General features: G+C 44.3%; 2 protein-coding genes across 2 annotated transcripts in view; both read right to left on the bottom strand.

Annotated features, from left to right (window-relative positions):
* ZFPM1 (zinc finger protein, FOG family member 1) overlaps positions 1–13780 on the bottom strand; it is a 229618-nt gene extending 215838 nt beyond the window's left edge. Inside the window, exon 1 of the mRNA XM_007477290.3 lies at positions 13206–13780. Within this exon, the coding sequence (XP_007477352.2) occupies positions 13206–13245 (40 nt within the window). The 5' untranslated portion in view covers positions 13246–13780. The remainder of the gene's footprint in view (positions 1–13205) is intronic.
* Positions 13781–62988: 49208 nt separating this feature from the next.
* On the bottom strand, positions 62989–100317 carry ZNF469 (zinc finger protein 469). Its single transcript, XM_056810692.1, has 2 exons — positions 98928–100317; positions 62989–77640 (listed from the first exon to the last, which is right to left on the bottom strand). Exon 2 carries the CDS (start codon positions 77423–77425, stop codon positions 64517–64519), a length of 12909 nt encoding a protein of 4302 aa, XP_056666670.1. The 5' UTR covers positions 77426–77640; positions 98928–100317; the 3' UTR covers positions 62989–64516.
* Positions 100318–144179: the final 43862 nt, after the last annotated feature.

The following is a 144179-nucleotide window of genomic DNA, read 5'->3' as shown; positions in this document are numbered from 1 at the left end:
GTTCCTAATTTCCACACCTGCCTAAGCACTTTGCATAGTGGTTAGCATGGTGCCTGGCATATGGCAGGACTTAATAAGAGCACTTACATCCTAGCTGTGTGACCCTGGGCAAGTCACTTAATCCTGTTTGCCTCAGTTTCTTCATCAGTAAAATGAGTTGGAGAAGGAAACACCAGACCACTCTAGTGTCTTTGCCAAGAAAACTCCAAATGGGGCCATGAAGAGTCGGGGACAACCAAATAACACTTGTTAACTGACTGAACTCCTCCATCAGGGACTTGAACTCCAATATTAAAAGAAGAGAGCCGGTCATAATGGGTGAGTGTTGAGAGTTCAGCTACCATGTCTCTGCCTCTAAAGCAACCAGTACACCAGGGCAGGAGCCAGCCAGCAGCTCTCGGGTAGGGCAGACCAGGCAAGAAAAGAATGAGGAATATTTTGACTCTGAAAGTTAAAGGAGGTTAATCCCAGGGCCCAGTGGGACCCTATAAATGCTCATTGACTCATAGCTTGGGCATTGGAAAGAAAAAAATAAACCCCCTAACTCCAATTTCCTAGGTTGAATGGAGCTGAAGGATAGCTGTAAGCCCCTAAATAGCCTTCTCCTTTGGGGAGGGGCTTTCGTCTTCCCTTGGTGTATTGGCCTGGGCTGCAGCTGCAGAGATGAGCAGAGTGGGAGAGAGTGAGCCCCCTTTCTCTGTAGGCTTTGCCAACTCCTCAGCATTGGCTTGAGGAAGACAGGGAAAGTACTAGTGGTCTCCTAGGGGGCAGCTGAAGCCTAAAGATGCCCAACCCTAGCTTGGGAGTCAACCTTTCCAAGTGCTTCCCCTGTGGGACCTTCCTTGGGTCCTCTAGACCTGAGAGATGGGAAAAGCAGCCTTTAGTGAGCCTGGTGGTAAGATGAGGAAGGGAGAAGGGCAGTCTGGAGCATTGCTCCCAGCCTGGCCCTCCCACAACTGGTGAATTGTTAGGGTCCCATCGGTCCTCATCTAGCCCTTCATCCCCTGCCCCCAGCCAGGACCATCCCTCCCTTCTCTCCCCAAGTCCAAGGCCAGTGTTAAACGTCAAGTGCCTCAACTCCTTTAGTCCCAAGAAGTCCTGGGGGGGTGCTGAGGGAGTCATCACCCAATCAATTCATGTCTCCCCCCCCCCCCCCCAAGAATGGAAGCTCTTTGAGGGCAAGGGTGGGTTATTTTTGGACTCTGCACATCCTATCCCTGGACTGTGGTATGCATTAAGTAAATATTTGTTCCTGGGTTGGTTGGTGTAAAGGCAAACGCCTCTCTTCAGTGTCTCCTGGGCTTAACCATGCATATCCCTGTCATTTCAAGCAATGCACCTACCTTGATGTGTCACACAAATGTGTATTCTTGGACTCCCCAGCTCCCCACTACTCCATTCTCTCTGCCAGCTCCCCAGCCAACCTGGTGGTAGCAGGAGGGAGCACCATCCAGGTTGCTCTGCTTGAGCTATGTTAGCTTTGGGGGAATCACAAGAACATCAGAGTTTCTGTTGGAATGGATGGTAGGGCAAACTACGCCGAGGGGCTAGTTATACCAAGAGCCATGAGCTAGAAGGAGCTTTGGAGACCATTTAGTCCAATTCCAGAAATCAGGACCCAAAGATGCCCATGAATTAAAAGGTGATAAGTGGCTCCAATCCAGAGCGCTCTTTACCTCATTGGCTGGGTACTTATTACTTGTTGGGTAGTCTGGGGTCAGGAAGGCTCCTCTTCCTGAGTTCAATCGAACACTAACTAGCTGTGTGACCCTGGGCAAGTCACTTAGCCTTGTCTCCCTCAGTTTCCACATGTGTCAAGTGGAAAAGGAAATGGCAAACCAGTCCAGTATGTTTGCCAAGAAAAACCCAAATGGGGTCATGAAGAGCCAGGTATGATTGAAACGACTGAATAACAACAGAGGAACCAAGGCTGAAACATTAACAGTCTCTCACCTCAATTTGCTTATATTCTACTGGAAAGAAATAGCATATACAGATTAAGTTTACATGTGATCCTCTGAAGCGGGAGAGAAATTCATAACTTGACACTGGTGGGCCATCAGCTGAACCTTGAGTGAAGGAAGAGTCTAAGGATGCTAAGGGTGAGGAAGAGGTGATTCTAGGTTGGGGGGAACACACAGTAGAAATGATCAGACGTGGGAAATGGAGGCTTGGATCAGCCTGAGGCCCATATCAATAGCTAGCATTTATACCAGACCCTTGATGTTTACAGGACATTTTTTATCAGGCATAATAAAAAGCCCCAGTGCTCTCAATCCCAATTCTAGAAGCCAAGACGAAGTCAGTCCTGGCATTATGTGCATGGACCTCTGGTAGTTTCCAAGACTGGGATGGAAGGATTTAGGGTTGAGGAGACCTTTGAGGGGGTGGACTAGGTCAACTAAGGGATCATCTATGATCACAGGGCTTAGACCTACAGGAAACTAGATCATCTAGCCTAGAAGTTCTAAACCTAGAGTCTGTGAACTATAAAAATAAATGAAAATTTCACAGCAGTATGATTTGTGATCCTTCGTATTTTGTTTTATACATTCAAAAATGATTCTGGGGGCAGCAAAAGTGGTTCAGTGGATTGAAAGCCAGGCCTAAAGATGGGAGAGCTTGGGTTCAAATCTAGCCACAGATATGTCTTAGCTGTGTGACCCTGAGGAAGTTATTTAATCCCCGTTCCTAGTCCTTAACTCCTCTTCTGCCTTAGAACCGATGATGGTATGGATTAAGAAAAAATGATTCTGAGAAGTGGTCCATTGGCTTCACCAAACTGCCCAAGGAATCCAGGGCACAAGAAAAGTTAAGAACCTCTGGTCTAGTCTAATCCTCCTTATTTTATAAATAAGGGCACTGAGACTCAGAGATGAAGGGGCTTGCCCAAGGTTACATGAGCAATATGTCTGGAGCTGCAATTTGAACCCAGGGCTTCAACGTCCAAATCCAAGGTTCTTGCATATGTGTGTTTGTGTGTGTGATGATGAAAACTCCTGACTTAGACCAAGAAGAGACTTTGCCCCTTGGACATCAACCCAACAGAGGCCAATGGTAGGCACCAAAAGGAGTTCTGGCAGGAAGGACAAGGAGAGCCTATGTGCCCAGACCGAGCAACTGGGCTAGGAGGTTGGGTGATACCAATCAACCAGGCAACAGCTGCCTCCACGAAGAGTCGTGTCGATGGCAGATAGGCACGGCCTGGAGTATTATTCACGGGCCCGTCAAACTCAGGGAACGTCTGGTTGGCATAGAAACAGGAGATAAGTGGTACAATTAATGGCATCACATTCCGGTTCCTCCTTTCTTCCCCAACTGACCCATTTAAATCCCCAGCAGTGCTCCGGTGCCACCCCTTGGCTCTGGCAGAGTGACCTCTGTAGAGAGACTGAGGTTGCCAAGAGAAGTAGTGGGGCAGAAACAACAGCAGCTGAGTGGCCCTTGGCGAGGAGCAGCATGGAGATCAATGGCAGATGCCAGTAGGCCAAGAGCCCAAAAGTCACCAAAGCCCCAAATTAGAAGTCATCATGCATTCAGGAGAGAAGAACTTCACTAGTCAGGCTGCCTCTCCCAGCTAAATATCCACAAGGGGGCAAAGGCTCCCTGGCATCCCTCAGGGTTAGTCCAAGTTCAACCAGGAACATTTATGCCAGGTAACATTAAAAGAATCTGCAGTTGAGAAAGAAAAAGGAGTATGGCGGAAGGAATGATGGTTTTGGAAGCAAGGGATCTCAGTTCAAATCCTGGGATGGACATTAACTAACAGTACCCCCTTGGACAAGTTATTCACACTCATTGGGCCTTAATTTCATCATGTGTAAAATGAGGGGACTGAACTATATAGCGTCTGAGATCTCTTCTGGATCATACCAACTACCTATAAATTAGATGTATGAATTGGTTTAGAAAAGGGCATTTATGTACCCACACATTAAATATTTTCAAAATTTGATTGTATGAGTAATTCAAATCAGGGAACTCTGTTCATGATCTAATAGGTAGTAGATCTGGAACTATATTCTTATGAACTAAGGATATGTGTAAAGGGTTGCTGCTATTTTTCCCTAGTCTCTGAGAAAGAACTATTGGTGGCTACTTAAAGACCTGTGTATCACTCTCTACTACTTCAGTAACCCCCTTTCCTTGCCTAGGTTTTTCTCTCCATCCCCAACCCTGACTCATTGTAGTCTCTCTGCTGAAATAAATAAGACAATGAGGTAAAGAAACAATTTCATAAAAATGGTTCTTCCATTTTAAAAAAGTTGGTGCTGATGCCTAAAACTTAATGTCATCTCTCATAAGTGTACAAGACGAGAAATGAAGCAGAGTATTGGAATATTGGTTCAATGAGAAAGAAAAACTCATCTGGGGCCATTAGATGCAGGTTCAAAGAACTTCAGAAGAGATCTAGTTTAGCCTTTTCTACTTGGATGCCTCCAAATGAAAAGGAACTCACTGCCTCACAAGATAGTTCATTCTGTAGTTGAGTACCACTGTTAGAAATCTCTTCCTTTCTTAGATTGAACGAGCTGGAATCTATCTGGTCCTACCTTTTGGAACTCTATAGCAGAGTCTTGGGTAACCTCAGCATTTCAGTCTGGCTGATGGGCAGTTTAAGAGCTTACCAAAGTCACAGGTTTGATCCCTGCGGGTCCTGATCCCACTGGGCCAATTGACTTTGGGGTCTTCCATGGCCCCAGACAATACCTCTAAAAGCAATTTCATTTTTATTCTACAAAGGACTATGATTATTGCAAGACGGCTGCTAGACCCAGGCTAGAGAGGAGAGGAGAAAAGGAAGCCCCAGGCCACAATACTGCCCATGATCAAACCATTCCCATCACAGAGAAATCAACTCCAAGAGACTGAGTGGGTTGGACTCTGTCTTTTGATGGTGAATTCCTCTATCCATTTTAATTGCTCCCCAAACAGCCATTAGGAGAGGCAGCCAGCCTCTAGGTTAATGGCACTTGACTCTTCCCCCTGCTCTTCACTGTCTTACCTTCAGCTTGACGGTGTCAGGAGTTGCCCATGGGCTTACACAGATGACTGCTGAGGAAAGGAGGTGGCCTTGAGGCAGCTTCTGAGAGTTCCCTGATTGGAATAATTACTCATACAATCAAATTTGAAAGTTGGGGGGAAGGTGTTTGACCTTTTCTAAACCAGTTCATACACCAAGTACATAGTTGGGCTTTAAGTAGCAATCAGAATGAGATTATTCGGTGAAAAGAACTTGAGAGACAGCTAGGTGGAAAGAGAGTCAGGCCTGGAATTGGGAGGATCTGGGTTCAAATCTACCTCAGTCACTTCCTACTTGTGTGACTTGGGGCAAGTCACTTAAACCTCATTGCCTAGACATTACTGCTCTTCTGCCTTGGAATGATATCTAGTATCAATTGAAAGACAAAAGGAAAGGGTTATTAAAAAAAAAGGCATCGAAATGGGAATTAGAAAGTATGTACTGTACCTGGCGCACAATTTAGACATTGAGTAAATGACAGCTGAGTTTTGGCCTGATTTCCACTGCTTAGCTATGTGATCAAGGGCATAATCCCCTCCCTTTGGGGGTTTGTTTTCCCATCTATAAAATGATGGGGTTGGGCTAGATGATCACTAAGGACACTTCTAACTTTCCAGTTCTGTGCCTCCTATGACAGATGATCACAAAGGTTCCTCCTAGCTGTAAAGGTCTATAATCCCAAGGTTTTTTTCCTTCTTCTTTTTTATAGGGACCAGCAACTGGTAAGCTCATTTCAGTGAATGAGGAGAATAAACATAACTTCTAAAACTCAGCTAGACATGAGAAGGGAGCTGGGAACCCAGAGACTCTCTCCAGAAGTCAGTAAGCATCCCTTGTAGTTTATTCATTCCACAAGCATTTATTAAGTGTCTACAAGGACTGAAAATAAAATAAAATCGAAAAAACAAATAAAATTGATTTCTTTTTAAAGAACCAGAAGCTATTGTGGAGGGATACAAAGAACCTTGGCTTCTAGGAACCCACAGGAGGAGGTATATGTATACAGAAAAATACAAAATAAAATATATGCCAAATAATCTCTGAAGAAGGGGTCCTAACATGGGTGGAGGGAGGAGAGTAGAATTAGAATATGCTTCCCTCCAGGAGGTCATACCAGAATTAAGCTTTAAAGAAAGTTAGGTGGGGCAGCTAGGTAGAATAATAGATTAAGTGGGGAGGACCTAGGTTCAAAATCTGGCCTCAGATACTTCCTAGCTGTGTAACTTTAGGCAAGTCACTAATCTTATGCCACTCTTCCATCTTAGAACTAAGATAGAAGGTAAGGGGAGAGAGAAAGTGAGAGAGAGAGAGATAGAAAGAAAGTTTGTGTGTGTGTGTGTGTGTGTGTGTGTGTGTGTCTGTGTGTCTGTGTGTCTGTGTGTGTGTGTGTGTTAGGAAATATATGAGAAGGTAAGCCTATACAAAAGCAAGAAAATGAATGATTGAATATATTTTATGAGGATGGGCAAGCATGCCAATTCAGCTGAAATAGTTCTTCAAGGATAATAATGTGTAATAACCTAGCAAGGTAAATTAGAAATTGTGAAGGATTCAAAAGACAAATGGAATTTCTTTTTTATCCTTGAGGCAAGGAGGAGCCACAGCAGATTCCTGAGCAAAGAAGTGGCATGGTCAGCAAAAGACCTTTGAGAAAATCACTTTTGGCAAGAGAGTGTACTGAAGAGGGGAAGAGACTAGAATTAGGGAGGCCAATTAGGAGACTATAGCAACAGTTCAAGGAAGAGAGGATGGAGGCTTAAGCCAGATGGATGACTTTGTGAGTAGAAAGGGACAGATTTAAGAGGCATTGAGGGGACAGAATGGATAAGACTTGATACTTTTTAATTGGAGGAGGGGGAGAGAAGGTTTCCAAAGAACTCTAGGGTCCAGAAAAAAAACTATTTCAGAGGAAACAAATTGAGCAGAACAGGGGTCCCTCTGCAGAAGGTACCCCCAATTCATTCACAGAATATGAATGAAGCCCCTGCAAAGAGAGCCAGAAGTGGAGATGGAAATGAAGACTCTGATCTCATTATACCAAAGGAGAAAACCTTTGCTTGCCAGAGTAGTTCCCGGAAGTTTCCAGTAAATGACCCTTCCAGGATAACCTAACTTCTCTCTCTCCTCCAATATAATTAAAGTCCAGATTCTCTGGCATGGGAATGGAAGATTGTATTTTTTTCTTAACATTTTTTGGTTTTTTCTTTTATTTTTATTATCATGTAAAACACACTACCACACTGGCCATTGCTGTAAGAGCACACTTCTACAAAAGCAAAAATCTACTGCTGTGACAGATAGTATGCTTTGAGCCACATCCATCCAACTCCAACAGCTTTCTCTGGAGGTAGAGGGTGGAATGGAGGGTTCCACATAATGTGGTCCATTGAGGTAAGTGCCACAGGAGTTTGTTTTCTAGATGAAGCAGATGGCCTGGAGGCACTCTATCCACTCTGAACCCCAGAGCTAAGAGAGATTCCAGGATGTAGATTGTCAATTGCTGGGCAAAGAGATCATTCGTTGAACCTCTCATGATAGAGGAAGACATTGGGGTCTAGGTATCAATTAACTTGCTGATAGACATAGAACAAATTGTCGTCAGGGCTCAGCCTAGAACCCCCTTGGTGTCCCTAGTTTCTGGTCGGCCTATAGGGAGAGCAGAGAACTATCTAGAGAGGCAGGATGGAGACTGGATAAAGAGCTGGCCTTGGAGTGGAAAAGAACTGAGCTCCAGAGCTACTGCTCACATAGACTGGCTTGTTATGTGAGGCTGGGCAAGTCCATTGCTCTCTTAGTGCCCCAGGCTACTCTGTAAGGTAAAGATCCAGTACAGATGGTCATTGGCAGAGGGAACTGCCTCACAGGATGCTGAAATGCAATGATGGGGATGGGGTGCACAACCCAACTAATGAAGTCACTGGCGGGATCTCCCCAAATGGCCTGAAGTCTGGCAATCCTATCTCTCTTCCTTTGATGATCCAGAAGGCTCTTGGGAAACCTTCGGACACAGCATTTGGAATATTCTATCTTATGGGACTAGGCTGATGAGCTAGATGGATGAGACTAGAAGGTCTCATCCCTATTGTGGCTTGACATCCCTACAGTGATACTGAAGGGCAGTGGGTTCAAATATGTTGGCCTGCCAATAGGGAGCTTAGAGTCACTCTGGTTTTTCCAGGGTGGGAGTAGGGTGCTACTTAACAAAGAACTTCTGCTAATAGAACCTGGGAAGAGGGCTTTCCCAGGGCTATTTTCCAAACCAGGAAAATGTCAAGAAAGTAAAAACTCTTTGGCAGGGGTGGAAAGTTGGGGAGGGGGCAGGTTTTTTTTCTTTTGCAGAAAACTCACAGCAACTGAACTTTAGTAACAAGCAGCACCCAGCCCAACCTAGGTGTAGATAATTTATGAAAATTAAACAAAATACAACCTCCTTCCCCCACCCTCCAAAAAACCCAAAAACCAATCCAGAGAGCAACTGAAAACTACCACCCTCTTGCTGAGGGCTAATGATGAACCACGGATCACTATCTCACACCATCTTCTAGGAATGAGAGGAAATCTGTTTTAAAAGAGGCTGTTATTTTCACCAAAACATTTCCATCACTCAGCAAATAATCATGAAAAGTCAGCTTTCTTCCATTTTAATGGGTTGTACCACCTGGACCTAATTAAAAAGAAGGCAGCAGAGAACCAGTTTCTTTTCAATGACATGGATTTTGCCAAGTTTGGGTAAAAAAAATAATAAAATAAAACACCCTGGCCTGGCAGTGTAGCCTACTTTCTGGCCAGCCCCTTTTCCTTTTCTCCTTCCCTCCCCCCCCCCCCCCCTCCACCCAGAATCAGATAATTAAAAGGCCTGCATTAATCACATTTGCAATGGAACAAATTGTTGGAGCCCCCTTACCCCACCCCCCTCGACTTTGCTTTTCACTGTTTGTTATTATAGGCGAATCCTGCTCCAGTCTGGTGGGTAGAGATAAGCACCTCTTATCTGGCTTGGCAATCTTTATCAGCCTGGAGATCAGGCCCCAGCGCTTATCAGGAATTCACATCTACTGTAGCTGAAACTGGAACCGAAAGGAAAAACAGGCAGGCAGGCAGAAACGTCCTCAAACTACTGGAGCCTCTTCAGTTCTGGGTTCTTTTTTTTTTTTTTTCAAAATTAAGAGAAAGGAGGGGGGAAGGGAGAGGAGTTCCAGGCCCTCCAAGAGCTCCCATCAGTTGGGGATCAGGCTCCCCTTATCTGTTCTCCCCATCTCCAAAGTCCTAACTCTTTCTTAACTGCCAGCTCCCAGCTGCTGGGAGCTTTCTCACTTTGTGTGGGGGCCCCAGCTCCTATGTTTCAAGTTAATAAACAGAAGAGGCTATCAGGACTGTGATCGGTTTTCTTGCTTATCTGCTGGGCACATCTATCTCAGAGCAGAACAAAAGAGAGAGAGAGAGAGAGAAAGAGAGAGAGAGAGAGAGAGAGAGAGAGAGAGAGAGAGAGAGAGAGAGAGAGAGAGAGAGAGAGAGAGAGAGAGAGAGACAGCTGCAGCATCTGAGGGGTGGTGGGTCTCCCTAAGGCTTAGACTTGGGGGAAGGGGGGGGGGCAACAGGAGGAAGAGAGGGCAGAGGGAGGGCTGGGAAGTAGTAAGTAGCCTTTACCACCAAGGAAATCAGCCTCATTTACTTATCAGTTTCCTCTGATCTAAGGAGCAGCAAAGGACCAAATCCACCAAAGGGGTGGGAGCTGGTGGGGAGGGGGGAGACAAGGAGAGATCTGGCCCAGAGATTGCCTTTGAAATACAGGAAGGGCCAGAAATTGTTAGCCATTCCATCACCACCCAGTCACAATCGCCTTATACATCTTAACTCAGTCCACAATCGGGCTGGAAGTCAGAAGCAACCTAAATGGACAGCCCCACAAAGGCCAGATGAGCAAATTAGGGGGGGTGAAGGAGGGAGAACCCCCACCTTTTTGTCCTCTCCCCCAAGTTCTATGCCAGGCTGCAATGTGATGAGGACAACTGGGAACCCTGGGACAGGAGGAGGACAAGGATGTGAGGGTTCCTCATCCCAAGTGGCCCTGGCCTGATCTGGTGCTGGCCAGAAGAAAAAAATTAGCCAGACCATCTTAAATATAGTCCAATGTCTGATCTCTCTCTCTCTCTCTCTCTCTCTCTCTCTCTCTCTCTCTCTCTCTCTCTCTCTCTCTCTCTCTCTCTCTCTCTCTCTCTCTCTCTCTCTCTCTCTCTCTCTCTCTCTCTCTCTCTCCCCTTATCAGTTTTGGCAATCTCCTTCTAACCTGAGATCTCTTTTGAGTCTATCTGCAATTCTCATCAAGTCAAAAAAAAAAGGGGGGGGGGCAAGAACAGAGGCACACAGAGAAGAAAACAGAGGAGGGCAGATCTGAATCTGTGGGAGGTTTTAATACTCCAGCTAACACGAAAGAAGTATACTTGTAAACAGTTTGTGCATTATAGGAGCGGGATTACCAGAACCTGGATCCAACCACTGCTCCCCCCCCCCCCCACTGGATGGAGATAATAGTCATCTCTGAGCACCTCTCCAGCTCCTAATGACTGCTTTCTCAGAGACAGAATGAAAAGGGGCCAGGTTGCTTTGGGACTGGTCAGTTTGGGCCATGAGCATCTCAAGGCCATCAGTGTGGCCCCCACCTTATCTCCTACTCGCCATCTCTGCAGAAAGCCGAGGGGCCCGCGACGGAGCTGAGCTCCCCAGCTGCTCTGCTTTCCCACTAACATGCAGCAGGCTGCCCGGGCCGGCCGGCATCGCAATCCATCTTGGGATCACCTTTTACTCCTTATTAAGCATTAAAGCGGCAGACATCTCCCAGGGGTGAAGGGGAGAGGCAGAGAAACAAATGCTTAACAACGCTTCCCGCAGAGACCTCACGACATCTCCCCACCCAGCCCAGCAGTCGTCGGAGCTCGGCGCTATTATTAACCCAGACCACCACGTTAATAAGTTATTGTTAGGGTGGGTGCCGGGCTGGGGGGAAGCCAGAGCAATTGTGAGGATGCCGGCTTCCTGTCACACACTCATGCACACACAGTGAGCGTGCACCGGCCTCAAACAGACTTTATCACGAAAAAGATCAGCATTGTTGCCTAGGCAGGGAGCAGCATCTCGGTTGGGTACAAAGCCACCGACCGACCAGCTGCCGCATCAGAAACTAACTTCAGCTAATTTGGCTGGAATGGCCTGACTGAAGGCACATGGAAAGGTGGTTCTGATGGCAGCCCCACTGCAGATGTCCACTTTACTCGCCTCCTGAACAGAGGGGAGCAGAACTCCCGCCCCCCTTCAAAAACCCTAGGGGTGGGGGGCAACTTCCCATCTTTCCCCTCTAGATTGGATCAGGACTTCTCAGCTGAGCCATCGCCCAGTCAGACTGGCAGGTAGATGCCACTCAAGATGGCAATTATTTCGCTAGGCTGATAAAAGCAACATTTGTTCTACGGGGGCGTGTTCAAACTATCCCTCCATCTGAGCGTTATCCACAACTTAGATCTACTAGAGGGGGTGGGGGAGGGAGGACTGCAAGGAGTTTGGGGCGGGGGTGGGGGGGGGAGACAAACAGGTAACCCCTATTAGTGGAAAAGTTCCAGCAGTTTCATAGAATCCCCAACCGCCTCCCCACCCTGAATATACAACAGTAATCTCTTTCATCTCTGCTAGACCTGAAATCAGATTCTCCCGGCTTGATCAGCTCGGTTCCCTAGGAGAATGACAACCCAGGGCAACGCTATCAGCAAGAGAGGGCTTGGACAGGGACGGAAGGGGAGGGGGGTGGGGATGGGGGGGGGGGGAGGAGCGAAATACTTATAAAGCAATGCCTGGTGGTCTCGGTCTGGATTTTATCAAGATACTTTATCAGGGTTTCACCCGTCCCTCCTTTTAGCTTTCAAAAGCCAACAAGTATGGCAGGTTGAGGGCAGCCAAGGGAGGACCCAGCAGCTGAGGTTACAAGGTTTCCAGAAGAAAAATTAAAAGTAGCCAAATATCTTACAAAACCCTCAGTGAGACATCTCCCCAGACTTTGCACGGCTTTTTTTTTAAAGCTCCTAGATAATCATGATCTCTCTCTCTCTCTCTCTCTCTCTCTCTCTCTCTCTCTCTCTCTCTCTCTCTCTCTCTGTGTGTGTGTGTGTGTGTGTGTGTGTGTGTGTCTCTCTCTCTCTCTCTCTTTTAATACAAAGACTGTGAGAGTCAAACTGGGAAGATAAGATCACAATTTCAGCCCGTCCCGACAGAGTGATCTTATCAGGATGGGACTTGCAGAATGGAATATTTTAAACTTTATCTCCACTCAGATCAGAGGCTGCCTTATCTGGCTGAAACATCTCGCTGAAAGCCAAGGGAGGAGGGAGGGAAAGGGAGAGACCAGTAAACCCACTTAGCTCCGGCTCAAACTTCCCTTAGTCACAAGTAAAATTAAAAATAAGAATCGCCCCCCCCCTCCTCCCACCCCCTCGGACCATACAGTACAAGCGGCAGCTCACGTATATACATTTCAGATCTGCCCTATGGAGATTAGATTACATGTCACTGCAAACAGCCAACGCTGCAGGAGGCGGCAACAGAGACTGACTACCAAAGGGGTGGCTGTGGGGAGTGGGAGCCGGGAGTAGCTAGGGAAGAGGCTGGGTGAAGGGTGAAGGACGCTCCGAAGGAACGCCAAAATGGCACGAAGGGGGAGACGAGAGGAGGACCGGGGTGGGGGTGGGGGGAGGAGGGGAAGCAACAATACAGACTTTATCTAGGCAGCTGTCTGCCAGGGAGACACTGAGATCCCACGGGAGACAGAGCCGCCTCTGGTTCGCTAGCTTTCCCCTCCCTCTGGTCGGGTCCGCAGACGTAGCGGTGCTACCTAGGGGGGCGAACGGTCCCAGTTAACAGGGGGCTTCGGTGACTGCTGGGGGTGGGGCGCTCTGACCCCGCCGCGGCCGTTCAAGTTGCAGATCGGGAAAGGAGAGGAGAAATCGTCCCCAGCGGGCGCAAGGGAGAAGCGGGTCGAGGTCGGTGGCCGGGGAAAGGAGGGGGTACCCCGAGGCCGGCCGCCGCCCCTCCCTCCCTCCCTCCCTCTCTCTCATTCCCCGCCGGCTCCTCCTCCTTCTCTAGTGGCGGCGGCAGTGGCCGCGGCGGCGGCCACCCCTGCCCAAAGTTTGCCACTTACGTTTGATCTGCCGGGGGTTGCTCTGTTTTCTCCTGGACATCTCTCCAGCGATCGGCTCCCTTCCTCCCTCTAGCTGCTCGGCCGGCCGCGGGTCGTGGACTGGCTCCGGAGACGCAGGCGGCGGCCGCAGCCTCTCATGCCAGCCGCGCACTCCCTGCAGCCGGGGAGCTCCCTGGTCGCCGGCCTCGGCTCGCGGCGGCTCCCGCGGCGCCCCCGCCCCACTCCTCCCGCCCCCCAATCTCGGCCCGGTGGCTGCGGAGCCGCAGAGCGCCGCGGGAGGCGGGAGGCGAGGGGGGGATGCCCCCCCCTGCCTAGCTCGGCGGAGCAGGGCGAGCTGTGGCCGCGGCCGGCCGGGAGGACGGACGGCCGGGCAAGCCAGGCGGACTAGCAGGCGGTGGCGGCTAGGGCTGGCGTGAGCGGAGCTCGCGGCCGGCTGCGAGAGCCCCGGCTCTGGCCGCTCGCAGCCGCTGCGCTTCGATTTTCTCAATGGAACCAGCGATGTAGCTGTCTCTCAACCCGGCTGAGCGTTCCACCGCACGGGGAGCGCAGGGGAGGGGGCGGGAAGGCAGGATTGGAGAGGGGAGGAGCGGACTGGGGCGGGGCCCAGAGGGGCCGGGCTTAGGACTAGCGTCACTCCCGCTCCGGCCAGGCCAGGCTCCGCCCCCCCGGCCCCGGCCTCCCTGGCTCCGCCCCGCGGAGCCCGGCGGGCGCGCTGAGGACAGCCCGGGGGAACCAGGGGAGGGCGAGGGCGGGGCGCAACCAGGCCGCCCCGGGAGGTGGGGGGGTGGAGGGGAGGGGCATGGCCCGGGGAGGGGCCAGGGGCTTGGGAGGAGGAGCGGGAAGGTCTGGGGGCGGAGTGGAGGAGTCCTTGAGCAGTTGGACCGCCTATTCCAGCAGACTGATAAGAGGGGCTCGGTTAAACCACAAGCTGCACAGAGGAGCATCGCCTAATACCCTAATGGTGGGCATTGTGTGGATACTGGTCATGCGTATTTGTGTGTCGTTCCTGAAATATGCAGACGTATGTCCGTAAAGCACTTTGGGATATCAAGAACTTTAAAACTTACAAAGCCTCTTCCTCACAAGGTTGATATGAATTTGATTAACTCGAGAATGAGGTTAAGGGGCAACAAGATGGCTCAATGGAGAGCCAGGTCTGGAGATGGAAACTCCTGGGTTCAAATCTGGTCTCATACACTTCCTAGCTATATGACCTTAGGCAAGTCACTTAACCCCCATTGCCTAGACCTTACCACTCTTCTGCCTCAGAACCCATACCCAGTATTGATCCCAAGACAGAAGGTCTTTTTAAAAATTGATACTAATAGAGAAGATGATAATTAGTTTTTTGCTTTTTGTTTTGTTTTGTTTAATTTGATTTTAAGAGGAAATGTAAGTTTTTAAAGAACCTACACCAAGATTTTGGGGCATCCTATGAGTCTGCAAGGTTTGGACCCACATCCTTTAAGGCTCCTACCAACTCTAAATACTAGGAGATGGTGACAGTGAAGTACTTGGGCTCAAGCTGGATGCCTATCATCCTCCAGCTCTTGAACTGTGTATGGCCTGTACATAAGCAGGTGTTAGATAAGCTTGGGCTAAATGAAGTAATGGATAAATAAAATCACACAGTACCTTCCTTCAGTTCAAGTCACCAAACATTCCTTGATAGAGTAGAATACAGAGTTAGAGGTCCCATGAGTGACCTTAGGCAAGTCATTTAAATCCTTCTGTTTCAGCCCTAACTTCAGAAATGTATTTTGCCATACTACACATGTTTATAAAAGGGGGGTTGTTTTCCTTGGAGTCTCAGTTGGGGAGGATGGGATAAAAGGGAGATGAAAGTGAATTTTTGCTAGTTGAAAAAATAAAATTTAATTTAAAAAAAAAAACAGAAAAAATAAACTCCTTGGACCTCAATTTTCTCATCTGTAGCATGAGATATTTTGACAAGATGGCATTTGACAAGATACCTCCCAATTTTATGATACTATAATACCTAAGGAGGCAGCTAGGACACTCAGTGAATAAAGTTCTTGACTTTAGGCAAGGCACTTAGCCTCTTTTTGCCTCTGGGCATATCACTTCATCACTGTTTGTCTTTGAGGCTGTGGATTGAGGGTTAGACCAGGAGCCAGGAAGACTTGAGTGGCCTCAGACACTTACTAAGTCTGTGATCTTGGGCAAGGTCCATTCACCTTCATCCACTGGAAAAGGAAATGGCAAACCATTCCAACATCTTTGCCAAGAAAACCCCATGGGCAGTAGGGTCCACAGAGTCATAAAGAGTTGCACATGACTAAATCCATACATGTGCGTGTGAGCACACACACACACACACACATATACACAGAGCATTAAGTGAGATCCACAATCATTCAAAATATTTTAGCCTAACTATCCATATAGGAAGGACCAAGTGGATGAAGAATGCCTACTGTTTAGACTATGATGATGCATGATGATGCATCCGAACCTATTTCTGGGACAGATTCTACAAACAGACAATAAGCTGGGCCCAGAATTGGAATGGAAGAAGAGAGCAGGCTGGAGAAGTATGGGGGAATTGCAGAGTACTTTTAATGACCCCAAACATCTTCCTGAAACAAAAGTCTGTCTTTTTAACAGCAGTATTCTTCCAGGAATGCTAGGTGACTGAACACTAGAGTCTCTCAAGCATAGGAGCTAGAGTTTACCCAAAGCACAAAGATGGACAAAATTGGAAAGGAAAAAAAGGGTTTATCAAACTATTTGCCAGGTACTGCACTAAGCACTTTCCAGATATTATCAGATGTGATTCTCCCAATGATGCAGGGATGCTATTATTATTCCCTTTTTATAGTTAAGAAAAATAAAGCAGACAAAGGTGAAGTGATTTGCCTAGGGACACACAACTAATGAGTGTGAGGCCACATTCGAACTCAGGTCATCCTACCTACATGCCCAACACCCTATCCACTGTGGAAACAGGCAGTAATATTTTACAGACCAGAAATTCTGAAACAGAAACAGCATAAAGGATGTCATCAGATGGAGAAAAAAGTGCTGGTTATGCTCTGAGAAGGAGGGATAATTCATGGATAGCATCTCTATATCCCACCCTGATCCATATTTATTTGAAAGAACTCAAAGAAAGTCCCCAGAAATTTGGGTAAACTTCCTATGGAGAATTCTCCAGTAGACAAGGAGGGAGGACCCACCACGGGACTGGCAGGATAGATGTCTTGTTATGGGCAAAGTGGGATGAGATCCTAGTTGTTTGCATGTTGTCTCCCCAGTTAGACCTCAAACTCTTTGAGAGCAGGGAATGTCTTTTGCCTTTCTTTGTATGCTTAGCTTAGCACAGTGCCTGGCATCTAGTAGGCACTTAACCATTATTTGTTGACTGACTGATAGATCCATTGCAGTCTCCTCAAAGACTTGCATAGGGTCTTCCACAAAACTGATGTTGAAGCAATTTCTCCAGAATCAAATTGAATAGACTAATGGGCCTGCATGATCTTGATGGATCTTAGGTGGGGATCCCAGCTGACAGCAAGGTTGGGGATTACTCAGACTAGGGAGGCACCTGCCCCAGAAGAACCAGAAATTATTTGGGTGGTGAGGGAGGAAACAGGAGGGATACCTGTATCGAAGAGACTGAGAGAGAATTAAGTTGTGAGATCTTTCAACCTAACCATTATGAAATTTGATAAGCTCTGAGTATTTATGCTAATTCAGTGTTAAAACAGTCCAGGCTACCATAGTAGCCATTTCTTGGTTGGGAAGAATTGGTTTATTGGACTCTGGGGAAATTTTGTTGGAATGACGACTATTTATTGTCTATTTTGTTTTTATTATTTTTAAACCCATACATTCTGTCTTAGAATCAATAACCATGTATTGGTTCCAAGGTAGAAAAGTGGTAAGAGCTAAACAATGGGGATTAAGTGATTTGTCCAAGGTCACACAGCTAGGAAATGTTTGAGATCAAATTTGAACCCAGGACCTCCCATCTCCAGGTGGAGCTGTCAGTCCACTAAGCCACCTAGATGCCCCCTTTACTGTCTATTTTATGGAGGAGAGCACGAGGGAATAAGGAAGATGAATGAAATTTTATGTCATATCTTCAAAATATTAGAGCTGGCAGAGAATATCAATCATATATCTCACGCTGGAATCAGCCACGGAGGCCATGAAATCCAGCCTCCCCATTTTACAGATAAGGAAGACGAGTCCTAGATAGGTTTAGTAATTTGTCCCAGGTCATATCTAGCAAATGTCAGAAATGGGATTTGAACCCAGGACCTCTGACTGCCAACCTAGCACTCTTTCTACTGGACTACTGTGTCTTTTTATCAAGTAGGGAATTGAGGTAAAATGTTTTCACCCCAAAGTGAAATATTCTCCTTTCCCTTTTACACCTTAGGAAGAGGGAGGAATAAAATTCACTGAGGGGAATTTGTTTAGATTCAGTCCTTCTGAAACTGCTCTGTTTGCTGGCTAAATCCGGGGGCTCTGTCCTCCCCACCACCACCTCTCCTCCCTACTTTCCCCGTCCCCCTACAGCCCTGCCATTGGGGAGTAAGCCAAACTCTGCTGAAATCATACAAAAGACTTGCATCTGCTTCTAGGAAAGGAAGCTTCCAAGGGATTCCAGATTCTCCCAGAAAACTCCTAAAGCTTGGATGGAGCAGAGAGAACCTCCCAGAGGGCGTGGGAAACCCAGAGACCCAGCCAAGGCCGCCTGTTCTAGCTACCCCTCCTTCCTGTCCCCTAGGGCCTCCCATCCTCCCCACTCTCTAGACCCCATTGTTTGGACTAAATACCTTCTCTGTTGACTCCTCTCTGGTTTCACGATTTCCCCCTCAGCCTGGTTCTTATTTCACCTTTGCCGGTCAGAGGGGAAAGGCAAGCAGGCCTGTGGATAAGAATGTTCTGCTGTCTTTTCCTTGCTCTGGGTTAATGTTTTCATAGATTAATGTAACTACCCCCAGGGGCCAAATTCCCATCCATCTTGGACTTCGAGAAGAGGCACATTTGACCCAGGAGCTCTGAGCATTCGTAGAGGTTATATAGTTTAGAGCTACCAGTGCTAGGAGCTTAAAGATCATCGAGGTTCCTTTTCTGGTCAATTTAGCAGATAAGGAAACTGAGGCCCAGAGAGGCAGGGTTTTTCTTTGTTTATTTCTTTAACAAAGATAGGAACTGAGTCCAACTTTAAAAATCCCAGATCTCTGGTTCTTTTTTCCATAGACACTGCTTTTCTGAACGCATTACTGCCTGGGAGGGTCTTGTGTTCAAATCAATGTTGAGATGAGCCCCAAATCTCACTTTAGCTGGCTGGCTCAAATGCTGTCCCAAAGTCTCCTTTGCCAGAATATCTATTAGCTTGATTAACAATTTGACCAGATTTTATTTTTATCTAGCTTTTCTAATCCTTGCTCAGTGCCTCAGAAATCCAAACCCTGCCTCTGATATGACCTGCATGATCTTGGGCTAGTCACTTAACCACTCATCTGTAAAATAAAGCACTCACGTGGATCAGATGGCTGCTCAGGCCCCCTCCGGCACCAGATCTATGAAGCTGGGTATCTTCTGGCCCCTTAGGCTTGTAGATAGGAACATTTGGGTTCTAATCCTGCCTCCATGACTTTTTTTAGTTCTGTAACTTTGAACAAATCCCTTAATCTCTCTCAGTCTCCATCTCAGTTTCCTCATCTGTAAAAAAAAAAAAAGAATATTAATAGCACCTCCCTACCAGGGTTGTTGTGAGGATCAAATGAGATAATGGTTACAATATGTTTTGTCAGCCTTAAAGCACTATATAAAAATGAGCTGATATATTATTTTATTACTATATATTACATTATATTATATATAGTATATTATATTGTTATATATCATATTTAACATATTATTAGCTGATATGACATATTTCATTATTGTATATTATTAACTGATATTATAATATATTATATAATTATATAACATATTATTGACTGATAATATTCTATATATTACATTATTATATAATATATTATTAGTTGATATGATATATAATATTAGCTGGTATATATTAGCTGATATATTATGTTATTATATAATATATTAGTATTAGCTGATATATAATAATTATTATTATTTTAACTCTTATCTTCTGCCTTAGAATCAATACTAGGTATTGGTTCCAAGGCAGAAGAACAGTATGGGCTAGGCAAAGGGGGTTAAGTGACTTGCCCAGGATCACATAGCTAGGAAGTATCTGGGGCTAGATTTGAACTCAGGACCTTCCCACTCTGGGCCTGCCTCTCAGACACCCACCTGCTTATTATTATTATTATTATTATTCCCAGCCTTCAATGCCCAAGTCAAGGCTTACCTCTTCAAGAAGCTGCCCTTCCCTAGCTTTTCTCTGAACTCCCATATCACACTATTTGGGAATTTATTATATGGCTACTCGTTAATTGCTCCCCAACTCTTCCCTGCCTGGTTGTCTTCTCTCCCAAGCTAAGCCCGTGGAGGGGCAGGGACTCTTTGGGAGAAAGGATGCAGAGGGTCCTAGGAAGAGGGGAGGCTCAGAGGAACTCATCTGGGTTTTGATCCATGCTTGATCATAGGATAGAATTGGGACAGGGTCCAGCCCTTCTTCTGACAGATCAAAAAATGAGGAGACCTCGAAAAAGGAAAGTCACACAGGATGTAAGAGACAGAATTCAAACTCAGGTCAAATCCAATGTTCTTAACCTCCCCCCTCCCCCAATTAATCTAATTCTGGGTCCTAGCAGCTGTTCCTGGAACCTTAAGCAAAATTGTCAAGTAAGTGAAAATTCTGCCCTCTCTCCATATGGGCAGTCACTAAGGATAATTTCTGAAAGCATTAGGACTTTGGAGTTGACACAGCCCATCCCTCCATTAATCACATTTGCTCTCCAGAAAACCCCTGTGGAGGTAGGCAAGGAAGGGGTTATTATGCCCACTTTACAGATAAGGAAACTGAGACTCGAACCTATTAAGCGAGTTGACTGAGATAATCCATGCCAGGGCTAGAAACAGAACCCAGATATTCTGACTCTCAGCCCAGTGCTCCTTCTACTACTTTGTCTACATGTGCAGGTGGGACACCTCTGATAATACACTCCATCTGCTCAGATGCATGTGAAAGTTCTGGTCCAAGGCAAAGCCTCTGCTGGACTAGATGAAGAAGCCTAAAGATATCTAGAATCATTTGTACCACACCCTTTGTCTTACAGATGGGGAAGCCAAGGCAAAAAGTGTCAGAGGCAAGATTTGAACTCAGGTCCTTGGACTCTAAAGCAACTGGAAAACCAGGTTGCCTCCTGCTACTATTTAGTAAATGATTTAGAGGTGCCAGGCTTCCAGCATCCTCCCTTTTTTTAAGTGGGGAGGTGAACTAATCTGTTGAGGGGTGTGCTGGAGTGACAAGGCACTGGACTGCTTTGGGCATCCAGGCTCCCTGCCACTAGCTTGCCAGTCAAGTCTCTGCTGAGACTGAAAGCAAAAGTGATGTAGCAGAGGTTGATTTAGCCAGTCAAGTGATATGTAAACAGATGGTTTCCAGATAGTTTCGCTCCAGAGTTTTAGCTTTAAATCCCTTTTCATCTCAGAGATGAGCTGTTGACAACTCCGTATATAATATATATATGGTGGCTCTTTTTTTCCCCTTCTTAAGCTGAAAACTTCCAGGGATAGATTTCTGATGTCTATCCCAGGTACTCTTCTCTGACACCGATGCTGTCATCTTAGGCTGCTGTCACTGCAATCCCGGGATGCTCTGGGTGCTTCAAAATCCTTGGCAGCTTTCAACTCAGGAGAATGGACCCTTTTAAGGCTCTGGTCCAGTATGGGGAGAGGGGGCCTTTGATGGATCATTGGAGGGCTGGGCTCTTCCAAAGCTGGAGGATGATTACCAGTTCAAAATTTTAAAAATCTATTCCTTGGCAAAATTAGGCCAGTAATCCTCAGGGTTTGGAGATGGAAGGTATCTTGGTGAGAACATTAGACTCCAACTCCACTCCTCCTCCAACTTCTCTCCACTCTCCCCCTCCAAAAAAAGGAAAGGGAGACCTACAGGGGGAAGGTGATTTACCCAAGGTCACTGTGGAAGCAAATGAGAGAATCAGTATTAGACCATGAAACCTGAACCTGGTCCCTTCATAAAGTCCACGGGGTGCTTTCCCCTTTACAACAATATTAGGTAGATAGAGGAAAATATTATTATTCCCATATTAAAGATTAGGAAACAGATTCCTAGAGAAAATGTCATCCATCACTCCAAAAGTAAGCATCAGTGGCAAGATTTGACCTTACATCTTTTGACTTCAAGTCCATCTTGGTCTTTACTGGCTGGGTACCATTTTGCCATTGTTTTGTTCACTCATTTTTTAAGTCTTTTAAGTCACTTAGGGTTTTCTTAGCAGAGATATGATTAGATGATGCTTTTTTTTTTTGGCTGCACAGGTATCCCTTCCAGGTGGAGAGTGGTCAAGGGGGTGCAGCACCCCCATGATCTGGAAAATTCTTGTAAATTTTTTTTGTCCTCCCTTTGGATCAGGGAAGAAGTCTGAATTTTTTCTTTTTTCTTTTATGGGGGGTTTATAGTACCCTATGGTAAAATTTGGGTGCGGTATTTGGTCTTGGGCTATGTGTAAATTGATGTTAAGCCAGCTCTATATTTCTAGCCTTTGGAGGTCTTCTATTGGCTTTTGCATTCTTTTGGCAAACTTTAACTTTTAACTTTAAAAAAGGAATTATATACATTTATGGCATTACAAGACAAAATGTGTTTATATTATGCAGCAGCATGAATGTTTTATGCATTTTTTAAACCCTTACCTTCCATCTTAGAATCAATACTATGTTTTGCTTCCAAGGCAGAAGAGTGATAAGGGCTAGGCAATGGGGGTTAAGTGACTTGCCCAGGGTCACACAGCTAGGAAGTATCTGAGGCCATATTTGAACCTAGGACCTCCCACCACTAGGCCTGGCTTTCAATCCACTGAGCCACCTAGCTGCCCCTGTTTTATGCATTTCTGAGTTTCTAAACTTTTTCTGTGTCATCTGCTGGCCTTTGTATGTCATTTGCAGCTTCTGCAAAGCTCAAAAATTCCCTCTGAATTTCTTATGCTGACCTGTGATTTATCAGGCTGTGATGGAAGGGATCCCTCTACTTATCAAAGCAATTGGAAAAGGTGTCTGTTGCTAGAACATACTGGCTAACATTTATATAGAGTATTTTTTTAAACCTTACCTTTTGTCTTAGTACCAATTCTAAGGTGGAAGAATGGTAAGTAAGGGTTAGGGAATTGGAGTTAAGTGAGTTTCCCAGGATCACAGAGCTAGAAAGTATCTGAAAATAAATTTGAACCTCAGCCTCCCAACTCCAAATCTATCCATTGGGCCACTGAGTTGTCCCTATGTAGAACATTAAATCGCAGTGAATTTGAAGTCAGAGGACCTAGGTTCAAATGCTGACTCAGTTCATTAGTTGTATGACCTTGGGCAAGTCATTCCATTGTCTATGAGGTTCTGTCTGTAACACAAGGGGCGTGGGCTAGATGATCTGGGGGTGGGTGGGGGAGACTCTAAGTCTAGGACCTTCTAGGAATCTGAGTTATTAGCATTCTATTCTTATGTGATCCAGGAAAGCTTCACTGGGGAAGTCAGGAATTAAACAGGGCTTTGAAGGATAAGCAAGGAAGGTGTTACAGGCAGGGAAACTGCTCTGAATAAAGGCATGGAGAAAGGACGGAAGGAAAAGGCATCATGTTCCAGGGACAGTGAGCATACCAGTTAGCTGGGAGTGGAGAGTTGATTTTCAGCAGCTGGGAGAGATAAGGGCAGAAAGAAGGAAACAAGAATTTATTAAGCACCTTCTCTGGATCCAGGACTTTCTGCATAGTTTCTGGCATGGAGGTGCTATTATGGTGTCTATTTTATAGCTGAGGAAACTGAAGACAGGCAGGAGTTAAGTGATTTCCCCAGGAAGTACCTAGAAAAGTAGAGTGGTGGGGAAGTGCAGGGAAAGAAATTGTAGAAGGACCTTGAATGCCATCTTGGTCTTTACTGGCTGGGTAGCATTTTGCCATTATTTTGTTCAGTCATTTTTAAAGTCTTTGAACTCTATTTGGGGTTTTCTTGGCAGGGATACAAGAGTGGTTTACCATGTCCATTCTCCAGCTCATTTTACAGGTGAGAAAACTGAGGTCAACAGAGTTAAATGACTTGCCCAGGGTCACTTGGCTAGTGTTTGAAGCTGGGTTTGAACTTAGGTCTTCCTTTTCAGGCTTGGTGTTCTGTCCACCTTGTGACCCAGCTGCCTTGAAATAAATTGCTATCAGCAACAACATTATCATTTGGGAAAAGAACGAGAATTGGTGTTCAGCTTTATCTAATTTCAGTTTTCTCCTTTCTACAAAATATATTCCTGAATTGGGCAACTGCCTTCAGAAACCTAACCAAAAGCTCTTCTCATTTTTAGGCTGTGTTACAGAGTCCCAACCTCCTTAGAACCTGATATCAGGAGCAGCAGGGAGGTAGCAGGTTCCAGAGCCAGGAGCAGATGTTTGGAAGAGTCTGACATGTAGTTGAGTAGGTCTAGCTCTGACTTCCTACCTCTGAAGGATGACTTAAAGTGTCACCTGACCCTAGGTTCCCTGCCCTCCACCATGCCCAATTTTTCTTTTTTCCCTGTGTAAATTTGGAAGTGTAGGGCCATGTTGGTGAATGTAGGGCACACGTGCCAGAGGAGGCTGCTCCCTTCCCCCTCTCCACTGTACCTAAGGACATTTTTTCACATTACCTGCCCCTTTTTCCAGCAGCCCAATAGGAACACTTTCTCCCTCCCCTGTCTGGGGTAAGGCATTGGTGAGAGGAGTGGGGCATTAGATCTGGGTGGGGGGCATGGCATGTGGTTTCTAAAAGGTTTGCCATCACTGAATTAGACTCAGTGACCTTCAAGACACTTTGTAGATCTCATTTATGTTCTTTTAATTGATATGTCCTTTCTCCTCTGATCAAAATACTACAAAGATTATCACATAAATCCTAAACTTCTCAAAATGTTGGTTAAGGTCCTCTACAATCTGATGCCAAACTTCTCTTGCCCTATTCCCTTCATGCACCCTTGGATGATAAACAGATATTTATTGAATTGAATTAGTCCTTGAGTTACAGACTTTACATCCTCCAGGCCTCGATGGAAGGCTTTAATTCAACCACCGTTTATCAAAAGCTTACTGTTTGCAAAGCAACCATAGAACATAATGGACAGTTGCTCATGGATTTCTCCCTTCCCAACCTTTGTGCGTGCTGTGTCCAAATGCTAGAATGGCTCCTGCTTTGATTGCTAGCATTTAAATGGTGTCTCGAGGTTTGCAGGGCACTTGAAATATGTTATTTCATTTGATCTTTTATCTCTATTGAAATTCTACACATCCTTCAGGCTCCTGTTTAATACTTTCTCTTCCATGAAGTCTTCTTTCCCAATTCTCCTAGTCAGTAATGAGCTTTCCTTCCTCAGATCTTCTATAAATTACATTATGTATTAATCTATTTATCTTATACACTCACGTTCCCTCTTGTGTCATTGTTTTCAGTCATATCTGAGTCTCCATGACCCCATTTGGGGGTTCCTTGGCAAAGACACTGAAGTCATTTGCCATTTTCTTTTCCAGTTCATTTCACAGATGAGGAACTGAAGTGACTTGCCTAGGGTCATACAGCTAGGGAGTATCTGAGGCTGGATTTGAACTCATGAAGATGAGTCTTCCTGAACCCAAGCCTAGTTCTCTATCCACCTAGCCTCCCTTTTGTGTCAAGGTTAGGGATGTGCTGTATATCTCTTATAGTATATCTCCTCTACTAGACCTGGAGCCCTGTAGTGAGTTTTATTCCACCTTGTAGTTTCCCCACAATGTTCTGTATATACTTTAATGCAGCAGAGACCCATGAGTTCATCAGTGTGGGTGCTCTCCCACTGACTACGTCTATCTATCCTTTAGTCAATGGCGGCATGAGTTACTCTTGCTAGGAAAAAAAAAAACAAAACAAAACGAACAAACAAAAAATCATCCTCCATCCAACTGTTGTGGGAATGACTCTTTCCAAATTTGCTAGTCTGGTCCACGGAGGATAGGCACACACACACACACACACACACACACACACAATCTGCTGCTGTACTCTCAAAGGCTTTTTTTTTTAGCTTTTAAGAGCTGCTGGCACTGCCACTCAACTGGCATAGCTTTTGAGGGCTCAAGGTCACCTCCATGTGACAAGGAGGCCCTGGGAGGCTTCCTATTTCCATGTCAGGAAGCAATCTGGAGAAGAATACTAGTCAGAAAATCAGAGATTTAGAGAAGGAAAGTATCAAGACCCTCTAATCCAACTGATTTTTATAGATGAAGAAGAGGGCTAGTGAGGGGAAAAAGAAGTGCATCTATTACGTGCCAGGCCCTGTGCTAAGTGCTTTACAAATTTCTCATCTGATTCCTCATGACAGAGGTCCAGAGAAGATTTGACTTGTCTAAGGTCACACAGCTCCAAAAATACCAGAGCTGGATTTTGAATCCCAGAGCCTCTGATTCCAAATTTAATATATTTTCAACTGTCTTAGGTCCTGGATTTGAGTCCAGACTCTAACACACACAGGGCAAGCTAGGTGGCACCACAATGCACAGAGTACCAGAACAAGAGAAAGGAAGAATTATGGCTTCAGACTTCCTTGCTGTGTGACCCTAGGCAAATGATTTGACCTCTATTTACCTCTCTTTTGCCTTGGATCCAACACACAGTATTGCATTTAAGATGGAAGTTAAGGGTTTAAAAAAATTGATACTAAGATAGAAGATGAGACTTTTAAATAAAAAAGTAACAACAACAACAAAACCCAAAGCATTTGTTGAGTATTTATTTTGGACCAGATATTGTACTGAAAAATGCTTTGCAAATCTTAAAGTGCTCCTAAAATGCTAGGTTTTATTAACTATTGTCATTATTATTAGTCCCTATCCTAAGCTTCAGTTTCCTTATCTGAAAAAAATTGGATGTTCTCCAAGGTCCCTTCAGATTCTAAATTTGGACAATTGTATGGTCCCATGGAGAAAGGCATTTATTTAGTAAATCTCTTTCCCTCCCTCCCTCCCTCCCTCCCTCCCTCTTTCTTTCTTCTTGAATATGTATATATTTGGTAGTAAATAAAATTAAAGTACACACAATGAGAATGTTTATTGAATTGAATTGAGTTTTCTTTATTTCATTTTGATTTAGAGCAATGATGGCAAACCTTTCAGAGATGAAGTGTCAGGCCCCATTCACCCTGAAGTAAGGGGCTGAAGTAAGGAATGTCCTCAGCAAGTGTGTGTGTGTGTAAGTGCTTCAAGTGCTCCACTCCCCCCTAGCTCTGCTGTCTGTGAGCCACCCACTGTACCTTCTGTTCACTCCCATTGGACTGCTGGGCAGAGGGGTGAGGGATGGGAAAAAAATGTTGTTAGGCAGTGTAGAGAGGGGGAAAGGAGTAGCTCTGTCCGAGGTTCTCTGCATTTTAATAATGACATTTTTGGCACCCATGCCATAGGTTCACCATCACTGATCTAGAGGATGTAAGACCTACAATGTGAAAAATGTCAGGCCAATTAATTGCATTTCGCCAGATATTAAGCATCTACTGTGTACACCATACTTTGGCAAGGATACCTGGCATTCTTGGCAGTGGGGTATGCAGATGCCTGGCGGCTCCTGGCTCAGGATCTGTCCAGCTGAATCATGGCCCTCAGCAGCACTATCTCCCACAATGCAAAACTAGGCATTTGCTCAGGAGGCTGCTGACACTCATCAACACCCTCTCTTTAAAGGGTTTTAATTAACTTCCTGTTTCAATGGTGGAATAATGAGTTTTAAGCACCACATGATTCCAGCAAAGAGGTCAAACTAGCAGCAAGGATGTCAAAATAAATTAAGTTAGGAATTAGGAAGGATTCCAAGGGAAGGGGGAAAATCATTAAAATAATCCTACTCTGAAAAATGGTTCTCTCTCTCTCTCTCTCTCTCTCTCTCTCTCTCTCTCTCTCTCTCTCTCTCTCTCTCTCTCTCTCTCCTTCTTCTTCTAAGGACAATCTGGTACTCCCACCAGCAGAGCTGGCTCCTTCCTTGCCAGTTTCTGTCAGAGCAGGTGGATGATATGGCAGGTTTGGCTTAGAATGCGGGCCCTGAACAGCTCCTGAATTCCAAGATCAGCTCTTTGGGGGTGACCTAATTTTAACTAGCCACAATAGTGATGAGGAACAAGACCTACTTTTAAATGGGTTTCCTGGCATTTAAGAAGGGGACTAGTGATGCCCCATGACCTCCAAGATCAAATTTGAATTCCTTAATCTAGTGTTCAAGACCCTCCACAAACGTTCCCATCATACCTTTTTGGTCTCGTCTTCTACTTAACCAAAATACTTTGCAGGATGGATAAGAAATTCAACTGCTCATTTCAATAAATGGAACTCTAAACTGTGACAATGACCAATACTATCACTTACCTTAGTTCTAACTATCAGGCTGGGAATTAGACCAGCCCTTGGATTCCAAGACTGGGGGGGGGGGGGGTTCTACTAGTCAATTTAATAGAGAATCAAAGTCTATTTCTTTATGTTCAGGTAGATAGAAAACCACAGTTTTAAAAATGAAACATTTGGTCATTTTCTAGATATTCATCTATATATCTATCAATTGATCAATAAATTTCTAAAAAGTGACTACTATGTGCCAGGTTCTATGCTAAGTGACAGAGATACAAGAATAAAAATGACAAATCTTTCCCCTAAACTTGTGTGTTTTCATGTAGACCAAATGCTACAATAACCAATGGGACCTCTCACTTTTCATGGGGATGTTTGCTATTGAGGCGAGATGTAGCCAGAGAACAGTTGTGGATTTTGCTTTAGAAGCAGTTTTAGTGTGAGATTAAATGAATAGGACCTACATGTGGTCCTATCCAAAGGCAGAAAGATGGACTAAATAATGTCTCAAGGACACCGCTTAGGTTTATTGCTCGTTTAATAAGTGATTTGTTTCTAAAGACCAATAATGACCCATGTTCTGTGACCCTTCAATACTTGCAAAATACTTTCCTCATAAAAACTATATGGGGTAGGTTATGCATGTCTTGTTAGGTCCATTTACCAGACTAGGAAACTGAAGCTCAAGAGAAGTGAAGTGATTTGCCCAAGGTCAGAATGAGGCTTTGAGCTCATGTGGCCTAGATGAGAAGCCTTTTCACTGAGCCTCCATGCTATCTAGGCCTTAAAAGGGCACAGAGCCATCTCCTTGAAGGCCAACTCTTTTGGGATGAGGGCAATCATTAGAGGGAGAGAAGTGCCAGACCAGTCACTAGCCAAAAGGGCTGCCTACAGTCCAGAGCAAAGGAGATGGAAATTCTGCAGGGAATTCATTGAAGATTCATTCAGTCTTCCATACTTCCCTGGAAGCTATGTGAGCTTCCCAGGGGAGTTTAGTCCTTAGTTGGAGAGGTCTTGGCTTTGAACCAAGGACCTGGGGATACAGGGAGCCTCTCTCAAGAGGATAGGTCTCTCCTGAGGCTAGTCTCTTCAGAAAATCCAGGAAAGGAGTCAGCTCTTTCACTCACCACATGTCAGTCCAAAGGGAGAGATTCAAGGACAGTCTCATCAAGTCTAGGGTCTCAGGCCCAGCCAGCAGATTCTTCATCAGTCTCCAACTCAGAACTCCAGAAGAAGCTAAATTTCTTTCCAAAGATCTCTCCATGGGAAGTTGTAACTCCCTTTTAAAGACACTTTTTTTTTGCCTCACTTCCTGTGCCTTCCTCCACTTTTTACGCCTACCAATTACTGCTAAAGCTTTGCTTAGGATTGCCCAGGGGGCAGTCAGTTTGATTCTGATTCCTCACCCACTATTGCACATGTGGGTCACAGACCTCCCCCACTCAAGTGTGAATGGGGTGTCTACACTTTTGGTGATTCAATCTCAAAAATGGGCAAGGGAGTTAATTTAATCTTCATAATCAGGGGAGAGATTTAATTTAATCTTCACACCATAAATATGGGACCATCAAACTAGATCACTCCTCTCCAGCACATATGGACAGTTGACCAGAAGGAATGGTGAATCCTGCCCTTTGAACACAGAATGTCAGTGCTGGAAACTAGTTTAGAACATAAAATAAAAGCTCTAGAAGGGAACTTGGACCATAAACTGTCAGATCTGGAAGGAATCTTAGAACAGGAAATGTAAGCTTTGGAAGGGAATTTAGAACATAAACTGTCAGATCTGGAAGGAATCTTAGAACAGGAAATGTAAGTTCTGGAAGGGAATTTAGAACATAAACTGTCAGATCTGGAAGGAATCTTAGAACAGGAAATGTAAGTTCTGGAAGGGAATTTAGAACATAAACTGTCAGATCTGGAAGGAATCTTAGAACAGGAAATGTAAGCTTTGGAAGGGAATTTAGAACATAAACTGTCAGATCTGGAAGGAATCTTAGAACAGGAAATGTAAGTTCTGGAAGGGAATTTAGAACATAAACTGTCAGATCTGGAAGGAATCTTAGAACAGGAAATGTAAGCTCTGGAAGGGAACTTAGAACATAAACTGTCAGATCTGGAAGGAATCTTAGAACAGGAAATGTAAGCTCTTGGAGTGACCTTAGAACCTAAAATGTTAACTCTGGAAGGCCCCTAGAACATAAAATGTAAACTCTGGAAAGTTCATGAATCTCAGAGCTGGAAAGACTTTAGAATGTAAAATGGTAGTTCTGGAACGGGTCTTAGAACTTAGAGATTTTTTAATATGGAATGTCAAGGTCGGAAGGACTTTATAACCTAGAACATGTAAACTGAATGGGGTATTTAATATAGTATATACCCGGAAAGGACCTTAGAACATAGAACATCAGAGTAGGAAGGGATGGTCAAACCTAGAATTCTGGAACTAGACAGGATCTTAGAACAAAGACTTTCAGAGCTATGAGGGGTCCTAGAGATCATCTGTTCCCATCCCCCCTATTTTACAGAGGATTCATGACAGGACTTATCCAAGGAGTTATGGCTGGTTAATAACAAAGCTAGGGATGAAACCTCAAACCTCCCTTTTCCAGTAGCCAATCCAGTGCCATATTCAATGCCTAAGCTAGGGTTTTAAAGCCAGAAAATTCTACTTGCTTTAGGACCAAGGGAATTAAATTCTCCCTTCATTCGGACTAACCATATTGCAATTCTGAGACAAGGGCCCTTCCTCAAAGCTCAATCCTTCTGTTGCTTGTCTTAAATCTCCTCTTTGGGTGGGCTGGAGCACATTTTGTGTGAAAGAGACCATCCACGGTCTTGAGGACATTCATCACAAGGCCAAACAGGCTAAAGTTAATGAAACAGGAATTGTTGATTTCCTTAGAAAGTTGCTGTCTAGGGCAGAGGCTAAGAGGATTCCCTGGGATGGGAATATATGTCGGGACTCCTCAAAAGGGAAATCAGCAGTGGAATTGGATGAGGATGCTCTGGTGGGGTGGGGTAGGGTGGCGTTGTAGGCACTGTTGAAATCTTAGAATGCTAGATCAGGTGGCCAAAATGGGCCAAGGGCCCTGGGCTCCTGTCTTCCGATCCTGGGCTCCTCCCTAGGGCTGCCTCCCTAAGTGAACATTGAGAGGACCGTCATTCCAGGCATACTCGGAATAGTATCTCACCAAACAATGTTCTGTTGCAATTATTTCCCTGATACATTTTTACCAAACCCCATTGGAAAGGCTAGAAAGGCTTCCATCCCTGGTCCGTTGCCCATATACAACATTGCTCTTTTGTTCAATTAATTGCCCCCCTGCAACATCATTTTACCTAGCAGGCAGGACATTCGCCCCCAAGCGATTAATGGTGTGGAATTCCAAACTAGAGTGTGAAACAGTTCTTCTATTTTTTTTTTTTTTTAGGAGAGGAAGGGGGAAGAGCACTGGATTGGGAGCGAGAAGAACTGAGTTTGAATCTTGACCTCTGCTCTTTCCTACCAAGTGACCTTGGGGGAGTCATATCTCTTTGTCTCCTTTTCTCTAAAACAAAGGAGTTAGACTGGACCTCTTTGTAGCCACAATTTTTAATGCCAAAGAAACCACTTGGAAGTCAGTGTTGGAGCTTACAGTGCATACTACCCTTTCTCTTCCTCGGGGACTGTGTTGGGAAGTGCCTGGGACTTCCAGACCCATGTGTTCTCTTTTAAAATGATGTCATGTCATTTGAGTAATAAACTGGTTCCCTATAAGAGACAGGCATATTTACAAAAATATCTGTAAAAACTGAAACTGTGGGGCAGCTAGGTAGCATAGTGGTTAGAGTGCCAGGCCTGGGGTCAGGGAAATCTGGGTTCAAATCTGACCTCAGACGCGTCCTAGCTGTTTGAACCTGGGCAAGTCACTTAACCTCTGTTATCTGGCTGTTTGTTCTTAATGTTCTTTTTGCCTTAGAATCGATACTCAGTATGGATTGTAAGATAGAAAGTAACAGATTAAAAAAAAAAAGACTGATACTGTTTCTCCAAAGTTACTAACAATCTCTCAGTTGTCAAAGCCAATGGCCTTTTTTCAATCCTCATCTCTTAGACAACTAGTAGCCAAATGCTTTTGATTACTCCTTGATTTTCTTTACTCTTTAGATTTTTTGGATACTACTCTCTCCTGTTTTCCCTCCTATTTCTCTGATAGCTCCTTCTCTGTTTCTTTTGATGGATCCTCCTCCCTTTAACTGCAGGTGTCTCTCAAGGTTCTGTCCTGGACCCTCTTTTCTTCTCTTGCTATTCTCTCATCTGCTCCTATGAATTGAATTTCTGTCTCTATACTGATGATTCTCAAATCTTCCTATCCTTCCTCAATCTTTCTGTTGACCTCCAATCTCACATCTCCAGGTACCTTTTAAACACCTTGAAATGGATGTCCAATGGACACCTTTTGAGTGGAATTTTGCCATTTTAATGTTTAGTTCTTTCCAATTCATGTAAAAACAATTTTTAACATTTTTTTCTATAAATCTTTTTTATTTTAAAAATATTTTTCCATATTTACATGATTCATTTTCTTTCCCTCTCCACTCCCAGAGTCAATAAGCCCTGCCACTAGATTATACAAATGTTTAACATTTATTTTTTAGAAACCTGAGTTCCAAATTCTGTCCCTCCTTCTTTGAGAGAGCAGGTATGCATGTGCACTCATTCAAATTATATTTCCATACTCATTATGTTGTGAAAGAAAACAGACCAGAAAAACCCCAAGAAAAATAAAGTTTTAAGAGGTATGCTTTGATCTACATTCAGACTTCATCAGTTCTTTCTCTGGAGGTGGAGAACATTTCTCATCATAAATCTTTTAGCATTGTCTTGGATTATTGTATTGATAAGAATAGTAAAATCATTTATAATTGATCATTGTACAATATTACTATCACTGTGTACAATGCTCTCCTGGTTCTGCTTGTTTCATTTTGCATCAATTCCTGTCTTTCCAGATTTTTATTAGAGTATCCAGACTGTCATTTTTATAGCATGATAGATTTCCATCAAATCATATACAAGAAGTTGCTCAGCCATGCCCCAGTTGATAGATGTCAATTTCCAATTCTTTGTGAAGACTCGAGGTTACTGTGTTTAACATTGTTAGACACAGGCTTTCCTTGTGTCCACACTCACTCTGAAAATACTCATAGACAAGTATCCCCAAACTTGGCTCCTACTTGGCTTCTATAATCTGGTCCCCTTTTCTGCCTTTCATAGTGTGGCAACTTTCTGTAGTCCTGGCTAATGACTGGGTAAATGCATCATTGCTTAGATCATTTTGATTGGGCCCTGATTCAAGGACCTGTTATAGATTTATTTTTCTTTTATTTGGAATTTTTACACATAAGACTTTGCTAGTCTATATTTTCATCCAGAAATTTTTCTTTTCTTTTTGATTTTTCTGATATCTTTTTAATATCTCTTACCAATTGATTCATATACCTCATACCTCAGCCATGCATCCCTAAGTGATAATGTATTTGTCAATCATCCTCTCAATGGGGGAATGTAAAAAATATAATTATTTAAATTACAAAGTTTAAATTCCTTTTGAGAAGAATTTTAGGTAAAGAAGATGCTACCTCTCTGAATCCAGAACTGAACTGTTGGAGAAGATACCATGAAGAAGCCTCCAGACCAGCCAGCTGCACAAAAATTGAACTTTGGGTGTGGTTGATTGAACATTTATTTGTATCTATACTTTCATGCCAAAGGGGACTTCCCCCTAACTGGCTTTTTGGCAATGTGTCCAGCAATTATTGGTTTTGTTTTTTTTTATCTTATCCTCAAATTACTATAATGTTTAAGTTGATTATGTTTTCATGATCCTTTTTGGGGAAACTTGTCTCCCCAATAACGATCAAATGGTGGAATGTAAAAATAGACTCAAACTCTGGACTTCAATCCCCACAAGCCCTTGCTCCACTTCCCCAAAATGCTTTGTAATCTCACGGAATTCTGAGGTGGGCTGAGATTGAGAAGGGATTTAAGCTGATTGCAAAGGCTTTTGTGTCTTTTTTTGGACTTCCATTTTGGAGCAGACGTGGCTCTTTCCATAATGTAGGTGAGGTCTTGTCTAGGCCTCTGGCCTAGGCATGTGTTTTTTCTTATTCTGTATTTTCTTTAATCTTTAACTTTTAATAAACCTCATAAAATATAATACTCCTTGCAGAGAGAAACTAATTTCTACCTGCCTCAGATTCCTCAGTCTCCCCTAAATTTTAATCTTTACATGGGTATTGTTCATATTTGGGAATTTCCCATGGTGACCACTTATTTAGATTTTAAGTCAAAACACTAAAAATTATCTTTATAGTTTTGGTGTTTACATGGTTTTTTTTTTTTTTTTTGCTGGGTAGCTGATTCTCAGTTGTAATCCTAGCTTCTTTGTACTCCAGATTCCAAATCCTCTGATCCTTTAATGCAGAAGCTGTTAAATCTTGAGTTATCCTGACTGTGGCATCATGATATTTGATTTGTTTCTTTTTGGCTGTTTGAAGTATCATCTCCTTGACTGTAGAACTTTGAATTCGGTAATAATATTCCCAGGAGTTTTCAGTTTGGAATCTTTTTCAGGAGGTGATTGGTGGATTCTTTCAATGCCTATTTTACCCTCTGGTTCTAGAATATCAGAGTAGCTTTCCTATTTGTATTGACAAGAGCAACAAGGTATAGTAAATAAATTTCTCACTTGCTCATGAGAAAGAAAACATACATGTAGTTTTACAACATAACTGAAGTCACAGAACTAGTATCTGAGGCAGGATTTGAACTCAAGTCTTTCTTGAGGCCTCAATATATTAATTCATAAGAGGAGGCATTTGGAATAGAATATGGATTTAGAGTTGAAAGGGATCTTAGAAATCATCTGTTAAGGGGGGATCTCAGTGACTCAGTGGTTTGAGAGCCAGGTCTAGAGACAGGAGGTCCTAGGTTCAAATCTGCCCTCAGATACTTCCTAGCTGTGTGACCCTGGGCAAGTCACTTTACCTCCATTGTCTAGCCCTTACTGCTCTTTTGCCTTAGAACCAATACACAGTATTGATTCTAAGACAGAAGGCAAGGGTTTAAAAAAAGAGAGAGATCATCAGTCCAGCTATCTCATTTCACAAATGAGGAAACTGGGGTTTAGAGAGATTAAAATGTCTTGTCCATGGTCACATAGTTAGTAAGTGTCAGAGACAGAATTTGGATCCACACCTTCTTGACTGTACCATTCTGAATCCCATGACTTGGGTAAGGTTCCACAGCTCTTTAGGAGCCAAACTAGGACTATCACTTGTAACCCTGTGTTGTTTGAGGTAATAGCATGGATTTGGAATTAGAGGGACTAGGTTTAATTCTAGCTCATCCAGTGACTGGCAGAGTGATCTTGGATGAGTCACTTCAAGTTTCTGAGCCTCAACTTCCTTTTCTATAAAATGGGGATAACAACCCTTGCATTATCTATCTCCCAGGATTATTATGAGACTTAAATGAAAACTGACACAAATACCTCTTAAATGATAAATTGCTAGTATTACTAACCTTTTGTTATTTTTATTCCTGAGGTACCAGGTAGGTAGTATGTAGGATCCTCAAGGGGTATAGAGTTTTCTGTTATGAAATGAGAAACTGTAGGCTTATAACATATAGAACTGGGAGGGACTAGAGCTTATCTGGTCTAACTGAGGTTAAAAATGAGGTAAAACTGAGGTTGAGAGGGGGACTTACCTAAGGTCACTTAGGTAAGAGGATAGAAATCCTCTTCTGATTCCAAATGCCCAGCTGTTTCCACTGATACTCTGCTACCAGACAGCCTGAGGAACTTGGCACATACTAAGATGCTCCCAGTGAAGCTGCTCACATGCCCTTTCCCTTCTCGTCCCCTCCTGAGCTAACCTCTGACAAGCAGATCAGACGGCATCTCTGGCTTTGAAATCCATCACAGTAAATTCCAGGGACTGATGGGCTTCCTAGATCTTAACTTAGATCAGTTGGTTCCAGGCAGAGGGAAGGCCATGACCCCACATCCTGTACCCCTCCCTCTTTCCAGGCCCCTTGCAGGGATATTGGTAACTGAACCCGAAAATAGTTTTTGCATGGAAATCTGTTCTTTTCCTCCAGGTTGGAAGCAAACTTTTAGGGCTTATCATGTTGAGGGATGGGTCAGGAGTCAGCAGAGATCAGTGTAATCTTGTGGGATCCTTACAATAACCTGAGGAATTAGGTGCCATTATTGGGAATGAGGAAACTGAGTCTGAGAGCCTTGGCTAGGGTCATATAGCTGGTAAGTGTTTCAGGCAGGATTCAAACTCGGGATTTCGTATGCTCAGGCCAGAGAGGAGGCCTTTTGAGTTGGGACTTTCTAGTCATTCTCCATCATAGAAAGTAAACCTGGAAAGGGCCTCAGCCAGCTTTCAGGCAGGTGAGCATAATCATCCCCATTGCACAGATAAAGCAAGCAAGGCTTTGGAACAAAATGATTTGGTTCTATTCAGTTGAGAGGCATTTAGGTGTGATATAGTCACAAGAACACTGATTTAGGAGTGAGAGGATGTGAGGTCATGATCCTCTCTCTCAGCTAGTGTGCCTTTGGCCAGTCCATTTAACCCCGTGTCCTTTCTTCAGGGTTCAACTAGACGACCTCCAAGATTTCCACCATCTCTGATCTATAAGACCATGATCTTGAATATTGGGGGTTTCCCCCCCTTTATCCCACTGACTCTCTGGCTTCCTTGAATGTCTGTCATTCAAGTGGCACCTCCTAGAGCAGGTCTCTTCTATTCCATCCCTACTCCATGCCATCCCGGTTACTTTCTATTTCCTGGTTTCCAGGTCCCTCCCAGTCAAATGTAAGCTCTTTGAAGGAAAGGACTCTCATTTTTCTTCTGGAGATCCCCAGGGCCTGAGGAGCACACTTCATTGCACAAAATTTAGTCACTTAGTAAATGTAAGCCTCCAGTTTCCTCACCTACATTCGTAGGAGGTGGAATTCATTAAGGTTTGCTGTTATTGCTGTTCATCATGTTCCACTCTTCAGCCACTACTGTGGCTATCCTATCCCTGAGGTTTTCTGGGCAAAGATATTGAAGGGGTCTGCTATTTCCTTCTCCGATGGATTAAGGCTAACAGAGGGAAATTGATTTGCCCAGGGTCACTCAGCTAGTAAGAGTCTGGGGGCTAGATGTGAATTCACAAAGATAAATCTTTCTGATTCATCTTCTTAGCACTCTGTCTACTGAGCCACTTGGCTGCTTCCTAGGCAAAAAGAGGTTAAGTGACTTGCCCAAGGTCATACAGCTGGTAAGTGTCTGAGGCTGGATTTAAAATCAGGTCTTCTTGACTTCAGGTCCAATGATTTACCCACTATGCCACCTAGCTGCCTCCTAGGCAAAAAGAAGTTAAGTGACTTGCCCAGATTATATAGCAAATAAGTATCTGAGGCTAGATTTCAGCTTGGGTCGGCTTGAGTTGAGGTCTAGTGCTCTATCCATTGAGCAATCTAGCTGCCTCTCATTAAGGTTTAGTCTATACTGATAATGCTGTTAATATAGTTTAAAAATTGTTTTTTAAACCGTTACCTTCTATCTTAAAATCAATACTGTGTATTGGTTCCAAGTTAGAAGAGTGGTATGGGCTATATAATGGGGGTTAAGGGACTTGTCCAGGGTCACACAGCTGGGAAGGGTCTGGGGTCAGATTTGAACCCAGGACCTCCCATCTATAGGCCTGGCTATCAATCCACTGAGGTACCCAGCTGTCCCCTAGTTAAAATTTTTTAAGTCATTTTATTCTCCCTGGCTAGCAAACTGCACTGTCCACCAACTACTTCCCCAGGGAACTAGAGCAAAGGGCCCAGGTTCTATCAAGTCAGAGAGACCATTGTGATGCAGCCCCCAAGGATAGGAGGGCAGAAAAATTATCCAGGATGCAATATGATGAGGAAACATGGGGTTATGGTGGAGAAAGTCCTCACCTGAAAGTCAGAAACCAAGGGTCATAGGATAGAGCAACCATTAAAAAAAAATTAACTCCTACCTTCTATCTTAGAATCAATGCTAAGATTTGGTTCTAAGGGAGAAGAGCGTTATGGCTAGGATATTGAGGTCAAGTGACTTGCTTGGGTCACAAAGTCAGGAAGTGTTTGAGGCTAAATTTGAACCCAGGACTTTCCATCTCCAGGCCCAGCTCTCTCTCCACTGAGTCACCTAGCTATATAGAGATAGCATTTCTATGGGCCTGAAAAGCACTTAAATTTAAATTTAATTTTTAATTATAAAGATATTTTATTTTACCAATTGCATGTAATAAGAAATTTCTACATAAGTTTTCTGAAGTTACATGATCCAAATTGTCTCCCTCTCTCTTTCCCTCCCCTCTTCCAGAGTTGGCAAGCAATTTGATCCGGGTTGTACATGTGTTATCATGTAAAACATACTTCCATATTCATTTTTATAAGAAAATAATCATATAGCCCCCCTCCCCCAATAAAACCCCAAGTAAATTAAAGTGAAAAATCGAATGCTTCCATCTGTTTCTGACTCCAACAGTTCTTTCTCTGGAGGTGTAAAGCAATCCCTCAGAATTGTCCTGTATCGCCAATAACAGCTAAGTCTATCACACTTGATCATTCCACAGTATTGCTGTTTCTGCATACAATATTCTCTTGGTTCTGCTTCTTTCACTCTGCATCAGTTCATGTAGGTTTTGAAAAGCATTTTGAAAGATGGGTTATTTCCTTTGATCCTCATGATAATGCTTGGGAAATAGTGCCATTATTACCTCCATTTTATAAATAAGGAAACTGAGGCTGAGAGCCTTGCCTAGGGTCATACAAGAATAAGTGTTTGAGGCAGGATTAAAATTCAGGTCTTTTTGTTTCCAAGTACTGGAAATGACCATAGAGATTCCACAGAGGTCTCCAGGGATTCAGTAAATTGGGGTTCATGATAGCTACTTTTTAATATAATTAGTTTCATCTGTAACCCTAGATATTTTATTTATAAACCTTTAAAAACATTTTGAGGGGGCATCTGGGTGGCTTAGTGGATGGAGAGCTAGGCCCAGAGATGGGAAGTCCTGGGTTCAAATGTGGTCTCACACTTCCTAGCTGTGTGACCCTAGGCAAGTCCTTTAACCCCCATTGCCCTTACCACTCTTCTGCCTTGGAATCAAAAAGGGTTTAAAAAACAAACATACTGAGAAGGGTTCTATGAGTTCACCGGGGTGCTATTGTCCATAAGCCTCCCCTCTTACCCTGAATTGGGTGTTCAGGGATGACTAGCACCTGTGGCCCTTTTCAGGGCTGCTCATCCACCTTTGATGTCCACTTTTCACCCACCTTACACTCTGGCTCCAAGAAGTTGCAGAATGCCATCATTTAGGCAGATGGGCTGCAACAGGTTGAGGGCAAGCTGTTGATGAGTAGGGGGGTACCCCAAGCATATGAAGACTTCTCCCAGTGGAATGGGTAGATAAGAACAATTTGCTCTGATGGTCATGAAGGTGACTGAAGCAGGTGGTGTGGAATGCTTAGAGCCTGGTCAGGCATCAAAGAAGCCAACGCCATCCACCGCATCCCAGGCCATCGCCGGTCATCTAGACTTTTGCATTGTCACTGGATGGAAGAGAGAGTGAGGCTCAGGACTTCACACAACTTAAGTCCAACTCACAGCCAAATCAAGACATCACCCCATGATGCCATTGGCCCTTTTGGGAGAATGAAGGAAGAACGGCAACAAAGGGTTCATCACACATACTTAAAGTTGGGAACCCCTGGGGGCAGCTGGGTAGCACAGTGGATTGAGAGTCAGGCCTAGAGATGGGAGGTTCTAGGTTCAAATCTGACCTCAGACACTTCCCAGCCGTGTGACCCTGGGCAAGTCACTTGACCCCCATTGCCTAGCACTTACCACTCTTCTGCCTTGGAGCCAATACACAGTATTGACTCCAAGATGGAAGGTAAGGGTTCAAAAAAAAAAGTTGGGAACCCCCAATCTAGTCTAATCTCCATAGTTTATGGGGAGGAAACCAAGGCATAGAGAAATGAATGGCTCAAGGTCTCATAGAAGACCCTAGAAAGGAGCAAGCCTGCCCGGGTTCAAGTCTTGTCTCTGAAATCTAAACCCAGTGCTTTCTCACAATACCATCCTGCTCCTTGAGTTCTAGAGCTGACTTGGCTACTTGTTAGCTGGGTGACCTGCTCCTTTAGCTCTGGGAACTCCATTTTCCAATCTGTAAAATGGGGTTAAAAATAACTCCAGAGTTGTTACACAGACTTGAAAACATTTGGAAAAATAGAAAATAATAATAGTAATAGCTAATTCTTATTAAGCTAAACAGTGTTTATTATGTGCCAGGCACTATGCTAAGCACTTTTCGATGATTATCTCAGGGGAGGTGGGTGCTATAAACAAGAACTTCTTCTTATTAATACTTTGCCTTGGGTCCCATTCCATTCTCCTTGCAGAAACATTCCAAAGCTGATTAAGGAGAGCCCTAGATGCAGAGTTAGGGGACCCAGATTTGACCCAAATTCTCCTACTCGTGACCTCAGACCATAGATCTAACAGGCAGAGAGGACAAGGTGTCTCAGAGCTCAAAAGGACCTTAGACCTGTACTTTCCCAGAAGGGACAACCGGGGCCAGTGCGGTCAAGGACCTTGGCCAAGGTCACCCAGGGAGAAAGGAACAGCTGATGTCCAAGCCAGAGTGGTTGTGGGCAAGTCACTAAATTGCCCTGAGCCATAGAAGGGGCCAGGCTAGATGCCTCTGAGGTCTGTTCCTCCTCTAAAATCCTCTTTACCTCTGGAGTAGGGTGCTCCCTTCTCTGGTGTCCTATCTGCCCGCAGCTTGCTGGGGTAGGCAGGCTGGCCCAGGAACCCAATCAGGGGCTCCGGAAGGCTTTGAGCCGCGTGCAGTGTGTGGTGTGGGATGGTTGGTTTTTCCCCACCTTTCTTTCTTTCCCCATCCCCACCCTCCACTCACCCCCCCCCCCTTGCTCAAGTCCTGTTTGCAGAGAGATTGTTATAATGTAACAGAATAAATAGACTGTTTTCCCGAGGAATGAATTAGATACCTGCAGTGCCGAGATAATATGCAAGCAGCCAAGCTCCTATTGTATGCCAGTGACACCTTTTTTATAGAGCTGTGTACATTTGTATTAGGGCCAATTAATCTGCAGTGATATTATTGGGGGGGGGGCGGCGATGGCGAGAGGGAGGGAGCCATCCGGACAGGCAGAGCTGTGCCTCCTAGTTGGGGAGGTAGCATGAGGCTGAGAGGAGGGAGGTCCCGTGCCCAGGCTGGGCTGAGGACCAGAGGAGGAATTGTAGAAGATTAGAGAGCAGGCCAGACTCTCTCTCTCTCTTCCTCTCCCTCTCCCTCTCTCTCCCTCTCCCTCTCTCTCTCTCTCTCTCTCTCTCTCTCTCTCTCTCTCTCTCTCTCTCTCTCTCTCTCTCTCTCTCTCTCTCTCTCTCTCTCTCTCTCTCTCTCTCTCTCTCTCTTTCCTTTCTTTCTTTCTCTCTTTCTCTCTTTCTTTCTCCCTCCCTTACCTTTAGTCTTAGAACCAATACTGTGTATTGGTCCCAAGGCAGAAAAGCAGTAAGGACATTGGGGGTTAGGTGACTTGCCCAAAGTCACATAGCTAGGAAGTGTCTGAGGCCAAATTTGGACCCAGGATCCCCTGTCTCTAGCCTGGCTCTCAGTTAATCCACTGAGCTACTTCACTGCCCCTAAGAGCCTAAGAGCCACATAATTTCTATGGGAGGGAAGGCACTCCTAGTTGTGGGGCTGGTTTCTGGGCAGTTATGGAAAACCATCTATCTGGGTTAAAGTCCCATGGAGCTAAGAATTTTATGATATTTAATGATGATGAATAGTCTTTTATATAGCACTTTAAATTTTACAAAGTGCTTTATATATAAAATGTAGGAGGTGAGTGCAATTCTCCCCATTTTACAAATAGGGAAATAGAGGTAGAAGTTAAGTGACTTGTCTAGGGTCACACAGTTAATATGTGTCTGAGAAAGGATTTAAACTCTGCTTTTCCTGCTTGAAAAGCCAGAACTGTATCCACTGTTGAATTCAAAGAGCAAGAGGGGGTTAACGCTGAGATCTCCTATTTAACGGAATAGGAAACTGAGGCAGTTGACTGGGAGCTGAAGTGCCAGAATGGTGTTGGTGGCTGACTTCAAGGTCTGCCCTGGGGAGGAATGGAGTACTTTCTGCTGCCCTGGCCCAACAGGACACGCCTTTGAGAGTGCTTGAAGGGTTTGGGGTTCTTCCCTTTTCCTTTCTTTCTCCCTCCAGCACAGTGCCTCGTGCCCAAATGCAGTAACTACTCAGTAAATGTTTGCTGAAGGACCCACTATGTTCGCCTGCACTGCCACGAATCCTCTCCACTTAGAGGCAATCATTGTTTGTATTTTTGTTTTTCCAAGCCAGCTGCCAGGAAGGGAGCAGCTCTGAGGAGCAGGAGGGAGGCACAGGGTGGTGGAATCTCCAGCAGCCCAGCTGAGGAGTTCTGGGGCCAATGCTGCCACCTGCTGCCCAGGCTAATCGGGGACAGGCCAGGAGATTGTATTTTTGGTCCAGTTTAGGAGAGGAGAAACTTGATAGAGGCGCTGTGGGCTCTACCCAGAATTCATTGCTTATCAGTCTGTAGTGACTAGGCATGAGGCAGAAGACTGTAGTGGCACCAGCCCTGGGGACAGAAGCTGTGGGTTTGAATCACATCTCAGACACTTACTAGCTGGTGAAAGGCTAAGCTACGCTCAGCAATATGATGATCTGGGACAGTTCTGAGGGATTTATGGCAAAGAACAGAGTGCGAATGCAGATCAGAGCACATGATTTTTCACTTTAGTTTATTTCAGGGTTTTGGTTCTATATGATTATTCGTTTACAAATAGGAACAATATGAAAATCTATTTTACATGGTAATATATGTATATCCCAGATTGAATTGTTTGCCAGCTTCCGGAAGGGAGGAGGGAGATGATTTGGATCGTGTAATTTCAGGAAACTTCTGTAGAAATTTATTAATCCATGTCATTGGTAAAATAAAATATCAGTCCCCCCCCCCCAAATAATGACAGTGGCTATCCGATCACAGACCTCCGTTTCCTTATGGATAAAAGGAGGAGGGCTGGAGTCTAACTTTAAAGGTCCTTTCAGCTCAAAATCAATCATCAATCAATCCCAAATCAATTTCCAGTTTATAATTCTAACCTGTTGCTGAAAATGAAGCAATGAAAAACAAATGGACTATATACATTACCTATTATGGCTTGAGTTTGACGCTTACTGCCTATATGACTTTGGCAAATTATTTCTTTCTTTAATAATTAAAACTTTTTTTTTCATTTCGAGATTTTCTTCTTCTTGCCTCCTCTCCCTGACCTATTGTGAAAGCAAAAAGGAAATGAACATTCAGGAAGCAATAAACGCTTTACAAATATCTAGAATCAATGCTAAGTATAGGCTCCAAGGCAGAAGAGAGGTAAGGGTTAGGAAATGGGGGTTAAGTGACTTGCCCTGGGTCACACAGCTAGGAAGAATCTGAGGCCAGATCCGATCCCAGGACCTTCTGCCATTATACATGAAAAACAGAATGGCAATAGCAATGGATTGTGAGTGAGGCCTAGAGATGGGAGGTCCTGGGTTCAAATATAACCTCAGATACTTCCTAGCTTGGTGACCCTAGGCAAGTCACTTAACCCCCATGGCCCAGCCCTTACCTCTCTTCTGCTTTGGAAATAATACCCAGTATTGATTCTAAGAGGAAAGGTAAGGGTTTAAAATTTTTTTTAAAAAAGGGGGGCAGTTGGGTGTCTCAGTGGATTGAGAGCCGGGCCCAGAGATGGGAGGTCCTGGGTTCAAATCTGGCCTCAGACACTTCCTAGCTGTGTGACCCTGGGCAAGTCACTTGACCCCCATTGCCTAGCCCTTATCACTCTTCTGCCTTAGAACCAATACACAATATTGACTCCAAGATGAAAAGTACATGTTTAAAAAATAAAATAAAATAAAATTTTAAAAAAGCAATAGGATGCACAGAGATGGATTCGATATCTGGTTCCTCCCCATTCCCCTTCCCCTTGAAAAGGCTGATATTTTATGCATCCCTAAACTGAAAACACCAGAGGACCATGATTGGGTGGTTCCTGGGCAGGAGGGGTCAAGATGGAGCCCCATCCACTCCAATGCTTCACTGTATCCTCGGCACAGAGTCACTCCATCCATTCCAGGCCAGTACTTCGGGCCCAGAGATTTCATCGATATGGACCTTTCCTCTACCAAAAAGGGTCTAAAACTCTGTCCTGACTCAGTAGTTGGTCTCGGAGAGCTGCTTTGGCTCTCAGCTTGGGCTAGCCTTTTGATATGCTTCTTGGAATTGTTTGTTCGTGCCTCCATCCCCAAACCTCTCCAGCTGGGGAGCACCTGGTAGATCTGAACCGGAATCCGGAGCTCCTTCCGTATCATCATGAGGTTTGGGAGGAAGGCTATAATGAAAGCCAGGCAATTCCAATGGGATTTATAAGCCACCTTTGTGTAATGTTTTCTGCTTTATATTCTTCCTGCTGGAGTATTTTATGCTACACGATGGCATGACTATAACTGAGTTACGGTTATGGCTTCATAAAACCGTAACCAGTAATTATTTTTTTTTATTCTGATTAAGTGAGTGGTAGACATTGGGAGCTGTGATGAGTAGGGAAAAAGGAAGGAAATGAACATTAATGAAGCAATTACAAATATCTTATTTTTTCTTTTCAAACCCTCACCTTAGAATCAATACCAAGTATAGGTTTCAAGGCAGAAGAGAGGTAAGGACTAGGCAACGGGGATTAAGTGACCAGCCCAGGATCACACAACTAGGAAGAATCTGAGGCCAGATCTGAACCCAGGACCTTCTGATTCCAGGCCTGGCTCTCTAACCATTGAGACACTTAGCTACCCCTTTCCCCCATCTCTCTCTCTTTTTTAAAACATTATTTTATTTGGTCATTTCCAAACATTATCCATTGGAAACAAAGATCATTTTCTTTTCCTCCCCCCCCCCCCCGCCGACACGCGATTCCACTGGGTATCACATGTGTTCTTGGTTTGAACCCATTTCCGTGTTGTTGGTATTTGCATTAGAGTGTTCGTTTAGAGTCTCTCCTCTGTCATGTCCCCTCAACCCCTGTAGTCAGGCAGTTGCTTTTCCTCGGTGTTTTTACTCCCACAGTTTGTCCTCTGCTTGTGGATAGTGTTTTTCTCCTAGATCCCTGCAGATTGTTCAGGGACACTAATGGAGAAGTCCATTACTTCCCCCATCTCTTAACAGAATTCCCAAGGTTCTTCTGCTTGCTGCTCTTTCTGAGAAGACAAGGCTCAATCCAAGGCTGACCTAAGCTACTGAGAAACAGAGTGACAAGAGCACTTCTTTCCCTTCCCAGACAACAGTTGCCATTCTTATTGGCACCTTTGGGATCCAGCAGCACCTTTTCATCATTGCGTAAGCCACAGTAAAGGAGGGGGTTTCAAGATTTTATTCTTTATTTTGTATGGTTGCTGCTGTTGAGTAATTTTGGTCATGTTTGACTCTTGGTGACCTCATTTGGGGTTTTCTTGGCAGAGATACTGGAGTGCTTTGCCATTATCTTCTCCTGCTCCTGTTATAGATGAGGAAACTGAGATAAATAGGGTGAAGTGACTTGGCCAAGGGCACACAGTGACCTAATAAGTGTTTGAGGTTGGGTTTTCTTGACTCAAGCCTATCCACTGTACCATATTTGTATATTTGGTTAGTTATTTGCCTTAGTTAAGTTTAAATGATTTAAAATTTAGAACCCCCATAAAACAAATATTAAATAATATTAAATAATTATTAAACAAATAAATGAAAATATTAAATAAACATCTAGGAGAGTAATATAGTGGAAGGGTAATTTGTCTTACAAAAGTACTCAGTTCTAGACCCACATCTCCTGTTTCCTAGCTGCATTAGCCTTTGTGTACATTGCTTTTTTTCTCTCAGCCTGTTTCCTCTTCTATAAGGTGAGGAAACTGGACTGGATTCTCTCTCTCTCTCCTTTCTCTCTCTCTCTCTCCTTCTTTCTTTCTCTCTCTCTCTCCTTCTTTCTTTCTCTCTCTCTCTCCTTTCTTTCTCTCTCTCTCTCTCTCTCTCTCTCTCTCTCTCTCTCTCTCTCCTTTCTCTCTCTCTCTCTCCTTTCTCTCTCTCTCTCTCCTTTCTCTCTCTCTCTCCTTCTTTCTTTCTCTCTCTCTCTCTCCTTCTTTCTTTCTCTCTCTCCTTCTTTCTTTCTCTCTCTCTCCTTCTCTTTCTCTCTCTCTCCTTCTTTCTTTCTCTCTCTCTCCTTCTTTCTTTCTCTCTCTCTCCTTCTTTCTTTCTCTCTCTCCTTCTTTCTTTCTCTCTCTCCTTCTTTCTTTCTCTCTCTCTCCTCTCTCTCTCTCCTTCTTTCTTTCTCTCTTTCTCTCTTTCTTTCTCTCTTCTTACCTTCCACCATAGAATCAATACTAAGTATCAGTTCCAAGTCAGAAAAGCAGTAAAGGCTAGGCAATAGAGGGCAAATGACTTGCCCAGGGTCACCCATAAGTGTACTAGGGAGTATCTGAAGTCAGATTTGAACTTTGGGTTTCCTGACTGCAGGTCTGGTGCTTTAGCCACTGAGCCATCTAGTTGCCACATCAAAGGTATAAAGTTCTAAACATGAATCTCAAGAAGGTCTCAGGAACCTGATAAATAGGTGGGATATTTTTTGGGAGGCTTGGAGTTCCATCTGGTGTACCTGAAATTATGCCACATGTCCTGAAGTCCCCTAGGGATGGGGAGTGATGCCACATAAAATGCAGACAGCCAGGGGATAGTGGATGGATGTTTTATAGCCTAAATTAGGAACTAGACAGCAGCAAAGTTGATGACCAAAGAATCAAACTGTCAAAGTCAGGAAACGAAGGCCATGTGGGGTTTAGAAAAAGCCAGGAGTCTGGGGTAGGGGGTGTCTGGTCAAGTGATCAGAAGTTTCAGGGTTACAGCAGGGCAGTATCAAGAGTAGAGGCTGAAGAGTAAGTTTCAAAGGACCTAGCCTAGTCATTGAGAGCTCTCTCTCTCTCTCTCTCTCTCTCTCTCTCTCTCTCTCTCTCTCTCTCTCTCTCTCTCTCTCTCTCTCCCCCCCCCCACTTTACTTTCTATTTTAGAATATACATATGCTTACTTTACTACGTATTGATTCTAAAGCAGCAAAGAAGTAAGGACTAGGCAATGGGGGTTAAGTGACCTGCCCAGGGACACACAGCTAGGAAGTGTCTGAAGTTGGACTTGAATCCTGGTTTCTCGTCTTCAGGTCTGGCACTCTCTATCCACTGAGCCACTTGGCTGCCCCTGAGAGCTCTCATTGAAGAACTGCTCCAACAGCTTTCTGTGGGTTGCTGCTGCTTTTTATGCTGAGCATGTCACAATTTCCCTCACCCGCTCAGACCTGTCCTGCCTAGTAAGACCAAAGGAAAATGATACGAAGACTTCACTTAAAACAGCCATTCTCAGAGTGTGGTCCAGGGACTCCTGGAATTCCCGAAGCCCCTTTCAGGGACTCCAAAAAACCCAAAGCTATTTTCATAATGATTCTAAGATGTTTTTGTATTATTCTAGTAGAGTAAATATATGTATATGTATTATATATCTCTCTACCTTCTATCCTAAAATCAATACTAAGTAATGGTTCTAAGGCAGAAGAGCTGTAAGGGCTATAGGCAATGGGGATTAAATTACTTGTCTAGGGTAACACAGCTAAGAGATATCTGAGATCAGATTTGAACTCAGCACTTCCCATCTCCAAGCTTAGTTCTTTATCTACTGAACCACCTAGGTTTCCCATTCATTAATCATTTTAAAAGTGTAAAGAGGTCTTGACCCCCAAGAGTTTGAGAACCATTTATTTACAAGCTTACTATCATCTCCCTCACCACTCCTCTACATATAAAAGCTCCAACAACAATAACAACTTACATTTATATAGAGCCTACTATGTGCCAGACACTGGGCTATGTGCTTATACAATTGTTTGTTCATGTGATCTTTACAACAATCTCTGGAGGCAAGTCCTAAATTTTGTGCTAAGTCCAAATATATATTCGGACATTATAATGGATCTGTATTCCCACTCGATGCCACTAGGTGGTATAGTAGATAGGGCTCTGGGCTGTAGTCAGGAAGACCTGAGTTCAAATACTGTCTCAGACTGTTAGCTGTGTGATCTTGGGAAAGTCATTTCATCTCTGTGTCGCAGTTTCCCTAACTGTAAATGGGGATAATAACAGCACCTGCCTCCTAAGTTTTGTTGTGAAGATCAAATGAGATAATATTTGTAAAGTGCTTAGCACATAGTAGGTAGTTAATATTTTCTCCCTTCCCTTCCCATCGGTGAGGTATGTATGGGCATTTCTTTACTTACTGAAACATGTAACCCCATTGTGCTTTTCATACTGTGCAGTTTTTTCCCTAAAGTCTTTTCTTAAAGCTGAGAATTTGCTTAATTGACTAGAGGTTTCTTTTTTAAAAGCTGGGCTAGATGGGTAGAGTACTGGATTTGAATTCAGGAAGATGAGTTCAAATCCAGATGGCTCCTTTTTATTTTTATTTTTTTAATTTGGAAAACTTTAATTAATTTAGAATATTTTTCCATGGTTACATGATTCATGTTCTTTCCCTCCCCTCCCCCACCCTTCTCCTTTAGCATATATGCACTTCCACTGGGTTTTACATATGTCATTGATCAAGACCTATTTCCATATTATTGATGTTTGCACTGGGGTGATCATTTAGAGTCTACATCCCCAGTCATATCCCCATCAACCCATGTCATTAAACAGTTGTTTTTCTTCTGTATTTCTGCTCCCATAGTTCTTTCTCTGGATATGGATAGTGTTCTTTCTCCTAAGTCCCTCAGAATTGTCGTGGATCATTGCATTGCTGCTAGTAGAGAAGTCCATTACATTTGATTGTGCCACAGTGTATCAGTCTCTGTGTACAATGAATGTTCTCCTGGTTCTGCACCTTTCGCTCTGCATCACTTCCTGTAGGTTGTTCCAGTCTCCATGGAATTCCTCCACTTTATTATTCCTTTTAGCACAATAGTATTCCATCACCAACATGTACCACAATTTGTTCAGTCATTCCCCAATTGAAGGGCATCCCCTCATTTTCCAATTTTTGGCCACCACAAATAGCACAGCTATGAATATTCTTGTACAAGTCTTTTTCCTTATTATCTCTTTTGGGTACAAACCCAGCAGTGCTATGGTTGGATCAAAGGGCAGACAGTCTTTTAAAGCTTTTTGGGCATAGTTTCAAATTCAGATAGCCATTATTTTAGCTGTGTGATCTTGGGGAAGTCACACAACCACCATGGACCTCAATTTTCTTATCTATAGAATGAGAGTTGGACTCACCATCCTCTAAGGTCCCTTTTCTAGCCCTAAATCTAAGGTCCCATGAACAACTTAACCCACCTTGTATTTTGTAATCTGTGAAATTCTTTGCTCATTACAGCCCAATGAGGTAGGATGGTTAAGCAGTATGATCCCCATTTTACAGATGAGAGAATGAAGTCAGAGCAGAAAAGTGATTTTCTCAGTTGGATGATTCTGGAGGCTAAGCCAGGATATCTCTTTCTGAGAGGTGGGAACCATTCCCCTTATATATGTATGAAATATGAAACATATAAGTATGAAATATTTGGATGAGATGGGTCTGGGGGGATGTTGTCATACATGCTGAATTCCATGGTGGTACCATCTTTGGTCACTCCAATCCCTCTTGCTCTTGAGCCTGCTGGCAGCTCTGCATGGAGGGCTGCTTTTCCTGCCTGGCACAAGGGGGGCCTGCCTCGTGCCACCTGTGGGCCAGGCTAGACAGAGGAGAAGTGTGGATATCTTACATAACTGTTTCCAGGCCACAACCCCCTGTCTGTTATGTCTGCCTGACGAGATTGCCAGATATCTTGCCTCCTCCACAAAGCTTACTGCCAGGGCTGTTTGTTAGAACCAAACCAAGTCAAACCAAATCCACCCACTCTGCTCTCCATCAGTGGGGCAAAGGACAGAGGCAGGCGGAGAAGCCCAGCTCTCTCCATCCTGCTGCCATGATTTAAACGACAACATCTCACATTTTTAAGGTACTTTGTAGTGAAAATACTTGAGAGACACTATCTTATTTGATCATCCCAACCCTCAATGCTAATATTATCCCCATTTACAGATGATAAAACCAAGACTCAGAGAGATTAAGGTCAGGATCACACAGCTGGGGCAGTTTGGTGTGCTGTGCTTGGAGTCGGGAAGACTCATCTTCCTGAATTCAAATTTGACCTCAGGGAAGCAGCTGGGTGGCTCAGTGGATAGAGAGCCAGGCCCAGAGATGGGAGGTCCTGGGTCCAAATGTGACCTCAGACACTTCCTAGCTGTGTGACCTTGGGCAAGTCACCTAAGCCCCATTGCCTAGCCCTTACCACTCTTCTGCCTTGAAACCAATACACAGTATTGATTCTAAGATGGAAGGTAAGGGTTTAAAAAAAATTGGCCTCAGAGACTTGTGTGACCCTGGGCAAGTTGCTTCATTCTGTGGGTCTCAGTTTCCTCATCTTTCAAAGGAGAAGGAAATGGTGAACCACTCTAGCAACTCTGCTGAGAAAATCCCAAATGTAATCACCAAGAGTTGGACAAGACTCACAAATGACTGAACAACATCCAGTAAGTAACTGTTGGAAGTTGGATTCAAAGGTGGACCTCCTCAACTCCAAAATCATTTACTACTTTATACTACTTAACCATTTCCCAGTGGCGGGAAGGCCCCCTTCCCACACTGTGACGTTACCTTTAAGGCTGACAAAATACACTTGGGATTTCATTGGTGTTGAGCCCTGGAAGTTGGCAACTTCTCATCTTAATTGCTTAGAGTCCTACCTTCTGATTGTCCTCATTTTATCCTGGTGATCCAGGTGATGCCCATCACTACAGCAGGGCAGTCTTTTTATCCCTCCTTAATTGATTCCCTCTTTCATTCCCCTTCCAATCTTCTCTTCCTTTCTGAAGCCACCCTTCCCCTCTCTACCCCACATCTCCTGATTCTCCCACCTCTCAGCTGAGGATCTTATCTCGTACTTTGCAGAGAAAATTGAGGCCATTCTATGTGAGTTCTCTTTTCCTTTTCTCTTCATCCCTTGACATCATCCCCAACTCTCTCCTTCTTCCCCTGATCTCTAACAAAAGGTACAGTTCTTTTCCTTATCAAGACTAACTCTTCTAGATAAGCACTTGTTGCTATTCCTTCCTCCCAGAAGATTGCATCCTTGAGTTACCAATGAGCTTAAAAAATTGTTTTGAACCTTTGCTTTCTGTCTTAGAATTAATAGAGTATTGGTTCTGAGGCAGAAGAGCAGTAAGGGCTAGGTGATTAGGGTTAAGTGACTTACCCAGGGTCACTAGGATGTGTCTGAGGCCAGATTTGAACTCACGTAACTCCAAGGGCTTTCTATAAATGGATAAAATACAAGATTCTCTGTTCATCTTTGAAGGCCTTGTATAACTTGGCCCCAATGGAACTTTCCAGCCTTATTGGGTATCATACTCTCTCCTGTCCTCTTTGAACTCACCGAACCATCTTTCTCTTTGTACTGATTGCCTCTCGTTCCTGGAAGGTACCTACCCCTCCTTACCTTCACCTCTTCCCTTAAAATCCAACATCATCTTCTACGTGAAGTCTTTCCTCCAGGAACAGGATATCTTGCTCCGAATCTAACCTCAGACACTTCCTAGCTATGCGGCCTGGACAAGTCACTTAACTCTGTTTGGCTAGCCCTTGCCTTTCTGTCTCAGAGTTGTTACTAAGACAGAAGGTAAGAGTTTAAAAAAAAAACTGAAGTCTTTCCTAATCCCTCTTTCCCCTACCACAACCAGCATCCTGGTGGCCTATTTCCCAGACCACTTGATTTTTAACTACTGAGTGTGGATAAGTATTTATTAGCTATGGGCGAAATTATTTTATATTGTACTTTCCCTGCCACTAGAATGTAATCTCACTGTGAGTAGGCGTTGTTTTATTCTTTATATCTCCAGCACCTAAAATAGTGCTAACGGCCAAAGAAATGTTTGTCTAGTGAGCTCTGGCCTGAGATCCCTTCTAGCTTTAATGTTCTCTGATCTGAGGACCCTCCCAGCTCTGATATTCTCTGTTCTAAGATTCCTCCTAGCTCTGAAATTCTCTGTTCTAGTGACCCTTCCAGCTCTGACATTCTGTGTTCTAAGATTCCTCCCAGCTCTGAAAGTCTATGTTCTAAGGTTCTTTTCAGCTCTGACCTTCTCTATTCTAAGCCCCCTCCCAGCTCTGACACTGCTCTAAAGACCCTCTCAGTTCTGACATTGGATGTTCTAAGATTCCTCCCAGCTCTGAAATTCTGTTCTAATGACCCTCCCAGCTCTGACACTCTGCTCTAAAGACCCTCCCAACTCTGACATTCTGTGTTCTAAGGACCCTCCCAGCTCTGACATTCTGTGTTCTAATGACCCTCCCAGCTCTGACACTCTGCTCTAAAGACCCTCCCAACTCTGACATTCTGTGTTCTAAGGACCCTCCCAGCTCTGACATTCTGTGTTCTAATGACCCTCCCAGCTCTGACACTCTGCTCTAAAGACCCTCCCAACTCTGACATTCTGTGTTCTAAGGACCCTCCCAGCTCTGACATTCTGTGTTCTAAGGACCCTCCCAACTCCGACATTCTGTGTTCTAAGGACCCTCCCAACTCCGACATTCTATGTTCTAAGGACCCTCCCAGCTCTGACATTCTATGTTCTAAGGACCCTCCCAGCTCTGACATTCTGTGTTCTAAGGACCCTCCCAGCTCTGACATTCTGTGTTCTAAGGACCCTCCCAGCTCTGACATTCTGTGTTCTAAGGACCCTCCCAGCTCTGAACCTTTTATGTTCAAAGGGTCCTCTCAGCTCAGACTATGATTCTTTGATTCCATATCCCAGGTGGATTAAAAAATCAACAAACAAACCCATCCAAGGACTTGCTGGTGAGTCCTGGGGGTTTTCATAGGGGGCATCCTGAGAAAAGAGGGCTCTGAGCTGATCTGAATCCACAGAGGAGAAAGATGTCCTTTCCCAGGGCCTGGGCCAGCCAGAAGCTCTGTTTCTTGTCCTTATAAGATCAATGTCCCTCTCCACTGTCTGACATATCCTGCCACAATTTTGCCTTAAATTAAGCCATACTAATGACTTTCCACCAGCTTTATCTCCTCTGTGCAACACTCTAGGAGGCTACCCACCGTAAGCACTTTAAGCCTCCAGAAACAAAAGAGGGGGAACAATGATTCTATCAATTCATCAAATTAATTCCATGGTTTTACTTACAAGCCCCCAAGTGGCAGGGATTTGAGCAGGGGGGCTGAAAGCTCTCTCGTGTTGACAGCATTGGAATGTTGTGATTGCCACAGTAATTAGAGACTATTACACAGCACCATGGTGCCAGGCTCCTGGCCTTTCTCCTTTGTACTCCCATAAAGAGAAAGAACACCAGAACTAAGGGTCAAAGACTTGGGTCTTGAATCTCAGCTCTGATACTTCTTGGCTGTGTGACCTTGGGTAAGTCACTCGAGCCTCAATTTCATTTGTAAAATGGGAATTATAAAATTTGCACACCACCACCGTAGAAGAAACTGATAGAATCTGAATGTAGATTGAACATATAATTTTTCACTTTATTTCTCTCAAGAGCTTTTTTTATTTTGTACAAGTGACATGCCATCTTTCACAGAATGCTGAATATGGAAATATATCTTGCAAAGAGGTAGCTAGGGGGCTTAGTGGATAGAAAGCCAGACCAAGAGAAGGGAGATCCTCGGTTCAAATCTGACTTTGGACTCTTCTGTGTGACCCTGGACAAGTCACTTAACTCTCATTGTCTATCCCTTACTGCTCTTCTACTTTGGAACCAATACTTAGTATTGTTACTAAGATAGAAAGTAAGGAACAATATATATATATATACATATATATATATATATGTATATATATATATATATATATATAAAACAATAATATTCATACCACCTACCTCACAGAGTTGTTGTGGGAAAAGTCCCGTAAAAATAGGAGTTATTATCATCTCCCAACCAGGGAAGGCAAGGTTGGCTTCTGAACCAAGAGAGCTTGTAGGGTAAGAAAGCTTGTCTAAGTAGGTTGTGACCTATATTATATGACGTGATTTGATAATGTAAGAAGCTCCCTTCCCCTCCTGCCTAGATGCCACACTGGCTGAAATTCTGTCACTAAAGTATTCCTGGGGCAGCTAGATGGTGGAGTTTGAGTGACTTTAGTTCAAGTATGGCCTTAGACATTTCCTATCTGGGTGAACCTGGGCAAGTCACTTAATCCCATTTGTCACATTTACCATAAAAGAAAGAAAGAAAGAGAGAGAGAGACAGAGAGAGAAAGAAAGAAAGGAAGGAAGGAAGGAAGGAAGATAAAAAGGAAGGAAGAGAAAGGAAGAAAGGAAGGAAGGAAGAAAAAGAAGGACGGAAGGAAGGAAGGAAGGAAAGTTATTCCTTTGGATTAAATATTCCCTGCCTTTTACCAATTAAATCACTGACACTTTGGAATGAATGAGCTGATCCAGCTGCTACCCAAGAAAAAAGAAGCCCTGCGTGGATAGGGAATGTTTGGATAGCAAAGGGGTCTGAAAACTGAGAGGTAGGTTCAACAGGGAAAATCTGGGGGCACCAGAGAGAACAGTCATGTTTTCACTATGCAACAGCTCTAATCTCAAGCCACAAAAAACTCCCAGTTTCCAAGGGCAGTGGTGGGTCTTCAGCCAATGGTTGGAAAGGTCAGAGAAGACATCTTAGTTAAATTATTTCAAGCATCCAAGAAAGAGGCTTAATTTTATTTTAGACAGTTTTTTTTTCTCCCTTGTATCACCATCACACACTCTTAAAAAAAGAAAACCAAACCCTTGTAGCAATTAAGTATAGTCAAGCAGAACAAATTTCCATATTGGTTCTGTCCTAAAGTACATATTACAGAATTTTGGAAATCTCAGATATTTTTTAGATAGATTGACTGGCCACATCTTTTTACTTTGTATTTGTGAAATTGATTTTTTGAAGCTGGGCATAATGATTTACATTTATCCTCACTACATTTCATTTTAGGAACCTTAGGATCATTCTAGCCTATCAAGATTTTTTTAGATGTTAGTTATCTCTCCTAACTTTGTGCTATTAGACACATTCCTGTCATGTTACTCTGTAGCATTTGTTGGTGCAGTTGTAATTACCTCCCTGGGGTTGCCCTGTCTGACAGGTGAAGAAGACTAACCTTTCCCCCTCCCCCAAATCTGGCCATACCTAGGTCCCTGCCTGAGCTTTACCCAGGGCCATCTTCCTTCTGTACCAGCAGGCACATCCCATCTATCTCTTCATTGCCCTGGGAACAAAAGCTAGATGAGTGTGCACAAAGATACTTGTTCATGAAAGAGATTTAAGTGGAAAAGTCGGTGCACAGAGACAGTCCCACTCTCTTGGCGTTGGAAGCCTGGGTCCAGTGGCAGAAAAAGTTGTTACACCTGGAGACTTCCTCAGCTGCATTGGATGGCCGTTTTGTCTTTTGTGCTCCAACACGCCCTGAGCACTCCACAGTGCTTTGCTGCGTCGCCCTCTCAGCCGTTGAACCTTCTTATTGGTTTCTTCCGTCTGTTCAGCTGAAGCAGTCTTCACATGCTGGGTGAGCAAAGCCCTGGTTCACCAGGGGTCGACGACCCGATGGCTACCCTCACAAAGTTTAGCCGGCTTGTCGAAGCCATTGCCCGGGGTGTGGCCGCTGCCACATGCTAGCAGCTACTGGGAGCCACAAGTGAGAGCTGGGTGTCAGGTGGGGGTCAGAGGCTGGAGAGCTGCCCTAAGAGGGCACAACAAGCCCTCCATACCAGAGATACTACCCCTCCCTGAACACCCCATACACCCCTGGGAACAGTGATGACATTAATGGTACTACTGCTTCTAGAAAGGGTGTGTCAAATCCTATTATTCCACTCACCATTATGGAGACTTCTTAGATCAAAATACAACTCTCCAACTACTATTCTTCTATATGTGCTATCTTTTCCTATTAGATTGTAAGTTCTTTGAAGGCAGGGACTTTCTCTTATTTGTAACTGTATCCCCAGCACTTAACATATATGGTTCCTAGAATATATGTGCCTAATACATGTTTCCCAATTTTTTTTCATCTATTTATTCATTTCTTCCTTTATCTATGGCTTGAAACCATTGATGTTAAATGTTAAATAGCACAGGGTTGAGCACAGATTTTTGGGGCTCCTCCATTAGAAAATTTCTTCAAGTTGACATTGAACAATTAGTGATTCCATTTTGGGTCCAGCTACTCAATTAGTTTTTTTTTAACTCTTACCTTCTGTATTAGAATCAATATAAGCATCAATTCCAAGGCAGATGAGTTATAGGGGCGAGGTAATTGAGGTTAAACAGCTTGCCCAGGGTCATACAGTTAGGAAGTATCTGAGGTCAGATCTGAACTCAGGACCTCCCATCTCTAGGTCGAGCTCTCTATCCACTGAGTATCTAGCTGCCCCCACTCTCTTAGTTTTGATCTTCTTAAGTCTAATATTGTGGAACTCACATATCTCCATGTTGTTCAAAAGAATCACAAGTGACTTGTTAACATCTTTTGATAAAATGTGGTTAAATTATATTTACACTATTTCCCTCATTTACCAGTCCAGAGGCCATAAAATTTATTAAGTATTTACTACATTGGGGGGCTTGTAGGTAGCTCAGTGGATTGAAAGCCAGGCTAAGGGATAGGAGGTCCTGGATTCAAAACTTACCTCAGATACTTCCTAGCTATGTGATTCTGGGCAAGTTCCTTAACCCCCACTGCCTAGCCCTTACCACTCCTCTACCTTGGAACCAAGAAGGGTTTAAAAAAACAAACAAACATTCTGAGAAGGGTTCTATGAATTCATCAGGGTGCTATTGTCCATATGCCTCCCCTCTTACCCTGAATTGGGTGTTCAGGGATGACTAGCACCTGTGGCCCTTTTGTCCACTTTTTGCCCACCTTTCACTCTGGCTCCAAGAAGCTGCAGAATGCCATCATTTAGGCAGATGGGGGCTGTATGTTTTGGAGACAAAAATAATATTTGGCAACTGCTGGAGTCTATGGGGTGATCAGAGTGAGGAGCTGAGGACGACACCGAAGTTCAGAACCTCGGGATGCTGGGTTCACCCTTCCAACTGCCTTTTAGACACCTTTAACTGAGCATGTCCAAATACCAAACAAACCAAACATGTCCCCAACCCAACTCATTCTCTTTCCCCAGCCACTCATCCCAAGTTTCCCTTTAGGTGGAGGAAACAACTGTCCTTCCAGTCCCTTAAGCTCAAAAGCCGAGTGTCAGCCTCGACAACTTTCTTAACCCCGATTCAGTCCGTTGCTAAGGCCTGTTGAGCTCACCTTTGCAACATCTCTCAAACACACCGACTTCTCTCTCCGACACTGCTACCACCTGGTGCAGACCCTCATCACGTCACACCTGGACTATTGTAGTAGCCTACTGGTAGTGATTCCCATGAGTTAAGTTAGTTATTTAGTAATTTTTTATTTAATGTTTACTAAGAATTCATATTTTAATATATTCCCATTACTTAATGAGTTTGGATTAAATACAAAATGGTCTGCTAGGTAGTCAAAGCTCTTTATTGCTTCGCTCCCTTTCATCTTTCCAGGCTTCTTGTACCTTAATCTCAAACACATACTCCTTGCTGCAGTGACACTGGCCTCCTTGCTTTTGAAACAAGGCATTCTATCTCTCAGCTCCAGACATTTTTTCCGACTGTTCCAGATGCTTGGAATGCTCTCTCCCCTCGGCTTTGCCTATTGGCTTTCTTGACTTCCACCAAGTCCCAACTAAAATCCTTTCCCAACTCTTCTTAATTCTGGTGCCATCTCTTTCTTATTAACTCCTATCTTATGTATAGATTTTTGTCCATATTTGTTTGCTTATAGTCTTTCCCATTCGATTGGGAGCTCCTTGAGGACAGGGTACTATGTTTTTGACTCTTTTTGTATCCCCAGTGCTTAGCACAGTTCCTGGCACATAGTAGGCATTTAATAAGTGTTTACTGGCTGACTAGTGCTCTTGAAGGTAACAGGAAAGTTAAGAAGAGGGGTGGAGGGGGCAGCTGGGTGGCTCAGTGGATTGAGAGCCATGCCTAGAGATTGGAGGTCCTGGGTTTGAATCTGCCCTTAGACACTTCCCAGCTGTGTGACCCTGGGAAAGTCACTTAACCCCCATTACCTAGCCCTTACTGCTCTTCTGCCTTGGAACCAATATATAGTACTGGTGGTTCTAAGGTAGAAGATAAAGGTTTAAAAAAAAAACAACAAGAGGGGTGGATTATGGGTGAAAGATGATGGGTTCTATTTTGCACATACCGAGTTTGAGTTTTTTTGGGCACATCTAGTTGGAAATGTTCAATCAACAATGGGACTCAAACTCAGGAGAGTGACTGGAGCTGGAGGTAGGGATCGGAGAGAGAGATGGAAGGAGGGAGAGGGAGAGAGGAAAAGAAAGAAGGATAGAAGGAGGAAGGGAAAGAGCGAGACAGAAGAGAGACAGAGACAGAGTCAGAGACAGAGATAGAGAGTCTTTTAGTAGGACAGAGCCTTGGAGTAATCCCATAGTTAGTGGGCATCACATGGGGGGATAAATCAATAGAGGACACTGAGGTGGCAAGGTATAGTAGGTGGGATGAGGGTTAGTAATCTTATAGTCTGTGAACCTAAACACACATATACATAGATGGATAATCACACATACATACACACATATATAGTGATGACTGTAGTAGAATATGATTGGTCTCCTTTGTAATCCCATGTAAGTTATTTTATGCATTAAAGACAATTATTCTGAGAAGAGGTCTGTAGGCTGCTCCAGACTGCCAGGGGGACCCAGGGCACAGGAAAAGGTCAAGAAGCCCTACAAGTAGGGGATAGGAGGGCGGTGCTGGGAAAAGTCAGAGAACAGGAAGTATCGGGGATTTGAAGGTGATGGGCAGATTTGACAGGTGCCAGATTCTTGGAACTTTGGGGAGAACAGTCAAAGCAAAAATCTCATTAAAGGCAGAAGTGCTAAATGCTGCAGCCATGCTGGTTCCTTGCTATCTCTACTTCCTTTCCCAGACATTCACTAACCACTTTTGCAAAAGCAGGCTCTAGAATTTTGTCAGTAATTGGAGTCAAGCGTACAGTTTGCCATTTCTATCCACCTGCCTTTTTAGAAAACTGGAACAACAGACAACTTTCTACTTGCTAGAGTTTGGCTTCTGAGAAGTTGTTCATTAGATTTCATATCATGTTTTCCTAATAGGTCTAGCCCTCTCCCTGTCCACTCTGTACCTCCTAGCCCGTAATCCTAGATCGCTTACAAACCCAGTGTTCTCACATTGCCTAGAGCTACCATTCTTAGAAATCTGGGCACGGTCAGCACTCCATATAAGGCACTCTCTGCATCAGATCTTTCTCCTGTTTTTTTTTCTCATTAAAACTTACTTGTATTGTGTTCCATTCCTTCATGGGCTTTCTAGGTAACTGTCTGAGAAATAGGGTGCTAAGAACCCTTGTTCTGGGAGCATTTGGAGTTCAGAGGAGCTGGGTTCAAATTTGACCTTGGGTCTTGGTCAAGGTTTAGAACTGGCCTCAGATACTTCCCAGCTGTGTGACCCTGGGCAAGTCACTTAACCCCCATTGCCTAGCCTTTACTGCTCTTCTGCCTTGGAACCAATACACAGTGTTGATTCCAAGTTGAAAAGCAAGGGTTTTAAAAAAATCTGACCTCAGATATGTCCTAGCTGTGTGACCCTGGGCAAGTCATTTAACCCCATTTGCTGATCCCTGCCCTTCTCTCTTGAAGTTGTTACTAGGACAGAAAGTAAGAGAATTCTTAAAAAAGAATCATTGTTCTGCTAGGCGCGGTGGGTTCTAATTTTAATACCTGTTCCCTTCCCACTGCCAACCAGAGATTAATCGCTGTTAATAATCTCTCTCAAAACACACAGTCCTCTGGGAGGGCTAAGTCTTTGGGCCACTTCTGAATATGAAATGCCTAATGAGCTCATCAGATTGTATTTTTTTGTACTAGTATGGGAATGGGAGGTTTGGGTTGAGAGAGGAAAGAGGAGAAATGTTGGAATGTGGGTAAAGACAAGCCTGGGTAGGTGTTTCAGTGGGGAGCTTTGGATAGCTGGGGCAGGAGAAAGGCACTGAGGCCTGGCAAGGGAGAGGGGACAGAAAAGGAGGAGGATGGGTGATGAAAAAACCCCGATTCCCTAGGAGGAAGCATGGGAAGGTCAAGATCTCTGTCCACATAGGAAATAAACATAGGCAGGATCTGCCATAAGCACAAGGACTGAAGGATTGTGGGGATTTCAGACACCCTAAGTGAAGGAGTTTTAGTCCCAGGCACTCTCATAGAATCATAGAATGTTATAACTCTCTATATAAAACTATACATAGTTATATATATATATATATATATATATATATATATATATATATATATAGTCTATCTATCTATCTATCTATCTATCTATCTGTCTGTCTGTCTGTCTGTCTGTCTGTCTGTCTGTCTGTCTGTCTGTCTGTCTATCTATCTATCTATCTATCTTCTCATTTGACAGAAGGGGAAACTGCAAATACAAGTGACTTTGAGACATGAAACTAGCTCTGGCTTTCTGGGTCTCTGCGCTCTGAATTCTACATCTCAGCACATGAGGTATCCACCCCTGAGACTGGGGACACTGGGGAAGAGTCTGGTATTTTCTGCTTTCTCCTTATATCTCTTATGCTCCCAGTCTACCCCATTAGATCATAAGATCTGCAATGGAAGGGACTTAGAGGATGTGTGACTTATTTCTATAGCCCTCCATAGTGCCTAACACAAAGCCTTAGAGAAATTATTTTAATCAATGCTTGTTGAAATGAGTTTTATTGCTTTTCCTTTCCCCAGTGTGAATAGATTAAAAAAAAAAACCTTTACCTTCTGTCTTAGAATCAATACTGTACATTGGTTCTAAGACAGAAGAGTGGTAAGGGCTAGGCAATAGGGGCTAAATGACTTGCCCAGGGTCACACAGCTAGGAAGTGTGTGAGGACAAATTTGAATCCAGGATCTCCTGGCTCTCAATTCACTGAGCTACCTAGCTGCCCCCCCCCCCCTTTTTGCTACTACTACATCTACCCAGTTGTTTCTTAGTTCTCATTTCCTGATTGTCTTCCTGGAAATTCTTTTCCTGACAACCTAACCCTCTGTCTTTCATGGGAGTGGCTTGAACTCTGAGAAAGAAGCTCTAGGTAACTATTTTTTTATTTTATTGTTTTAAACCTAGTAACAGTTCTAAGAGGGCAAGGCCTGGTGAGGAAGAGGTAAGACGTTTTATCCTCAAAGGGGGAGGGGCCCAATCTTTGGTTTCAGGCCTCAATAGAAGTCCTAACTGGGTGATGCAAGCAGGGCCGTCACCTTTCCCTTTTCACAGGTTCTCAAGCACTTTTCTCCTATTTCTGGCACTGGAACTTTGTGAATGGAGCCAGGTGATGTACTTAGCATGGGATGTGCCATTTAAAAGCCAGGCCTGGGAATGTGTATGCCAGGGATTTGGGATGAGAGACATTGGTACCCTTGTCCCAAATGTAGGCTCAGACTGACCTGGAGATTATACTAGAAATTTGGCCAAGTGAGTTGACTCAACCAACTTATTTACGGGTAGAGTTGAGAGACTGGAGTTGTGCCAATTTTTATTGACAATAATGGCATATATTTATGGGTTAGGAATTTGCAGCTCCTTCTGTTTGTTACTTACCATCTCTTCCAAGGCTGCTCTTACTCAGACAGAATGGTGTATGAGGACCACCCATATGGAAGCTGCTCCTTTGGCTTTGGGGAAAGGAACTCAGCAGTCAAAAATATCTTCTCTTAATATTTTGTTGAATGAAAATTCAATAAATTGTTCAACAAAAATTCTTTGTTGAATCAAAAACTACTCCTCCAATTTACCATATTGGAATTCCCACTAATAGGAGCCATGGCTTTCCATTGTGGCATTGTAACATCTATTAAGATATAAATTTGCCCAGGATAAGAAGGAGAACATATCGATTCATTATCAGCCATTAAACACCAGCATGGACATAGTAGTGTTATCCTGCAAAGCAGGTATCTAGGTCCCTGAGAGAAGTGAACTCTATTTGGGGAAGTTTTGATTCAACAAAATATTAATCAAATATCTCCTCTGGGAGGAGTGTGTGTGTCTGTTGAGGCAAGGTGGGATGTTGAAAGGGGGAATGAGTTTGATTTCAGCATGGAGGAATTTTTCAGGGAGAGCATCTGGACAGGAAGGGCAGAACCTGAAGACTGTGGGCCCGGAGGGTTTGGTGGTGGGGTGAGACAGAAAAAGTAGAATTGAGTACCAAACATAACCTTTGTTTGGTTCTCAGTTTTGCCATGGGTCATCCTTGAGTTTGAGCAAAAGAGGAAATTGATATTATTGATCACGGTGAATTTTGAGTCATGCAGGAAGGTTGGCAATGGGCATTTCTACTCCAATAAAAACTCACAGTGTCAGCTTTTCCTCACGATGGCTGCCATGTTGATATTGGTGCCCTCATATGGGCAAGTCAGCCTTGAGGTCTGGGAAGGGGTACTTTAAAAATAGCGACCTCACTAGATTTCTTATAAAAAGATAAGAGTTGGGGCAGCTAGGAGTCACAGTGCATAGAGCATCAGAGCTGGATTTGGGAGGATCTGTGTTCAAATCTGACCTCAGACACTTCCTAGTTGTGTGACCCAGGGCAAGTTGCTTAATCCCAATTGCCTAGCCCTTGCCCTTCTGCTTTAGAGTTGTTACTAAGATAGAAAATAAAAATAAAGAAATTAGAGTTTTCCAGCAGCATTAAAAAATCTCAGTAGAGGAAAATTTCTCTGGCTAGCCCAGAGAATGGATGGACAGAGGATTAGGAGTGATGAGAAGCGCAGCTCCAAAATAGACACAAATGGGGGAGTTCCTCTGAAAATACAGGCTGACAGCTACAGAGTTTGTGCTTGGTGTATGTGTGTGTGTGTGTGTGTGTGTGTGTGTGTGTGTGTGTGTGTGTGTTTTCCAGGACAACCTCCTAGTTCCATGTCATACTTTATTTAACAATATTAAACAGGCACTTTAGATAGCACACATACAACATCATAAAAGGCAACTTTTGCTCAGTTTGCTCTCTCTGACAAAATATCAAAATAAAAACTTTTGACATAGACATTGCACCCAAGGTAAAAATTTTTAATACATTACAATGAATCTTAAAGATACACATGAACAGAATAAAGCTTCTTTTTTCCCCCTTCTCTTTTTAAATCATTTAAAAGGCCAGGCGCCACATACTCTGTATTGTGTCAGTGCATAAATACACCTCCTTGATCTGGGAGCTCAGGAAAAGAAGTCCTAGGTTTAGTCATTTCTTTCATGGGCTGCTTTGCACCTGAGTTTTTCTTTTAGATCGCAGAGTCTGGGTGTGTACCCTCTGCTAAATATGACAGAACCTTAAGTGATTGTGATTTGGTGGAGAGACCAGTGCAATGGGACATTCACGATCTGGTTTCTCATTGGTCTTTCTCCTTTCCTTTCCATTCAGGCCAAAGTGTGTCCCAATAGTCATTCTTGGACCCCACCTCCTCCCCACCACTTTCTTTTTTTCTTTGAAATCAAGGAAGTCTGTATTCACATTTAAAGAACGAAAATAGCACCGGGAACTGTGTAGTTAGAGAGCTGATGCTTAGAGCTGCTAACTTTATACAGTGAGAGAGGTTAAAACCGGTGCTTTCAGGGACTGTGGAGACAGCACCAGTCGGTGGTGGCAAGTGAGCCCAGTTCTCTCCATTTTCCACATGGAAAAAAGTTCGTCACAAATTTCAAGGTGCGGTTTGAGTCAACTGGCATTTTCCATCCATTTGCAGCATTTACAGTGGTCAAATAACGGTACCGCTGTCTGAAACGAGAGGGCTCACTCAATGTCAAGGCTAGATTATGGGAACTTTGCTACGCAGGGAATGACTGTTTTGAACAGAAAGCTCTGCACCCTCCCTCCAATTTCATTTACAGGGCTGGGTGGGTTGTATTTCTAAGAACATCAACAATAATAATAACAATAACAAAACTGTACTGCTTTGTCAGTTTCTAATTAGATGCATTGTAGAGGATAGTTTGTGCAAAATCGTCGACTGTTTGCCTTCTACAGTGTACTGCACCTTACGAATAAGACGCACGTGGAATGAAGTTCATGTCTTCAAGTACTTTGTATAAAGATAACCCAGACCCAGTCTCCAAGGGAGCCCAGGCTGGCCTGTACCCTTGTGACCTCAGCACTTCTGCAAGAAAGGGATTGCTCTTGACAATCCAGGCTGCCCAAAGCGATTACAATTTTAGTTCATGAAAATCATCAGACATCAAAGTCCCAGCATTTGCATGAGAAATCAGGTGAGTTTCAGAAAAGATTAGTAGACACAAAGCAAACTATTTCACAGAGACAGCAGTGCAGTTCAATTAAGCTAGACAGAGAAACCATGCTACACAGATGAATGGAATGCTTTGATCATTTCCCCCTTGCCAAGCCTTCCATGGCAGCTGAGGATCAGCACAAGTCACTTTCATAAATTACTCAGAAGTATCTCTTCTTAAAGGAATTTTAAAGCTAGTTAATTTTTGCCCAAACAGTTGGCTTAGGAGATTGTTCTGGGATTCAACTGTCCTGTACTTGTGAGTTTCAGCAGGTTTAGCACCTTGGACAGTTCTACCCCTCTTTTGAGGGCTGTGGAGGGATGAGGGAGTTCCTTTGGGTACTACCTCCCGGAAAGATTTTCTCAAGATCCCTTTCTTGCATTTGGTGTTCCTTTTGTGGTGGTGAGTTTCTACCTTCTTCTGGTTGTAAGGGTCAGGTACGGTTTTCTTGAGCTGGCTGCTTGTCGCTGATGGTCTGGGTTTGGACACTCTGTTGTCCGGAGTCCCACGCCTCCTAGAGGATGGCATGGAACCATTATTACTTGCCCACTCTGCTTTCTTCAAGTTCCTTGGGCCTTCACCCCTACCCATCTCTGGAGCTTTCTTCTTCTTCCCATCACCCTTAATGTTCTCTCTGGAGACCAAGCTTCCTTTGTGCCCCACGCTCTTGCATTCTTTTTGCCTCTTGGAGAAACCTTTGGTGGAGATGCTCAAAGCTGACTTCTCAGAGGATATGCCAAGATCTTTGTGGTCTGGCTTAGTTGGTAACAGGGATGTTTCACTTTTGAGTTGGGCACTGGTGGGCTTTGGTTGACTACAACCTCCTTCTTTTACATTGCTCCCAACATTGTCCTTTGCCTGAGGACTCTGGTTGGGCTTGGCTTTCAGTGTGGTGGGCCTTGATCCATCTTCAGGACAGGGTGTACTAGAGGCTGCTTCTCTGGGGACATGATTCATTGCAGTTTTCCGTTGTGGGGTTGAATCCTTGGTGACTCTGTTTAGAATTGGTGATGCTGTTCGGTCCTTGAGGGGCTGTGTAGAATGGGGAGTCTTAGTACAACTAAGTTTGTTGGAACTTTCCTTTTGGGACACTGTGGCACCCCTGAGGCTACTCCCTGTGCCTCTCTGGGGTTCTTTGGGCCATGGAGCCTCTGTCTTGTTGCTGTGTGATGTGGAGATTTTCTTCCCTGTCCTGACCAAAGGATTCTCATTGGTTGTATGTTCTGGAGAATCTAGATAGCCGGGTGTCTCTCTGTCATCATTCATTTTTGGTTTATCTCGAGTATTGGTATGTCTGTTTTGTACTGGGGTCAGGTGAAGTGCCATATTTTCCTCAATTTCTTGGCTTCTTCCAATTGGAAGTGTAGGCAGGTCTTGTTCCAACTTGCATGTTTCTGAAAGAGGAGTAGGGCTCCTTGGAGGGGAATCAACTTTTGGTTCTTCTGGGCACAGCAGTGGCACACTTTGACTCTCCTTGTATCCTACTGGGATGTCTGAGAGAGGAGAATCTGAGAGAGGGGATAGACATGGTGGAGGTAACTGTAGGAGCTCAAGGGGACAGTCTTCTATTTTGTCCAAGTGGTCAGAGAGGCAGCCTATCAGGTGCTCAGGTTTTTCTTCATCGGACAGTCTTTCTGGGGAGTTAAGTGTTTCCTCCAAGAAGGACTTATATAGAACTGGGGGAGACTTGTCACCCAAGTCAGGGCTGTTGCCAACACGATGAACTAGTGGTCTTGGTGTCACCTCTGCTTCTGGTCCTGGAAGGCTGATGGGAAGTGTCACCTTTCTCTTTTTATGGGGTGGCATGCTCTCCTGGGAAGTGACTTCTTTTTTCTTCTTCTCTCTTCCATCTCTGGACCCAACACCTGGTCTCAACACTCCCCTGAATTTGAAAGTCCGGTTCCCTTCTGCTAGGTGCTTCTCCATGTGCCGTTCATACTGTTCCTTCTTGGAGAAAGTGTAGTTGCACGTGCTGCAAATGAAGGACTTTTTGATGACATGCATAACATCAGCACAGAGCTCACATGCATACAGCGTGGTGTGCTTGATTTCCGGCTTTTCCTTCACACCATGCTCCTGGCTCAGGTGGCCACGGAGCTCACGGGACTCCTTGTAGAACTTGGGACATCGAGTACACATATAGATCTTCTCCAAGCTGTGCACTACCAGGTGACGCTGGAGTTTAAACGGCTTGGGGAATTGCTTCCCACAGTGGTGGCAATCCCTAGAGGGGTCTTTGCACTGGGGGTGCATGGGGGCTACTTTTGAAGGGTGTTCCCCACTAGGACCAGGATCAGGAGACCCTACTTTGGGAGAACTGGATGAGGCAGTGGTCACAGTAGGGAAGTTGCTGTTGGCAGGAGTGTTGGTTTGAGCCAAGGGCTTGTTCTTGCCACTGCCTTCCATGATGTCTTGACTTCCTTTGGATTCTTGCTCTTTGGGATCTTTGCTCCCTTTACTAGTAGAGCGCTTGCCTCTGGAGGGCCTTGGCTTCCGATTCATGATGGTGTTCAAGAACTGAGTAACTGCATTGTCCTCGCCAAAGCATGTGGGCAACCCTGTCATGCATTTCTGAACTTGACCTTTCCGAGCAAACTTTGCAGCATGTTCTCGTAGGTGTTCGTTGTACATCCAGACATCTGAGATCTCCTTAAGGCACATGCCACAGGCCCAAAGGCCTACCTTGTTCCTGGCATGCTTCCCTTTTAAATGTTCCTTTAATTGTTCCCTAGAACTGAATTTCCTCTGAACACACATGTAGCATGTTGGGGGAGGAGATGGGTTGTGTGTGAGCTTATGAAAGTCCAGTTCTCCCAGGGTGAGAAACCATTGGAAGCACACTTTACACTTATAGTGCTTTTCTCTTGTCTTGATGGTCATGTCACTCCGACTTCTTCCCCTTTTCCCTTCTTCTTCTTTTCGTTTGTTAGGTGGGATGTGCTCATTCGCCTTCTTCTTGAAACTTAAAGTGCTTGGGTCAGACTGGCCTGAACAGTCTTCACAAGTGCTAAAGAAATGCATGTCTCTCATTTCAAACTTTGTGCTCAGCAGCTCAATGTCAATGGGATGAAGTTCTGGGGAGCCTGGGTTCCTCTGAGTATGGCCAGGATAGGTCTCTACCTCCAGCTCTGGGGGCTCAGGACTCACTTCTCCCAAAGAATACTCACTCTTAGCTTCCATAGGTGACTTGAAAGACATTTCGTTACAATGATCCAAGACTTCCAGGTCATTCCAAACAGCTGGTGATATGTGCAAGTTGGGGATGGCTTCCAACCGATTGTTTGGGCAGAGATAAGTCAACATTTCATCATCATCGAGGTTGAGGCCCGTCTTGTTGTCACTGTCTATTTCCCTGTCTGGCTTAGGAGCTTCTATGCCAGGACTCAAAGACCAGGTGTCATTCCCATGGCACATGTCCAATGGGAAGGCATCATGGAAAGACATGGACTCATAATTACAGGGGTCCTCCTGGGTGACACAGAAAGAATCAGTGTCACTGAGATCAGATGGTAGGCGAATGGAGAACATCTCTGTGGATCCCACCACCTGGCTGCTGGCCTCTATAACAGGTTTGGGTTTCTTGGGCCCCTTTCCATAAACACGGGTGCACTTTCTCCGGGAAAAGTGATCGTCCCTTGGGAAGAGAAGAGAAAATGTGGCATCATCATCAAATAAGTGCTGTAGGTCCACTTTGGTCTGATCTCTGACGAAGGGCTCTTTACTCTGCTCTCCCCTGTTCTTGTCCTGGGCTTCTGAGTCCATCACATTGTCCTCTGAGAAGACCTGGGGTAGACTATTGGTTGTTATAGTTTTTCTTTTTTCTGGATCTGAAGCTTCCAAGGGCAAGTCTGACTTAGCAGGACTTGAGGATGCCTGCTTCAAGGGCAAATCATGCTTTTCCAATATGCCTTCTTCTAATGTCCCCCTGTCCATGACATATTCCTCAACATTCATACCATGAGTATCTTCACACATCTCATTATAAACACTGCACAGCTCTTCCTCTCTGGGCTTCAGGAAATTGTTTTCCCAGGATTCTTCTGAAACCTGGATCTGGTCTCTTGTTGATGGGCTCTCCATCCTCCCTTGACTACTCATCGGATCACTGAAGGGCTTCTGGCCAAGTGTCTCTTCTGTGAACAGTAACTGGCTGCCCATTTCATCCAAATCCTTGAAAGTCTCATGGACTGGTCTGGCACTAAGAGATGGCTCGATAGAATAAGACCAGTCCTTCCCCTGTGGTAAGAGGGAACTATTTGGCTGCCCAGGATAATTGGCCATGGAAAATGATGAACTTGTGTCAGGTCTATCTAAAATCATATCAGGAGAAATGTCTGGGATATTCTTCTCCAACTCTGAAGCCTCAATGCACACATTTTTCCTTGGGAATCTTTTCACTTGCTTTTTTCTCACTCTCCTAACTAATTTCCCTTCTGAATCACTGTTTAAATCTACAGTGTCTTTGTTTTGGCGCTTTCTCCCTCTTCGCCTTCTGTCTGACTTTTTAGGACTGGGCTTCCTCCTATGTGACTTGTCTGATTTCCCAGGCTCCAAGGCCTGAAGTTGTGTCTTTGCTTTGCCATTCACCAGGTCTGAGTGAAGGAGTTCCTGGGTCAATGGAGAAGCTGCAAACCTGGGGCCACTTAGCCCCGAGCTGGCCTCCTCAAGTTCTTGGGTGTTGGGCTCATTCTCCAGAGGTGGTCTGGGATTAGGGCTGCTGTTCATTAGTGAATTACATGCCTTCTCTTTCATTGTTATAGCTTTCTTAGAGCGGTGCCTTGATATTTTTGTTCCCTTTTCCAAAGGAGCTGAGCTAGATCTGGTTGTTTTATTTGGCAACAAGGTGTTATCATTCTTTATCCGATGTTTCACAGCTTTGTGTCTCATCAAGCCTGGTTTGGATTTGAAGGACAAGTTGCAGATATCACATGTGACTTGTTGATCATTTGACTGTGGGGGACTTCTTTTCCACTGGCCATTCCTCAAAGACAATGGCTCCTTTTGCAATTTAATCTTTTCTTGAATGGGATCCAGGTGGCTTTGCATGCCACCAGTGGAAGGGTCAGGCAGATCATTTCTGCGGCTTTTAGAAGGATTCGTTCTTAAACTGTCCTTTCTTGGGGCCACACTTGGAGAGGCAGAAGTGAATGAGTTCACCTCTGTTACTGCTAAAAGATGGACATTCTCTGGGTCCCCAGTGTTGGTATCAGGAATCTCTGTAAGTTTAGGGCTCATAACTACAGAAAAGGTCTCCTCTTCATTGCTTTTAGCTTTAATTTCTTGTTGAGAACTCAGCTTTTTCTTTACTTTAGCTTCCCTGCTACTCAATGAGTTCCTGGGGCCCTCTGGGTAGTCTTTGATTTCCTCTCGGGAGTGGACACTAAGAATCACATCCGGGAGGGATCTCGATTGGTTTTCCTTGTGATGGGGGCATGCCAACTCCATGCAGGTACATATTATGGGTATTCTTCTGACCACATCATTCTGGCCCAAGTGTGGAATATAAGAAATGGTGGAGTCATGTGTTGGTGTCTTCTGGGAGGAGTCCTTCTCTGGGGGAGATGATGTAGCATGGCTGAAGTCAAAGGGAATAGGGGAGGTCCTTGGTTCTTCTTCTCTGGGCTCCACTTGGTTATCTAAAATATCCTCCTCTAGATAGTGTCTGCCATTGCCAATTTCAGCTTGTGAAAGGGAGATCTTGATGCTCTGAGGGTCCTGAAATACTGGTTGAGGTGAATGACTGTCTTCACCAGTGTTCTTTTCCTCTGGGCTCTGTGCAGGGTTACACTCTAGACTTTTCTCAGAATCGCAGATGCTTTCCTTCAAAGATGAAGGTGTTGATTGGTTGTTTGGTAGTGCACCATCTTCATCTTTTTCAACTTGGGCATCCATAATTTTCAGGAAGCTTTCAGCTTCATTATCTTGAAGACATTCCTGGCCAGAAGTCACTGCCTCCAAAGGAAGGCCAAGGGCTGAGTCCTTTCCTGAGGGAAGAGTCTGAAGCCCCTGTCTTGGAGAGACACTGGCCTCTTCTGCAAATGATGCAGAAATTGTTTGGCCTTTCCAGTGGTCCTTCTCCAAGTGGTGCTTGGTGTGTGTGGAATAAACTTGCACCTCAGGGGACTTCTCAGGGGTCCTTTTGCTTTCATGAACAGAAGGGAACTGCTTCTCCTCATTCCCCCAAGCATTGCCTTTGCCTCGTGTTTCCTTAATTGCATCACCTAATACTGCTTCCTCAAGAGAGACAGGGATTAATGGGGATTGTTGGTGCTTTTTAAATGTCCAGTTTGCTATGTTGTGCTCTTGCTCTAGCTCTCTATTGGGTTGATCTTCCTTTTTTGTCAATTTGGCCACTTGGGAGTCAGATGCAATATTGAAAAGGGAAGGATCGGTGTCTTGTGAGATGTCATCTGGGCAGATGTGAAGGTCACCTGGTTCTGGGCTCTGATGTAGCTGGGCTACCTGATTTTGTGCCTTGGGGCTCCCCATTTTGGATTGCTTTGCAGGGAATGATTCTGTTTCACTGAGCGATCCCAGATTTCCATCTATCTCTGGGAATAGCTGAATTCCTACTGTAGTAGTGAGACATGTTTGCCCACTTTCTATGACTCCATTGATAACATTGTGACCACAGGCCATGTGCTCATCTTCCTGACCTTCCCCTTTCATATTAGAAGGGCTGGTACTTGGGATTTGAAGACTGGTGGAGAGTAGCTCTGTGAGGCAAGAGGGCATTTTTTCTTCCTCATTACTCTGGACCGTCCTGGCTACAAAGAGCTGAAGTTCTTGTAAGGGATTCACTGCTGAACTCTGGGATGCCAGCACTGTCTCATCACTATGAACTGAGTCTTTGGCCAAACTCAGCACCTCAAATAATGAGGCTTTCTCTTTGCCAGCCTTCTCACAGATGGGCAGCAGAGGATAAGAGACTGAAGCCCCAGCCTCCTCATTCCCCTCCAAGATAGACTCCTCTTCGCTGTGAGGGGAAATGATGGTACTCTTAGGAGTTTCTGCCCTATTTACTTTCTTTAAGGTATTTTTTTCTGAGGTGTTGAAGTTTCTGGCATCAGAAGATGAGGCAGTGTCTAGAACCGGAACACAATCATCCCGAAAACCCATTTCAGATTTCAAATGATTGCCAAATGCTTGCAGCTCAGGGGGCTCACTGAGGGTCTGAGCCATCTCATGTGGGTCTGGAAACATGTCTTCTCTAGTTTTTCTTGGAAGAATCTGTAGGGGATCTTGTTTATTCATTTCATTAGCTTCCTTGTTTTTAGAACTTATAGACTCTTGGATGGGGCTGCTCTTTGTCAAGCTCTCTGCAGAGGCTAAAGGCTCTAACTTTTCAGACACATTGGAAAAGGAGGAGTTAGCACCAATGAAAGATTCATTTTCTACCTCAGGGCAGCTGATCTGCTTTGAGATCTCAGATTCCTGGAGCTCAAGCTGAAACTGGTGACAAGTCAATGGTGAACCAAAAGGATTTAGAGTGACTGTATCTTCATGTGTGTTTGAGGGTATGCCTGTTGCCAGTGGGTCAAATGATATGGTGCACGGCCAGCTTTCCTGATGACTTCCATAGTCTCCATCCATGCCACCCACTGCTTCTTTCTCCTCACCTGAATCTGGGTCACTGTGACTTTTGGCTGCTATGAGATCTGCACCCTCAAGACTGGTGAGTTCGTGGGCCAAGAACAAATGCTTCTCATGCTCAGGTTCTTGCCCTAGAGGTGAAGGTGAGAACTGTTTAGTTGTTTCAGGTGCATCCAGAGCAATAAAGTGCTCTGGAGACTGTAAGACTCCAGGCGCTGCCTCGTCGAGTTTGCTGGTCTGAAGCTCACTTTCCAATTCTGTGACCAGTCGCTTGATCTCCAGTTCATCCTCTGACATGTTATTCATAAAAGGTACATTATAGTCTTCTATCTTTCCCGGCAAAGGGATTTGGCCAGGAGTCACAGTTCCTTCATTGGGAAATTTCTTCTCTAATGATTTTTCCACTGAAAGGTCAGGAAAACGGCCCATGTCATCAGATAGGACTGGTGACACTTCTTCTAGACCCCAGTCTTTTTCATGGAGAAATGAAGGGTACGGTTGCTCAAGCTCAGAAGGTTTGCTTGGGGAGGTGCTCTCGCAGGCAAAGGGAATGTAACTGACCTTACTGGGGGACATGCTGCTATAGAGAGGAGTGTCAAACCCAGCCACAGGGAGGCCACCAAATATAGATGATGAATCAAAGCTCAGTGGGGGAGAAACTTTGCCTGGTTCAGATTCTGTTACATAAGGTGAAATCTTGGAGGATGTGGGCTCAAAGACATTGGAGCTGGTGTCATCCTGACCCAGGTACATGTTTTCTACATGGGCTGCCTCCAGGACTAAAGGTTTTGAATATAAGTTGCCATCATAATTATCTGATAAATCCTTTTGCCTGGGGGATGTTTCATTATTGGTGTTCTCATAAGAATCGTGACCTTTGCTAGAGAGCATAATCTTGATGGGATCCCCATTAAAACAGCCAGTGGGGATGGCAAAGTCTTTAGGATCTATACTGGGGTCATGGTTCTTTAAATACTCCATGCTGGCTTCTGTGTAACTGATATCCATAGAGTTTGAAACTGGGGAGGAATTAATTAATTCTCTAGTTTGGTACTTCAGTGTGCCCCCACTGAATGGAGAAAATGGAGGTTCAAGATTCTGGGTGGTGTCTTGCAAAGTGGATGGAACTGGACTTTCAGAGACTTCCTGTGGCACCATGTCAAAATGAGTTCCTCCCATTTTGGCCTTTGTGGCTGCCTTTTCATTGCTGCTCGTCTGATTGGGTTTGGAGGTTATACTTTCTTCACTTTGCATCGTTTTGTCTTTGGCTATAGGTTTTCCATTTTCATCTATGTAATTGGTCAGTGAAAAATTGGTCTTGCTACTTGGTAGGAGCTTGGTTCTAGTTGACAATGCTTTGGCCACGCCCTGTCTCTTGTTCTTTTTGGAGAAGTCTTCTAGCAATGGGTAGTTTTCTGTTGGACTGTGCTCATGGCTGGGGAGCTGTGGAAGTCCTGCTGGAAGAGGGAAGGTGTGGTCAGAGTCATTTGGACTCCTTATCTCGCAGACACTTTCCTTTTCATTGTCAGAATTTCCCTTCTCAGTGCTTTGGGATCTTCTCTCTATCGTGTTGGTCAGATTTGTGCTTTGGTCATCACCAGGGGAAGGCTGACAAACCTTTTCTGAGCCCAGGGACATACTCTCTTTCTTATTTCCTGCTTCATCAGTAGGGTCCTTCTGAAAATCCCGACATCTCTTTCCTCCCCGTCTCTGGCCTGGTTCCTTTTCCCCTTGCTTTTGTCTGAAAAAGTTGTGTTTGGGCCTGCCGTTGATGCTGGAATTTTCCAACTGCCCTTTTCTAGGTGAAGTCGGAGGGCATCCTTTTCCTTCCTCATCAGAATCAGAGATGTAATCATATTCTCCAAACTGCCCGCTCTTGGCTGTGGGGACAGGCTTTGGTGTCACTAGGGAGAACTGCATGATTCGGCTGTTCTTAACTTGTAGTTTATGTGGCTTGTTTTTCTGCTGTACGATTTTATGAATAAGTTCTTTGCTCCAGGTACCATTTCGAGCTTTCCTCCTCTTCCCTTCCTTCTTTGAAAATTTGTGCCTCTTAGGACTCCTGGGTCCCGAATGTGTGTTAGCTATTTCATCCTGGCCTTGGCCATCGGGGTCTGAATCAGGGCTGCTTTTTCGGGGTTGTTTTCTGAGTTCCCTTGAGCTTGGCCTCCTTGTAGGAGGTGGAGTGGAGGATGTCTTGCTGAACTTCCTCCTTGGCCTCCCTCGGCTTGCTTTCCCCACTTTACTCTCTCCTGTTCCCAGGGGATCAACAGGAGTCAGTTCTTTCCTGTACAGACTAACTCTTTTCCCCCTACCCCGTTCCCTTGCTTTGCACGTCCTTTCTTTCTCAGGGGGCAGCTGCTCCGCAAGTCTGCTTTGGCTCCTACGCCTGGTCAGGTAGCCTTCTTCACAGTGACTAGCTATTTGGGCTGGAGGCCCTTGCCCTCCATCTGGGACCACATATTTGGGCTTGGTTTCAGGTCCTGCTCCTTCCTTGGTCTTGTAAGACTGGCTGGTGGCCAGCCCTTTGGTGGCAGACAGTTCCTCATCAGTGAAAACGTCAATAAAGCTGCTGTCAATCTCAGGGTTGTCCGATTGGTACTCGAGGCCATTCAGTGCCTCTGTGATCAGGCTATCCAATTTAGCATCCTCTATCTCCAAATCGGATGCCGTAAGAGACAAGGAATTTGCAAAGAAGTTTCCTTTTAAGGAGTCCTCTTTGCTTTCTCCCTTGTTCTCCCCATCTAAAATGAAGTCAGCAGATTTGTTGGGACTGAGCAAATGTGAGTGGGGATCGGAAGATCCCTTGGGCACTGTGAGCCCAGACCCAGGCTGGGGAGTCCTCAGGGGGTCTGGAGGGCGCTTTCGGCTCTCAGCGGGTCTTGAGCCATCTCGCATGTCTGTCAGGAATGCCGAGTGTAAACCGCAATACTGCCGATGCTCCAGGAAGGAGGCCAGGTTACTGTAGTTCTGGTCACATTGTTTGCAGGTGAGCAGCACATCCAGCTGATCCAGGCTTGCACTGCTGATTGAGTTAGCTAGGAAGTGATGGGAGGAATAGGGGGGCAGCTCGCCTTCGAAGCTGTCCAGACCTGCTTTGCCGACATCAGCCACTGCTCTGGGAAACTGACTTTCCTGAAGGCATTTAAAGAGGCTTTCGTCCTTTGGTCCATCTGCAGGGAAAGGAAATGCCTTGATGTTCTCAGATGGGTAAGGCATGGGAATGTCCCTCGATGGGTCTGGAGAGTGGAATGTCTTGTTCTCCTTTGGGTGAATGGGGGGCTGGAAGTAGGAGGAAGGGCCAAGAGGGACTGGAAGCTGGCTCTCTTCTGAGCTATGATTAACAGGACTGGTAGACAGGGGCGAAAGAGAGGAACAAGTGCTATTGCTTGTGGGATTGGGGACCGGTGAGGGCAGAGGGGACTCAGCTGGAGAAGTTGCTGCTAACCCTGGTGGGGGCAGGGCCAAAGAAAGCTTGGAAGCTCTTCTGGGTGAGGCCTGAGGTTGGCCCATCCCAAAGAACAAGGGTTTGGTCCTGGGGTCACAGGAAGGAGAGCTGGCTTCCTTCATCCCTTCGTAGGGATAAATGCCAGCAGGGCCCCCATTTAGGTGGATGGGCTCACTTCTCTGGACTACAATCTTTTCCCCAGCCCCAAGGATCTTCCCAGGATAGCTTGGAGGGCTGGACAGGTGGGCTGTCTTTGAGATCTTGCCCACTCCTTGCCATTCAGATGTGCCTGGAGGGAAGGGAAGCTTTTGGCTGCTTAACTGTCTTGAGGGTTCAATTCGGTTTGGAGTAGGCATGGCAGGGTTGAGATGAATCTGTTGCCACATTACCCGGGCACCCTTTTGAACATGGGGCCTCTGCTCAGCACTAGTCTGGCATTCAAAAGAGAACTGATTCCCAACACTGGAAGCAGGAGGAGGAGCAGCAGCGGCAGCAGCAGCGGTGGTGGTGGTGGTGGAATAAGGTGCTGAGTTTGGGTCTATTGTAGTAAACGTCTTATTGCCTCCATCCCACGACTGGGCCCCCTTGGAGTGACTCTCGGCCACCATGGAACCGTCCTTGTCCAAAGGCATGGAAGATGGGCTCATGCCATTGGCCGGGGAACCTCCAAAGACTTTGTTTGGAAAGTGCACTTGGGGCAGTGAGTTCTGTGGTATGTTCCTTCTAAGAGCGTTACTTGGCATGGGCATCCGGGGGCTTGGGATCCTGGTTTTTGCTGAGGATTGCCTCTTTGTGACACCTTTGGGCATGCTACCATGTAAACTTGTTGAGAAAATGCCTTGGCCTTCTAGGAATGGAGTTGGATTTTGGTCGTTAGCACCAGAGGAAGAGATAGCACCATTCAGGTCAGGGGGAGGGTCTCCATGCCCCTTGTAAGAGGGCAGAGGGGATGGAAGCTGAGCTCCTTGAGTCTGTGGATGCAGAAACGGAGTGGACTGCGAAGGGAGTGAATAGGCCCGGCCTTCTTGGGACAGACTGTCAAAGGAACCCTTGTTCAGGGGGTCTTCCTGCCAGTCCCTCGAAGAAGCGTGAAAGACAAATGCCCCATGGTGAGCTGCCAGGGAAGCGCCCACGTACTCTTGGCTGGGAGCTTCGACAGGGAAAGGCTCGGACACCTGCAATGGATATTGAAATGGCACAAAACAATGGGTGCTGGATTTGCTGCCCTCGGGGAAGGGGCATGGCTTGGCAGGGGCGACATCATAGTTAGCACCTGGGAAGCTCTTCTCAGGGGAAGGCCAGGAGCCAGCCCTGTGGACCTGGAACTCCAAATAGTGTGGCGGCCTGCCCAGGCTGGGGCTGTCCGGCGGAGGCTCCTTCCTGCTGTGATGTGGGTGTGTGGTGGTGGGGGCCTGTGAGGTATAGTTGGTGGAGGTAAGGCTGGAGGGAGCCTCCTGGAAGTACCTGTTGAAGCCAACTTCTTCTTGCTGGAGCTCGGCCTCACGCTCTGGGAGGCTGGGGACGTTGAAGCGGTAGCTCCCCGAGGCAGGCCTCTTGCCGGCCTCTAACTTTTTTGGCGGGGTGACTTTCTGTTGTGGGTAAGCAATGCCAATGGTGGGGTTGGCTCGGGAGTTGGCGATGGTGAGCCTGTAGAGCTGGTGTTGGCCTCGTTCCCCTTTCCCAGAGCGTCGGGTTTTCTCCCGGACCCTGCTCTTTCCTGTGGGAGACTGGACAGCCCCCTTCCCAGTGCTCCATGGGCCATTACTTAGCAACTTTGGCCGATTGTGGAGCGACTTGAAGTCAATCTTCCCAGCCTGCTGTGGTCTGATCACAGCCTCCCTTTGGCCGTGGGGCTCTTTGTCCTTGATGCTAAAGGGGGAGGTTGCCTTGGGCAGTCCATCAGCCTGGGGGCTGTTGAGCTCCCCTCCTTCCAATCTACCATGACATTCAAAGTCCTTGCCTTGCTCTTTGGAGCTGGGCTCAGGATCCTTAATGGAATAGACATGCTGTGTCTCTCCCTTCATGGTACTGGGGAAGGGCAGGGCTAGAAGGGACTGGCAGCCCTGGGATCCTCACGAATGGATTCTCTCTCTCCAGGCATGGTCCCTCAGTTCCAAGTATCTCAGAGGAGGCTCTTGGCCAAGGGTAACCGGGAGCTGTCCCTGCTCACGTGCTCATCTCTCCAAAGACGTGGGCAGGCAATTGTGGCAAGGGCTCTTCTCATACTTCCAGACAGAGCCTGAAACGAGAGGATTGTACCGGTAAGGATGGGAAATGTGGAAACCAGCAGGTTGGCTGTGGAGGACACAAGAGTGAGCATTTACATGACTCTCAAAGGCCTGCAAAGGGCTTTGCACTGATTTTTTCACTGGATTCTCACAACAATTTTGGGAGCTAAATGATATTATTATTACCGTTTTATAGATGAGATCCCTGAGGCTGAGAAGGATTGAATGACATGCCCAGTTCACACAGCTAGTATATAGCTGGGGCTGGATTTGAACTCTGGCCTTTCTGACTGCAGGCACAACCCAGCTCTTTATAGCCAACTAAACATCTAATCAGTGAAAACAAATTAAACCAGCGGACTGCGAGACAAGATAGTCCCGGCTCTGTCACTTGCTGGCTTATTTAACCTAGTTGGACCCCAGATGGCATTGGAGTAGTTGCTGTCCAAGGTCTTTTCCAACCCCTGCACTTAGAAAGGCATTTAGAGACTAATTCAGCCATTCCTTTTTATAGATGAAGAAACTGAGGCCCATAAAGGTTAAAGGATTTACTTGTTCAGTGTCATTCACATGGTATTAGAGGTAGGATTTGAACCCATGTAATATAAATCCAGTCAGGACCCTCTTTAGAGGCAGCTGGGGAATACAGTGGATAGAATTCAGGACTTGAAGTTAGGAAGACCCAAGGGAAATGCTGTCTTCAAGATGTACTCATCTCTGTGACCCTCAATTTCCTCATCTGTAAAATCATGAACAATAAGACTACCTACATTACAGGATGGTTATGCTACCTCAGTGAGATACTGTACAGAAAGTGCTTTGCACACCTTTAAGTGCTACGTAATACGACTTGCTATTACTACTTTGTAGCAGACGAACTCCCCATTAAATAGGAATCATTAGTTAATCTCACATTTCTAGAATTCTTTGAACTATTCAAAGCCCTTTCCCAGTCACCACTTCATTTAATTCTTATGAAGAGATTGTGGGGCAGAATGGACATAGCTCAGCATCTTCATTCTATGGGCTGAAGTACAGAAAAGATGAGTATTTGGCCAAAGTTGACATGGACCTCCTGACTTCCACCCAGTGTACTTCCCACCATGCCATGCTGCTTCCTGGACAGAGTCTTTTTTTTTAAAAAAATTAGCCTTTACCCTCTATCTTAGAATGGATTCAAATATCTGTTCTAAAGCAGAAGAGTGGTAAGGGCTAGGCAGTTGGGTGTTAAGTGACTTGCCCAGGGTCACATAGCTGGGAAGTATCAGAAGTTAGCTTTAAATCTAGGTCCTCCTGACTCAAATCCTGGCTCTCGATTCACCAAATCACCCAGCTGCCCCTGGACTGAGTCTTTAGACATTTTACTCCTGAAATAGAAGCTGGAGGCAAAACTAGCATGGCGATGGTGGTGGTAGTGGTGGTGGTGTGTGTATATGCTGCTTTAGCTTGGGGAGCTTCTTTCCTTTAGTGGGGGATGAGAAGAAGATATTTTCCCAGCCCTATCCAGATGCACACCTCAGGGAGATGCTTGCTCAATTGCCTGGGCCTGAGTGGCCACCCCTCCAGATTTAATGGCCATCAAGACTCTTTCCCAGGGCCTGCCTTTCATGGGACCTATTGTTGCCAATTTGGTGCCTGATTTGGGTACAGCAAGGGGGTTAGTGGAGATGAACGATCTCTCCAAAAGAACAGACTCAGTTTTTGAGTCCTATTTCTTGCCTTCCTCTGCTTTCCAGAACCTCCTCTCTTGTTGGCATATTCCCTTCTTCCTTTGGTGTTCACTGATGCCTACCTTTCCCCCAAAGACATCAATGTTGCTTGGGACCCTCCCTGAGACTGGTTAACTTCTTTCATACACACTTATGCAACTAGGACTGGGGGTGTCCCCTGATCCCCAATGCCACTTTCAGACTTCCTTTTGACACTGTCCCTCAATAACCACTGCTCTTTTTTATAGGATTACTCCCCACTGTAGACCAATGGTCTCCAAAGGTGCTCCTGTGTCTTGAGGTGAGACCATCCAGAGAGGTATGCAGATGGCCAATGAGATGGTGGAACATACTCAACCCTCACCACAACCACTCAACATTTTCTTCTCTGCCTCCACATCTTGGCTAGAACCACTTAATGGAAACCACCAATATTTTCCCTCCTACACCAGCACGCGCATGCACACACACACACACACACACACACACACACACACACACACACACAAAATTTTTTTTAAGTCCTTACCTTCTGTCTTGGAGTCAATATTGTGTATTGGCTCCAAGACAGAAGAGCAGTAAGGGTTAGGCAGTGGGGGTTAAGGGACTTGTCCATCCAGGGTCACACAGTTGGGAAGTGTCTGAGGATAGATTTGAACCTAGGACCTCCCATCTCTAGGCCGAGCTCTCAATCCACTGAGCTACCCAGCTGCCCCATTCATACAAAATTTAAAGCAAGAGAGAAGCCATGACTGCTTCTGGGTCCACTGCTTCCACCAAGCACAGGCCAAGGCTGCAGGTTGCCCTCCTGATCTTAGGGCAAGATGAATAGGACTCAGCCTCCAACAGCAGGCACGACAAGTGAGGGCAGTGAGAGTTTGGACCAGCCTGGACATTCTTATCCTATGGCTAGGTGGTAAAGCCAGCAACCCACCATCACTGATCCCCTCCATGCCTGGTCAATGTCCATTAGATGACCAAGTCACTTCTGTCTCAGTGGTATCCTTTTCAACCTTGCTTTTTGAACATTGTGGCACCTTAATAATGCTACTATTTTTTAAAAAAAATCCTTACTTTCTGTCTTAGAATTAATATTGTGTATTGGTTCTAAGTCAAAAGAGCAGTAAGGGCTAGGCAATGGGGATTAAGTGACTTGCCCAGGGTTAAATAGCTAAGAAGTGTCTGAGGTCAGATTTGAACCCAGGACCTCCCATCTCTAGGTCTGGTTCTCAATCCACTGAGGCACCCAGCTGTTCCCAGTGCTAATATTAAAAAAAATACATTTTATTTTTTAAAAAACCTTGCTTTCCATCTTAGAACCAATACTGTGTATTTGTGTCATGGCAGAGGAATGATAAGGGCTGGTCAAAGGGGATTAAGTGATTTGCTCAGGATCACACAACTATGAAGTATCTGAGGTCACATTTGAACCCTGGACCACCCATCTCTTGGCCTGACTCTCGGTTCACCAAGCCACCTAGCTGCCCCTAATACATTTATTTTTTCCCCAATGAATGAGTACTTATTTTCTCTGGTAATTAAAAAAAGGGTATTTTCATTTTCTTTTATACATTTAATTTTTTATGTAAAATTTATTTATTTATTTAATTTAGAATTTCTTTCCATGGCTTCTGTATTTAATTTGATTCAGGAAATATGTATCAGGCACCTACTTTGTCCCATATGATGCACAAAATCTTGGAAACACCAAGAAGTCAAACAAGCAAGATTGGGGAGGGAATCATGCCCAGAGAACTCCCCTGTCCATTGCAGGTGGCCATTTATTTTTGATAAGTAGAATGGAAGCTCTCTCAGGATAGGGGGTGTCTCGTTTTTGTAGCTTGTTGAATAACTGCTTGTTGAACAGACTTAAGTGAGAAGGAAAGATCTCTTCTAGCTGGGGTTAAGGTTTCACAAAGAAGGGATTCTTAAAATATTTGTTTTAACCCTTTATCTTTGGTCTTATAATCAGTACTAAAACAAATAGGCAAAGGGGGTTAAGTGACTTACCTAGGGTCATACAGCCAGGAAGCCTTTGAGGTCATATTTGAACCCAGGACTTCCATATCTTGGCTTGGCTCTGTATTCACTGAGTCATCTAGCTGTCCCTACATGAGGAATTCTTTACCTTTCCTTTGTGTACCATCCCCCTTTGGGCAGAATCTGGGGACCCTTTCTCATAATTATGTTTTTAAGTGCATCAAATAAGATACCTAGGATTACACATGCAAGCTCCCAATATTCATACACACACATACCACCCCCTACATGTACATGTACATGTCTATGCAAACACACATACAGAGACATATAACTTTACATGTATGACCCTATTACATAGCAATGCAGTTATTAAAATATTGATCCCCCCTCCAAGTTCACAGACCTTCCTGCATGACAATAGAAGGAATCTCAGAGGTAGCTGAGGGTCGCCCCCTCATTTTTCAGATGAGGAAACCCAAAGTCATTGGGATTAAGAGAGTCCCCTGAGGTCAACAGTAGCCCTTGAGTTGGCCCTTGAAAGACCATCAAAGACAGAGATAGAAGCTGGGGAAGAAGATAGTGATATCACCGGTAGAAAAATGATGCCTGTTCTATTTTCCAGCGTTCCTGGTGGAATCCCGCTCTATCTCAGCCCATTTCTCAGATGTGTTTTGTTCACGGCTAAGTCCCACTCTTATTTTTTCGGTTAAGTTGACCAAGTGTTTCTTATTGCTAAGATTTTTTTTTTCCATCTCAGGAAATTGTCTAAAATTTCTGCCTATTCTGTAAATTTTGAGGGGAGGGTTGGGTGGTGTCAGTTGAGGTGGTTTTGGTTTTTTGTGGAGGAGGGGAGTATAGAATTGACTCATCAATTGCTCTTTTAAGTTTTCTAATAGATTTTTTTCATGTGATCATTACTATCTATTATGTATGTATGTATGTATGTTGTTGTTGAGTAGTTTTGGTTGTGTTTGACTCTTAGTGACTCCATTTGGGGTTTTCTTGGTAAAGGCACTAGAGTAGTTTGCATTTCCTTCTCTACCTCATTTTATAGATGAGGAAACTGAGGCAATCAGGGTTAAGTGATTTGCCCAGGGTCACACTGCTTATAAATATGTCTTGGGCCAGCTCTGAACTCAGGAAGGAGACTTTCTGACTCCAGGCTCAGTACTCTATCCACTATACTACCTAGCTGCCCCACTGGTGTATGTACATTCATAAAAATTAATATCATTAAAGTATTTTGAGAGACTGGTGGAAAAAATAGGAATTTATTGATTAGGTTAGCAAATAACCCTTGAGCACTAATGAGAGCACAAGCAGAGGGGGAAAGATGTCTGTTTCCCTCCCCTCTTTTCTGAGGAGGGTTTGTAGTCAACCTACCCCAGTGGCGATTGTGAGACAGATCTCAACTGGTCTTGCCTCAGGAAGGACAGGATTCAAAAACTGCCCAACACCCCTCCTGTTATGGTGTTAAACCAAACCCAGAGCTGACTTATACTGAGGAGTTATTTTGATGGGAAAAGGTAAAAGTGTTGAAGGAAAATGGGAAGAGGCTTCCCTGCCAACCAAACCCCCAGCAGCTGGATCAAGGGACACGTGCCCAAGCCCTCAAGTGTCTCAGCCCCTTTCCAGCTGAACTGCTCTATTTATCTCTAAGCTAACATGCCTTATCACTAAATCTCAAATCAGTTCAAGGAGGGATAGGAGAGACCAAAAGAAAGAAGCAAGAGGGCTGGGCTCAGGGTTTTCTGTGAGTCTTTTTCTAGCTCCTCCTCAGGAACAGAGATCTTGCTGGCAGGTGGAGGAAATAGCATGGATTTCTTGGGGAATACAGCTTCAGAAGCTAAAGGCAGGAAATCTGGGTCCTCTCGAGGCTTTGGGGTATCCCTTAGCCACTCAGAACTGAACTTCACAGCTCTCCGTCCTGAATCAGAAGACTCAGGGCTATCCAGAATTCTCCTCAGCCAACTGTGGGTTCTCTCCCACAGTCCTTTGCTGTGCAAACTGTCACTGCAGTGCCTGTCAGTCAAAGCGTAGGATTCCAAAGGTCTCTCTCTCCAATCTCTACAAAGGGTAGGCATGGAAGGGTTGTAAACTCTATTAGTGGAGGAATTTCCAAATCAATGAGTTCATGGATACGTTTCAGTATTTTAATACCTTCAGATTGCAAGTTCAAAAACGTTTTATTCGGAGGGTTGGATGATCAATAAAGTATGCCGATGACTTCTTTAGACCACTGGGCCTTCCCCTTCCCCATTTAATTTGTTCTCAGTGCAAGAATTCCTAGGTCTGGCTCTGGCTGCAGGATCTTTTAAACGTCCAATGAATAAAGACAGGCAAAGCCTTCCAGGCCAGCATGATACAGCAGGGGTTCTTAATCTGGGGACCATGAATCTCCAAGGCACTGAAAGATAGATTTCGGGGAACTATAACCCTATTTGAAAGTATTTTGATACTTGTATTTCAACATAACTGGTTTCCTTTGTAATGCTATACATTTTATTTTATGCGTTTAAATAATTGTTTTGAGAGGGTGCTCATAAACCTCCCAAGGGATCGAAGACACAAAGCAGGTGAGGAGCCCTTGTTATAGAGAATTCTACAGGTCTAAACGTGTTAGAGTGAGGGTCTGCTATCTCTAAATACATACATAGGCTTCTCCAACTGAATGTAAATTCCTCAAGGGCAAGAAGCATTTCATTTTGATGCCTGTAACCTCAGTATCTAGCGCAGTGCCTCGTCATTCAGATGCTTCAGGATTGAATGGATGAGTAGAGGAGAGTGACTCATTTAGGCTAAGGTGCCATGTCATTCTTAACTCTAGCTGGGTGACCTTGAACAATTACTTTCCCTTGCCTACTTTTACTCTCTTTACCTGCTAAATGAAGGCAGATGTTCTCTAAACTCTCTTCTGGCATTAACAACCCAAGCCTCTTATGACTTGAGATGGACAAAGGGCCATTGTATTGCAGGACTTCATCCCATGTCTTTCTGGGATGATCTGGACCATCAAGTACAGAGTGATTGCCCATTGGAGGTTTCTCCCAGCTCAACCATTCCAAGGGCACTGTTCCCATTCTATTCCACTTGCTGACCAGTAGAGGGGCTTCTTCCTCTACCCAGAATGTGGCTCAATCGGAGTGGGGCTGTTGTTAGTTTCAGGAGCCACTTGTGTCTACATTCTGAAGCAACCTCTTCATCCTTTTGGTAGCAGTGCTGGAATAAGGGGTGGTGCTGAATAGAGGAGGGCTCAGATTCCTGTCCCATCAAAGGGGAGGCCTCAAGAAACAATTGGAGAAGTTTAAAAAAACCCTTATCTTCCACCTGAGAATCAAAAACATGTATTGGTCCCAAGGTAGAAGAGCAGTAAGGGCTAGGCAATGGGGGTTAAATGACTTGCCCAGGGTTACACAGTTAGGAAGTGTCTGTGGCCATATTTGAACCCAGCACTTCCTGTCTCTAGGTCTGGTTCTCAATACACTGAGCCACTTAATTGCTCCCATTTGGGGCATTCTTAAACTTCAGCTCCATAGACTTTGCTTCCTTCTTCTTCTTCTATTTACGGAACCCCAACAGGCAACCCATGTCTACCCTTCTGAGCAACTCATCATGCTTTAGATGTCCCACAACAACAAATAATCATTATTATCATTTGTATTGGAAAGAGCAATGGATTTGGAATCACAGGACCTAGGTTTAAATCCTCATTTACCCTTATTTATATCCTGAGCTTAATTCAGTGATGGTGAACTTTTCAGTGACCAAGTGCCCAAACTGCCTCCTCCACCCTGCACCTGACCCCAGACAGGGGAGGGAGAAAGTGCTCCCATTGGGCTGCTGGGCAGAGGGATGAATGAAATTAAAAATGTCCTCAGGCATGTGTGGAGAGGGCGTACAGTCCAGCCCCCTGCTGGCTTTCTAGTAGTGAACTCTGTACTGGGGTGAGGACGACAGTATGTGTGCCTCTACAGAGGGTTCTTAGTGCCCCTTTTGGCACATATGCCATAGGTTCACCAACATCTTCTCTTTGGACTTCAGTTTCTCTACCTATAAAATGAGGAGCTTAAACTAACCAATCTCTAAGGCATCGTTACAGATTTAACACTTACTCTCCTTATATAGTGTGTGTGTATATATATATATATATATATACATATATATATATATGATGGTACCTTAAAGTTTAAGAAACACCTTTATGCCTCACTGGAGCACAAGAGCCTAATAATTCTTTTTTCCAGCACATTGTGGTTTACAAATACTCTCTTCCAGTCAAATGAGGTACATGGTGCAAGGATGCCTATTTCCATATTATGTGGGAGGAAACTAGAATTTAGAGAATGGTCACATTGGTCAAACAGCTTGTGGAGCCAAGACCCAAGGCTCACTTTTTCTGACTCGTGCCAGCACTCTCAAAGATATATGGTAGAACCATTGGGGCAGACTAGCTTATCAAATTGTTGTATGTGAATAAATGGAATAGTACCATGTTGCAAAAATGGGAAAGATTATTTACAAATAATAATTATGATTATGAATTAGGATAACAGATAGCATTTAAAGAGTGCTTTAAGGAGTACACACTGCTTTACCTAAGTTATTTCATGTGATGTAAAGGAATACAGGGAGACAAGAGTGAACATATGCAGAGTGAAGGAAGTAGAAGCAGGATGCCAATTTACACATAATGACTCTAATGATGGAGATGAGAAGAACACCTACAACAAATGGAAACTGAGTGTGTTATAAGTATAATGACTGTTTGACTCCGAGATATAACAATGTGCTTCCCTTCCCTCTCCTCCTCCTTATTCTCTTCCTTCTTCTTCAACTCTTACCATCTATCTTAGTATCAGTTCCAAGGCAGAAGAGCAATAAGGGCCAGACAATTGGGGTTAAGTGACTTGCCCAGGGTCGCCCAACTAGAAAGTGTCCTCCCTTCTACAGGCCTGGCACTCTATCCATTGGGCTACATCGATGAAGGTCTGGATCACTCATACTGTCAGACTTCATTGATAATGTTGATTAGTTTCCCTTAACTGTTTTTCCTTCTATTTTTTGAACCTTTGCTTTAAGGGATAGATCTCTAGGTAACAGAGAGGAATGTGGGGGGTGGTATTGAGAAATAAAGCGATAGAAAAGAAAAGCTACCAATCAAATTTTTAAAAAGATTTGGGAGATGCACTAGTTCAGGGGAAGCTAGATGGCTCAGTGGATTGAGAACCAGGCCCAGAGATAGGAGGTCCTGGGTTCAAATTTGACCTCAGACACTTCCCAGCTCTGTTATATTGGGCAAATCACTTAGCCCCAGTTGCCTAGAGAAGTCATTAAGCCAGAAAGTAAGGGTTTGGGGGGGGAGGGGAAGAAAATTACTGGCAGGATCCATAAACACTGGTTTGGGGAATTCAGGGGCAAATTATTTTATTTTTAAAAACCCTTACCTTCCATCTTGGAAACAGTACTGTGTATTGGTTCCAAGGCAGATTTGAATGGAATCAAAACAATGTGTATAGATTCTGAGGCAGAAGAGTGGTAAGGGCTAGACAATAAGTGACTTGCCCAGGGTCAAACTGCAAGGAAATTGTCTGAGGTCAGATTTGAACCCAGGACCTCCTCTCTGGGCCTGACTCTCAATCCACTGAGTCACCTAGCTACCTCCACTTCTCTGGATTTTAAAGAGTGGAATAGTGGGAAATCTGTTGTATTTGGAGTCAGAGGTTCTGGTTTTGAATTTTGTCTGCCACACACTGCTTGTGTGTCCTTGGGTAAGTCACTTAACTTTTCTAGGTTCCATCTTCCTTCTTTGCAAAATGAGGGGGTTAGACTAAATGAACTTGAAGGTCCCTTCTGGCTCCAAGTCTATGAGTCTAGAATCTGTAAAATGGGTATAGTCATTGTTCTGCTATCTTCCTCTTAGAGCCATTGTGCAGAAGGGTCTCTGTCAACTCTCAAAGAGTACCAATCCCTGAGTGTTAATTCTCATCACTTCTACATTTGCTATCTGGGAAAGTATGAGCACTGCCCTTTGGAAACATTGGCCTATTAAGGCTGTGGGAGCTAATACCAATTCCCCCTGGGACCTATGCTTACAGATTTCCTTAGATAACTTCCACATCTAATTGTAGTGTTTAGAGGTTCAGAAATTAGAGCTTGGAAATCATTGGAGAGAGATGGCCTGGTGTTTTGGAAGGAACACTAGACTTAGAGACAGAAGACCTAGTTTCAGTTCCAGGTTCCTAGCTGGGAGAAATGGGGGCAAGTCAGAGTTTCTCTGAGACTGTTTTCTCACCTGTAAAATGGGGACACTATTATTGGCACCGATCGCCCTTAGAGGCTCTAAGTGTGAGGCAGCAACATTTGATGCTGGGAAACATTCTATAAGGGTACAGCTCAATGGTCTTCATATATAGTTCCATCCTCCTTTGATCCTTACTACTTTATACATGAGAAAATGAATTGCTGGCTTGACAACCCCTTCTTCCCTCTTCTTTAGTGAATTAGCAGAACCATGACCCAATAAGTTGGCTATATAACCTTAGTCTTGTGATTCCTTGGTTGATCTCTTGAGACTGAATACTCTCCAGCTTTGCAGGGACTGCCGGGGCTTGAAACAGCTCTGGAGACAATTGGAAACTTCTTATCGCTAGCATTTAATCCTCCTGCTAGCTGTGTGACCTTTGGTATACAGTGGAAAGAACGTCAGATCTATCAGATGGTCAGATGATCTGGGCTCAAACCTCCATTTTGCCACTCCTGTGACCTCAGACTCAGTTCTGCCATCTATAAAATGAAAGGGATGGATTAGATGATCTCTGTGATCCCTAGTGTGCCAGCTGGGTGGTGCAGTGGCCAGAGTGCCAGAGCTGGAGTCAGGAAATTTCATCTTCCTGATCTCAAATTTGGCCTCAGATATTTAACTAGCTGTGTGATCTTGCGAAAGTCACTTAACTCTGTTTACCTCAGTTTCCTCATCCACCAGATGAGTTGGAGAAGGAAATGGCAAACTACTCCAGTATCTGTGCCAAGAAGACCCCAAATGGGGTTCTGAAGAGTAGAACAGAACTGAAATGAATGAATGATGGATGTTCCCTTGTTGGTTTAAATCTTATGATCCTAAATTATGCAGTCTCTCTAAGTGTTTCTTCACTTGCAAAATGGGCACGATAAGAGTTGCATAGCCTACGCTCTGGTTACTATGAGGAAAGGGTAAGGACTGGATCGGTTTTCATTGGCATAGGGAGCTCACGAGGGAGACCGCTCACTCTCCAAAAGCAGGGAAGCACTTTGTGCCATCAGCCTCCAGTGCATGGAGGGGCCCAGTGGCTTTCCCAGGTTCACGCAGCCAGTATGCTCCAGAGGTCAAACTTAAATTCAGGTGTTCTTGGCTCTGAGGCTAGCCCTGTTGCCAATTTGCCAGGCTTCCTCTTATGTTTCGAGGAAAGGGGTCTGAAAACCTTAAACCACCATGTTGACCTTTCAAGCCTCACCTAGGACTCCCCGTGGCGGCTCAGAGGAGGGGAGAACCCTGCTTGTGCATCAACATCTGGCAAGTGCTGACACCCATCAGGTCTACATGTGGGTAAGGAGTCCCTGGCAGCGTGAGCGCTGGAGAAACACTGCCTTGGACAGAACCCCTCTGGCTCCAATGGCAATGGAGGCCAAATGGTTTTTCTTCCTCCAGAGCCACCATGAAAAAGGAAACCCCATTTTCTTAGCATCTCTGTGGTGCTTGTACAGCACACGAGAATAACCACTGGATGCAGAAATTCTTAGCTCTAGAGTCATTACTCAGAGCCATTAGCTGGAGTTCTGATGGACTGTGTTTGCTCTAAATACCCAAGCTCTAATTCTACCAATTGTGCTGGTCTCCAGTCCCTCCCCAACAGCATTTGGGGGTTACGCTTCTCAAATGCATTTGCCATGAGCTATTCTGTATTACAGTTATAGATATTTCTGTCCCGTTCCTCCTAAGGAAACTGGAAGCTCCACAAAGGCAGGGGCTTTGTTTAACTAAACCCCACATTCCCCCAGCTTTAAGGATAGGACCCTGTAACTAGCAAGTGCTTAGTCAACTTTTCTTGGATGGATAATTGGATGTATGGATGGTGGGAGGGAGGGATGGGCAGATGGAGGGAGGAAGGGATGAAGGGATACAAGGATGGAATTCTAGCATCAGGGTTGTCAAGTTGCCCCTGGAACTGATTCCAAGATCTGTCATCCCAGACTGTATTGGAGAGCTGTGACCTTTGGGTTATATTCTAGCTGTATTCTAGCGCTTTACCCCAGAGTTGAGACAGGCATGACAGCATCATAATATTTAGAACTGTGAGGGACCTTAGAGATCATCTAGGCCAATTTTCTCTTCTACATATGAGGAATAGAAAGAAGTAATTTCCCTAAGGTTATGCTGGTAATAAAAATAGAGGCAGAATTTGTTTTTTTTTTGTTTTTTTTTTAAACCCTTACCTTCCGTCTTGGGTCAATACTGTGTATTGGCTCCAAGGCAGAAGAGTGGTAAGGGCTAGGCAATGGGGGTCAAGTGACTTGCCCAGGGTCACACAACTGGGAAGTGTCTGAGGCCAGATTTGAACCTAGGACCTCCCGTCTCTAGGCCTAGCTCTCAACACACTGAACTACCCAGCTGCCCTAGAGGCAGAATTTGAACACAAGTCACCTGTCTACAAATCCGATGTTCTTTGTGGAAACCTTAGCTCCTTTGAAGGGTCATCTAAGGTGCTACCTTATTTCAGGGGGGCTTTTTCCTCCTTTTCTTAGGTGTTAGTGTGCTCTTATTAAAAAATGAAACCTTCTATCTTAAAATTTATACAATTTATATTGTGAGCTTCTGTCTTAAAAGACATTCTGTCTTAAAATTTATACAAAGTATAATCAGGCTAGACTTGCCCAGGCTCATACAGCTAGCACATACTTACTAGTATGTGATGCCATATTTGAGCCCAGAACCTCTTGTCTCCAGGCCTGGCTCTCTATCCACTGAGCCACCTTGCTGTCCTGTTAATGTGTTCTTAAATAACTTTGCATTCATTTTGACCATATTTATTCTGAACATTTTCTGAACATGTGCATCACCCTCTGGGAATTGTGACTGAAGGAAACATACCAATAAGACATTGGAGCAAGTAGAAAAATGTATATGGTCATACATTTCTCAGTCTCTGAATATCCTTTTTCCTGGCTCTTGATGAGATTGCACAAGATTTGGGTTTAATAAAAATGAACTAAGAAAATGGAAAGACAAAGAGCTATACCATCATAAGGAAGGATTGATTAATTTCCACTTCATCATCCTGCATTTTATCTTATCAGATTCTCATGGCAACCTGAAGTGACAGTGTCCTTTGGTTTTTCTTTCCACCCTATCCTTCTTTCTTTTCTCCTTCCTTCCTTCCTTCCTTCCTTCCTTCCTTCCTTCCTTCCTTCCTTCCTTCCTTCCTTCCTTCCTTCCTTCCTTCCTTCCTTCCTTCCTTCCTTCCTTCCTTCCTTCCTTCCTTCCTTCCTTCCTTCCTTCCTTCCTTCCTTCCTTCCTTCCTTCCTTCCTTCCTTCCTTCCTTCCTTCGTCTGTCTATTCATCCATCTATTCATTTACTTAGTATTATTGGTCTTCCAGCATGCCCTCAACCTCATAGGCTGGATCCCAAGCTGGGAGCTTCTGACCTTGCAAGCTGCATTCATTTTCAATCATTCCTTCAAAGGTAGTTCACTTTAGGGGGATGAAGGCAATCTGAACTTCCCAGTGAGTACCCTGAATATACTCTCAAATTGCCAGGGGATCCGGTCAATCAATTAATCAACACATATTTATCATGTGCCCATTATATGCCAGGCACTGTGCTAGGAAACAGTTTCTGCCTTCACATTGTATCTGAGGAGATAAGTTGTACATGGATAGGTAGATACAAAATGAATCCTTCTCTGTTGCAATATGTAACAGTATTCTGGCTGGTTAAGTCTCTCCACATTCTAATCTGTGCTCCACGAATCTGCTAGAGTGATGTCCCTGAAGTTCAGACCTGACTGTATCACTCTCTTGACTCGACAAACTCTAGTGAATCCCCATTACCTGTAGGATCAAATATAAAACACACTTTTTAGCATTTAAAGACCTTTAGAATATGCCCCCTCCTATCTTTCCAAGACTTATTATCCCTTTAAGTATTCCGTGATCTAGTGACACTGACCTTGCTATTGTTTCACAAAACAGTCCATTTCTTGACTCTGTAAAGAGTCTGAAGAGGGTAGCTAGGTGGCTCAGTGGATAGAGCCCCATGCCTGGAATTAGGAGGACCTGGTTTCAAATCTGACCACGTATACTTTTTAGCTGTGTTATCCTGAGCAAGCCACTTAATTCCAATTGCCTAGCCTTTACTGCTTTTATGCCTTAGCAATGATACTAATGCAGAAAGCAGGAGTTTTTTTTTTAAAGGGAAGAGAAGCACATTCCTATATCTCTGAACCAAACTTAGCCAGTATAATTAATTATACCATACTCAGTTTCCATTTGTTGTAGGTGCTCTTCCCATTTCCATCACTAGAATAATTATCTCTATATTGGCTTTCTGCTTCTACTTCCTTGACCCTGCATCTGTTCATTTAAGTTTTCCTGTGGTTCCCTGGATTCCAATCAAATGAGATACTTAGTATTAATTTTAAGACAGAATGTAAGGGTTTTCAAAGCACTGGCTGTCCTCCATGCTTGGACTCCCTCCCTTCTCCTCTCTGCCTCCTAGATGCCTTGGCTTCTATCAAGATTCAGCTTAAATCCAGCCCCCTATAGGATGCCTTTCCTACCCTCCTTCCCTGTGAGATTCCCTTCCTCTTCCAGCACATCTCTTGTGTGTACAGTTATTTGCATTGTTTCCTCTGTTAAATAGATTGTGAGCTCCCGGAAGACAAGGACCACGTCGTTGTTTTTCTTTGTAATCCTGGTGTTCCATGTGGTGTCTGGAGCAGAGTACGTGCTTAATGAATGTGTACTGACTGGCTCATACCACCAGTCATCATTAAAACTGTGGCATTCATTCAAGTCTCTTCTCAACAACTGCCCCATACTCTGTCACACAAACTTCCAGGAGTTGGCTTCAACGCATGTCTGCTCCACTTATTTCCAGCATCAGTCGAGTGTCCTGACAGACATTCCCTTAAAGCTGAGGGGGCTAAACAACAACTGAGTGTATTCATAAGCAGATCCAAGTCTTCAAATTGGGCCCAAATTGGATTGCTTCCTTACCACTTACCATTACTTGCTTGGGATCACTGAGTCAGGCCTCAGACTTATGCTTCGTGACTCAGTACAGTGAGTAAGTACCTTTTCTACTATTCAAGGCTGGCCCCTCAATTTGCAATCTACACTTCTCTACCATCTTGAAACATTTTCTATAACATAATGCAGCTAGATGGCACACTGGGCCTGGAGTCACGAAGACTCATCTTTCTGAAATCAAATTTGTCCTCAGATGCTTACTAGCTGTGTGACCCTGGGCAAGTCACTTCACCCTGTTTGCCTCAGTTTCCCATCTGTAAAATGAACTGCAGAAGGGAATGACAAACCACTCCAGTATCTCTGCCAAGAAAATCCCAATGGGGTCACGAAGAGTCAGACACAACTGAAAATGACTGAACGACCACTGCCACCATCATAATAGCTAGCATTTAAAGAACACTTTAAGGTTTACTAAGCATTTTCCATGTATTAGATCATCTGAGTCTCACAACAACTCTGGGATGTAAATGGTATTATTATCCCCATTTTATAGATGAGGAAACTGAGGAAGCAGAAGTTAAATGTCTTGCCCAGGTCATACCGCTGGTATCTGAGGGCAGATTTGAACTCAGGTCTTCCTGACTCCAGCCCGAGGACTCTTTCCACTTCATAACTGTCTCTGGACCTCTGCACAATGAGGGGGTGAAGCTAGGTGACTGTTCAGGTCCCTTTCAGCTCCAGAGCTACAGCCCTGGGATTCTAGGATTTATCCGCTGGGGAGATCATAGGGTAGGGTCCCTCCAGTTGAGCTGGGCAGTGTCTCGTTACTCTTGGGCTCCTTTTTAAAAACGGGGGGCAGCCACAGTTTGATCTGCCTCTTAATCTGGCTGCCTCTCCGAGGTGCTGGCTAGTTTGGGCTGACATTCTAGAATTCCTCCGTGGTTTCACAACTCTGCTCAATGAAATGAGCCTCTGACTGATACCAGCCTCTGTCTCTGCGGCCAAAATGAACACACACGGCTCTTTGGCATTCGCGGCTTGCCCTTGGACAACAATGAGTCACTTATGCTGACTCAAGCCTCAACTCTAAGGCCTGTTTACTGCTGTTTAAATGGGCAGGGGTTCTTTGCCAAAATAAAATAAACCAGGCCAAAGCCAGCTACGTTATCACAGCCATACTCATTAAGTCACATAAAGAAGCCCTTTTTTTTTGGGACAGCCTCTCACCACTTGGGTCAGAAACACAGCAGCACTCCCATTGCAAAGGCTGAATTCACTGTGACATTCTTGCTCTGATCAGAGGAAATAGCTACCCAGTCTCCCAAGCAGGTACCCTCATTCAGAGGCTTAGCACATGAGAAGAATTGGGAGGGCATGTCTGAAAAGACTCAGGAAAATGGTGGCCTGTCCTCCGGATAAGCTCAGTTGGACATGGCCGAGGAAACAGGTGTCAAAGAACTCAGAGCTGACAGTAGGTTGGGAGATCTGGGTTCAAGTTTGAGCTATGCACATGACTTGGAGAGTGGTCTTGGACAAGGCACACCCCTTTGGACCTCAGTTTATTTACCTATAAAATGGGGAGGTTGAAGTAGAATGGTGTCTAAGTTCCATTTAAACTTTAATGTTTTAGGATGCTCTGAAAGAGAATTGACAATATGGGCCAGGTGGCCCAGTGGATTGAGAGTCAAGCCCAGAGATGGGAAGTCTTGGGTTCAAATATGGCCCTAGACAATTCCTAGCTGTGTGACCCTGAGCAAGTCATGTAATCCCCATTGCCTCGCCCTTACTGCTCTTCTGCCCTGGAACTAATACATAGTATTGATTCTAAGATGGAAGGTAAGGGTTAAAAAACAAACAAAGAAACAGCCAATGGAGAAAGCTATTGTTATACAGTTGTAGCCTCATCCCTGATTCCATTTTTGTTGCTTGGTCAATCAGTAAATATTGATTAAGCTCCTACTGTGTGTCAAGAACTGTGCTTAGTTCTGGGGATGCAAAAATGTGCAAAAAACCCCAGTCCCTGTCTTTGAGGAGCCTACAGTCTAACAGGGGAGACAACATACAAAGGAAAGCTCTAGACAAGCCAATTAGGAAACCATGAACAGAGGGAAGGTCCTGGAATTGAGAGGTTGGGGAAGGCTTCCTGTGGGAGATGGGACAGCCAGCCTGGTAGAGCAAGGAGAGTCCTTGAGTAGCAGCAAAATACATGGTATGAGGCTTGGAAGTAAGATCTGAGTTCAAATACTTATTAGCTGACAAAAGTTAAATGACTTGCCCAGGGTCACAAGTCTCAGGGTGGACTGGAATCCAGACCTTCTCAACTCTAGGCTGGGTGCCACTAGCTGCATGATTATCTCAGGGATGTCAGTGTTGACAGAAGTGGAGGAGAAAGAGATGTCTTTTCTCTCTCCCAGTGTTATAAGTTTTGGTTCTGGCACTTTCCCTCTCTTGGAGTCAGGCAGCTACAAGCAATTATTAAGCACCACTATGTGCTAGGTATGTGTGGGGGGTGATGCAAAGAAAAACAAAGACATAGCTCCTTCCCTCAAGGGGCTCATGCTTTTTTAGTTTTTTCTCAGTGGCTCTAGTCATTAAAAAAATTCTTCCCTTCCATCTTAGAATCACTACTGTGTACTGTTTTCAAGGCAGAAGTGTGGGCTAGGCAGTGGGGGGTTAAGTGTCTTGCTCAGGGTCATATAGCTAGGAAGTACCTGAGGTCAGATTTGAATACAGGACCTCCCCTTTATGACCTCCATACTCTATCCACTGAGCAACCTAGCTGCCCCAGAACTAGTCATTATTGTATGCTTAAAAAAAATTGTATCCCAGGGGACTATGGCCCCCAGCATTCTCTAGTCTTCCCAGGGTTTCCTTTTCTTACATCCTGATGGGGGTTGGCCTATAAATGGGCTGATCTCACTTCAGGAGGGGTCTTTGCTGGGGCTCCCGTAGGCAGGCTGTAGAGGCTCTGGCTCTTGTCTCTGCTTGCACCCCTTTTTCTCCCTTACCCCTTATTTTTACCCTTATATTATTAGAGTTATTAAAACAGTTATTCAGAGGCTATGCAATAACATGTTAGAACTGGAAGGAACCTTAGAGCACAGAATGTTAGTCTCCGACTTAGGTTGTGTTATGTTCAACCCTCTTGTTTTACAGAGCAAGAACATCAGACCTAAAAAGGCGGGAGCTATCAGACTTGTTGAGTTCTGAGATAAATGACTTATCCAAAATCACTATGCTGGTCATTTCATTCTGGAGGGCAGGTTGAAACTATGAGTCCAAAGATGCTTGGAGGTTAGCCATTCGATTCAGGCTTCCCTGCCTCAGCTAACAAGTAGGAGAGCTGCTCATCTGCTGGGGGATGCAGTGAGTGGAGAACTGAACCTGAAATTGGGGAGTCTTGAGTTCAAATGCACATATTTACTAGCTATGTGACTTTGGGCAAATCTCCTAATCTCTTAGCTAGTGGCGGCTACGTGGCACAGTGGATATTGCATCCAGCCTAGGGTCAGGACGACTTGAGTTTAATCTCTTAGCTTTAGCTCCTCCCTTTGTAAAATCTATAATATTAGCATCTACCTTGATGTTGTGAGGATCAAATGAGATCATATTTGCAAAGTACTGTACAATGATGAGCATGTTTATGATATGATATGCTTGAAATGACATCTAAGAGCTGGCTATGATCATAAAAGAGCCCAAGGACAATGAATTGTATGAATAAGATCTAGGTTTGAATGCTGGTCCTGCACAAATGAGCTATGTGATCTTATATAAGTCATTTCTCATCCTAAACCTCAGTGTCTCTATAGATTAAATGGAGCAGGGTGGATTTGAGGAAGGGCGACAAGCAGAGGTGTCCAACTCTGGCTGCTTGTTGCTAGAGAATCAGTTTAATATGCAATTGGGAAGTGTTGAACAAAATAATGAAAAAAATATAAAATCAGGTAATGTTAATTTGTGGTTTTCTAAGTCAGCCTGATGGGTGGTATAGTGGATAGAGTGCAAGACCTGGAACCAGGAAGACTCATTCACGTGAGTTAAAATCTAGTTTCAGATATGAGCTATGCAACCCTAGGCAAGTCATTTCACCCTAATTGCCTCAGTTTCCTCATCTATAAAATGAGCTGGAGGAGGGAATGGCAAACAGGGTCACAGAGAGTCAGACAGGACTGAACAACAACAAAGTCCACATGAGGGTCCACAGGGATCTATTTCTATTTGAGTTTGACACCACTGCTCTAAAGACCCTGCTAGTTCTTAAAAATCCACGATGCTATGATTAATATACAGCATACTGGAGAGACAATAGCAGCAGACCTTTATGGCCTAGTTTAATATCTGTTATTAATACCTGTTCATATCCTAGTTTAAATCTCTCCTACCAGTATGATCCTAAGGAAATTGCTTTGGTTTTCTCATCTCAGTTTCCTCATCCATAAAATGGGGTCATTAATCTGTATACCATCCATGTATGCCAAGGGGCCTGAAGTGGGAAAAGCCTTTTGCATGCTCCAAATGGGAGTTGTTGTTATTAATATAAGCCCAAATCCTGTGCCCTTTCCACCATCCCAGGCCTTCCCTTGGTAGATGAGTAAGAAAACAGTAGTAGAACATTGAGCTCCTGTCTTCAGGGAGCTTGAAAAGTTCACAAAGACCTCAGGCAAGAGTAATTTCAAGGTCTTGGAGCTGCAACAAGGAGAGCTTTGTGGTCCTGCAGTCCCAGGATTTGTAGTTGGAAGGGACTGCAGAAATGTCTACACCAAATCCCTCGCTTTTGGCTACCGAGTAGCCCCATTTCCTTCAGATTCGGATGTCTCTGTGAAGTGGCTTTGGCCCTCGTGAAGGAATGATGATTTTGCCCATGGCCGGTCTCCCAGGAGAGAGGGCTCGCTCTGTGCTCTAACTCATGTCCTGGTCTAAGTCCCTGCGTGAAATCTCATTCCTATGGACATCCTTCTGAGCAGCTCTCGTCTGTAAACTCCTCAGGGTCTGAGGAATGGCACAGGGTGAACCAACCACCAAGTGGAGACCCTTCCATTTCCCCTGTAGTGGGACTTCAAGCTCCAGACAAACCACTGAAAACCCACGTGAAGTCACCATAACATTCTGGGGGAAATTGTCGAACCGATTCCTGCTGAAATCTGCCTCTGTCCCAATGAGATTACTGCTGCTGGGAAATTCACTGGAAAATTCCCACTCCACACTCCCTGAGATCTAGCTCCACTCACACCTGGCTTTCCAGGCCCAGCTTGAGGAACTGGCCCATCCGATCCAGCGTCTTCCATCCAGCATCCTGCGTCCAGCAGTGGCCTGGGCCTCAGATTTCAAAGGACAGCCAAAAAAACAACCAAAGCACACAAGTGGCTAATTGTATGAGGCTGCCCACTAGGGGAAAATTCCTTCCTGACCCCTGCAGAAGCTGGGCTTTTTTCACCCTGCTGCCCCAGGCTGGACGACCCTTATCTTGGCTGGCATGGTCACTAATAACATTAGAGATGCCCGAGATAGGTTTCTGCTGTGATCCTTGCAAAAGCAAAGGATGGTGACCTCAGGAGAGACCAATGGGCAGAGAAGGCAAGCTCCCAGGGAACTGAATAGCCTGTTTTTCATGTAAATAACTCTCCTAATGAGGCAAGGGGAAAGCAAGGCAGAAAAAAGGGAGATAAGGAGAAGGGCTGGGCTCCCCTGGACTCTCAGATGTCTCCCAGAGCCCTCCCCTCTTCAGAGAGAGGCAAGAGCAGATATGGCCCTCAAAGAAAGAACCAGACTACAGTGGTGACACTTAAAAAAGGGAGGAAAAAAAGGAAGGATCTTGGAAAAAGAAATCTTGTTTGTTGCTTTTAAACAAACTACCCAGAGGGCCTTTTCAGGGAAACAAACTGGTCCATTATGACTGGGGCGTGTGTACAGAAAGTTACTTTAGGCAGCTGCTTCAGGATAACATTTGGGCAGGTTAAAGAGAAGTCTCAGAATCGAAGCCTTTGGCTGGGCGCTGAAAAAAAAATCACTTCCCTCCACGAGCTGGCCCCTTCTCAAAGCTTGGCCTGTTCCAGTGGTCCATCTGGCCTTGTGCTGATGAGCAGTGGCTAAGTGTAAAGCATTCTCCTGGGGAGGCAGCTGGCAGCTCTAATTAGCTCGGCCGGAGAGACAGCCCAGGAAACGAAGGAGGGTGGTTGAGGAAGGGAGGCTGGAGTGTTGGGAGGCCAAAGGAGGAGGAGGAGGAAGTTCCACCCTCCCCAACTTTCCCCTCTCCTCTTTTCCTGAGCTGCCGCCGCTGCTGGCTCACAGTTCTTTAAGGGGCATCTCTGGGCACAAGGTTGGCGAGCCTTGCCAACTTCCGCAGACAACCCTCAAATTCCAGATGGCTGGTTCAACCTACCTTCAGAAATTGGGTTGTTCCTCAGCTGGGTCGCAATTTCACTTCCTGCAAAATGTGAATTTCTTGGCTGCAAAGGAAATGGAAAATATGTCAAGAATCTGCGTGGGGTTTGCTTGCGATAGGTGCATGTCACAGACAGGGAACATGGAGGAGAGGGCTGGATGGAGGGGGAGGGAATGGGAGCACTGCTTTATGTGAGAAGAGGGGAGGGGGGAAATGTAGTGGCCATACAGCAAAGGGAGCCTCGCTGATGCAAGCCCCCCAGTTTTACAATCTTTATTCTCTGTGCTCTGGGGGCCTGGATTTACCTAGTGAAAATAGAGATGGCCCAAGTCTTGTTCAGATGGACATTCTGCTCCAATTGGAGAGGGCCCATAGGATTTTTAAAAGCTGAAAGGGCCCTTGGGGATGGTCTGATCCAAGCCCTTCCTAGTAGAGATGTTTCTGAGAGAGACAGTGACTCGCCACTAAGTAAGTTACAAAGGCAGGATTTGAACCCAGTTCTCTTGCCTCTCACAAGTAATGGACTTCCTTCATCTCATGTTTTTGCCACCACATTTTCTATTCATTATTTAGCAGGCAATCTTACTTGCTCTGTAACTTGCCACTGGACAGCGAGAGTGCTGACAGTGGGTTCTGGTCCCTTGTCCCCACTCTCCATCCTTATTGAAATGATCTAACTTCTTCTTACTTCAGGGATCTCTTGGGACCCCAGGAATGAAGACTAAGGAGGTTCTCCAGCTAAGTGACCCGAATAGGTTCAAAGCAGAATTCATGGAGTCCTTCCCCTAGATCGATTCCCCTCTGTCACAGAACCACAGTTTTAGAAAGTCTTTTCTCCCTTCTTCTTCCTGGGGAAGATGTGTGTCCCTGGCTTATTTAACCTGGCTTTCCATCATCTGGCCTTGGGCATCTTCTGCAATGTTTCCATACTTCCCAGCCAAAAGCTCTCTACAGCTTCTCCCGCCTTCTCTTCTTTCCTTGCCATCCTCTTCCCCACCTGGGTCCTTTTGTGTCTCCTGTCACACCCTCCTGTCTTTTGGCTCTCTGGCCATTGGGGAGGGACGGAGCTCGGGTGGCGTGTGTGGGGCAGCTCAGAAAGAGGAGGGAAGGGTATGGGCCACAGCGTTCTCATATTCTTGCTTCTCTGCCTGGCTACCTAAAAAGAGAACTTGGAAAAGCTCCCCATCACCCCACACTTGTATAGGTTTCAGCACGCCTTGCTTTTCCACTTTGAAGTTCTTGGAGATCAGTTTCGCCTAATCTCTGGTTAACTTTGGGGAGCCCCCAAGGGAGCAAGGGCCTCTCATTTTCTCTCTCTTGCCTTTTCTTTTAGGAAACAGTAACTGGTCCCCTTTCACAAAACCAGCCTTATTTCTAGGTTAGCATAAAACTATGATCAGGAGCCATGAGACCTCTGGGTTCTGGGGAAAGTGGGGTCTCCTCCTGGGCTTAGAGCATCCTTCCTCATGCAACTGCCTGCCTGCACTTATCACCCTTTCCCAAGAATCATTTCTTTCTAGACTTGTCAGCTCTTCCAATGGGAAAGGAGGCATGGTGTGGGGTACAGAATTATGGAGCTGGAGTTGAGAAGTTTTGGGTTCCAATTCTGCTCTCTGAGCCTTCGTTTCCTCATCTGCAACATGTTCTCTATATTTCACACGGAAGTTGTGAGGTTTACTGAGATAATGTATATATTACATTTTCAAATTTAAAGCAATAAATTAATATGCTATTATTTTATTTAAAAAAAACCTCATTTTCTATCTTAGAATTGATACTAAGCATCAGTTTGAAAGCAGAAGAATGTTATCACTAGGATTAGGTGATTGGGGTTAAGTGACTTAACTGGGGAAGTTAGGAAGTGTCTGAGACCAGATTTGAACCCAGGACCTCTTATCTCCAGGCCTGGTTCTCTATCTATTAAGTCACCTAGCTGCCCCCAATAAGCCTTTATTAAATACCTACTATATTCCAGGCACAAAAGGGCTAAGTGGTGCAGTAAAGTGCTGGGCCTGGAGTTAGGAGACTTATCTTCCTCATTTCAAATTTAGCTCCAGACATTTACTAGTTGTGGGACCCTGGATAAGTCACTTTACCCTATTTGCCTCTATTTCCTCATCTAAGAAATGAGCTGGAGAATTAAATGTCAAACCACTCCAGTATCTTCACCAAGAAAATGACAAATGGGTCACAAAGAGTCAAACACAACCGAAAAGCAAATGGACAACAACAAATGTGCCAGGTGCTGTAATAGTCTTGAGGATACAAAAACAGGCAAAAGACAGTTCCAGCTCTTAAGCTGCTAAAGGTTGAGACAACATGTGAACAATTATATACAAATAGGCCATAGACAGGATAAACTGGAGATCAATCTCTCTCTTATTTTCTTCAACTTTTCTTTCATCGATGGTACTGAATGAATGAATGAAAAAGCATCGCACAAGCTTGCCATGTGCCAAGCATTGTGCTAAGGGCTGGGAATAAAACCAGAAAGGCAAGCCAGTCCTTGCTTCCAAGGAGCTCACATTCTAATGGGGGAGACAACACATATAGAAGGTTTCAGCTGCAAGTGAGATGGAAAGGCTCCATGGTCCTTAGATCACAGCAACAAGGAAGATGATAATATCTCTTCCTTAATGTCCTTTCCACTGATTAAAAACTGTATCCACTTCGGATGTTATTCTAGTGAGAACTTTCTTTTCGGAGTCTTGAGGAACTGTGGCTCCTGAGGAGAGGAGAGGGGGGCTGCAACACCTGGAATGGAAGCCAACAGGTATCTTGTCCACAAGGGTTGCTCTTCTTCATGGCTACGGGAGGTGGGCCAGGAGCATAGATGGTGGCCTGAAGGGCATTGCAATTCCCAGAGTTCTTGGACTCTGGGCCCTGACTTATCTTCACTGGGGGCCAAAGGAAGTGGTGGTCAAGGTGGCATCAAAGTTTTTACCTGCCTTGCACAATCTACCTCCTGTTTTTTTCCTCATAATGCCTTGTTGCTTCAGCTAGGCTAAATTTCCGCCCACTGGGATGAGTTTATATCCTTCTATTGTTCTTTTATATTTAATATACTACAGAATAATTTCCAGTTGGATCCAAACATTCCTCCTCGATTATTATTATTATTTCCTTCTCTCCATATATTTTGATGAGGTCCAGTTAGAAGTGGCCCTGGATCAAGTTGATATTCTGGTATTATTCTTTTATATTTAGGGTTTTGAGGACTAGTGCATAGATGGATAAAATAACTGCTTTTTTTGTAGCTAACTAAAAGTTAGGCGTGAATAGAAATGAGCAAGAACATTTTCTGTAGTCTCAGTAAAGATATCTGTAAAGGGGCAGCTAGGAATCTCAGTCGATAGAGCACTAGACTTAGAAACAAGAGGTCCTAGGTTCAAATGTACCCTCAGACACTTCCTAGCTGTGTGATGCTGGGAAGTCACTTAACTCCTATTGCTTAGCTCTTACCATTCGTTTGCCTTGGAACCAATACACAGTATGGATTCTAAGACAGAAGAGAGAGCTTAAAAAAAAAGTATCTGTGAGACAGTTCCCATTGGACACACCAATACACAATACAGAGATGATACACACTCCATCTGGTTCCATGATTTTGATCTTCTCCACTAGGCTGCCATATTTTGAAAGGTCTTTTGTTACAAAGAACTTAAAGATTATGAGTATCTGTTTTGGTGATATCTATTTAAAAAGCTGTTCTTAAGCTTTTGTGGGTCAATATTATGTCCAGGTGGTTGTGGATAACATAGGACTGCATATCTAGAGCTAGAAGGGATGTTAAGATGCTATTTAGTTCAACCCCCTCATTTTAAAGATAAAAAGCCAAGGTCCAAATGGCTTGCCCAAAGTTACCTTGATAGTCATTGTCAGAAGTGGGATTTGAACCCATGTCTTTGGGTTCCAATACCTTTCTTTTTTTCACTGTTTCCCTTTCCACTATTATAATAATCCAGTTTCATTATAGTTTATTCCTTAAGCTTCCTAGGATATTTTGTGATCTTTATGTGGAGTATGGGGATTTGTCATCTTGTCAAGTCCATAAAAAATAGTCAATTTCTAATGATAGGCCCTTGGTGAGTGACAGTTGCATGATAATTCTAGCCACCAAAGATCATGTCTTGTCTTGCTAGATATTTGGCAGGTGCCTGATTTTTATAGTCTTCAGTGATGTGCTACATTATTTCTAGGATTTCCTGACTTACATGAATCCTTACTAACTTACATGAATCACTAAGTCCAGGTTCATTAAGTATAATTCTTCTGTAAATTCTGGTGGTACTCAGTCCTGAAATGCTCTTCCATTTCTACAAACAAATCTGCTAACACCTGCCATTTATTTGACACTTTATCAAACATTTAGTTGAGTTCATGTAGCTATTACCCACCAAGGGCCTTTGGATTCCATTCCTGGATCTTAGGGTTCTGTCTGGAAGTAAACCTCTTTTATTCAACAAGTTCAATGATGCATATCTGTATCAGCTTTTTCTATTGATTAGTGAGGTGATGTCTGCTTGTTCCAAAAGAATTTCTGTATGTTTTTGACTAGTTTACAATGTGTGCTAAGGATTTTTTTCAGTCCTCTTCCTTTGTTGAGGACACAGTCATTTTTCTATTTAAAACTGTCAAACTGTGACGTATGTGCTCGGTGTTTTGTCAATCTTGTCTCGGTTTTTGTTAGGATACTTTCCAAATCTGTTATGGTTCATTTTACACATCTAGGATTGTACATTAAGATGAGTATTGAATGATTGTTAATTGCTTTATAGGTGTTCTTCCCATTCAGCTTTAGTTTCAGGATGCCAATAAGTCTCTTGAACTTATTCAGCTAGTCTTCCCCCTGATATCTTTGTGCATGAACTAGCTTGTCCAGAAGACCAAAGTATTTGTAGATTCCCTCTTTATTCATAGGTTCAATGTGACCTCTGGATTCTAGTCAGTCAATAAGCATTTATTAGGCACTTACTATATGCTAGGCACTGGCCATAACACTGAGGGCAGAAAGGCAAAAACCAGTCCTTGACTCCAAGGAGCTCAGACTCTAGGGAAGGAGACAACATGCAAACAACTAGACACACACAAATATATATATATATATATATATATATATATATATATATATATATATATATATATATATATATATATATTTAGAGAGAGAGAGAGAGAGAGAGAGAGAGAGAGAGAGTAAGAAGGAAAGTGAGAAGGAGGGAGGGGGGAGAGAGGGAGACAGAGAGAGAGAGAGGTTATCTCACATGGAAAGGGGGTGAGGAAAGAGAAAGGAGACACCTCTTGCAGAAGGTGAGATATGATGTATTTCATTATTATAAATATTATGTATCAAGTAATATAAGAGTATAATGTATATGTTCTAAGGAAAGTAGTGACATTTTGCAGGGAAGTGGCATGAGACCAGCAGGAAGATTCTAGAACTGTGGAAGAGGTTTAGGCTGGGAGAAAGACAGTTGGGGTCTCTGGAAAAACCTGGAGGTGTCAGCTGTAGTTTCTCTTGGAGTCTATCCTTTTTCTGGTTTCCTGATTTCCTTTTTTGCTGTTTGACATTCAGGCTATCATCTGGTGAACTTGATCCTGCTACAAGACTGTGAGATCAAGTCTGGATCATTGTGGATCTAAGACCTTCCCTGGCCTTAGCAAATCCTTACACAGGCCCTTTTCTTTAATTCTATCAAAGGGGGGTATAGCTGAGGGTTAGTTAAGATTAGGGATTGTAGATTTGGGAAGAAGTCCCTTTGCAGGGATTATTAGATCTGGTGGGGATGGATAGAGTAAATTAGATTAGAAAACCCCAAATCCCCTTTCCACCTTTCCTTTATGTATTAAATCCAACCTGTCCAGTGTTTATATATTTTGTTTGTGTTTATTAGCTCAGGGTCTGGCTCTGCCTGCCCTTCCCTAAAGCAGAGTACTAGCCCTGAATCTCATACCTGAACCTAACAGTTTATCCAGTGAAGTCTGATAATATTTATAAGTAGTATATTAACTATTTTATAGATGAGATATGCTGAGGAACAAAAATTTTTTTAAAAATAATAAAGTAAATTCAATACTGACATAGTATACAAATTGAAATTGATCAGGAAGTATTTTAGGTAGAATATCAGCTTTGGGTGTTGATGGTGGGGTGTTTGTTACCTTCATATATATATATATATATATTTAAACCCTTGCCTTCCATCTTAGAATCAATGCTATGTATTCCAAGGTAGAACTGCAGTAAGTGCTAGGCAACATGGGTTAAGTGACTTGCCCAAGATCACATGGATAGGAAGTGTCCCTAGGCCTGGCTCTCAATCACTGAGCCTCCTATCTGCCCCTTGATTTGAGTCTTGACCAAAGACAGAGAATCTGGGAGGTGGAGGTGAGGAGGGAGAACATTCTAGGTCAGTGAAAAGACACAGAATCAGGAAATAAAGTATCCTGTGAGGAACAGCAAGAAGGTCTGTCTCTTTGAACCACAGAGTACTGAAAGGCATAAAGCACATGAAGACTTGGAAAGGTAGGAAGAACTAGGCTGTGAGGGGCTTCGTATGTCAAACACAGAATTTACATTTGATCCTGGGGTGCAATAGGGAGCCATTAGAGCTCATCGAGCAGGGGGTGAGATGATCAGATTTTCATTTTGGGAAGAGCATTATGAAAGCTGAGTGAAGGCTGGATGTTGGCGAATAATAATAATAATAGTAACAATAATAGTAATAATAATAATAATAATCTCCTTTAGAGCAGAGTTGGGTTTTTTTCATCCTTTTAATTCCTATGGTTGAACCCAGGTGTACTATTTCAAATGTCTGTGATTTCATCAGCCTAGGCACTCTCTCCATGTATGCAGATGCCTCGCTAGATGGGTGTTCATGAATTTTTATGGTGGCCAATTTTCTGGTGATAAATCTCTCTTCACTGTCCTCAGATGACACTCACATGGTCGGCCCAACTTGGATCATTTCCATCATGGTGGCATGAGCCAGCGCTTGAGCTGTGTTGACACAGCCTTTCGGGGCCTTGGCCACAAGGAGGCGCTGAAGCCCTTTAGATAAGGATCCTGCTCATAGTAGGTTTTGAATGTTCGTGGAATAGTCCACATGAATTCATCTGTCCCCTCTTTTCCATTCCCACTGCCAACAGTTGTACAACGATACTATTGCAGAAACCTCCTAGCAGATTTCTGGGTCCTGAGCAACTCCCTTCTCTAATCCATTCTCACCACTTCTGCTGGATTAGTCTTCCAAAGACACCCTTTGCACCACCTCATTAGTTCAGCTCAAAAGCCCTTGATGACTCTCCTTTGCCTGTAAAAAGACATTCCACGCTCCCAAGGCTGGCACTCAAGAGCCTCTACGTCTGGCCTCAGCATCCCTTGAGCAGCCTTAAGCCTCCCTTTGTATCCCACGTCCCAGCCAAAGAAGATCTGTGTTGTGTCCTGCACATATTCGGTAACTTTCCTCCTTCAAATATTTTCTCAACATTCCTTAAACCGGCATGTTTCCTTTGCCTCTTTCTACTTATCTTTGCCTTTAGAAATCCTGCCCAAAGAATACTTCTGTATCTGAAGTCCGAAGACCTGGGGCCAATGCCAGCCCGGCTCTAGACCATGGTAATTGTGCCACCTTTGGTCACTTAACAGAGCAGCTATGTGGTACAGTGGATAGAGTTCTGGACTTTTGGTCAGGAAGACCCATCTTCATGAGTTCAAATCCAGCCTCAGACACAACTGTGTGACCCTGGCAACAGACTTAACCCTGATTGCCTCAGTTTCCTCCTATGTAAAATGAGCTGGAGAAAGAAATGTCAAACCACTCCAGTATCTTTGCCGAGGAAGCTTCATATGGTGTCCCAAAGAGTCGGACACAATCCAAACAACTGAACAAGGAGTTCGCTCAACACCTTGGACCTCCAACTCATCATTAGCCAAATGAGGGGACTGAATTAGATAGTGCTGAAAATCCTGTGCTCCATTAACTCACTGCAAATATCACCCACCTCTGGAAAATAGTTTCCTTTCAGAATTTCTCTCCTAATTCTGTCTTCTCTCAAGCATTCAATTGCAGAGATAGGCAGATACCATATATGATAGCAGGTCTCATTTGGAATGAGCAAGAACTGTGTTCAAATTCTTCCTTGGATACTTTCTTAGTTGTGTGACCTTGGGCAAGTCATTTAGCCTGTTTCTTCATCTATAACATGGGGAATAGGGGTATAGCTAGGAGGCTCAGTGGACTGAGAGCCAGGTCCAGAGATGAGAGATCTTGGGTTCAAATCTGACCTCAGACACTTCCTAGCTGTGTGACCCTAGGCAGGTCACTTAACCCCCATTGCCTAGCCCTTAGTGCTCTTCTGCCTTGGAACCAATATATAGTATTGAATCTAAGATGAAAGGAAGGGCTAAAAAAATAAAATGGGGAATAATAGCACCTTCTTCATATGGTTGTGGTGAACATTAAATGAAATGGATAAAGTACTTTGCAGAACATTAAGTGCTATATTATTATTATTGTTATTATTATTATAGCTACATGGGTCTAGGTACAGATTGGTGAAGGGATGTGTTCTAAGCTCACTTTCTGGGCATTTCCAATGCTGATAGTTTGCTTCCCTTATGGTTTTTTTTTTTTGGCATGTTAAATTGTAACCTTTACCTTGAAAGCCCAGTTCCTATGCCATGCCACCTCCTCCAGGAAGCTTTCTTTGGTTTCTCTTATACTTCCCATGGCTTTCTTGTGTTCTCATCAGGAAATGTTGCAAAGAATCACTCCCTGTGTACACATCTTATTTCCTACACCACCTGCCCCCAATTAGACTGTAAGCTCCATGAAGGCAAGAAAGGACATTTTCTTCTCCAAACATTATATACCTCCTTCATCACTGAGACAATACTCTGCATGAAGCAGGCAGATAAATATCTATTGGATGAATGAATGAAGGCAGTGGGAGAGAATGAAAGAATGCTGAGCTTGGAGTTCCAATACGTGAGTTAATATCCCAGCTCTGCATGACCTTGAGCAAGTCTCTTCCTTTCTCTAGGTATCTGTTTCCTCATCTGTAACATGAGAAGGTGGGACTAAAGATGACTCAGCAGCTATGATCTCATGAACTGGGGTCAGGAACCAGTGGGACAGAGCATCGGACACGATGTCTCCTCTCCAGCTCTTATCTGTTCTTTCCCTTTATGGTCTCAGCATCCTCTGCCTACCAGAAAACAGGGCTCTGGGCTGACTCGAGAGTTTGAGGCTTCCAGCTCTGCTCTCTCTGACGGGGAGGGGAATGCCTTAAAAGTTAACACAGTTTCTTATCTGCCTGGGATGTTTGAGTGGTCCTGCAAGAAGGATGGATGAGATGACCTCTCCTAGTCCCCTCCAGCCCTGCAATTCTCCAATCTGCCAGGCTCTTCTTAAGGGGAGAGGAGAATAATGTGATAGATATTTCCACGCTGAGAGGACTGGATCATTCAGGAGTAGATTGAAATCTGGCAGGCAAGCAGAGGCTTGCTAGAGTCGAATTGTTGGACATTTCAAGGAAAAAAAAGCCCACACCGTGAAGATATCTAAAATGGCCGAGTTGGAAAATGTTGGCTTGGGGAACCGGTGTCCCCACCCACTCAGGGGCCAATGAGCTGGAAGAAGTCACCCAGTACAGGCTTATACCAGCTTGTTCTGTTAATTATTAGAGACACGGATCGGTAAAGGGTCCCTGAGAGGTCTTTGAGTTGGCCTCCCCTGCCCACCATACCCAGGATGCTACAAATCTTTCCAGACAGAGAAGAACTAATCCTATATTCAGATTCTCTGCAGACAGGGACCCTACAAACATCATTGTTGGGAAAGTTCCCTTCTGGCTAGCCTGAGCCTATGAGGGTACACACAACCCAAGTCTGTTTTTTGTTTTTTATTTATTTTTTTAAACCCTTACCTTCTGTCTTAGAATCAATAGTGTGTATTGGTTCCAAGGCAGAAGAGTGGTAAGAGCTAGCCAATGGGGGTTAAGGGACTTGCCTAGGGTCACACAGCTAGGACGTGTCCAAGGCCAGATTTGAACCCAGGACTTAAATCCTTACTTCCTTTTCTTGGAATCAATGCTGTGTATTAGTTCCAAGGCAGAAGAGTGGAAAGGTCTAGGCCATCGGTTCTCAACCTGTGGGTCGAATGACCAAAACACAGGAGTCTCCTAAAGCCATCGGAAAATACATATTTCTGATGGCTTTAGCCACTGAGAAATCACGCTACTTTACAGCAAGCTCTCAGAAAGAATGGGGACCCTGCTGCCCGCACATTGTACTAATATTAGTTACTTATCAGCAGCCCTCCACCTATGAGGGGCCATGGATTTACCCTATTGCTTGGAGACCGGACTAAAACAGAGACCCAGAGAGAGCACCCAGGCGCTGGCTCTGGAGAGGTTAAGAATGAGTCCTGGAGTGGATAACTCCTGGAGTGGATAACAGAGCCAAGTAACCCCAGCAAAGTGAAGCCTCAGCTCAAGCTGGAGGGAGACAACAGGAAGAAGGCAGCATCTGTGGACCCCCTCCTCAGGCAGGACTTACCTCCCACCCCAGAGCTCAGGATGCCTCCTGCTGGATTAATATTTCTCAACATATAATTAAATACTGTTTTTGTGATTAATCACTATGTTTAAATTATGTTTGATTTGTAGCAATGAGAATACATAATGCATATCAGGAATTTACAGTCTGAATCATAACCGTAGCAAAATTACAGTTTTGAAGTAGCCACCAAAATAATTTTTTGGTTTGGGGTCACTGCAACATGAGGAACTGTATTGCAGGGTCACAGCATTAGAAAGGTTGAGAACCACTGGTCTAGGCAATGGGGGTTAAGTGACTTGCCCAGGGTCACACAGCTAGGACATGTCTGAGGCTAGAGTTGAAACTAGAAATATTTATATCTGCGCTCTTTGTGGTGGCAAAAAATTGGAAAATGAGGGGATGCCATTCAATTGGGGAATGGCTGAACAAATTGTGGTATATGTTGGTGATGGAATACTATTGTGCTCAAAGGAAGAATGAACTGGAGGAACTCCATGTGAACTGAAATGGCCTCTAGGAAGTGATGCAGAGTGAAAGGAGCAGAACCAGGATAACATTGTACACAGAGATGGACACACTGTAGCATGATCAAATGTAACTGACTTCTCTACTAGCAGCAATGCAATGACCCAGGACAATTCTGAGGAACTTATGAGAAAAAACACTATCTACATCCAGAGGAAGAACTGTGGGAGGAGAAACACAGAAGAAAAACAACTGCTCGATCACATGGTTGAGGGGATATGATTGGAGATATAGACTCTCAGAGATCACTCTAGTGCAAATATCAATGGTATGGAAATAGCTCTGGATCAATGACACATGTAAAACCCAGTAAAATAGCGTGTCGGCTATGGAAGGGGGTTGGGGAAGGGGAGGGAAAGAACATGAATCATATAACAATGGAAAAATATTCTAAATTAATTAATTAAGTAAAAATAAAAAAAAAATCGAGTTGAAACCAGGACCTCTCATCTCTGGGCCAGGCTCTCCATCCACTTTTGACTTCAATGGTTCCAATGGCTCCTAAGGGGAAGATGCAAGATTCCTTGCCCTCTGACTGTTAGGATCTCATGTTCTCTGACAGGTTCCAAGACTATTGGGCCAGGCACACCCAGAGGTCCCCAGAGAATATTTTTTGGAAGGTAACTTTCATTAACATAAGGTACACATTATATCAAAGCTACACGTCCTCCAGTGGCCATTACTGTGGGTTTCTGGGTAAAGAGACAGACACACATATCTTGGGGATATAGGCACCAAGACTCCCCTGACTAATGTTCCCTAGGTGAAGGAACACCAATGCATCCCAGAGGAAAGGGTCCGGGTCCCTGGCCACTGCGATTGAGCCATCTTGCCATATACTCAAAGCCTATGACTTCCCCCACATCTCTCCCTACCTCCTTCTCACACACAATCCAGCCCTAGGTGGAAATATTAATGTAATTACCCAGTCCAGTGGTTTTCCAAGTGTGCGCCCTCACTCATTAGTGTGCCCCAAAGCCCCGAATTGTACGAAATTTACACTGGCAATAGCAAATTTCTGGACTCCCAAAACCTGGTACAATTCTTTGTGGCAATGAAGAATACTGCATCAGGAACAAAGGAGGAAGAACTGGGTACCACTGCTTCAGCTTTGATTCAGGGGCTCTCATGAGAGGAGCCCATCAGAGCAATCTCACCGACCCCTTAGGCCACTGCGTCCCTCTAAAGCCAATTACTCAATCAATAAGCATCATCTGTGTGCCTACTATGTGCTAAGTGTTGCTCAGGTGAAATGTTATTAGGTACCTGGTAGTGAGGATAAAGAGACAAAAAGGAGGCTGCTCTGGCCCTCAAAGGGCTTACATCCTACTGGGTGGACACAATGTCTTTACAGATAAGCAAATAGAGGATCTATAAATATAAAGTGATCGGAGAGATATCCAGAAATGGGGAGGGAGACAGGAGAGACACTTGAGCTGAGTCTTCAAGGGAATGAGAGTTTCTAAGAGATGGAAGTGAGGAGAGGGCATGCCAGTGAAGGCAGACAGTCCATTGACTGGCCAAAAGAGAAGGGCAGAATGGAGATGGGCTATCATGGACAAGCAACAGAAAGCAGACTGGGTAGGTTGGAGCTGAGAGCGTATGAGGGGGAGGAACCTGCCATCGGCCTGGGCAGATAGGCTGAAGCCAAATTGGGAAGGATTTTGAATGCCAAACTGGAGTTCCTCTCTCCCCACTGAGTTGGCACTGGGCACCTGATGGTTGTGGCTCTGACTGCAACCTCTGCCCAGAGCTAGCCCTGTAAGGTAAGGGGGGAAAGGATGAATATGGCCATTCTGCAAGCAAATGTCTCATTTCCAGTTGCCTGCTCAGCATGGGGGCATCTCACCTGGACGATGTTTGATATCTATCTATCCATCCATCCATCCATCCATCCATCCATCCATCCATCTATCTATCTATCTATCTATCTATCTATCTATCTATCTATCTATCTATCTATCTATCTATCTATCCATCCATCCATCCATCCATCCATCCATCCATCCATCCATCCATCCATCCATCCATCCATCCATCTATCTATCTATCTATCTATCTATCTATCTATCTATCTATCTATCTATCTATCTATCTATCTATCTATCTATCTTCATGTTGTCTCACTAGTTAGAATGTAAACTCCTTGAGGGCAGAGACTCTTTCGATTTTGCTTTTGTGTTCCCTTAGTGCCAAGCATGGTCCCTGGCACATAATAACATTGGGAGCCACTGGCATGTAGCCTGTGGCATAGTGGAAAGATTATTGTCTCTGGTGTCAGAGGATGTGGAGTCAAACTACCTATTTACCATTTGCTACCTGTGTGACTTTAGGCAGCTAAGTGGTGTAGTGGATAGAGCACTGGGTACAGAATCAGGAAAATTCAATTTCATGAGTTCAAACCCACCATCAGACACTTACTAGTCCTGTGACCTTGGGTCACTTTACCTTGTTGGCCTCAGTTTCCTCCTCTGTCAAATGAGCTGGAGAAGGAAATGGCAAACTATACCAGTATCTTTGCCAAGAAAATTCCAAATGAGGTCAGGAAGAGTTGGACATGACTAAAAATGACTGAAAAACATAGGGCAATAATAATAACAAAAGCAACAATAGCAACAACTTTTGCCCGACATCTACATAAAGTTTTATAGTTTGCAATGCACTTCACCAACATTATCTCATTGGATCCTCATGACAACCCAGTACAGCAGATGTCATTATTATTCCCATTTTGCAGATGAGGAACATGAAACGGGGAGGGCTTAAGTGACTTTTTAGGGCCACACAGCTGGCAGGTATCTGAGACAGAATTCAAACCAAGGGCTCCTGGCTCCAAGGCCAGCACTTTATCCACTTCTTGGCATCTCAAGTCAATTAAACTCTCTGAGCCTCACTTTCCTCAATTTTTAAAAAACCCTTACCTTCTGTCTCAGAATCAGTACTGTGTATGAGTTCCAAAGCAGAAGAGTGGTAAGGGCTAGGCAATGGGATGACTTGCCCAGGGTCACATAACTAGAAAGTGTCTGAGGTCAGATTTGAACCCAGGACGTCCTGTCTCTGGGCCTGGCTCCCAATTCACTGAGCGACCCAGCTGCCCCCAGTTTCCTCAATTTTAAAAGGAAGAAGCTGGCCTAGATGGCACCTGAGGCCTCTCTTAGCTATAGTACTAGGATTCTGAGTTCTCAGAACCTCAGTCATCGTTTTTGTAAAATGGGGATAATAGCTATGCTATGTCACAGGAAACTCTGAATCATAGCAGTTGACTCCTGTTAGCCTTTGGAGATGCAGGTGGACACCAAGGAGTCTGTTCCATCACCCAGCTATACTTCAAGGACATCTGGGGTTCTTATCCGAAGAGGTCTAGTCCACTATCTCTAACCTTGCAGGTGGACTCAAACAATGCCCATTTCTTAGCCCTGGGGGGAAGGAGGGAGTTCTTATCATCCCCAATTTCCAACCAATCATATTCTCCACCATGTTTCCACCTATAACCAATCATACTGATTTTGCCGTTCATGTCAAGCTCTTGTAACCAATCATAACTTTCCCCTCCCACCCACAAAGTCCTGTTCTTTGTTCTGTACTTCCAAAATGATAAGAGAGACAGATGGTTCCCTCTTTGCTTAGGAAGATGAGATCCTTCCCATTTATTGGTAAAGTCATATTTTACTAATAACTGGATTATGCCTCAGTTTACCTTCATAACATCCCTTCCCCAATATCGCCTGGGCTCACGCTTTTGATTTCAAGTCCCCGATCATGTTTATAGGACCATAGGCTGGGGCGTCTAAGCCAGCTGACTCCAAGGAAATGTCCAGCTGGGTGACTGGGGGAGTCCACCCTGGGAACAAGGTTTGGGGTAATTCTTCTGCTTCTCAGTGGCATCACACCAGTATTTAAAGGTGGGAGGAATCGTTTATACTCAGAATCCCCTATAAAAAATGTAAAGAATCATGGGAGAAACGAGCCAATGGCTTTGTAGTTGTCGCCCCAGAGGGGCTTTCGTAGAGGCTCATTTTGACGATTATTTAAGAAATATTAACCTTTCATTCTGCTTTCAAATGTTGTCGTTTGCTAAGAAACTATCTGTTACCTAAGTGCTCAGATAAATCTTCTGAGGTAAAATTATATCTGAGATCCTGCCAGGAGGGTACATTTAAGAATACAAGCCAAATTATCAACTGCATTAATCTAAATTACTTTGGGAAAAAGTGGAGTCTGGCATTAGGAGGGACTCAGCTGTGCAGTGTTTGTCTTTATCAAATCGCATATTTGAGATCATTTAACAGAAAGAAGATAAAGGGCCCAGCAGAGGTGGGGGGGATGGGGGAAGAGGGGGGGAAGAAAGGGGGGGAGGGGATTGGGTCAAGCAAGCCTCTCAGATGAAAGAACTGTCAGGGAAAACGACAGGGAGGGGCCTGAGTGGAACAGAGGGAAGATTAGAACCTCGAGTTCAAAGTCAGGACTAGACAGCAGACCTGAAATTTAGCCGACCTCCTGCAAAGAAAGTCAAAAGAGGGTCCTTCCTCCCAGTTTCCCATTCTGTGTCCAGTTATCTCAAACAAGAAATGAAGATATTATGAATAAAATTCAATGTTACGTTGATAGAATTAGGATGAAATAAGAGATAATTAAATGATTTCTATAACAAAATAATGAAATAATAATAAAGTAACATAAATATGCACCTCAGTGTCTCTCTTCTTCATCTCATGTCTCTTAGCCATCTTCCCCCATTGTCTCTTTTGCTCCTTCTCATATGAAGATGTTTCCTTCTCCTTGAGTTGCCAAGGCAACCTCTCTCCATGTGCAGGCGATCCTATTCCATCCCATCTACTCCAGGAGATCGCCCCTCCGATCGTCATCCCTGCCCTCTCTCTTCAGCCTTTCCCTGTCTAGTGGCTCCTTTGCTGCCTACAAACACCAGTTTCCTCCATCCTTAATAAACCACTTGTTCCCTTCATTCTTGCTAATTCTTAGCCTACATACATCTCTCTTCCCTTTTCATGGTTAAAATTCTTTTTTTTCTTTTTCTTTTTTAATTCGTCTCTATTTTTAAACCCTTACTTTCTGCCTTAAATCAATATTATGTATTGGTTCCAAGGCAGAAGAGTGGTAAGGGCTAGGTAATGCAATGGGGGTTAATTGACTTGCCCAGGCTCACATAGCTAGGAAGTGTCTGAGGCTACATTTGAACACAGGACTTTCTGCCTCTAGGCCAGACTCTCTATCCACTGCCCCCTTGTTTAAAACAAAACAGCAAAACTCTTACTTTCCATCTTAGAATCAATATCAAGTGTTGTTTCCAATGCAGAAGAGTAGTAAGGGCTAGGCAACGGGAGTTAAGTGACTTGCCCAGGGTCACACAGCTAGGCAGTGTCTGAGGCCAAATTTGAACCCAGGACTTCCCATATCTAGGCTTGGCTCTCTATTTCCTGAGCCACCCAGTGGCTCTCGTGGTTAAATATCTTGGGAAAACCATCTATGATCAATGCTTCCACTTCATCTCCTCTCACAGTTTCTGAACTCAATATTCAACTAAAACTATGCTCTTCAAAGTTACTAAATGATCCTTTTCTCTTGTATTAATCTCACATACCCAATTTGCTGTCACATCTTATAGTTTCTACCTTGATGGTATCTCTTATACAACCCCTTCTCTCCACTCACATAGCTGTCCCCCTAGTGCAGGTCCTCTAGTCTGGACTACTGTAATAAATAGTTCTAACTGGTCTTGCTGTCTCATCTCTCTCCCTAATCCAATCCACCTCCCCCACCCCCAGCTGCCAAAATGATTTTCTTAAAGTATGAATCTGGCCCTGTCACCATTTTGCTTAATAAGCTCTTTTGTGGTTCAGTTATTTGTAGTCGTGTCTGACTCTTCATGGTCTCATTTGCAGTTTTCTTGGCAAAGTTACTGGAGTTTGTTATTTCCTTCTCCTGCTCATTTTACAGAGGAGGAAACTGAGGTAAGTGAGATAAAGTGACTTACCCAGAATCACACAGCTAGAAAGTGTCTAGACTAGATTTGAACTCAGGAAGATGGTCTTCCTTTCTCCAAGCCAGGCGCACTATGCAATATGGTGCCATCTAGCTGCCCCAGTAAGTTTGAATGGTGAACAAACACAAAGTCTTGTTTGGTATTGAAAACTCTTCACGACTTGGCCTCTTCATCTTTTCCATTCTCCTCACTCTTCCCTCCCCACAACATACTATCTGACCTCGCTCAATGGCCTGCCTAGCTACACTTTCTCTCAAATGATACTACATCTCCCGTCTCTTGAATTTTCACTGACTGTTCCCCATCTCTATGATGCTCTCCCTCCTCATATCTGCTTCCTGGGCTTTCTTCCAGACTCCCTTCAAATCCCACCTTCTGCAAGAAGCCTTTTCTAGTCTTTCTCCCACCCCCCTTTCCATTTGCTCTGTCTATATCTAGCAGAAACCTAGTTATTTGCATCATCTCTCCCTGATTAGAATATAAGGCCCATGAATTCTATGGTGCTCTAAGAAATGCTGAGCAGGATGATTTCCCAAAAAGCTGGAAAGACCTCTATGAACTGATGCAAAGTGAAAAAAGCAGAACCAGGAGAGCATTGCACAAAGTAACAGCACTATTGTGGAACGATCCACTGTGAAAGACTTAGTTACTCTCAGCAATACAAAGATCCAGGACAAGTCTGAGAGAGTCATAAAAAGAATGCTATCCACCTCCAGAGAAAGAACTGCTGGAGTCAGATGCATATCAAAGCAGGCGATTTTTTTCACTTTATTTGTGTCTTTATTTGGGGGTTTTGGTTTTCTACCAGTTTTCTCTTCCAACAATGAATGATATGGCAGTGTGTTTTGCATGATAATACCTGTACAACCCAGATCAAATTGCTCACCATCTCTGGGAGGAAGGAGGAAGGGAGAGGGAGATAACTTAGAGCTTATAACTTCAGAAAGTATATGGGGAAAATTGTTATTATATGTTATCTTAAAAGAAAGAATATAAGGTCCATGAAGACAAGGGCTTTCATTGTATCTCTCCCCAGAACTTAGCACAATGCCTGGCATATAATAAGTACCTAAACAATGATTGACCGATGGAGCAATTGTCTGTAACACTATTATTTGATACTCTCACCTATACAGAGCACAGCTGGGAATCAGAAAGGGGCAAAATCAGCTTCTGAAGCAATGGCAAGAATGGCTATCCTAATGTTAATGTGTGTTGGAGAGCACCTTAGGTCCTCAACAGAACTTTTTTCTAAACCCTTATCTTCTATCTTAAAATTGATATTAAATATAGATTCCAGGAAAGAAGAGCAGTAAAGGCGAGGCAACTGGGCTAAGTAACTTGCCCAGGGTCACACAGCCAGAAAGTGTCTGAGGCCAGATTTGAACCCAGTCCTCCTAACTCCAGGTTTGAAGCTCTATCCATTGTGCTACCTAGCTGCCTCCCCGTTAAATCCTTACCTTCCATCTTAGGTTCAATTCTAAGACAGAATGACCAGGGCTTGGCAATCAGAGCTAAAGTGACTTCATCAGCTAGGAAGTTTCTGAGGTCAGATTTGAACCCAGGTTCTCTCAATTCCAGGTCTGGTGCTCTATCCTTTGCCCTACCTAACTGCCCCCAATAGAGCTTTTTGATGATTATTTAGAGGCAATATAGTATAGTGGAAAGATTACTGGCTAAATCTAGAGTTGGGAGAATCTTAGGTTTAAAACCTGCCTCTGACTAGCTGTGTGATCCTGGGCAAGTCATTAAATAATTGCTGACAATTTCATGGTCCTTCACAGAATGTAGCCTCCTTGATGACGAGACTTTCATTTTGCTTTAGAATCCTTAGAGCCTATCATGGCTCCTGATATACAGTATCTAAATAAATAAGTAAAAGCTTGTTTAAAAAAATGACATCTTATTTGACTCGCTCAACAACTCTGTAAAGTACTTATTATCACCATTTAGGTTTAGACAGGTGTAGTGACATGCCTTAGAGGTGGGATTAGAACTTAGCTAGCTCCTGAAATGGATCTGGAGTCAGGAAGACCTTAGTTTAAATCCAGCTTCAGACACTTAACTAGCTATGTGATCACTTCACTGCTGTTTGCCTCAGTTTTCTCCACTGTAAAAGAGGGATGATAATAGCACCTACCTCCCAGGGTCACTGTGAGGATCAAATGAGATGCTATTTGTAAATCACAACCTAAAGTCGAGCTATTATTAATGTAGTAACATGATAGAAAAGTCAGTTATATGTTACAATGCATGGTTATACAAAGCATAGGGGTCTGACTTTCCCTTCCCATATGATTAGAAGCAGCAAAACCTAAGTGAGGAAAAGGGCTATTATAGGTAGACACAATGACAGCAGAGATGTGACAGCCTAAGAAGAGACAGAGAACCTATAAAAGGAAGAAATGAAAGCTCAAATAGCAATCTGAGGGTATTTAGTATAGGGGCAAATCGTCCCCACATTACTTCATCAGCACCTGTGTATTAAACATAGGCATGGATGGTCTCAACAACCCTATTATAATGATGGTAAATCTTTCAGAAACGGAGTACCATGCCCTTCCCCCCCATGCTGGGTACACGCCCCACCCCCACCCCTATGCCACTGAGGGAAGGGAGGAAGTGCTCTCACTGGGCAGCTGGACAGCAGGGTGGGTAAAGTGAAGAATGGCCTCATCAAATGTAGAGAGGGGGAGTGAGTGGTCCAAGTGCTCAGCTCCCCTCCAGCTCTGCTGCCTGTGAGCTGGCCACCTTACCTGCTATGCGCTCCTATTGGGCTGCTGGGCAGAGGGGCAGGGGATGTGAAAAAGTATCCTTAGGTATATGGTGGAGAGGGAGAGGGGAGCAGCTCCACCTGAGTCCCTCTGTCTTTCTAGTAACGAACTCTCAGGGTGGGGGTGGGGAGGGAGGGTGGTCAAGTGCCCACAGAAAGCATTCAGTGTGCCATTTTTGGCACCTGTCATAGGTTTGCCATTACTGCCCTATAACATGTAATATAAAGTAGGGTTAGTATGGAGAAGATAGGCTGCTCAGTGGGTAGAGTCAGGCTCAGAGACCAGAGGATCTGGATTCAAATCTAGCCTCAGATACTTCCTAACTGTGTGACCCTGGACAAGTCATTTGACCCCAACTGCCTAGCCCTTACTACTCTTCTGCCTTGGAACTGATACTCAGTATCAATTCCAAGATGGAAGGTTAGGTTTAAAAAACATTAGGTTCTTTGTATTCAAAGAAGGCAGGAAAGTGTATAATGCATTTAAGAGAGATTTCCTTTCAAAATGGCTAATACTAGGCTGCTTGGTGTTTAATGGGGGTGAAAGGCAGTTACCTGGAAAGCCCACTTCTGAAGAATGATTGGTCCATTTTCTGATAATGCTGGGCAGTTCAGGGCACCACTGTTCTTATGGGATTAAATATATTCTTCATCTTTCTCATAAGTGATCTCATTTTGCTCTTCTCCCCTACCCCAATACTTGGGCGGGGGGGGGGGGAACAGGAGAGCAGAGCAGAAAATATTGAGGCAGACTATACAGAGAAGAGTGTCTTGGGACACTGATTGATAAAATGGCCACCACCCAAGCCAGATGACAACCAATGGGGTGAGTCAGGGTCAGCACCTCACAAAGGGCACAATGGAACCCAAACATGAACAGAAGGGAGAGCGCCAGGCAGGACACTGAAAATGGGTACCTGGAGAATTCCATCAGCCAAGTTACAGGCGGGGTTTGCTCAGCTTGGACTTATTCAAACCAATCCCAAGAGGAAGGGGGCAGGGGAAGGACTTCCTGTGTTTCATGGGATTATCTTCTCTGAAGGAATATTTTAGACCTTGAGGGGTCAACTGCTCCAGCCCCCTGCCTCTAAGAAGGTCACTCCAACAACAGGGCCTGATGGGTAGAACAATCGATATTTGGGGAAAATATTCTATTCCCATAAATGTAAGTTCCCTGGTCACCCAATTCAGAACTTTGCACATCAGAGACTTCAGTAATTTGGAAAAACTCAAAAGGTTTCTACCTGGCTAATCTGTTGCTATGCTGGTAAACTTTTCAATCCTATTCTTTGTCATCTTCACTTTGAAGTGGCTGTTATTTAATTTCTTCTTCTTCTTAAAAAATAAATAAGGGGACAGCTAGGTGGCTCCGTATAGAGTCTCAGGTCTGGAAATAGGAGGTCCTGGGTTCAAAACTGACCTCAGTTACTTCCTAGCTGTGTGACCCTGAGCAAGTCACTTAACCCTTATTGCTCTTCTGCCTTGGACCCAATAAATGGTATAGATTCTAAGAAGGAAGATAAGTGTTATAAAAAAATTAATAATTTGAAGGTAGAGCCTCTTTCTGGCTCATGATTTGATCCCATTTGTAAAAGAAATTCCTCAAACTCTCCTAGCTCTTTTCCCTCCTTTCCTAATGCCAGCCTCCTAAATACTAAACTATGAAAACTGGATAGGATCCCCAAATCCACCTCTTCCCCAGCTGCTCTGCTGGTTTGAAGTCCTCCTTTTGCTTCTTTGTGAGTTGTGTGGATTCCCAGGATTCCACACATGTAGGAAGGTATGGAAAAAAACCTTCCTACATCATTTGCCCATATGGTCATAGGTTCAGAAAGATCTGAACTGAAATGAATCATTAAGTCTAACACTTCTTCATTTTACAGATGAGGAAACTGAGGTATAAAGAAAGGGAAATAATTTGCTTAAGGCTTTCTCATTGCCAGGATGTGACTGAGTCAGCATTAGAACCCAGGTCTTTTGCCCCCAATGTTTTGTGTCCTTTTATTTTTTAAATTTATTTATTTTTTAATTTTATAGTATTTTATTTGATCATTTCCATGCATTATTCATTAAAGACAAAGATCATTTTCTTTTCCTCCCTCCCTTTTAAACCTTTACCTTCTTAGAATTAATATTGTGTATTGTTTCCAAGACAGAAGAGTGCTAAGGGCTAGGCAATGGGGGTCAAGTGACTTGCCCAGGGTCACACAGCTGGGAAGTGTCTGAGGTCAAATTTGAACCCAGGACCTCCCATCTCTAGGCTTGGCTCTCCACCGAGCTACCCAGCTTCTCCCTAGTATCCTTTTAGTTCCACCCACTTAAAGAGTTCCTCTACATTCCTCTTCTTGCATTGGGCAGTATGGTATAATAGGAATATTACTGAGCTGAGCAGTCTTATGCTTAATTAGCTTCATGACCCTGGGCAAATAATTTTCCTTCTTTGGGTCTGGCCAGGAGGATCCAAAATCCCTGTAAAATGAGCTTGTTGGAATACCTGGTCTATAAGGTCTCTCAACTCTAAACAACTTGGCCCTTTTCTGGTTCTCAGGCTGGTGGCTGAGGATATGGCTAGTGGTCCAAGTCACTTTGAACTGATTTTTGACCTTTCCTGTTCCTTGGCATTTCTCCGAAAGCATTAGACTCTTTCCTTCCTCCCCCTCTCCATTAAATATTCCTTTTGCCCTCTTTTGGGTGGGGGAAGGAACCCTAAAACCTGGAAGGGAGAGCTTCTGACCCGATCAACCTCAGGGCTGCCAGGGTTCCTATCCTTTGGGAAACCTGCTACACTGGAGTTTAAGAGGCAGTTGGGAAAATCCCATCCCACCAAGCTTCTGGCTGAATTCAGTAGCCAGATGGTGGACCCTGCACCCTCTCCTCCAGCCTGGCTTCCTGGAGTCTCCATGGACAACTCATGGAGAGAAGGGGCCAGATGCTTTTGCTTCAGGAAGGGGAGCCCATTATGGACTCCCCTGGTTTCTTGGTCTATCCCTGCCCTGTTCTGTCTCAGGAGCTTGGATTCCCAGGAAGAGGTCTAGTCTCTGACAGCTTCCCCAAAGGTTTTATAACCTTCTTAAAGCCATCCACACAGACCTGCTCTTTTTCCATGGGGCTCACTCGGGGGCTGTCATTACTGGGGTGCTCCAAATGGGACCCCATTAGGCAGAATTACACATGGCCAGGGCAGAGAGAGAAAATGAGCACGGGGCTCATGCCCAGATCCTGCCTATGTAAACAGTGAGGCACAGGGCATGCTGTCTCCTCTCCTTTGGTCGGGGCATATATACGTGTACATGTGTACACCCTTTTAATGGTTTGAGGAAATACCACTAATCAAAGCATTCTGTAGCCATCAAACGATTTAGCTCCAAATTGGCCAGCTACCATTTTGGCCAAGGAAGCAGCTCTAATTCAGTCATCCCCCGGCTCTCCTCACAGCTGCCATCTTTGTGGTACAATAGTGCTATTGTGAGGGGTCCCTGGGTGCTGTTGAATGTCTCAATTATCTGCCATGGATCATATCTACCATGGGAGGGTATGGGCCCTTCTCTCTCATTGGAGGTCTTCAACCAAAGGCTAGAGGACCAGTTAGCGGCATGTCGGGGACTCTTATTCAGATATATGGTGGTCTAAACGGCTATGGAGGTACCTTCCAACTTGGAAATTCTGTGGGATTCTATGCCCAGACCTACTGGCTTGAGAGAATCAAATCACTTGGCCTGACCAATCTGACATTTCACTGAGTGCCCCAAATCATCATTCATTCATTCACTCATTCATCTCTACTGTAATCCGTTCAAGAGTTTTTATTCATTAGGAATCTCTTCTAAGTGCTGGGAGAAATAAAAAGAGAAATGAGAAAGTCAACTTGCCCTCTGGAAGTTTACAGCCTAGTCGGGGAAAGGAGACATGCACACTAGTAGCTATAACCCCAAAATAGAATGTAACAAGTGAATAAGGTGGTATAATAAAAATGATCCAAAGTCCAGAGGGGAAGAAGAAATCACTGGGCAGGGGAGGATCAGGGAAGGCTTCATGGAGGAGATGAAAGCATTTAAATTAGGCCTGGAAGGTAGATAGAATTTCTTTCTAAAATAAAAAATTAAGTCCTTACCTTCTGTCTTAGGATCAATATTGTATATAGCTTCCAAGGCAGAAGAGTGGTAAGGGCTGCACAATGGGGGTTAAGTGACTTGCCCAGGGTCACACAGCTAGAAATGTCTAAAGCCAGATTTGAACCTAGGAACTCCCTTCTCTCGATCTGGCTCTCAATCCACCGAGCCATCCAGTTGCCCCCGATTGAAAGAGTTTCAACAGGCAGAGTAGATAGGAAGAGAGTCATTACCCTCCATGTTAGGAATAGGAAAAGCACAGAATATATTCTAGGAGTGATGAATGGTCCAATTGGGCTTGAGTTTACACCATATGACAAGGAGTAATGGGAAATTGGACTTGAAGAATAGGTTGAAGCCAGACTAGAGATCATTGGAAAATAGGAAAGGAAGGAATTTCTCACATGGAAAGAAAACACTGTAGAGAACTCAGAGGTAATGCCATCTCTTGCTTTTAGGGGGATTGGAGAGAGGGGAGAATAGCATAGCCTCAGAGAAGAGTGACTTGCCTAGGATCACTCAGCACATGGGTGGTACCGTCCACCAGACACTCCTGAAGTGCATGTGCCACTAGGTCTAGGAATGTGGCTGACCGACTGGGGAGACATGATGGCAAACATCCAGAGGGAAGCGGGAGCAGTTAGCTGGTTGCTCAGATATTGGAAATGGCTGGAAATATCTACATGATTGACACCATGTCTGCTTCCATCTGGCTGCTTAGCATCATCTACACCCGGGTGTCCTGACTTTCATACCCAGGGTTCCAGCTCAGGGCTCTTTCTACCCAATCCCTGGCTCTGAGAAAGTCTTATTTTTCCATGACCTAGGTCCAATTACCTGCATGGGCTGGGCGTTGGGTGGATAACCTCCAAGATTCTTTCCAACTCTAAAATTCGAAGTTCCTGTCTTAATTTCTTTGGGCAAGAAGTCTGACTTAATGGAGAAGTAATGCACTAGACTCCTGAGAGTTGGAAGACTCGGGTTCGAGTTCTGATTGCCAGCTATTTTATGCCTAGGTTTTCTTATCTGTAAGGTGGGAGAGTTGTGTCCAGCCATGCCAGTCTGAAGGCACCAGATCCCATCTGATTTTGGAGGCTAAGTAGGGTCGGTCCTGAGAGAGCCTCGGGATGGGAGGCTACCCAAGTGATGAGAATGTCACTGGAGTTTAAGAGGCAGTTAGGAAAATAACGAATATTTTCCAAACCTGCGTTTGCTTCCAAGATGCCAAGTCAATATTGTGGTGAGTTGCCAGCAAGATAAAGCCACTCCAAGTTGGCAGCTGTGCCTGAGAGAGAGGCAGGATGAGCAGTGAGTGTCCTTAAGCCTCCTCTTTGAGACTGGGTCCTGATCAACCTGGCTCCTGGTATCCTTCTTGATGGTCCGTTCCCCCCTTCCTCATTAGCCGCCCTCCCCATGGTGAGAGCTTCCTCTCAGCACTGGGGAGTGCAGACAGCAGGGCTCAGCTCCACTTGGACCATGGTGGGAGGGGACAATGGCCCTGTTGTGCCTTTTTCCATGCACAGATTCCTCTGCCCTGGGAGGTTGCAAATACTTTGGCAAGAGCGTCCTCCAAGTATCTCAGATGGGCGTGGGTTGGGGGAGATGGTGCCTGGGAATGATGGGTCATCAGAGACGTAGGTCTTTCTTCTGGAGACTCCCAGACAGTGTCCATAGGACCATAGAATCAGAGCCAGAAGGAGCCTTGGGAGTTCATCTAATGACCTAACCCTAGTACGCTAGGCTTAGTAGTGATCGAAAAAGCAGGTGGTCTTGGGATCAGAGGACTTGGGTCAAAGTCCCACTCTTCCATTCACTGGCTGTCGCATGACATTCAATTAATAATTCCCTGCTTTGGGCTTCACTCTTCTCCTCTGTCGACTGATGGGGTTAACTAGATGATATCTTTAAAACACTGAACATTTCCCAAGGTCACCAAAGAAGGTCCTGGCCGAGCTAGGAATCATGGATGAGGTCATTAAAAACCTAGAGGTGGACACTTTGGCCTAATTAGTTGTTTTTAAACTTCCAACTTTCCTCCTAATTGTGTGTGTGTGTGTGTGTGTGTGTGTGTGTGTGTGTGTGTGTGTGTGTTTAAATGAGCTGTCTCCTGAAAGACAAGATTAATGAGTCTCTCCTCTGGGGATTTATTGCTCTGTTAATTATTCTCTTGCTGAAATCCATTTCAGAATATTATCAGGGCTCCCTTTTCAATTAAAAGTGATTATAATTTCATCTCTTAAGGAGAAGAGGATTAAAAAGAAAAGGCCAAATAGAACAGTCAGATCAGTGGGTCATAGATTTAAAATTAGAAAAGACCTTAGATCTAGTCCAACCCCCTCACTTTTCAGAAGAGGAAACTGAGGCTCCAAGGGAGAAAGTGACTTATCCAAGGTCATATGTAGTAAGCAGTAGGGCCAGATCTTGTCCCTAAGTCCTTTGATTCTAAATCCAATGTTTCTTTCACCCCACCACCCTAGTGAAGGATGCATCCACAATCACACCTTCTTCATGGTTCTGTTGAGCATATGTTGACATCTGCATTATTAATGCCATGGGAGGGGATGTATGCCCATAGGTTGTATAATTGTGTACTTTGATGGTCATAAGCAAACCCAGGGCTCAGCTTTGAACCTGCACTTTCTATATGGAGAACCACGGAATTCTAGAACTTGACAGAAAGAGTCTTCCTTATACCAGGCGGTCAATCCCTTGTTGATTATGTTTTTGAGATGGAAAAAAAAGCTTTAGGGATCATTGAATCCAAACCTTGCACTTAACAGATCCTGCAAATATTAGCATCCCTATTTTTGCAAATAATAACAAAATAACAACAGCTCAAATTAGAGGGGAATTTTTTTGTTTTGCTCAATGTATCTCTCACCAAAACCTAATATTATAGGTGATGTGAATAGGACTGACCCTATGGTTGGGTTGATAAAACCTTGGGTTTGATTTGGCCATGGTTAACACAGCTGTACGTGATAGAGTTAGTATAAAATTCAGGGCACAGGAGCATCAATTTAGGGCCAGAAGGGGAGCTAATTGGCTATTGGTTCCAACCAGTCTCCCCCATTTTACAGATGAGGACAACTGAGGCACAATGCCAATAAGTGGATTTAAAGCCAGGTCTTCCTCACTTCACTCACATCTGTACACTATTCTTCACTAATTCTAAATCAAGTGTGCTCTCCACTATCTCCTGCTGCCGTTTTAGTGTGGTCCAGATAGTCCAGTGGAAAGTGCCCTGGACTGAATTCAGATCCTACTCCAAATACTTACTATCTATGTGACCATCCCACATAACCTCTCAAATGCTCAATTTCCTCATCTGTAAAATGGGATAGATAACACCTGACTTGCCTACCTTACAGGATTGTGAGCAAATGGATAAAACGGGCTTGCAAACCAAACCCCTGAGGGGGGAACCAAAGTGGAAGCCAAATTACTGCTGAAGAAAAGGGCTTTAAGGCTCCAGATCTGTAATCCTTTGGCTTAAGGAGGATTTTTTTCACCAGATGGGCACTCACTCTACATCCTTCTACGTCTATCCCACAACATGGGAATTTGGGTGCTATCACACAGACTCCCTGAAGAGGGCGCCAAAGCTGCCTGAATCCCTATGCATCCTCTGGAATAAATAGTAACCACCTGCCTATATGAAGGCTCAGGGCATTTTTTGCTTTTTTCTTTTCCTTTCTTTTTCTTCTTTTCTCCCTTCCTCCTTCCTTCTCCCTCCTTTTCTTTCTCTATTTCTTCTTTTTTTCTACTCTCCTCCCTCCCTTTCCTCTTCCTCCTTCCCTTCCTTTCTCCTTCCTTCTCCTTCCTTTTCTTTCTCCCTTTCTTCTTCTTTTTCCTTTCTCCTCTCCTCCCCCTCCCTCTCTTCCGCCCTCCTTCTCTTTCTTCCTTCCCATTCCCTCCCTCCCTTCCTTTCTTCCCCTTCCTTCCCCTTGCTCCTTCCTTCCTTCCTTCCTTCCTTCCTTCCTTCCTTCCTTCCTTCCTTCCTTCCTTCCTTCCTTCCTTCCTTCCTTCCTTCCTTCCTTCCTTCCTTTCTTTCTTTCTTTCTTTCTTCCTTCCTTCCTTCCTTCCTTCCTTCCTTCTTCCTTCCTTCCCTCTCTTTCTTTCTTCCTTTTTTCCCAGAGAAGTAATTTACCACAGGGGACTGAGCTATCTTTACCACTGGCTAATGCCCTTCTTCCTTCTCTCCCCCCACCCCCATCCATGCATTCCAAGCTTGGCTGGTAGTGTGATTCCAGGTGGCATGAAGGAAGGGGATATCTTTGAAGACCAAATTTCATTGAGGAATCCTAGAATGTGAATTTATATAGACTGTGAATGCTGCAATTGATCTGGAAAGATTGTATAGATATTTTTAAAAGGAGAAAACCAAGGTGCAGAGAAGGGAACAGAACTGAATCTACAAGGGATGTGTGCCTGGGAGCAACAATGCTAGACTAAACTTCAGGTCTCCTGAATTTTCAGCCTGAGCTCTTTACACCTCACTAAAGGCATTTTAGGGAGTCCTATAAGGGATTATTTAGGCAACTCTACCAACACAGGTTAGATTTAAGTACCCGCTCTCACAAGCCTTTGTTATCATGGAGTCATATATTATCAATGGGTTGTAGATCTTGAATTGGGAGGTACTCCAGAGGCCTTGTAGTCCAATCCCCTTATTTGACAGATGAGGAAAATGAGACCTAGAGAGACTAGTAAAGTGACTTGCCCAAGGTCACCCAGATGCTAAAGGGCAGATCTGAGGTGTGATGCTGGGACCCATGACTCCACGTCAGTCTGATCCAAATCAGTTTACAGAGGAGGAAGCTGAGGGCAGGGAAGGAGAGCCATTTATATGAGGTCACCTTGCTGGTGAGTGGCTCCTGATGCCAAGTCCAGGAATCCTATTTACACCACAGTTTACTTCTTGTAGGCTTTCTGGGATGGACAGCAACCAGTCACAACCAGACTATGGGATGCCTGCCCAGGTCTCTTGGGCTCAGGTATAGATACAATGACTGAAATTGGATTGTTTCCTGGGAATAGGTTTTGAGAACACATGGCTCAGTAGGAAAAGCTCCGGAATTAGGGCCATGGAATCTAGATTTTCCACTTTTGAGAAGGCTACTTAACTTCTCTTGGGTATCAGTTTCCTCACTTCTTTGTTTGCCTTAGAGACTGGATTATCTCAAAGGTGAGTTCCAGCATTAATTCCTATAATCTTAGGACCATGGATAGAGAATCTGGGTGTCCCAAGGAAGAAAGGAAAGCACTAGTGATGATAATCCATCCTTTACAGGCTGCCAACTGAATGTTCTTGAAACATAGATATGATCAGATGACCTCTCCTTCCAATAACAATCTTCTATGGCTCCCTATCATCCATAGAATAAAAACCACACAATCTTCAGCCTGTCATTTAAAGCCTTTACAATTTGGCTTGCAGCCACTTTTTTTTAAACCCTTACCTTCTGTCTTAGAATAAATATCAGTTTCAAGGCAGAAGAGCAGTAAGGGCTGAACAATTAGGGTTAAGTGCCTTACCCAAGGTCATACAGCTAGGAAGTATCTGAGGTCAAATTTGAACTCAGGACTTCTTTTCTCTAGGTCTAGTTCTCTATCCACTGTGGCACTTAGCTGTTCCATGCAAATGTTTCTCTAGTCTTATTTCATATGACCTCCTTTTGTATACACTCTGTTATATTCAAACTGGTCTGCTGGATATTCTGTATCAGGCCCCGTACTACACCATATACATAATATTCCATTTCTGGTGTCCAAGTTGAGCAACATTGTCTAGAGTGCCCTGTCAGCTAACTTCAGCCTCCTAGAGAATCTAGCTTCCTCCAAAATTTAACTCAAGTGCCATCTGCTTCAGGAAGTCTTTCGTGATTGCCACCATTTCCCCCATCTCCAGTCATTTTGCCATGGATCTGAAGTCAGGAAGACTCATCTTCTCGAGTTCAAATCTGACCTCAGATTCTTTGTATGACCCCTGGCAAATTACATAACCCTAATTGGAAAAGGGAGGTTGAGGCATGGAAGACAAACTTTATCAAATTACTCAGCATTATGGGAAGCCAGATTTGCTCTTTTGAGGGCGAGTGAAAACGGACACGATAGATACTCGGGCTTGAACCAAGTGTGGAGGCTGTGGATGCCTCCCTGACTTTTTACAGCTGGTACCCTTCCATCTGCCCCTTTCTGGACTAGAAGGAGGCAGTGTGGGGCCCCAGCAGTTCCTGGAGAAGAGATAACCCTTGAGAGAGCTGGGTTCAGAGGCCCAGGATTTGAGAAGGTTGTTGGTGTGTGGTTGTGCGTAATTTCTTTGTCATCCACATTCCTGCTTTAAAAGCATTCCTGAAGATGTCTTTGCTTGTAAATGCCAGATTTAGGAGTCCATAAGGACCCATTCTAGCCTGTCTCTTGGCTGCCAAAATGTGTCTTGGGTTTTCCTGGAGAATGTTTGGAATCGAATTCTTTCCTGACCCTGCATCGGGGCTACAGGGTCACCCCACCCTAAGGGAGGTTAGGAGAACTTCCACTCCCCATTGCCTCTTTCTCCACAAAGAACTCTGATTCCAGTGGCTCACCTCCCACTGTGAACCCATCACCCAAGATTCTGTCCACCCGGGAGGGAAGAAGCGGGCAAGAAAAATCAGGAGCTTGCCTATGCCTGTCTACTGTCTTCGGGTTCATTTCCAAACTCCACCTGATTTTATGCTTTTTTTCAGAGCTATGCTTAAGACACTGGAGAATCAGCATCATATGCATAGAACTTGGTGCTAGGAGAGATCTTACACATCATTTAATCTATAGGACAGGGATCAAACCTGAGATCTAATTGGTCTAGGGAACTCCCTGATGAGGAGCCTTACATTATAGAATGACCTGGGTCATTGAAGAGTGAAGGGACTTGTCCAGGGTCACAAGACTGGTATGTGTCAGAGGTGAGACCCTTGGTCTTCCTGGCTCTGTGACTGGCTTGCTCCGTGCTATACTTAATTTATTTCTAGTCCTCTCTCTTCCTGCCTTACAGTGGTTCAAATGGAGGCTCAGGGGATTAAATTGGTTTGTCCAAGGTCATACAGATAGTAAATAGCAGAATTAGAACCCTGTTCCTCACAGAGGCTAAAGGCTGCAAGAGCCCCTGGGAAGTCATCCAGTCCAACCATGACAGGGGAGGTCACATTCACTATTGTCTGTTGGATCAGGAATAAAGCCTAAATGGCTCTTCTCTTCAAATGGAACCATCTTCTGTCCAATGAATAAATCAGCAGGCCTTTATTAAATACTTATGTACTAGTCACTGTATTAAGTGCTGGGGATACAAAGAAAAGAATAAAATATTCCTTGTCTAGAGTATACTGATAGATGTTTAATAGCTGGCTTCCCGGGGACAAGGAAAGTACTTCCAACCCACTTTTAAGTTTAAGCTGCATTATTCACATTTTTCTCCACCACTCTCTTAAGTCTAGACAATCAACAAAAGCCCCTGATTTCTCCAGGGTGTGAATGCATACAGTGGAAATTTACCATCTGGTGACCCTGGGCAAGTCACCCAACTCTGATTGCCTCCTCTTTGCTGCTCTTCTGTCTTAGAAATGGTACTAAGACAAAAAGTCAGGGTTTAAACATAAATAAAGAAATACAAATGGAATTGAACAATTGGCTCTGTACCCAGAGCTGCCTCCATTATACAGGCAGAAGGCTGGGGTTGGAATAAGCAAGTCCTAGATCCGAAATCCGGCTTTAAACACTTATTAGCAAATCCCTTCAACTTCCTGGGATTCAGCTACCTCACTTGCCAACTGAGTGGGTAGGACGAGACTTCCCATTGTGCTGTCCAAGCTGAGAGATGATTCAAGTCAAGGGTAGGAAACCTAGAACCTGGAGAGGCCCAAAGTCTGGACTCAGCTCCCACAATCGGTGAGGAGCACCATTGGGATCCAAGTCAAGCTCACCCAGAGCCGTGGTCTCCCATTCACTCCTGATCTGCTTGGTCTCGGGCTGAGGCTTCTCGCAGACACCCTCTATTCTCAGTGACCTACAGCTGGGATTCAGACATTTGAAGATTCTTTTTTGGAAAAAAAAATTCAGAAATGATGTCATTGCTGGAAAACAAGGAAGGCTGCCCACTTTCACAGCATGCAGTGAGAGAGGGTTATTTTTTTTTTAAACAGTGCTCCTGTCTGGCCCCTTAATTTACTGTCTATTTACTCAATACATTCCTTTCTTAAAGATGTTATTTATTAGATCGGCTTCCTCCGGCTCACCCAGTGTGGCTGTCAAGCCACTGAATTCTTGATTGACCTTCCTGTCAAAGGCCCAGGCTTCCAAGCTGCCAAAAGCCACATGCCCACAAAGGAGGAAGAACAGTGAGAAGGCTGCCCGTGCCACTCAGCTCTATTGAAACAGAAAACACAACAAAAAGCAAAGAAACAAACCTTTCAAATTGTCTGGGAGGCTAGAGGTTGGGGAGGCAGGGGGGGATAGTAGAAAGAGACTGGGCGGTCAGGAAATCTGGGTTCTTATTCTGTTTTTGCCACTGCCTTGCTGTGTGACTTATGTACTTGATATCTATCACCGGGTCTTGGCTTCCTTGTCTGTAAAATGAGAGTTTTTGTTGTTGTATTTCTTAAGGTGATCTTGAAAGCCCCCATTTAGTGCTATAACTCCATAGACCTCCATGCCAGGATAAACCTGGCTGCAGACTGGTTTGTACTTTTTTTTCCTTAGGCTAGTGACCCAGCAGTGTTCAAAGATGGGGAGAATCTGGTCCCAGAGAGCCTGGGAAGAGGATAGCAGCAATAGCAGGGGCAGCTTCCCTGGGCCAAGATGTTTTCCTCCTTTTCTTACAGGGTGGCTACGAGAGTAGCAGGTTTAATCAGACAAATCAAGTCTTTTAAAGAGGAATCAAGTCTTTCACTGGAGGATTCCCTCCTCCTTCCTTCCCCTTAGTGAGGACTAAGAGGATCAGCTCTTTCTCCCTGACCCTCCAAATATCCTTATATCTCTTTAAGATTTTACAGGATGGGGAGTTCCTTCCCATAGCTCTCCATCCCTGCAAAGGCAGGCTGGTTGCAGGAGCCTGGGAATGGTCCATCCTCTATGGGGCCTTTATACAGTCCACCTTGGGAGTTGGGCCAATCTCTGAGGCATAGGGTTCCTCCTGTACATAAGGCTGGCCAAGGGCCGCCACTGTGTGTCTCATCACAGGACTGACCTCTCCAAGGTCCGGTCTTCTCCTCTATAGTATGAGTGCATTGAACTAGAGGATGTCTAAGTTCCTTCCCAGTTCTGCTGTTGTGGTTTGCTTTTTTCAGTCCTGTCTGACTCTTTGTGACCCCATTTAGGCTTATCTTGGCAAAGATACTGGGGTGGTTTGCCATTTCCCCTCTCTAACTCATTTTACAGATGAGGAAACTAAGGCAAACGGAGTGAAATGACTTGCTCAGAGTGGCACAGTAAGTGTCTGAGGTCATATCTGAACTCTTGAAGATTTCCTAATTTTAAACTCAGTGCTCTATCTACTATACAACCCAGCTGCCTTTCGAATTCTGGGATCCTCTAAGCCTATAGTCCTACTCCATCATAAGATGGAGGAGTGTAGGGCTAACTGTGGAAGTTTCCCTGTGAAGGTTAGACTTTCCACTAATTTTCTCTTCTCTATAATAATAATAATAAATATTGATGTAGAGCTTTAAGTTTTCCCAAGTGACTTTTGTATATCATCTCATTTGGCCACACAATAATATGAATAGCACTAATATAATAACATATATACTGACCTAATACTAAGTCAAATTAAGGATGAGCATTGCTCAGAAGCCAAGAGCAATGCGCACAGTAGGTCTGAGCAGGCTGAGTCATATAACCAATGAGGAGCTCTGAAGCGAAGCAAGAACAAAGAATGACATCAAGGACAGAAAGAGAAAATGATCTGGTCCCAAAGCAAGAGAAGAGAATGAAGGAGAGCCAGGCTTAGAGACTTGGAAGAAATCCTGGGTTCAAATCTAGCCTCAGATACTTCCTAGCTGAGTGACCCTTAATTTCCATTGTCTCTAGCCCTTACTGCTCTTCTGTCCTGATTTTAAGATGGAAGGTAAGAGTTAAAAAAATAAAGAGTGAAGGATGGCAGGTGGTTAGCCAGAATACTCTGATGATAAGCCTGGAATATGGGGAGGGGACTCTCCATGAGGCATGACTGAGAGTGGACAAGATGAACAGGCATCAATGGACTGTAGAGAACTCCATAACCAATGAAGTTACTGGACCATTTGAGTATACTAAACTACATAAATTAATATATACTAGTAATACTGTCCTCTATTTGAAGAGTGCTTATAACTATAAAGTACCATATGTCCACCATCTCCCTTGATCCTCATAGCCTCCATCCTGGGAAGACAGTAGAGAGCTTATCATTAAGACTGGATAATCAGTTGACATGGGCAGCTAAGGTGGCACAGTGGATAGAGTTCCAGACATGGAGCCAGGAAGATCTGAGTTCAAATGTGACCTCCGACTGCCTGTGTGATCTTGGGCGTCACCTGTTGGCCTCCTCTGTCAAATGAGCTGGAGAAGGCAATGGCAAACCACTCCAGTGTCTTTGCAAAGAAAACCCCAAGTGGAGTCCTGAAAAGTGGGACAACAATCATTTGGGAAGTCCCATCATTTCAATGTATCTCTGGTCTCTTTTTTCCATTCTTGCTGTCTACCTAGTGCTTCTTTTCCTAATGATTGCCATAGCCCCATATCCAATCTTCCTATTTTCTAGGCTTTCTCTTATGTAACTTAATTTAACTTTTAAATTTTGGGGGAAAGCTCCTGCCTTCCTGCCTGGATGAGTTAAATCATTTATCTTTCCAACTCTAGCCTGAGGCTGAGCTTGATCTGTGAGTGAGTACAAATTCACTTTGATGGTGCCTAGCTGGTCCCCCATTATTCTTCCCATCTGCCCTGGAGATCTTGGGCAATCTTACAGTCATCAGGCCAACCACTCTGCTTCACCTCCTCACCCCTCTGTCCCCCAAGCCCTACCCCCAGCCTGCTTTCCACTGCTGGCTCTGGGAACCATCACCAAATCAATATTCCCATTGCTTTTAGAAAAACAAATGACTGCTCTTTGCTCCACTCCGATGACTTCTCGGACAAAAACTCCCTCCCCTGGATGTTCTACCGCAGTGCTATTTCCCCTATTAAAAGGTAATCTCCTTGAAAACCGGAATTCTGCCTCACTTTTGTATTTGTATCCCTTGTGGATGGAACATTTTAGAAACTTAATCCTTTTTCATTCATTCATTTATCCATCTATTCCACATGGTGCCTGAGCCATCTTCCTAACACATGGCTTCTCGTCTACTCAAAATCCCTTTTGGGCTCTCCCCTGACTTTCAGATAAGATCTAAACTCCCACGTCTGACTTTCCAGGCCCTAAACAATCTGGTCCCAATCTTCCTTCCATCCTTCATGTCTCCTACACTTCAGAACTTTGTTCTCCATTCCTGTGCTATCCTTATTTGGCCCCTTATATTTGTTCATCCTTGGAATGATCTTGAGGCAGTTTGGTCCCTCACTCAGTGTTGGACCCTGAAATCAAGAAGACCTGCATTCAAAATCAGCCTCAGATATCATCTGGCTGTGTGACCCTGAGCAAAAAAAAAATCACTTAACCTTTGCCTCGGTTTCCTCAACTATAAAATGGGGATAGTAGGATAGTAATAGCACCTACCTCTCAGGTTATTGTGAGGATCAAATGAGATACTATTTATGAAGTGCTTAGTACAGTGCCTGGCATATATAGGTGCTTAATGATGGTTCTTTTCCCTCTTTACTACTGTTATAGATCTGTTGAAGGTCCTCTTCTTCATTGTGTGGTCCTCTCCTTTGTACTTCTGCTCTTCCTTGTTCCATGGCTGTGTGTGTAGCTGTCTTCCTCCTCTCACCCATCCTCTTCCTCCTATTACATTATAAGCTCCTTGAGAAGAGGGGCTATGCTCACTGTGCCAAGTAGAGTGCCTTGCACATTGATATTGTTTAAAAACTCATTGTTAAGTGAATGGATTCCCATTCAACAGATGAGGATGCTGAGGCTCTGGCCAAGGTAGGTTACTCAGCAGATAAAGGGAAGAGTTAGGTCCTGATTGTGTCTTCTGGTTCCTAGTCATAGTGCTTCTCCCAGGACACCACCAGTGGCCACCTACCTCTATTTGAAGTCATTACCCCTTCTGGGCCACCTGTGGGTGATGCTACTGGGGCAGTCCAGCAGATATTCAACTCTGGGAGTGTGGTCCAATGGCCTTCTTAGGACGTGGCTTGTCTGAGCCAAGGGAGTATTTTTTTTAACTCTTACCCTCTATCTTAGAATTGATACTCAGTATTGATTCCAAGACAGAAGAGCATTAAGGGATAGGCAATCAGAGTTAAAATGCCTTGCCCAGGGTCACACAGCCAGGCCATATTTGAACCCAGGACCTCTCATCTTCAGGCCTGTCTCTCCATCCACTGAATCATTCAGTTGCCCCGCAAGGAGATATCTCTTACCCATACATGATAACTATTTTATTACTAAGAATCCCCTTGAACAGAACAGACCTATTTGGGCCACTCTGGATCAGAATCTTAGCATTCTGCCACCCCGATATGAATTCTCAGTGCCACTGGGCGATTTCCTCAAGATAATGTGGCAAACGTCAGCTCTAGGCCCCCCCTCCTTATATTATTCCTGAAAGGAAGAGTACTCGAGTGAAGAGGGAAGCCCTCTCTCCTAAACACGGGGGCTTGTTCAGGCTGGCTTTTCCTGCTGGATCTCCAGCCCCATCTTCTCACTCTCTGCCCTCAGAGCCCCCGATTTCTTCCATCAGCCAGTATTTCCTGACCTGCCCACAACCCTGCCCAACTCTTGACAGCCCCACCGAAGGTTCTCATCTGACTCTGGGAAACCCCCCTGTCTAGATGTGTTATCTCTCCTTTCCGCAGTAGCAGGCAAAGCTGGGAGTTTGCCAAGATATCAGGGGAGGCAGATAATGGGTGTAAATGACTTATCAGCCAATCGGCTCTGAGGTGGCTCTCCTGGAATCAAGGTTGGCAGCTTAAGGAAGGGGACAGATAAGTCACTCTGCTTTCTGCCTAGGAGCGCTGCTCAGATCTTATTATTGTTTGGGTCTTAGTTCCCAAGGAGCTAAAGGGGAAAGAAATACTCTTGCCCAAATGCCCAAATCAATAAATACACTTGGGCAACAGTCGTAGCTGGTGTAGCCCTTTGGGGTTCCAAGACTCTTTCCATATGCTACTTCATTTGTGTATTATCATTCCCATTTTGCAGATAAGAAGGGTGAGGTCTATAGAGATGAAAGGACTTTTCTCTGATCACCTGGCTTATTAGCAACAAAGTCAAGTCTTAAACCTAGGTCCTCTCCCTACAAGAATGGGACTCTTTCTCCTGTGGCCCATGGTCTCCCCAAGCTCTGCCTCACCCACCGCTCAGCCTCTACCTCCCTGTCTTAGGGTCACAGCATGCATAACAGTGCCAGTGTTAATTAACACTGGAGCCATTGAGAGTCACAGAATGTTCTAGGTAGCACATTAAACAACATGGCTGGAATTTGAACCTATATCATTTTACTCCAAACCAGTGTTCTTTCTATTCCAGATCTGCTCCCACTCAGAGCAAATTCCAGCTTCAAAATCAATAGAATTTGAAAAGCTCTTTCCCTTTAAGAGACTTGGGAAGGTTCTTCACTTGGGGTCCATAGATAGATTTCAGGGTTCCCTAAATTGATTTAACATACCCCTTTTACCTCCTGTTTTAGAATTGATACTAAGCATTGGATTCAAGGCAGAAAAGTGGCAAGGGCTAAGCAATTAGAGTTAAGTGACTTGCCCAGGGTCACACAGCTAGGAAGTGTCTGAGGTCATATTCGAACCCAGGATCTCCTGTCTCTAAGCCTGGTTCTCAATCCACTGAGCTATCTATATTTGATACATTTAAATACATTACTTTGTATTTAATTAGGATATTATTATGCATTTAATTATACTTAATATATAATAATGTAAATATTGCTATATAAGAGACATTATTATATATTTAATTCCAATAATTAATTATAATTATGAGCTCCTATTCCCAGTTCTTAGCACTGTGCCGGGCACATTCTAAGCTCTTAGTAAATGCTTGTTCACTTGGTGACTGGAGTCCATGACACGAACAAGAGATTAAAAGCATCTCCATCTCCTGCTTTAGGGGCTGGGGCTGGGGCAGCAAGCCAAAATGCCTCGTGCCTCCCAGACCTTTCTCAGGCTATTCCTCTAACTGTGAGCATTCCATTTGGATCGTCAGGTCTACACTGACCCAAAGCACCACCTTCCAAGGCCATTCTCTTCCCATTGCCCCAGCTGTCTCCTGAGTCTCGGGATGAGACGGAAAACAACTGTCAGCCACAGACTCCTCCAGAGCCTCTGCTCACACTCAGCGGCACACCAAGACCCATGGGTAAAAAGCAACCGCAGGGAGTAAGAACCTTGAGGCTGACCCAAGTGTTTGCTTTCTATGGATTTTCAATTGGAGAGAGAACTGAGCCAGGCACCCCCCACACAGGAGGCGCTGAATGTTGCTCGCTGACAGCGATGATGGCGGTGATGGCTGTGTTTGTCTTCGGGATGATATGGCTGGGCTCTGGCGGTTTAGTCCAATCTTGAGCTGAAATGAGCCATTCACCCAGGAACAAAAGGAGGTTTACAAGGAGCCTTCATCTGGAGAGAGCTTGGGTAGAGGGTCCCCCCCTTCGTTTCCATACTGAGGCAGGTTAGGACAGGTTAGCTCAGCAGGACAAGGTGTCCTGATGTGAGCACCCTGGGGGCATCTACCAGTTTTGAAGGATCTTGACTCTCTGTGGACATGCCTTTTTATGCCCTTTGGCAGCTAGGGCTCCATGCCCAGGTAGACCCACGGCCACCATAAGGCTACACCAATATTGAGCCTTCGCTGTAGACCAGTCAAGCCTTGGGGGACAGCTTCCTGGTCTTTTAGGCAAAGAACCAAGCAAATCAATATGGCGGAGTAGAGGTGGGAATGGTAATGCCAATGATATTCTTGTTAGTCAATGACACTGATGGTTGAGATACTGATGGGGAGGGATAGCCAGGTGGCTCAGTGGATAGATAACGAGGAGACGATAGGTCCTAGCTTCAAATGTGACCTCTGACACTTCCTAACTGTGTGGCCCTGGGCAAGACACTTCAGCCCAATTGCTAGTCCTTCCTTACCACTGGAATGCCTTAGAACCAATACTTTGTATTTATCCTGGGGCAGAAAGTCAGGGTTAAAAAAATACCAATGGGGATATTTGTGTTCATGATACTGAGCTTCTGTCGATGATGAGGTGGATGGTATCCATGGGGTCATTTAGGTCAAGGATGATGATGTGGATGTGATACTACTACTATTATTATTAATCATAAATACTTATACCTAGCAATTGTATAGTGCTTTAAGGTTTGCAAAGCACTTTTCATATATTATCTCATTTGATTCTCAAAAACCCTGGAAGGTGGGTGCTATTATTCCAATTTTACAGGCCAGAGGAGTCAGGTAAATGACTTGTCCAGGGTCACACAGCTAGTTAGTGACTGAATCAGGATGAACTCGAGTCCTGGTGTAAAACATAATTTACGATACAGTTTTATTTGGATGCCTTCATCACTGGAGAATTTTATATATTTTACATATATATTTATGTACATATTTAAATACATGTCAGCCCAAGTGCCATATTTTACTGGCATTCACTCTGAGCCTTTAGGGCTTTTTGTTGTTTAGTGTAACTTTGTGATCCCATTTGGGTTTTTTTGTCATAGATACTGGAATGGTTTTCCATTTCATTCTCCCGCTCATTTGACAGATGAGGAAATTGAGGCAAATGGGGTCACACAGCTAGTAAGTCTCTGAGGCCAGATTTAGGATTTGGGGAGTCACAGAAGCCTCTGGTGACATCTAATAATGAGGGAGCCCCCAAACTTCTAACCTTTTTGGGGGGCACTCAGTTCTAGAAAGTGTCTGTCTTTGGAAGAACTTGGATTTTGAGGCGCCTCCAGGAGGCCACAAAGTGACCTCGGTGGCCATCGTCCTGGGTTGGTTAGGAAGGAGGAAGGGAAGGGACAGAGAGGGGAAATGAGGTGGTGATGGGGGGGATGGGAAAAATGCCTTTCTGCCTTCTCTGCTTGGGTCAGTGGAAGAAGTGAGGACTAGACACATGTTTAAGAAAACAAGGCTGCAGTCAGGGACGCCACAAAGTGAAAACACTTCATAAACTGCGTCCTGTGCCAAGGCTGGAGCACAAACCGCCCCTTTCATAGTGGAGCTATCTCTGAACAATGACGGGCCACAAGCCGTCCCAGCTGAAGACCTCTGGGTAAAGGAGGTTCAGAGAAACCCTGGCTTCTGCAGGTTCCCTCCATAAGGGAGCATGATTGAATAATGCCAATATTCATCCGCTAGACAGACCTTGGCTCTGTTGGCCTGGGAGGGAGCTGCTCCGCTCAAATGCCAGGAATATAGCCCTTCCCTCCCCCTTTCCATGTGTATTTTTCTTTCATCAGTGAAAAAAAAAAGGAAAGAGAAAGAAAGAAAGGAAGAAGGAGAAAATGGAATCTTTTGCCAGGGTCTGAAAAAGACATTGTGAAAATATTTTTCTGTGTAGCTGCCACCACCAAGGGGTTTGGGGGCAGGGCGTGGAGGGCTAGTGAGGGAGACAGGCTGGATCCCAGCTCCGGCTGGGATTCCCTCCCCTCCATCGTCAGAGCCCAAAGGGGCCCGGCCATCCAGAGCTAAAGGTCAGTGTTTGCAGGGTCAGACCCCAAGCAGCAAGGCTGTGAGTCATCCTGGAGTCGTCCCCAAGTGCATTTTTGAGTGGCAGAGAGGGGGGTTGGGAGAGTCAACTTTGAGCTGATGGGAGAGTTTTCCAGAAGCAAAGGCGGCTTCCAAAATGATCCAAGGGGGGAGATGGGCCCTTGAGCGGGGGCGGTGGGCTACAGCTCCCACGAGGAAATTCCCACTGATGTCAGGCAAGAGAGCAGAAGGCACTTCTGTTCTGGAGACACAGGTCACTCTAGGAATGTTACCAGGACACTGCAATGGTAGCAGGGGGCCAGGGAGCCAGAATTCCCAGGGCACCCTGCCCTCATCTCTTCATCCTGCCCAAAGAGCCTTGCGGGGGAGAGAAGAGAGGGTGGAACAGTGGAGAGAGGTCATCCTCAGGGAGGCTGGAGGGAGTGAAAGCTGACACTGGCATCCAAGGGCAGCTGGAAAGTGCCCGCCTTGCTTCCCCTGGAGTTGGGGAAACAGAGTGAGTGTCCCATGTCAGATCGCCTCAGGAGCCCCCTCTGGAGAGGACTGGCCAACACCTAGATGCAAACTGGGCTCTTTCTGCCTCTTGCCTTTCTGTCTTTGCACAGGCTGACTTTTCTCACCTTTGCCTTTTTGACATGTTGATGCCTTCCAAGCTCAGCTCAGGTGCTCTGTCCTTCTGTGCTTCTCTTCCCCTCATTTTCTATCGTCCTTACTGTTTTTTTAAACCCTTACCTTCTATTTTAGAATTGGTTCCAAGCAGTGAGGGCTAGGGGAAATGGGGGTTAAGTGACTTGCTCAAGGTCTTACAACTAGGAAGTGTCTGAGGTCCTATTTGAACCCAAGACCTCCCATCTCAAAGTCTGGCTCTCAATCTGCTGAGCCACCTAGCTGCCACCTATATAGTAGGTACTTAATAAATGGATTGATTCATGGCCACTGAACTGGGAAATCAGGGAAATAGTGTAAATATAATTTGTTCTGCCAATAGACTACAAATTTTTTGAGGGTAGGGATTGGTTCCCCTTTTGCCTTTGTATCCCCAGCATCTGGTACATGAAATATGCTTAATATTGAAGGAAGAAGAGAAGAAGATCAGGCCCAACCCTGACAATTTCCCTCTTATAATAATAAAGATGAAATAATAAGAGCTAGCTATCCCTTCCACATCTCGGGATGGGATTAGAGGCATGGCGCTCCCACATTCTGGAAAATCCGAGTAGAGTTTTTTGGCTTTCTTTTCATACCAGAAAAGCCTGAATTATTTTTCCTTTTTCATTTATGGGGTGTTTACAGTACCTTACTGTAAGATTTGGGTTAAGTAATTGGTCACTGGCTGTTTTATACATTTCTGACTGTCTAAAAATTTTCGGTGTCGTCTTTGACTTCAGTAAAACTCCCTAAAAACCTCCATTTACTTTTTTATGCCCACCCATGATATATCAAAATGGCAATGGGCAAAGTCACGATGTGGAAGGGATACCTATAAATTCTTTATAAAAACTTTATGGTTTGCTAAGTGCTTTAAAAGTATGAACTCATTTGAACCTCACAATAACCCTGAGAGGTGGGTGCTACAACTATCCTTCTTTTACAGATGAGGAAACTGTGGCAGATGGAGGTTAAGTGACTTGTCCAGGTCACATAGTTAATAAGTGTCTGAAGCCACATTTGAATCCAGGTCTTTCTGAATGTAGACCCATTCATCTGCTCTGCCTCCTAGTTCTTTTTAATTCATACATATAGGACTTTAGACTTGATTCCAGTGATTTGGGGTTGGAAGAGACCTTAGAAAAGATGTACCATCATCCCCTCCTTTTACTGTGCATGAGTGCCTAAGGATCAGATACCCTTGCCTTTCTGCTCTCAATCTGGACTTATCCATCTGGATGACTCTTCTTTTCTCCCCATCCCTAGCCTTTTCCTTCAAAAGCATATTTGCCTTGCAAAATCATTCTGCATTATTTGAAAGGTAGTGAGTACTCCAAACCTGGCAGGTCACCTTTCTATGAAACACTTTTCTCATGATATCCCTGTGATATAATTTAACAGCACACTTAAAGGTAGCTAGGGGCTATGTTTGAACAAGGAAGAAAATAAGTTCATATCTCTCCTCTGTAATCCCAACCCTGGCTGTGTGACTCTGGGCAAGTCACTTAACCTGGGCAACTCTATGGGACTGCAAGTTTCAGGGGAGGCACTTATAATTCCCATCTATCGAAGAAGATCTGTTGTAAGGAACAAAGAAAATAATGTATGGAAAGGGCTTTGTAAACCTTAAAGCACCCAGAGATAATCTAACTATCATAAATTCAGCTATTGCTATCTTCATTTTTCCTATCTTTGTATATCTCCCATGTCAGTGGTAGAAAATATGGATCAGAACTAAAATCCTGCATGAATGATGACTATTATAAGATTAAAATTAATATTCAATAACTCCAAGTATTATATTTTATAAAGATTGATTAATAATCACTTAAAGTAGAAGTAAAAGAACAAAAGTAGGAAAACCTAAGTAAAAAACACGTGAGTAAAATTCTCCTGCCTGGCACTCACCCAACCTCCATCAGCCATGTTTCCTCAAGAAGAGAGTGAGGGCAGAGCTACCCAAAACTTATAGCTTCCCTAAATTAGTTACTTAACGTAGATATGTAAATGGGATGCTGGGAGAGAGAGTCCCTGGGGAGAAAATCCTAATTACACAATACCAACCAAAACCCATTTCCAAACCTATATTCAACACTGTTGCCCAAGCATGGATCATTGTATCAGCATGTACATTGTCTTCATCATCATCAAAACCAGCCCTACCAATACCATTATCAACCTCATTACTCCTATGCCTTGAATACCAGCGATATTAATATGCCCATCAGTATCTTACTCATCAATGTCACTGACTATTGCCAGCATCATTATCATTACTTCTGTAACAGCATCGTTATCACCAAAGCTCCCTCTACCAAGCTCCGCCATATTGGTTCTGGTAGGTCTTTCCCTAAAAGGCAAAGTAGCTGTCCCCTGCGGTTCAGTTGGCCTCAAGGCTAAGGCTTGATATGAATGAAGCCTCTTAGTGGCCTCAGGCCTATGCTGACATAACTTTCCAAGGTTAGTTGAATAAATTTCCCTTTATAAAAATGGAAAAAATGAGATTCAGAGAGTCCCAAACTCTTCATTTTAAGTCCAGAGATCTTTCTGCAACATAATGATTCTGGAAAGAGCATGAGTGTTGTGCTAGTGTGCAAAGGGCAGCCACAGCATCATAGTTAGCCTCAAGATAGAGCTTTAAGGTTTACAAAATGCTCTATAAATATTATCTCATTTGGAGTGACTGCAGACCAAAACACTTCCCAATATATTTCACTTGCTTCTTTTTGGGTTTGAGATTTCTTCCACAAAATGACTGATACGGGAAAAGATTTTTACATTTATCATGCTAAATCTATTTCAGATTGCTTAACCATCTCAGGGAGGCAGGAGGACAAGGAGGGAGGGAGAGAATTTGGAATTCAAGATTTAAAAAAATGAAAGTTAAAAATTGTTTTTCCACGTAATTAGAGGAAAAATGAAATGTTAAAAATCTTCCAAACTTTTCCTGTAAGTACTTAGATGCCATGTCATTTGTGATAGGTATTGATAGTTTTGTCTATGCTTGGATATTTCTTTTAATCATCTCTATTTTTACTTTTGCTTTGTCTGAAATGATGGCTACTTAAGCTTTTCTGATTTCAACTGATTCATAGTAATTTATTTATTTTAATTAGTAATTTAATTTTATTATTATTATTTATCATAAAAACAAAAAAAAAACCCAAATATTATCTCATTTGATCCTCAAAATAGTCCAGACTCTTAGGCATGATTTTTTTGTTGTTCAGTCATTTTGGTTATGTCCAACTCTCCATGACCTCATTTGGGGTTTTCTTATCAAAGATACTTGAATAGTTTGCCATTTTCTTCTCCAGCTCATTTTACAGAAAAGGAAACTAAGACAAAAGGGGTTAAGTGACTTGTCCAGGGGCACAGAGTGCCTGAGCACAGAGTTGAACTCAAGTCTTCCTGATTCTGGGTCTCTCTACTGTACCACTTAGTTTCTTCTAGGAATGACTAGGAAAATGCTATTCTTATCCCTATTTTATAGATAAGGAACTGAGGCTGACAGAGACTAAGTGGTATGCCCATGGTCACAAAGCTGGTAAGAGTTTAAGCTTGGATTGGAACTCAGGTCTTCTTGATTTTAGGTCCAGAGCTCTATATGCTGAACCACTGTATCTACTTAGGGGCATAGGACTAGGAATTGGAAGATCAGAGAGTTAGGAGAGGCTACCATAGGGACTTGCACACAGTAGGTGCTTAAAAATATTTATGGAATGAAATAGGATATCTACTTCTGGTCTGCTTAGGGCAATGCGGTGGGGCCAGGGAAGA

Source organism: Monodelphis domestica, chromosome 1 (genome assembly GCF_027887165.1).
Source record: "Monodelphis domestica isolate mMonDom1 chromosome 1, mMonDom1.pri, whole genome shotgun sequence".
NCBI classification, from domain to species: Eukaryota; Metazoa; Chordata; class Mammalia; order Didelphimorphia; family Didelphidae; genus Monodelphis; species Monodelphis domestica.
Note: the sequence above shows the minus strand (reverse complement) of the source record. Positions and strands in the feature narration are given on the sequence as shown.

Coding starts and splice junctions, on each gene's coding strand:
- ZNF469 (XM_056810692.1), bottom strand. CDS start 77,425: ATGAAGGGAGAGACACAGCATGTCTATTCCATTAAGGATCCTGAGCCC.